General features: G+C 32.2%; 8 protein-coding genes and 2 long non-coding RNA genes across 18 annotated transcripts in view; 2 read left to right on the plus strand and 8 right to left on the minus strand.

Annotated features, from left to right (window-relative positions):
• The window catches only part of LOC111706998 (solute carrier family 35 member G1), a 15,977-nt gene extending 10,823 nt beyond the window's left edge, over positions 1-5,154 (plus strand). Inside the window, exons 14-19 of one of the 2 annotated variants that reach the window (XM_023479968.1) lie at positions 227-311; positions 793-840; positions 1,383-1,474; positions 2,731-2,794; positions 3,200-3,313; positions 4,533-5,154. In XM_023479968.1, the coding sequence (XP_023335736.1) occupies positions 227-311; positions 793-840; positions 1,383-1,474; positions 2,731-2,794; positions 3,200-3,313; positions 4,533-4,618 (489 nt within the window). In that variant the 3' untranslated portion in view covers positions 4,619-5,154. The remainder of the gene's footprint in view (positions 1-226; positions 312-792; positions 841-1,382; positions 1,475-2,730; positions 2,795-3,199; positions 3,314-4,532) is intronic. The other variant, XM_023479967.1, reaches the window with a different exon arrangement.
• Positions 5,155-7,053: 1,899 nt separating this feature from the next.
• On the minus strand, positions 7,054-10,280 carry LOC111706999 (uncharacterized). Its single transcript, XR_002766356.1, has 3 exons — positions 10,160-10,280; positions 9,286-9,388; positions 7,054-7,517 (listed from the first exon to the last, which is right to left on the minus strand). It is a non-coding gene; the product is annotated as an uncharacterized LOC111706999 (long non-coding RNA).
• A 733-nt stretch (positions 10,281-11,013) lies between these two features.
• Positions 11,014-25,024, minus strand: LOC111706996 (uncharacterized). The gene is made up of 16 exons (XM_023479964.1): positions 24,923-25,024; positions 22,843-22,910; positions 21,867-21,926; positions 21,017-21,057; positions 20,617-20,682; positions 20,095-20,537; positions 19,942-20,019; positions 18,882-18,952; positions 18,774-18,822; positions 17,900-17,979; positions 17,366-17,434; positions 15,163-15,302; positions 12,535-12,585; positions 11,791-11,871; positions 11,481-11,571; positions 11,014-11,034 (listed from the first exon to the last, which is right to left on the minus strand). The coding sequence occupies exons 1-16, from the start codon at positions 24,999-25,001 to the stop codon at positions 11,014-11,016; spliced, it is 1,488 nt and encodes a 495-aa protein (XP_023335732.1). The 5' UTR covers positions 25,002-25,024.
• Positions 25,025-26,874: 1,850 nt separating this feature from the next.
• LOC111707007 (uncharacterized) lies at positions 26,875-30,947 on the minus strand. Its single transcript, XR_002766358.1, has 6 exons — positions 30,847-30,947; positions 30,748-30,772; positions 30,217-30,308; positions 28,669-28,731; positions 28,216-28,248; positions 26,875-27,041 (listed from the first exon to the last, which is right to left on the minus strand). It is a non-coding gene; the product is annotated as an uncharacterized LOC111707007 (long non-coding RNA).
• Positions 30,948-31,129: 182 nt separating this feature from the next.
• On the minus strand, positions 31,130-50,567 carry LOC111707005 (serine proteinase stubble). Of its 2 annotated transcripts, XM_023479978.1 has the most exons (19): positions 50,563-50,567; positions 43,261-43,357; positions 43,005-43,074; positions 41,715-41,781; positions 41,329-41,364; positions 40,753-40,796; positions 40,248-40,272; positions 39,415-39,499; positions 38,832-38,895; positions 38,385-38,454; positions 37,441-37,530; positions 36,355-36,368; positions 36,173-36,246; positions 35,690-35,742; positions 34,159-34,246; positions 33,071-33,140; positions 32,757-32,831; positions 31,920-32,012; positions 31,130-31,341 (listed from the first exon to the last, which is right to left on the minus strand). In XM_023479978.1, exons 2-19 carry the CDS (start codon positions 43,349-43,351, stop codon positions 31,161-31,163), a joined length of 1,290 nt encoding a protein of 429 aa, XP_023335746.1. In that variant the 5' UTR covers positions 43,352-43,357; positions 50,563-50,567; the 3' UTR covers positions 31,130-31,160. The 2 variants fall into 2 exon arrangements, with proteins under 2 accessions (XP_023335746.1, XP_023335747.1); XM_023479979.1 differs by lacking the exons at positions 40,248-40,272; positions 40,753-40,796.
• A 3,457-nt stretch (positions 50,568-54,024) lies between these two features.
• LOC111707003 (uncharacterized) lies at positions 54,025-63,082 on the minus strand. 2 transcript variants are annotated; one of them, XM_023479973.1, is made up of 4 exons: positions 62,566-63,082; positions 61,852-61,931; positions 59,389-60,382; positions 54,025-58,568 (listed from the first exon to the last, which is right to left on the minus strand). In XM_023479973.1, exons 2-4 carry the CDS (start codon positions 61,927-61,929, stop codon positions 56,437-56,439), a joined length of 3,204 nt encoding a protein of 1,067 aa, XP_023335741.1. In that variant the 5' UTR covers positions 61,930-61,931; positions 62,566-63,082; the 3' UTR covers positions 54,025-56,436. The 2 variants fall into 2 exon arrangements, with proteins under 2 accessions (XP_023335741.1, XP_023335740.1); XM_023479972.1 differs by having other exon boundaries at positions 61,852-61,934.
• Positions 63,083-63,918: 836 nt separating this feature from the next.
• On the minus strand, positions 63,919-68,524 carry LOC111706997 (uncharacterized). The gene is made up of 8 exons (XM_023479966.1): positions 68,489-68,524; positions 68,122-68,180; positions 67,698-67,749; positions 67,299-67,356; positions 66,033-66,089; positions 65,430-65,514; positions 65,192-65,298; positions 63,919-63,992 (listed from the first exon to the last, which is right to left on the minus strand). Coding segments are annotated over exons 4-8 (324 nt in total). The 5' UTR covers positions 67,300-67,356; positions 67,698-67,749; positions 68,122-68,180; positions 68,489-68,524.
• A 7,157-nt stretch (positions 68,525-75,681) lies between these two features.
• Positions 75,682-94,795, plus strand: LOC111707004 (uncharacterized). Of its 3 annotated transcripts, none has more exons than XM_023479974.1 (25): positions 75,683-75,801; positions 77,480-77,531; positions 78,007-78,056; positions 78,713-78,760; positions 79,847-79,918; positions 80,481-80,612; positions 80,962-81,022; positions 81,079-81,181; positions 81,609-81,685; positions 83,373-83,505; positions 84,278-84,359; positions 84,696-84,752; positions 85,912-85,981; positions 86,949-87,061; positions 87,540-87,628; positions 88,419-88,478; positions 88,763-88,835; positions 89,595-89,640; positions 90,142-90,215; positions 90,967-91,014; positions 91,994-92,066; positions 92,281-92,315; positions 92,680-92,729; positions 93,107-93,258; positions 94,515-94,795. In XM_023479974.1, exons 1-25 carry the CDS (start codon positions 75,754-75,756, stop codon positions 94,592-94,594), a joined length of 1,878 nt encoding a protein of 625 aa, XP_023335742.1. In that variant the 5' UTR covers positions 75,683-75,753; the 3' UTR covers positions 94,595-94,795. The 3 variants fall into 3 exon arrangements, with proteins under 3 accessions (XP_023335745.1, XP_023335742.1, XP_023335743.1); XM_023479975.1 differs by having other exon boundaries at positions 75,684-75,807; positions 84,696-84,710; positions 94,515-94,794; XM_023479977.1 differs by lacking the exons at positions 93,107-93,258; positions 94,515-94,795 and having other exon boundaries at positions 75,682-75,807; positions 90,962-91,014.
• A 393-nt stretch (positions 94,796-95,188) lies between these two features.
• LOC111707006 (uncharacterized) lies at positions 95,189-102,197 on the minus strand. Of its 2 annotated transcripts, XM_023479980.1 has the most exons (10): positions 102,112-102,197; positions 101,530-101,628; positions 100,997-101,045; positions 97,608-97,694; positions 97,417-97,507; positions 96,963-97,081; positions 96,128-96,191; positions 95,872-96,004; positions 95,603-95,657; positions 95,189-95,395 (listed from the first exon to the last, which is right to left on the minus strand). In XM_023479980.1, exons 1-10 carry the CDS (start codon positions 102,153-102,155, stop codon positions 95,381-95,383), a joined length of 756 nt encoding a protein of 251 aa, XP_023335748.1. In that variant the 5' UTR covers positions 102,156-102,197; the 3' UTR covers positions 95,189-95,380. The 2 variants fall into 2 exon arrangements, 1 of the variants encoding a protein (XP_023335748.1); XR_002766357.1 differs by lacking the exon at positions 95,189-95,395 and having other exon boundaries at positions 95,793-96,004.
• Positions 102,198-119,292: 17,095 nt separating this feature from the next.
• On the minus strand, positions 119,293-128,234 carry LOC111707000 (uncharacterized). 3 transcript variants are annotated; one of them, XM_023479969.1, is made up of 13 exons: positions 128,177-128,217; positions 127,518-127,573; positions 126,721-126,825; positions 125,549-125,607; positions 124,327-124,368; positions 123,829-123,900; positions 122,836-122,911; positions 121,782-121,840; positions 120,978-121,038; positions 120,485-120,587; positions 120,345-120,418; positions 119,787-119,913; positions 119,295-119,432 (listed from the first exon to the last, which is right to left on the minus strand). In XM_023479969.1, exons 3-13 carry the CDS (start codon positions 126,815-126,817, stop codon positions 119,312-119,314), a joined length of 891 nt encoding a protein of 296 aa, XP_023335737.1. In that variant the 5' UTR covers positions 126,818-126,825; positions 127,518-127,573; positions 128,177-128,217; the 3' UTR covers positions 119,295-119,311. The 3 variants fall into 3 exon arrangements, with proteins under 3 accessions (XP_023335738.1, XP_023335737.1, XP_023335739.1); XM_023479971.1 differs by having other exon boundaries at positions 119,297-119,432; positions 122,836-122,908; positions 128,177-128,214; XM_023479970.1 differs by lacking the exon at positions 127,518-127,573 and having other exon boundaries at positions 119,293-119,432; positions 128,177-128,234.
• Positions 128,235-144,179: the final 15,945 nt, after the last annotated feature.

The raw sequence follows: 144,179 nt of genomic DNA on the forward strand, positions 1-144,179 counted from the left end.
TGTATTGAACTTTATGCACGACGACGCTGTAAATTTGATTCTGGGGCATTCATTCATATTCTACAATAGCATTATTATCTCTTCTTAAGGCACCCTATCATTTTTCTTTCAAAATGTATCCTTTAGAACTGCAAAGTTTTTTTAGGAGCCTCTTGAGCCTTGAGCCTTAGGAGGCCTAATTTACGTTAAGTTATTGCCTTTTCAAGATATATATTGGTATGTTCAGGCGAATTTTAGTTTAAATGAGATCAACCTTGACAACCTTGATGCTATAGGGATAATAGCATCTCTCTCAACACCAATTTTAACAGGTAATAGTCAAGTTTAATCCCTATATATCTTTGAAACCTGATGGTGAAAACCTTTCAAACTTAGACTATTTGATCCAACAGAAATCATAGTTAAAATATCAAAGATCTGCGACATAGACTCCCAGAAATATAGGAAAATAAGAATTTGAGTTTGTGGCATTGCATCAGTTACGTGCAACTCTGTTTACAGAGCATGACTTAATGAAATTATGTTGGAATGAAATGATGAAATCATGAACTGATGAACTGATGAACTGATGAACTGATGGACTGATGAACTGATGGACTGATGAACTGATGAACTGATGAACTGATGAACTGATGAACTGATGAACTGATGAATTGATGAAACTTGATGTTTTTTTTTCTGTGAAAATAGATTCTTTTCTATTGGGTTTCTACTCAAAATAAAGAGAAATGTAAGGATTAAGTATTTTTCAAGCTATTAATCTGATAAAGGTTCAAAGGTTAAATTTTCTAGCATATCTCTGTATACTGATGAAACAGTGCCAGATAATTCATTTCTCAGGTAACATTTTCATTTTGTTTGTTTGTCTTAAACTAGCAATAAAAACACTTAAAAACTCTTAAGTTTATATACAGTGAGAACCAAAAAACTTAAGTCCAATAAACATGGGACACAGCAAATGAGCAGTGTAAACAGACCAATTTAACTAACTAAGTAATTTAATAAGTATTTAGTATAACTATTCGCTTTGTAACAGCATGCAAAAACATTGTTATAATGTAACGTTTTTCTATTCCATTGTTTTCTGGTTCTCCCTGTATATATATATTTAAATAGACATTTTAACACATTTTTTAATACTTATGCAAAAGTACATGTTTTAACATTAAACTTTGCAAAAATAAAATAACAAAAGTTTCGATTAGAAAGTTAGAATTTGAGGCGCGGTTGATTTTTAAGTTCCGTTGCTTTTTAAATCAACATTTAAACCTTTGATTTTACCTTTCCATTCACAGAACTCAAAACTTTCTTCTTTGTTGACTATTTAAAAAGTTTGCAGAACACAATCTGATCTTAAGAATATGATGAATATATTTTTTTAGTTTCCTTATTCTGGACCGGTTTGGGAGGACTAGGAGTCTCAGTTCCAGCATTATTTATTCTTGGACAAGTTAACATTTTCCAGGGAGTCGAGGTAAAAATCAAATTCAAATTAGGAAATTTAAAAATATATATTACTTATATCTGCATGGTTACCCAGAGCTGGGAGCTTTAGAATGGATAACCTTTAATCCCAACTACTTAATCCGAATATCCACTTTGGAAACTTTTAATTTTAGTCCTTAATCCACTCTTTTTCTCTCTCTTTTGATATCTGTAATTGTTTTCTCCAATGAGAGTCCAGGAATATAGTTCATAAATTGTACTGACCAATTACAGCCTTGAAAATAATTCTATCCCATGAGAGAAATCAGCAATTTCCAACAAATAAAGAATATGTTGTCGGCCATTTTAATAATTAAGCGGTTAACAAAAATAGTTGATAATACGTTTGAGATTCTTTTTTAGCCAATTTTAACTATTGTATTAATAAATAAATGGGTGATTAATTAAGTGAAGGCCCTTCCAATCAAGAAAACGAACACATCTGGCGTTCTTAGAATCAAATTTGTTGATCTAAATATTTAATCTCGAGACTAACATAATCTAAAGATTAACAAAAAGAGAGGATTAAGCAATAATCACGATATCCACCATTCTAAAGTTCCCAGCTCAGAGAGGATGAGACATTAGACACTATTTTACGGAATTACTATAACAATCTGTTTCCTTACATTCATATTTGTTCTACCACTGTAAACTTGTTTCCTTCTTTGCTAAACCATAAAATAAGCTTTCGATAGTATATGTTCAAGGCAGAAGATTTACATTAACCTAAAAATCGTCATAGTCGTCTTCTGTCTTTAATAATTATAATTTATAACACTGTTACTTTGGTTCGCAGTGTTATACAGATTTTGGACAGACATTTTCCTTTTATCAAGAAGGTTCAAGTCTATTTAGATTTAATTTTGTTCCGAGCTTTAGCGAGGGACAAAATTAAGTCCAAAAACTTTATCGTCGTGCCAAAATAATAGTGTTTAAGGTAATCTAATGAAACGTTTGTGTACTTATTTCTAGATGAAATAAGCTTACTTTATAGCACGTTCATCATGAAATTCACGATGAAGTGAGTAATAATGATAAAGTACACAATAGTTTCATAAGAATTTTTATTAACTAAAATCTTATCAAATTGAATACAACTTTTAGTGGAAACAACCATATTTGAGCTGCGTCTCAAATTTAAGCCGCGGCTCAAATTCTTTAAATTCGGCCTTAAGATTAACAAAATTGACTTTCATAACAGAAGTACCACATCCTTTACCTGTTTATTTTTCTGTCTTTCAGGAATGGTGTTTTGGATTTCTAATCGGGGCTCTAGGTTTAGCTGGTAATATGTTTCTAGTCAAAGGTACACTTTTAAAACTTGAAAATTCATGTTTTAAATTTTTCAGATGTAAAACAGCTCATCTGATCCATATTTGTCGTTTTTCTACCTTAACACTGCTGAATTCTAAAAATGTCTTTCTTTTCCAGTTGTCTCAATTTGTAAATTACTTAAATGTAAAAGCCCCAATTTAAGAAAAAAAAAATTATGGTAAATAAATTTCATTTATCTATTATCAGAGGAAGGTTCAAAGGGACCATTTAGTTATTTGACTCTCATTACCGGCCAAGGTATTCAGCCCAATAATTCTCTCATTTTTCATTGATTTGAAATTGTTACCTAAAAATTGCCAAATATCCCAAAATAAATTAAATTTAAAGCTTCCTTTTTCGAACAATTCATGGCAGATTTTATTATTTTCTGTTTCAGGAGCTTGTATGACAAACCCTGGTAAAATGATAAGCTTACTAAGTGTGGAACTAGTAACCGCATACATTCTTCAAATATCTGTTTTTAAAACGTATCCAACTACCCTAGATATAGGTGAGTTTAAAGTTTTAGAGCGTTTTCTGAGGACGGTAGAGTTACAGTTTGGTTTACAGCACTTTATTATGTTTTATTTTCTTAAAATTTCGCGGATTTTTACGTTTTCTTTTGTTGATTTTTCAGAATTAGAAACAACATGTTTGAATTATGTCAGGTGTCGTCAATGTTCAGGGGCGGATACAGGGGGTCGGGAGTGGGGGGACATTCGTCCCCCTGAATTCGGAATTTTTTGTTCCTATTTTCAGAATAGCTTATCAATAGCATGCTAAAGGGAAAGAAACCCTAGTGCAAAACAGGAAAAATATCTGTCATAATAAACTATAATGTATGAAAAGTAAAAAAATCTAGTTTTTTAGTCTTTAGTCATTAATTTCAACTCTTTTTGGAGTCTTTTAAGTCAAAAAATTTTTTTCGCCTGCCCCGCGATTTTTTATTCCTAATTCCTAATTATGAACTTTTTTGTTCCTAAAAAATCTTGCCCCCCCCCCCTCACTTAAATCCTGTATCCGCCCCTGTCAATGTTGTATATCTATATAATAAAACAAGACATTCGTATATATACATATGTTGCGAATAGCCGGCCAAACGGCTCGACCGATTGGGCTTACATTTTTTGTGGACACTCATGGGTGACCGGGGGTGTTATAGGCTAAAAAAATTCTGTTATTTTTTCAAAAAAATTTTGTTTTCAATTTTTTAAAAGTGTTTTTTCAAATATTTTTTTCAAATTTCGTTTTTTTCCACGGCCAACGCCGGGTTCTTCAGCTAGTATTATATAAGGTTATACAATTCTCTGTATGTGCTAGAAAGTAGGTAAATGTCGTCTTTATTGCAATGGACACTCGAAATCCTTATATGAGGTCACTGGTACTGAACTATCAGTCTTAACAACCATCTCATCTAATGGATATTGATTGTGCTAACAGGTTTAAAACTTAAATATGCCGTTAGGATTATAGTTTTTAATCTTTGATTTCGTTTATATTTAGTGAGCCGCAAAATTTATTATTCTTTAAAATAAGCAGTGACGTCATATGAGGACTTAGAGTGTCCATTGCTATAAAGGTCGTATTTACTTACATTTAGGTGCATCCATATCATCTAACCTTGTTATACAACCTTATATAACACAAAATAAACATTTACAAACATATCCAACATATCGTTCTCTATATTTGTTGTAGACAATAAAAATTTAATCTGTTTTTTTTTTCAGTTGGAGCCATATTGGTTGCTTTTTGCCTATCTTTGCTACTCATTGAGGACTTTTTAGTAGCAAAAATATCATCGAAATGGTTTTAGATATTTTTTCCTAAAAAAGCTTTAGCTGTGCAAGTCATATTATATAAATGGACCTAGTTTTATTACTTTTATTAATCAGCAATATTATTAACTTAGAAAGAGTTTAAAATATGCTTGAAAGAACTCTCTTAAAATGTATTTTAACGTTCTTGCACAGACAAATGGTGTTTTTTTTTAAATTTTAATCAGATGTTTGGCTATCGGAAGAGTCTGACTACTTCTCTATGTCTAGTCAATATTGGCTTTAAATTATAAACAATCTCGAACTTAAAATAATAGATTCGGACAAAGTTTAGTTGACATTTTATGAGAGATTCATTATTGTTTAATGCACAATTTTCAGTTGTGAACTTAAGGTTTTATGCACAATTTTCAGTTGTGAACTTAAGGTTTTATGCACAATTTTCAGTTGTTAACTTAAAGTTTAATGCAAAAATTTTCAGTTGTGAACTTAAGGTTTTATGCGTGATGAATTAAGTTTAATCGGCTGTGTTTAGATAATTGAAAGTATTTTATTTGAATAAAATGTATTATTGCCTAATATTTATTCATATCAGGAGATATAGCGTTGTATTGTGGTCAGTGTTTATATCAATACAAGGAAGACGACTATTTATTTAAGTTTATTTTTAGCAATCTTATCTTTCTTGCAGGTAAATGAGAAGAAGCTGATAAGTGACAGCTTCTTTTTGTTTCCATGTTCATGTGTAATCTATATCCATTCAGTTTGAAAGCTGGGCACAAATCAAAAATTGAAATAGTTGTCTTTATTGTATTGATAAATACGACAACGATTGTAGATTAGATTAAATGTTTGTGATCAAAGTTGTTGACAAGGTTGGTTACTTTCGATAATTATTTCGGATAAATTTCGGTTGCACAGCTTTCTTGAGTTGGTTGCACTTTTCTGTAGGTCAGACTGTAGGTCGGATGCACACCATTACTTTTTTTTAGAATAAAACTATTATATGGGGCTCTTTAAAACTGTTCCGCATAAGCATGACTATTCATTTATTTTCGCATATACTGAGATTTTATATACAGGGTGTCCAACATCACATTTGACCGAGAACGGGTCTAAATTACGATTTTCGGGACTAATTAGAAAATTAAATTAGAATGAATCATTTTGAAAAATAACATAAGGCTTATATAAAATTTTCTTGTGGAAAATAACAAGATTTTCGAGTATTAATGGTTTATTTTGGTGTTTAAGATTGGAGATAATCTAATATGATATGGGACGCTCTGCAAAATAGTAAAAAACCTATTGTCAAGACGACATTTGATAAATTTCGTTGTATGGTTTTTGCAGGGTTTAACTGTAGATCTGATGCACAACTTTGGTACAGGGTGTCCCAATAAACATGGGAATTCAGTGACTAATTCGATATCGTCTTTTTTTTTATAATTCTTTGATTTAATAAAGTAATACCTACTGAGAAAGCTGTAATTCGTAAGAATTTCGTCTGCTGTGTTTACAATTTTTGTTTATGTTTTGACTGCATACGGTTTTTACGTTTGTACTTAGTAAAACAAGAAAATTAAAGTATACAGAGAAACCTTTTCCGTCTTCACTGTTCAAAAAAGAGAGGTTTGAAAGGATAAACGAACTTGTCCAGAACTCGGAATAGAAAATCAGGATGAGTTCCAAGGTTGGGATGATAACTTGTTTGTTATGTGGGGGAACCAACATTTATTCCGATCCAAGGTGTTTTGCTCAAGCCACTTCAGCATTCCAACAGTCCAAAAAGTATGAAGCCATCAAAAGGATAAATGGTCTGAAACTGGCTCTTACTAGGTTAAATTTTTAACAACTCCAACAGGCTTAATTTTTATTTTTTGTTTTTATTGAAAAATCCAACAGATTTCTGAGAAAAACCTAGGATGATCATTTTAGGAAAGTTTTTGAGGAGTTGAATGCTTGTATTAAAGGTTTCTTAACGCACCAGTTGTGAGCCTTAAAGAGCCAGGAGTTGCCGACCATAGCAGTGTTGAATGGGATGTAGGGTTCAATCTGGTCCTGTCCATGGTAGGACTATGTCTTAGTAACTATAGATCTACTTTTAATTAATCAATTAAGAAATTATAGACAGCCATTTACCTTTTCCAAAAGTAAACTCTAGCAGACATAATAATACTATGGCTTTTGAAACCAGGAATTGCAATGCTAATTTATAACAAAATCGATATCGAATTCGTCCCCTAATTCCTATATGTTAATTGGGATACCCTGTAGGTCGGATGCACAACTTTTGTAGGTTGGATAGGTTGGGTAAGCCATCTTGTATGAAGGGTCAATTCCCATTACAGTTCAATTTAGATTGAAATTAGTTTAAATATTTCAATTTACAAACCAGACCACACATTGGAAATCTCAGAACTAAGGAATTATTAAATTATTGATTAATTATTAAATAATAATAAAAATAATCTAATTTTTGACAACAATTTATTTCAACAATTTCCACTGATTAGGAACAAAATCAAACACAAAACAAAAGTACTTTCATAATATTAAGAAAACCAATACCAAGACGCATCTTATTTTTTTCGAACACACGATTATAATTTGATTTTTTTCATTCAAAACAACTTTTAGTGATCTTGTATTTAAAAAACGAATGGATGTCCTTTATGCATCATGTGAACAACATTTTGCGTTCTCTCACTCTAAATTTTGCTGATAATTTTTCTCAATTACTCCTTTCAAACGGGAACCAGAAAAATCGTCCTCGGTTTTAAAATGTATAAATATTCAGGGCTACAAAACAAAAAACAAAACGGAAATGCGTCGCTTTAAAGTCGACTCCCTTATATTTATATGGATCTCTGCAATTATGATTACTAGAAGTCAGGATCAACTTCGTAGAGGAATCCTGTTCCTCCAACTAGTATTCTAAACATACACGGATTAATGTTATGTGTAATTTCAAGTGACCCTCCATAAGTAGAAGTGGCATTTATGGGTTACAATGATATACGATTGAAACCTTTAGCCTTATCAAGAACGATGATGAACGTCTTGGTTTTTATTTGCTGCAAATTAAGGTTAAGGTACTCTAGTGTTTATCACGGTGTATGTGGAGGGTCATTTGAAATTACGTTTACAGTTCCTGAAACTAAAGGTGAATTGCAAAAAGTCTATAGAAAGAAAATAATTATAAAAAAGAAGAAGTTTGATACTGTGAATACCTTAATAACGAATAAATCGAAAGAATTCATAAAATGTCGTATTCTTTACTTTCTGATAATGGAATGTTGCAGATATATAGTTTTTTTTATTTAAATGATTATATGGAACTCTTTAAAACTGTTCCCACATATTCAAGGGCTATTTATTTATTTTCGCAAACATTAAAATTGCAAAATATAGTATACAACTCATTGAAAAATTGTCAAGACGACATTTGATAAATTCTTTTGATGTATTCGTTATTAAGGGTTTCACTGTAGAAAGATGGTGAAACAAGAAATAATAACTAATAAATATATCAGTGGATGAAAAATATATTAGTTAAAAAGTGAAATATGAATGAATAAAAACAGATTAATAAATAAACAAATACAGGACGATGCATCAACCAGTATTTGTCATAGATAAATAAATAAACATAGATAGCTTATGTACGCAAAATCACCAAGAATTGTACAGTCCGCGAACTCATACTTCTAGGGGTCAAAGTGTACTTCAATGATAAGTGGGGTGGTTTGATGTTTTAATGGATTTCATAATAGAGTGTAAAATAACTCCGGGAATGGAACATATTTGAACAATATTTCACTGAGCAATATAGCATATTGACGAGAACTGAAGAAGGACATGAGAAGGACTAAACTAACTTAAATTTCTCTCTACAGAACTCATGTACACCACAAGTACTCAATGACATAAGAACAGCCAATGTTCACAACCGACCTAATTAATCTATAAATAGGAATATCTTTAAAACATCCCTGGATATTTATATCTTCCAAGATGAAAAATGGCGTCTTATGCGCAATCTATCTTTATGTTATTTTGTAACTCTTTCTTTGGAGTTTTATTTTCTTCGTTTGGAATTAAACTTACAGATCCCGCCAAGTTTTTTCACTAATGTGTTTTTGATCCGACATGATTTTTGGATTGATTTTCAGGATAATTGGATATACATATATAGTTGGCTAGAAGGGCAAATTTAAAATCTTAGTGAGTTGGTTTCTTTTGAATACATGAAAATCAAGACTATAAGATACAGGGTGTCCCATTAAATATGGGAATTCAGTGACAAATTCGATATCGTCTTTTCAAATAATTTTTTGATTTAGTATAGTGATACCTACTGAGAAAGCTCTAATCTGTAAGAGTTTCGTCTGCTATGTTCACGTTTTGTTTATGTTTTGACTGCATAAGGGTGTACTTAATAAAACAAGAAAATTGCTTTATACAAACAGAGTAAACTTGTCCGTCTACACTGTTTATCTTGTGGAGACATTATAGACACATCTTTGCAGTCTTTTACCCTTTTCATAAAATAAACTTAAGCAGACATAATAATATTATGGCTTTTGAAATTAGGTATTACAATGCTAATTCATAACAAAGACGATATCAAATTCGTCACTGAATTCCCATGTTTTTTTGGGACACCCTGTATAAGAGGGAGGATGAATGCATACATAAATACCTGTTATAACTGGTGCTCTGAACAAATACTCTCCATTGATCCAGCACTGCAGGCTTTACCTTAGAACTTCCACCAGCTCCAATCATGTTGAAGGCTTCTTGTCCTAGGTAGGTAGGTATAGGGGGGATGGAAAATAGTTAGATAAGTAGGTATGTAGGGAGATGGTTAGGTAGGTAAGTAGATAGGTAAGGGTAGGTATATAGGTTGGAATTATTTATAGTAGATTTAAGTAGATGGGAAGGGAAAAAGGTAGGTTTATGGGTTAGTAGATTTAAGTAGATGGGAAGGAAGGAAGGTAGGTTTATGGGTTAATAGATTTAAGTAGATGGGAAGGAAGGAAGGTAGGTTTATGGGTTAATAGATTTAAGTAGATGGGAAGGGAGGAAGGTAGGTAAATGGGTTATTAGATTTAAGTAGATGGGAAGGAAGGAAGGTAAGTAAATGGGTTATTAGATTTAAGTAGATGGGAAGGGAGGAATGTAGGTAAAGGGGTAAGTAGATTTAAGTAGATGGGAAGGAAGGAAGGTAAGTAAATGGGTCAGTAGATTTAAGTAGATGGAAATCGAGGAAGGTATGTAAATGGGTCAGTAGATTTAAGTAGATGGAAAGGGAGGAAGGTATGTAAATGGGTCAGTAGATTTAAGTAGATGGAAAGGGAGGAAGGAAGGTAAATGGGTAAGTAGATTTCAGTAGATGGGAAGGGAGGAAGGTAGGTAAATGGGTAAGTAGATTTCAGTAGATGGAAAGGGAGGAAGGTATGTAAATGGGTCAGTAGATTTAACTAGATGGAAAGGGAGGAAGGTAGGTAAATGGGTAAATAGATTTCAATAGATGGGAAGGGAGGAAGGTAGGTAAATGGGAACTAGTAGAGAACCTGTAAACATATCTCCTGTTGATTTATCTACCAGAACAACTGTTTTCTTTTCAGAAATCTTTTCTGGTTTTGTAAACTCATAAAACCCTCGTCCTGTCTTAATATTGCAATAATTATTTTCAATATTTTTAATAATATTATCCTTATTATTTTATCAATGTTATTGCTGGACCAATAGGGGGTTAACAAAGGCTACAACAATTCAAATTTTTTTTCAAAATTCATTTTTTTTTCAAAGTTAGAATTTAATTTGTTCAAAATTCGATTTAAAATAAGAATTACACGGGCAACGCCGTGCACTTCAGGTAGTTATTACTTTTCCCAAGAAATATGTAAACCGACTATATATATATCTGATGTCGAAGATGTCGGGTAAAAAATTCTTGATTTTTGATGAACTCTTGGAGTCTCCAGTTGGAGACTAAATGTTTGCAGGGATATTATTGTGAGAATTATAATTATTATTATTATTTTCGTTATTATCTATATAATAAAACAAGACATGCATTTATATATGTTGCGTATAGCCGCCCAAACGGCTGGACCGTTTGGGTTGAATTATTTTTGTGGACACTCATGGGTTGCCGCGGGGTGTTATAGGCTTAACATTTTTTTCCAGAGACAACGCCGGGCCCTTCAGATAGTTATTATTGTTATTATTATCATTATTATTATTATTATCATTATTATTATTATTATTATTATTATTATTATTATTATTATTATTATTATACAACCTCTGCAAACCTTTTAGAGAAATGAACAACTAGTGTATCCACTCCACCCTCTCTAGTAATCCAAACTAATTATATATCTAGTGTATCCCCTCCACCCTCTCTAGTAATCCAAACTAATTATATATCTAGTGTATGAACCTATACATTTAAATATCTATAAAAGATTCTTAAAAGTTTATGGAAGCGTAGTTTCAAGTGACCCTCCATGCAAAGACGGCAATATCGTCCAACTTACAATGGTATCCTTAAAAGCTTTGTCTGATCAAGTATAAATTAGATATCCATATTTTGTTTCTTTAAACTGTTTATTTTCACTCGCGGTTTCTATGGGAAAGTGATTTGGGCATTTCCTGTTTTTAAGAAAGACTAGAAATTTTCAAAATTAAGTTTTCAAGTCAGAACAACGACGGAATCTTCCACATTTTGATCAGATTAAGGTTTCAAGGTTACTGTTGTACATCGGTCATTGCCATTTTTGCATGGAAGGTCACATACAATTCAAGTTTCAATGAGGAATTACAAATAAAATTGAATGCTAATGCAATATCCTGAATCCTCAACCAAACCTACAACTATATTATTACCTGGAATCTTGAAGGGCTGACTGGAATAAGACCATCAGCTCGGTAATCTGTACTATCAGAAGAAGGGCGTCCTTGCAATGTGTCAAACAACCTATCAGAAAACTATTTTTCTCCCAATCAAATGCATTGTTCTTGGAAAGATCTTATTGCAATGGAGAGGTCGCTAAACTATTTTCAACCGGTTTAAATCTTGAATCCTCATGAATCTTTAACTATGAATCAGTGCATCAAGATTTGAACCAGTGTAAAATAATTCATCTACCTAGCTCAAATTTATTAAATTATGTCCCACGGGTAGATGTGATCTCACCTGTGTAGTTCTCTATTTCTACTGTTGCTTCCTGTCAATACTTCATCTTCAAATATATCTAGTGTATCCCCTCCACCCTCTCTAGTAATCCAAACTAATTATATATCTAGTGTATCCCCTCCACCCTCTCTAGTAATCCAAACTAATTATATATCTAGTGTATCCCCTCCACCCTCTCTAGTAATCCAAACTAATTATATATCTAGTGTATCCCCTCCACTCTCTCTAGTAATCCAAATGGTGTTAGACACTTTCCCAAATGCATTTTCCCAAGGGCAACTTCCCAAATGACAATTTCCCAAACGGCAACTTCCCAAATGTACATCTACCCAAATGTACATTTTCCCAAATGACAATTTCCCAGTGGAAATTTGGTGAATGGGACAGACTGTTCTCTGACTAAGAACACCAAGTAGGGAACGGAACGGAATGTGGATAGAATGATTGGAAAACAAAAGAACAAGATCAGAATGCCCTGCTCTCCACCCCTGTACTACTGTGTTCCTACTAGGGCTGGGTGTGGTCCTACTTTTTAAAATCGTTTATTTCTTTTTTTCCCACGAGGAATTATTGTTTATCCAGAACGAGGCCAAGCCCTTGAGCTTGACGTGTTCCTATTTTTTTAAATCGTTCATTCCATTTGTTCCCATGAAAGAACGATTGTTTCCGAGGAATGACGGCCAGCCCTAGTTCCTACTTTAGCTTTAATTTTTTTTTCATAATAGTTAAGTGTGGACACTGTTCCTGAAGCAGATAGCCATCATGAAGTTGACAATAGAGGAGAACTGATCTAATCTGCAAAACAATATGGAATGTTATAATAATTTCAAGATATATTCCATTTAATATCTTACATTCCCATTCACATTTAACAGAGAGAGATTGTCATTATTCTATCTTCAATTCCCATCCTTGGCTGTGTTGCATAGGAAATCATTAACTGTGCAGAATACAACTATTTTTTTTGGTGAAATTACTGAAAACATTTTACAAGACCTCCTTACAATTTCAAGTGGAGTCATTTAAACTCTAAATCATTACCATGGTAATACTTTTTTAATTGTTCAGTCTAATCCGACAAAATGTCTTGGGTATCCTGTGCTGACCTGCCATACAGCCGATCCTTACATCAGAACCATAAACTCATACACTCTACAGTAAACATACACACTTGTTTTTACTCCAACTCGATTATCAAGGCATTTGCAGAACCGAGGAACCTTTCCTGGAATGTCTTGGCTTTGCAAGACAATTATCTCAATCTTCGGGTATATTCTGCAGACTGGAGATAAACCAGGGACTCAATTCTTTTAAATATAAAACAGGAGAATTGCCGAAAAAGAGCAAGCAAAAGTTCAACACTGCAGGTATAAGCCTAGTAGAACTACCAAGGCCTCCAAGTCCCCTTATCATGTGTCTACTCCCAGCACTCAGGCTACTTTTTGTTCTACAGTGAAACTGAATTGTACCTGGATAGATACGGTTTTGAGAGCAGTTTATGGAGTAGGGTATTTACTACATCCATCTCCACGAAACAGTTCAAAATTTTGTTCTCAGCATCTTTTTTCTCCTTTTAGCAAAAACAATTCTGAGACTCACTCCCCCTTCCCGTCCAAATCCCTTGAAAGTCATACTTCATCCCTTTAACCACTCCACCATTAACTGCCTCCTCAACTCATACACCATCATGGATACTCAACCACCAGATACTCAACCACCAGATACTCAACCATCAGATACTAAACCACCAGATACTCAACCACCAGATACTCAACCACCAGATACTCAACCACCAGATACTCAACCACCAGATACTAAACCACCAGATACTCAACCACCAGATACTCAACCGCCAGATACTCAACCACCATGGATACTTAACAACCAGATACTCAACCACCAGATACTCGACCACCAGATACTCAACCACCAGATACTCAACCACCAGATATACTCAACAACCAGATACTCAACCACCAGATACTCAACCACCAGATAATCAACCACCAGATACTCAAACCACCAGATACTCAACCAATTTAAAATTTCTCTTCTACAGTAGTTGGTAGTAAATAGAGGTTGTTGCAGAGAGGATTCTGCAGATGAGACTGAAGAACCTCCAAGATCTATTGATTCAAGAAAACTCAACAACATCGTTTCCCATGCAATTCCTATAACTGAGGTTGTCCCTGCTTTTTAAATGAATGCCGATACTATAGCCACAACCTCTGCAAACCTTTTAGAGAAATGAACAACATCATAGTCAATTAGAGATCCTCATCAGTAAATGCATTAGTTAACCCTATCCCCGCTGGGGTACTTGAAAACCAGGATACGTTGGGGGGGGGTCAATTTGACCCCCCCCTCTAAATCCCATGTTTTATGTCCAAATATGACAAATGATACATCATTAGAAAGCTCTTGTGCTCTACTTTTAGAATCTGCAAAAAAATTTGCAAATTTGCAAAAATTGAATTTTTTATCGCAAAATCCAGTTTTATAGTAAAAATGTTTGCAAAAAAAAATTTGTCCAAAAACTGACAAATTATACATTTTTGAAAAGCCCTTGACCATGCCATTTCAAATATGCAAAAATTTTTGCAAAATTTTAAATAACCTGATTTTTAATCAAGAAAAACTAAAAATGTGCAAATTTTCTTTGACAGGTTGTTTGCAAAAAAGTTGCAATTTTTTTTTCGCAAAACTTGTGCAATCCGTTTCCTTATGTCATAGGCTTTCCAAAAAGCTAAATTTTATCAAAATCTGACAAGTGAAAGTGGGTCAAAACAATGATTTAGTTTGCTACAGGCAAAAGCAGTCATTCAGGCAGTGTGCCTGAGGACTCAGGCAGTTAGTATTAAAGCCCGGTTTTAGGCCTAAAGGGAGGGCTTTGGGTATGTAAGAAAAGTCAGAAAATTTCAACAGCCTCAGACCAATACTTTTTGAGTTATGTAAAAAAAACTACAGGGGGGGGTCAAATTGACCCCCCCCCCCAGCGGGAATAGGGTTAAATTTAAGGAGGTTGAAAGCTCGAGCTGTATAAGATCTCAATAACCGCATTGATCTGATTAACAACACGTTGTATGATTGAGGAACCTTCTCGTTCTGGAAAGTTTGTGGAATTCTCAAATCACTGTAAAGTCAGAATTCCTTGGAACAGCGATGGTGAAATGTCTCGTGATTATACAATCTAATTCTATGTGATCATTAAAGTATTACTATAATTTTCTCTGATATTTTTGACAATATTTGATCTGTAAAACATTGAAGATTTTATCCTAATTCGTCTTAACAAATGTAGAATAAATGCTTATATTTTTTTCAATAATAACTATTTAGATCTTAAAATCAGTTATGATTAAAATATTTTACCTCAAATGAAATCCATCTGTCATGGCTGCCAAAGTCCTGTAGAAATGAGTTGACTCGGACCTATTGAGTGCCTGAACAGCATACACTCGTATACCTGCTTTCTTCAGCTCTACACACTCATTTCGCCAGTTTATATTCTCCTGAAACATTCACAAATTTTCAGAAGTTAAGGTCAGATTACAAGGATGAAAAAGTCAATTTTTTACGACTTTTTATTCCAAGTTTTTGACTAGTTCTAAACTGGGATGAAAAAATCAAATTTTTATTCAAAGTTTGTGACTAGTTCTAAACTGGGATGAAAAAGTCAAATTTTTATTCAAAGTTTGTGACTAGTTCTAAACTGGGATGAAAAATTCAACTTTTTATTCAAAGTTTTTGACTAGTTCAAAACTGGGATGAAAAAGTCAAATTTTTATTCCAAGTTTGTGACTAGTTCTAAACTGGGATGAAAAAGTCAAATTTTTATTCAAAGTTTTTGACTAGTTCTAAACTGGGATGAGAAAGTCAAATTTTTATTCCAAGTTTGTGACTAGTTCAAAACTGGGATGAAAAAGTCAAATTTTTATTCCAAGTTTGTGACTAGTTCTAAACTGGGATGGAAAAGTCAAATTTTTATTCCAAGTTTGTGACTAGTTCTAAACTGGGATGAAAAAGTTGACTTTTTTATGACTGTTTGTTTCAAGTGTGAGGACTAGTTAACAAAAGTCAAACTTTATCCGACTTCAAGTCAAATTTAAAGTCGACTTTTTTCTAAACCAATTTTAAACTAGTATTTCATCCCAGTTCTGTTCGCTGGGAGTTAATACTTGATAACTTGATATCTATATCTTTGCAACCTGATTGTGTAAACCATTAAAAATTTAAACTTCTTCCTTCCAAAAACAGTTAATTAATTAATGAGCATTCAAAATTTTTTTCAGCTCTTAATGCATTTGTGAATTTTTAAAAAAATGTGTTAGTTAAAAACTGTTAAGTCCTGTTCATTTCTTGAACATGGCCGATATCACATAGAGTGACCTGTTGTTAGCACAAATTCCAAATATAAGGAAGATGATTTTACCAACTCAGATGCCGTTGATTATTTTCAAGACGTCTGAATCTATTTCCACCGGTCCACCCACATATCACCCTCGCTCCTTCGTTCACCCCCCACCCCTCTACACACCCCAGCCCCTCAGTCAGGTTAGGAGAGTTGAGCTAGTAACAGCTCCGACACAGGGAGCCTCTTGACTCCTTCCTGATAATGATACAGATACTGAGCTAACAGCAGGTGTGCTTATAACCAAGGGTTCCCAGTTTAACATGCATTCCAGAGACAACATAATCGCTCAAAGCCAGCATGACAAGCCGGGATCTCTACCTACTAATTTTGATAAGCCCTGTTGTTCCAGTTCCTGTTGATCTGCTCCACCTACATGAAGCTCTACAACACTCCCATGAAGTGCCCACAAATATTCATCATTAATTCCTTTGTTAATTTCTAAACCAACCAATTTTAACCCTGTCTTAAGCAAATATTTCAAAACTTTCCTCTTTTTAAATAAATGTTAGAAATATCCATTTCAGATATCTTTGTTTTATTATAGTGACTTTTAAAGTCAACACCAGTATATTTACACATACAATTTTACCAGGCTAAACACAGGGCAGTACCTTCTAGGTTAATTCTAGTAAATAGGAAAGCTTGCTAGTTAATAGAAATTTATCATTCTTAGGTGACATAGCACAACCTGGGCTGGGTGTGTTCATACTTCAATGAAATCGTTTGTTCTATTCCGTTTTGTTCGTTCCCATGGAAGGAGGTTCATTACCCAGAAACAAAGCCCAACCCTTGACATCGTATTCCTACTTTTTTGAAAAATTGTTTGTTCATTCTAGTCTGGTGTGTTCTTTCCACAGGAACAACCCCCAGCCCAAGGTACTAATGCAAGGAAAAATTTTGAAAATTTACATGACAGTTTCCTATGACCAGAATATTTCATAAATTGTTTTTGTGAAAATGGATTCCATGTCAGGCTGTGACATCCGTCTTGTGTTTACTTTTCCGCCCAAAGACAGTACACTGCAGTACTAAAATGCGTATACCTCTGAAAATACTTTCCTTGCATCAGCACCTTGCCCCAGCCTGTAAGTTGTGTTACACTTGAAGAAATGCCAAGTGAAGGTGTTTGGTGAGGTCTGCCAATTGGTATTGCTTGCTTACCCTATTTAATGCATAGTTTGGTTCATGCGGATTGCAGTCCCCAATCATGACAACGGATTTAGCAGAATCCTGCACCAAAATTTCATCTTGTCTTTCATGCAAGGGGAGGGGTGTGTGGATATTGTTAATCTTGAATGCTTGATCTCAATATTCAATGTGGGTACTTCTAAATTTAAAAATAAATGCTTGACCTGAAGGTGAAGTATCTTTTTGATCATGTGAATATGGCATGACAAATTAATCAGATCAAAGAAATATTTTGAAATGCACTGGTTTTACTTCATAGAATCTTGGGTTCTGTAATGTATAATATCACAATTGGAGGGAGGGGGAGGTGTTGTCAACCACCCTCTCTGTATTTTTTTTTCTAAATAACTTAAAAACCGCTAACATTATAAAGCTAAAACTTCCTCACTTTTCAACTTTAAATGCAAAAATTAGACAAAAATAGCCCAATTGAGATCGGGTTAAATTGGTGTGAAAACTAAAAAGGAAAAAAATTTGAAAAAACATTTAAAATATGAGATGAAATCCCTTTGTCCAGGAGAGTTTAGTTCTGGCTTCTCTAAGAACAAGTTCATAACATTCATCAGCGTCCCCTCCTCCAGTCGATCCTAACAAGAGAAATAGAAATTCATCTAGGAGTAGATTAGGCCTTCTACACGGTACTACCCAACTAACCAAGACCCGTAGAGAACACATTATCTGGTTTATTTCATATAAGTGACCCGTGAATATCCAGTGATAATTCACATGTGGACAAGGTGAATGTCAATGATTTGATCACGGGTCTAGGACCAAGCTTTTACAATAGGGTTTCAAATGCAAGTGGATTTTACTTGCCCTCAATTTCGAGCCCTTAAGCATGCAAGTAAATATAATTGCATGCAATAATTGCAACGGAATTTTGCACAATTCCACAATTCCGCCCAACTTTCTTGCGTTTGTGTTTCAATTTTTTAAGAATATTCAACTTAAACATAATGCGCAATTCCGTTCAACAACATTGAGTTTGAAAAAAAATCAATTTAAACTTTGGTAGTGGCATTCAATAAACTTTTTAGTCTCAAATGCTAAGAAAATTGAATTAAAACTTAAGTTTTTATTTTATAATATTCATATGCAGCATGATAAACAGAAAACTTTGGCATAGGAAGACAACTTTAAAACTCTATATCTGCTTTAACTGAATTTGCGGTAACATAAATCATACTTAAGTCTTTTTGTATTTGAAGTTTGACTTTCAAGGGAGTGATCATGTTTACATTTCAGTTGAGTTGAGAGAGAGTGCAATATTGTAGAGACATATTATATGATTCATTTGAAACCTATTAGACATTAAATCCTTTTTGGTGACTGCCTGCCTTTTTCCCCCCCTTACCCTTATTTTGTTTGCTTTAAGTATTACCTACAGTTTCTACAAAGGTACACAGCTCAGCTTCATTATCAGTTAACTCCTAAATTTGTTTTTTCTATAAGCTATCTTAGACGTTCAAGATTGATCATAAGATTTTACCTTAATTTTTGTGACATAGGTTGAGTGCTTGTCGCAATAATCTCCATGGGCAATTACTCCAATACGAATCCCTGTAATTATGACATACTTTTCCTTACAAGAAAAATGAAACACAGGATAGTAAACCTTAAAATGTGTTAAGCCTCAATGGGCAGTTAAAAAAACACATTTAATTTGAAAAATTATAAAAGGCTTAAGTTTTTTCCTTTTAGTTGAAAAATATACTTAAAATGTCTTCAGGGTGCCGTGACAAACTCCTGAAAGACAAACTCCGGAAAGACAAACTCCGGAAAGACAAACTCCGGAAAGACAAACTCCTGAAAGACAAACTCCTGACGAGACAAACTCCTGACGAGACAAACTCCTGACGAGACAAACTCCTGAAAGACAAACTCCTGAAATTATGAAATTTTTCTCTGAATGAAATTGTGATAAAATTCATAAACTTTAGGAGAAAAATCCGCAAATATTCTAGAAAAAATTCTCAATCTTTAGTAATTTGAATATGCTTCAAGCATGAAAGTAATACAATGATCAGAATAACCAGCAAATTTTATAATAATTATTTTTTATTATTTAGGGTTAGGTTAGGTTAAGACACTTTCTGGGCCGAGCGCTGTGGCTAGGACAGGCTAGGGGGCCGAGCGCTGCGGCCATGGGTTAGGTTAAGTTATGACACTTTCTGGGCCGAGCGCTGTGGCTAGGACAGGCTAGGGGGCCGAGCGCTGCGGCCATGGGTTAGGTTAAGTTATGACACTTTCTGGGCCGAGCGCTGCGGCTAGATTAAATATAAATTGTGAAACATTTTTTTTAAATTTGATATTATGGAGTTTGTATTTCAGAAGTTTTTATTTTCAGGAGTTTGTCTCGTCAGGAGTTTGTCTCGTCAGGAGTTTGTCTTTCAGGAGTTTGTCTTTTCAGGAGTTTGTCTTTCCGGAGTTTGTCTTTCAGGAGTTTGTCTTTAAGGAGTTTGTCACGGCGCCGTCTTCAGAGCACTTTCATAATTATTTGTGAATCCTTTCCTTCCTTAATCTTTTATTTTGCAACAAGGGTTAATTACCAGGTACTTCCTGCTTGAGCCTTCTTATAGCAATCTTTATTCCTGTTCTTACTTCTGCCAAACAAGCATACATTGAACCTAGAGATATAAGTTTGGAAAAAATATTTATCTAGGATCACAAACATTATAATTTCAAATTTACAACTTAAATACCTGTTGTGTCAAAACTAAACACCACTTCAACCTTTTCCCCTCCATTTGACTTTTTTGGGGCAGGTTTTGGAGCATTTCCTTTGGTTTCAGCTGGCTTTTCAGCAGTTTCAGTAGTTTTGACTGGCTCGGTTACAAGACTGTTTTTAGATGGCTTTTTAGCAGTTTCAGAAGTTGTGACTGGCTCGGGTACAACACTGGCCTTGGCAGCTTTAAGTGGAGTTCCTTTCTTTCCCCTCTTAGTGACTTTGTCAGCAATTTTCTCTGAAATTTCTTCCATACATTTTCTCTTGCGTGTTATTTTACCACTGACCTCAGGGGCTGGAGGTACTGTGGTTTTAACTCCTGAAGATTTAGGAGCTACAGAAACTTCAGTGACTGTTGCTTCATCTCCTTCATCCAGTCCAGTAATTTTGTAGAGCAGGAGGGTGCCTGGCATACAGACTCTGTAAAGAGCAAATATATAATTTTAAAAATTAACCTTTTTTGTATTCTCTTTATTATCTATTCTCAAATATTTTTTGCCTGTTATGTGAAGTGCTCTGAATAAATACATCAAAATCAGGCACTGTAGACACATCAAACTTGAACCTGCAATCAATATGAGTAATATTTATTGATACAATTTGTTTCAAACTGCTCCTCTTCATTTAATAAACCAATGTTTTACAACAATAATTATGGATTTTTAAAATTTTTATAGGATTTTTAAAAATTAAATTGAACCATTTCAAAACTTTTAAATTAATAAAAAAATAACTTTGGAAACTGCAATAACATATAAGAGTCTTCACATTGAAAGTTTCTGGTTTGGTTGTTTAATGGTTGCAGAAAGAATATATTTTTTTCTACATATGTCTACACTTTTGCTTCTCTTGTTCAAATAGGATTATAGATATTTTACAATAATCTAAGATACACTTACTTTTTGGGATTGGTCAAGGGTATCTCCAACAAATCTCTAACCTACTTTAACTTTCAGTAATTTATCTAACAAAATGTCAACACACAAGTGTAAATTTTAATTTAATTTAATTTGTATAAATCATACAAATTATTTACAACTACTTTACAGGGAAGTTTAGGAAATTTGTAATTTCCCAAAAAGGAGTTGTACACAATTTTACCGTCTTTTTAGATGAACATTTTTTCACTGAAATTTTGTAGAGCGGGCCCGTATTTTATAATTTTACTCCAGTCTCCCTAGGGACGATAAGTGAGTAGGTTGGGGGAATCATAGGTGGGTAATGTTGGTAAAAAGGCGGTGCATTATATTTCTAACTTTCATTTGGCTTTTCTGCTAGAAAAATTGTTTTGAACCTTGAGCATAAAACTGCAGTTTGTTTTTATTAAACTCTTAAAAAACGTTTGCTAATGAATTCCTTAGTTGGTAATAATTTATTCTACATCTTTTAGTTTAGGAAAGTAAGTTTATTTAAAACTAGGGAACTTGAAGTCCATTTTGTAATTGGTCATCATCCTTTTTAATCTCAGAATAGATGAATTGTATTCTAATTTAGGTAGGCTGTGTCAGAGTTTAATGAATTTGAGCCCGCGTCTTAAATCCGCCAAAGACCGGTTTCAATTGAGCGCCAGTTTAAATCTTAAAACATTGAATACAATTTTAAGTGAAACCAACTATATTTGAGCAGCGGCTTAAATTTAAGCCGCCTCTCAAATTCTTTAAATTGTGCAAAATTGGTAAGACATGAAAAATAAAATGTTAAATTAGATAATTATTTAAATTATTTAATTAATGATAGTTAAATCCTGTCCTTTTCTCCAGAAATTAGGTTTCCATCAATTTTCCGGCGAACAATCACTTCTTTATAATCCTGAGAACAAATTGTACAATACTTGTTATACTTGTTATCTTATTTCTTGTCCTGACCAAATTTCAGACAAATTTCAATTTTTTATTTTTAGTAGAAATCCCTAACAAAAAGTGAGAAAAAAAGACGATAACCATTCCGCGGTTTTCTAGTCACTGCTATGCTTATATCATTCTAAATGAAAGATAAAACAATTTCTTGAATGATTTCTTACAATTTGTTTTCAGTAATTGTTCTGAGCTCTTTTATAAGTTTAATTTAATATTTATGTCTCTGTACAGTCGTCAGTCGACGCTCATATACTATTTAAATTTTTTTCAATTTATCAGATATTTTTCTTAATTCTCAGGTATTTATTGGGGGGAGGGGGGACAGTGGAAAATAGGTAAAGTGGGATTCCTATTGTGTGCAATGTCCCGTAAAATTCCACAACAGAGATAGGGGGATTGAATTTTGTAGACCCAGAAAAATAATTAAATTAGTATTTATTTAGGACTAGGTTAGGTTAAGACACTTTCTGAGCCGAGCGCGCTGCGGCTAGGACAGGCTAGGGGGCCGAGAGCTGTGGCCATATGTCTTACATTTAAGACCCCACCAGCGGCCAGTCTCAACGCAGGCATCCCACAGATATTATTTTTCTGAATCTACAAAATTCAATCCCCCTCTCTCTATTTTGGAATTTTACGGGGCATGGCACACAACAGGGATCCCACTCTGCCTGGAAGATGCATATCCCTTCAAACTACATTATTCTCTCAAATATGTGTGTTTTATATATTGAAACCAACTTTATAACAAATATCTTTATGAGGGGGGGGGGCAAACTAATGTTGGGGCTTCAAGCAATTGTTGCCCTCCTCCTAGATTAAATCCTGTATACACCCTTTATAATTCTCCCAATTATTGAGACCCCCTGCACCTGAATAATTTCAGGTTTCATGAGTTGGTAGAATGCTCTTCCTTTCTCAAACTTCAGATTATTCTTCCCTAAAAACAGTCGTCATCTTATATCTCAGTACAATGAAGACGCCTCTTTATTTCACTTTTGATTTCTACCTTTTTCAAACAACAAAACCACATAAACAGGTAAACAAGAAAAGTTATTAATAAACAGCTTCTCATTACTTGTAAGTTTGCATCTTAAAAAATGATTGTTGGGATCAAAACATTATAAATAAAAAGTCGTCTTCAATGTACTAATGCAAAATAACAAAATACTTTAATTTTAAATCACATCATTTTTATTTGTGAATCCCTGAGTAAAGCATTGATGTAATGTTTGTGCGTGTCCTGCATCCTGCAGTTAGAACATAGAAGTAATGAGTTTCTCAAGATTATTTTATTGATCAAGAAACTCATAGAGAATAATAAAAAATCCTAATTAGGATAATAACAGGGTTACCCACAAAGGATGAGACTTAAGAGACGACAGCGCGTACTTTTTTTGTTTGTTTTCGTACATTTTGTCTGCCCTGTAACTAGGTTGTTTCTTCCTTTGTCCAATCATCAAATAAGTCATGAAAAGACTATATATCTAATTGCAGTTAAGTTCAAATATAAAGTTACATCGGAAGAATTTATAAAATGTCGTATTCTTAACTTTCTGGTAAAGGAACACTGCAGATACAGAGCGTCCCATGTCTTATTAGATTATCTCCAAGTTTTAACGCCCAAATAAACCCAAAATACTCAAAAAACCTAGCATTTTCTGATACTAGCCTTTATTCAATTTTTCTAAATGATTAATTTTTCTTAAAAAGTCTCAAAAATCGTAATTTAGACCGATTGACGATCTAATAAGATGTGAAACACCCTGTAGTTAGTTTTTTAAATAAATGATTATTTGGAGCTCTTTAAAATTGTTCCCGCATGGCTCTATTTATCTATTTTTGCTATTACTGAGATTTATTTATAAAAGTGTAAAACCAACGAGGTTAGTGTATAGAGTGATGATGTACGCTAATCCTTTGCTAATTGCATAGGCCATAAACTGTATCGAGAGCGTACTGCATTTGTTTATTATAAGTTGATTCTGGCCTAACCTATAGTATATCATTATTGGTAAACAAATGTAAGTGTACAGTGAAGCTAACTGAGCACACAGGTAGGAAACTATCATCCCCCTGTCCCCCTGTCTAAAACCCATTGAAAAATTGTCAAGACGACATTTCATAAATTCGTTCGATGACTCAAAACTGTATATAACTGGCTCTATCATGCATGTTACCATGGCAGAAGCCTAAGGAAGTTACGTACCCTCCGTACCCAGCTTATTTTTAATTTTGGTTTTTCTTCATAAGTGACGGCATGGTGCATTTCTACTGCGGGAAAGCATGAAGGAATTATCAGAAAGAAACACTTTTAATGGTCATCGTTGCATATGGAAGGTCGCGATTAAAATAACGCATTTAATATCTTATAAATTACATAGAAATCAAGCAGTAATTATAGAGTACCAGGAGGTTCCTTCCTGTGATATGTTTCAGGTAATTGAATTTTTTGTTGTTGTTGTTGTTTGTTGTTGATTTTTGTTGTTATTTGAAATGATCTTTTATTTAAACTGTTATACATTTCATCGGTGTCCTTAAACACTGTATCTGGACCGTGATGCAAAAATACTCAGTTTTTAGAAAGTTTCTGATCGCGAAAATTTTCTTGTGTTTACAGAAATTACAGGGTGTCACAAGAACCGTGACAGTTGGTTAATAGTTAAAATGTATGTTTCCATAGTTAGTTGTTATTTGATGCTAAAAGAGAGAGATAAAAATATTATATGATAAAATTGATGTAAAAGTAAAAATGTCTTTAATATTCAATAAAATATATGGAAGAAGACATTTAAAACTATTCACCAACTGTCATGTTTCCTGGGACACCCTGTATAAGAACTAAACACTTTTTATTGTCATCGCATGCATTAATGTCACAATTAAAAAAACATACGCTGACATTTTGTTTAGGTGGTCTTATAGTCTCATCTTTTGTGAGTAATTCTGTACCTAGAACATTTTTAATGGAGGCCCTAGTGGTGCAGTTTAACTCTTGATAATCAGTTTTACAACACGAGATAGCGGCCATCTTATTCTTAGGTGATCTAAATTGTACAATTTAAAAATATTAAACAATTGCTAATATTAGATTAAAGTTTGTAGATCTTAATTTATTCTTAAATCCTAAATAATATACTACAGTTTATTCATACATCCTTAATTAAAATTTTTAGTAAAATCAATAAAAGCGCTTTAGCTACCGTCTACGAGTAACACGCAAACCAATGACGTTTTATAATTCAAAAGCTAGTCTACAGTGACCCCCCCCCCTCTTAAGGAAGGGTAGGCACTGGTAGCCAACATGAACTTCAATTTTGTTATTGTAAAGTTACAGAACAAGTGATAGTTAAAGGAATCGCGTAATATCTATCGTCTAGTGACCGAATACCTTTATGCAAATCTTAATCTTAATCTGATCAATTATGTGGAAGGTATTTTCTATTTAAGTTTAGAATGGTCTGTTGAATGTGTTTTTCTGCAATAAAATGTTAAAGAAACTTGTTTTGAGAAACCACAAGTGAAAATTATCATTTGCATTACAAAAATGTTAATAACAATTCTTCAAACTTGATTAGAGGAAATTTTAAAAATACCGTTTCCCATCGGACATTCGCGTCAAGCGTCATTTTAATTACGCTTACTGCTGTTCCTTTGCGATCGACGACAACCCTGAAGAATGACAATCACTTTTGGTGGGACACCCTATATGTATCTACACTTATACAGTATAACATACATACTAACCACCCCTTATCTATAAAACAAACTGCTTTCTAATATATACAATTTATTTGCGCTTTCCTGAGACCTCGGGCAACCTGCATTGTTTTGGTTGGGTGGTTCATGGTATCCTAGAAACTAATAGAGTTGGGCATTATNGTCACTCAGAACAGATGATATTAGAAGCCTATGTTTTGTAGAACTACGGGTAGGAGTGGGACAATGAATTGCCAATCTGAATTATCAAAAAATAAAAAATAAACATGTTTCAAATATTGAGGGTTTACATCGTCACGCTGCAAAGATAAAGGTAATAGAAATCTTGAGTTTGTGGCAAAGACTCAATGACTTTGAAATTGTTATATGTAAAGTGTAGTTAATGTATCCCACTGGATTCTAGTGTGGGAAATCGCAAAATAAATAATTGTTTATTATATCTGTGGTTAAATTAACTTGACAAATACGACAACTACAATCAAACTAAAAACACCTTTGTTTATTATATTTGTGGTTAAAACTGAAAATTAAAACTGAAAACACCGTTTTAAAAAAACAAACAAATTCTACTGTATTAGCAAATTAAAAGCAAAAGAAAAAAAATTATACAAATCAAAACTAGCTCAGTAATAAACAATTTAAAAAAAATCTTACTTAGAGGAAGGTTGATTTATCAATTTTTTCATAACACGTGTATCAAAAAATAAATTGAGCCTAAAATATGAAGGAAAAAAGTCTCAAATCTTTTTAAAAATGTATTAAAGGAAACTTTTGACAGGTATTTCAAGACCAGGTTGGTTACTAATTAAACAATGTTTAAAGACTAAAAAAAATTCTAAAAAGTCAAAAGTCATTTACAGATATTTTGCTTTTTATTTTTCATGTTTACGTCAAGATTCTAAAAAAATTACGACTGACCCTTGCTGTTAATCAAAAACTTTTGACCCGCCAAAAACTTAAGATTTATACTGCATCTTACCAAGTTCAGTACGTTCAATAATAACTAAATTTCTTTAATACATTTATTTAACAACGCATGGATTATATAATTAATGAAAAATATACATAATTATCTTAAAAATCTTTTTTAATCAATTCAGTTGTTGTTTTATCTAAAACTTATTTGAATGGCAAATAATACTTTTTTAAATAAAGTATGTCCTTTCAGTTTTCAATCAAGAGCATAAGAAATTTTCCTTTATTCCAAATGATTACAATCTCAAGAAGAGTTCCTGATTATATATTAAAATAATTTGGAAAGTTATTTTGTTGATAAACTGGTTTACATACATACTCCACCAGGACATAAGGGTTTAGGTGCTCACAAGGATTCTCATAGAATGGTCCATACCTAGAACATATCATATAGCTAGAACATATCATATAACTAGAACATATCATATACCTAAAACATATCATATACCTAGAACATATCATATACCTAGAACATATCATATACCTTAGAGAATATCATATACCTAGAGCATATCATATACCTAAAACATATCATATACCTAGAACAAACATATCATATACCTAGAACATATCATATACCTTAGAGAATATCATATACCTAGAGCATATCATATACCTAAAACATATCATATACCTAGAACATATCATATACCTAAAACATATCATATACCTAGAACATATCATATACCTAGAACATATCATATACCTAGAACATATCATATCCCTAGAACATATCATATCCCTAGAACATATCATATACCTAGAACATCAAATCAAATCCCTAGAACATATCATATACCTAGAGCATAGCATGTACCAAGAACATCAAATCAAATCCCTAGAACATATCATATACCTAGAACAAATCATCATTTACGTGTGGTGGAAAACTTCTTCCGGGTACATTTGAGAAATATTAAACTTTTAAAAGATCTGTAAATCCCGAGTTTGAGCGCAAATTCGACGTTCAAAACTCCACTTTGGGGGTGAATACGTTTTCAGAATTAGTTTTTTTTTTAAATTATTAAATAACGACAACGAAAAATATAGTAAAAATTATACAGTAATCTAATTATATGGTTAGGAACATATTTCTCAAAATAAATTTGTCAATAAATCAATGCTTAAATCGATTATTTCGTTTTCATTATTATATTGAATTTCTTTGTTTCTTTGAATTTATTCGCAGATTTCTTCAAATTCTTCAAATGTCGTCTTTTCAATAATAATTCTAGAAAATCTGCGAAAATCTTTGTGAATAATGAGAAACCAGAATAATGAGATAATAGAAACTAATAATTTAATAAGATTACTTATTTGCGATGATAAGATTAATTTTTATTTTCTCAACATGTTCCTATACATGACGTCTGTTAGTTTATTGTAGAACTTTTTGACATTTTATGTCGTTGTTATTTAATAATTTGAAAATAATTTCTCGAGTCAGGAACATCACAGAGATGTCACATATGTATCGTTCAATTTCTAAGATTCTCAGATTTCAGCAAAATGCATATCTCTATAGTAAGTCTGATTAAGACAATATTTACCTTGCTACAACATTAGTGTTCACATAGCAGATTCTGAAATAAAAAATATTGTAAATAATTTTATTGAGCCAAATAATCGCCTTGCATAATCCTTCAGTTTGAAAGTTTGAGGCACATGTTTAAATAATCTAACAAAAAGGCTATACTATTTAAGCTAGTTTTAACCCTATGTTAACGGGCTATTTTTGTCTAATATAGATGAACGAGTGGGGGAGGGGGGGGGGGGATCGGAGTCCTCTAAGATTTAGGCTTTAGAGTTGAGAAAGGGGAGTGTGATGTGACCAATTCTAAAAGGCCAGCTCATTTTAAACAATTATAACTATATTTAGCAAATTTTTTTGTTGTTACAAAATTTGAAAACAATCATGATAGGGTTAAAAGATAAGACAAGTTAAGATATTGACTTAAAATATTTAAAATTAAAGAGTGTTGAATAGATATCATAAATTTTACCTCTTTCCCCAACAGAACCTCTGCAGATCTTCAAGTGCACGCTCATAAGCACAGTCATCATTTCTATTACAGAATTTTTAATTATAAAAGGTACTGTGACATTTCGTTTAAAGTAGGGTATCCAGCGAAAATTTTCGTTTTTTTCGCGAAATTTCACCTCAATCTGTTTCACGAAAACAAATTCGCAATTTCCGCAAAATAGAAAATGCGAAAATTTCACGAAAAAATGCAAAAGCAAAGAATTTCGCGAAAAATGTGAAAATTTCGAGAAAAAAGATGGAAATAATGCAGAAAAACGAAAATTTTGCGAAAATACAGAATTTAAAAAAAGTGTATTTAATGTTTAGCGAATGTTTTGAGAATATAAGACTCATTTTTAAAGAGCCCAATTGATGGATTGACACAAAATATAAATAAATTTAAGAACCTTTGGGAGACATAAGACATTTCGCGAAATTTTCGCATTTCGCATTTTTGCAAAATCTAGCTTAATCTAACAATGGTAAGTAAACTAAAGAAAGGGGAATAGGGTTTCTTCATACAAGACAACTTTTCTATTTAAAGTTCTGATTTTAATCAGCTTTTTTCAAATTCCAAGTTTACAAGTAAACAAGAAGAACCTGTAAATTACAAGTTTACAAGTTAACAAGAAGAACCCGTAAATTACAAGTTTACAAGTAAACAAGGAGAAGCATGGCAATTACAAGTGTACAAGTAAACAAGAAGAACCTGTAAATTACAAGTTTACAAGTAAACAAGAAGAACCTGTAAATTACAAGTTTTCAAGTAAACAAGAAGAACCCGTAAATTACAAGTTTACAAGTAAACAAGGAGAAGCATGGCAATTACAAGTGTACAAGTAAACAAGAAGAACCTGTAAATTACAAGTTTTCAAGTAAACAAGAAGAACCTGTAAATTACAAGTTTACAAATAAACAAGGAGAAGCTGTATAAATTGGCAGCTTCATAATTTTTCCATGTGTATTCATGCTGTAATTGAAAGCTTGGTAGAAAAAAAATTGTAATTAATTCTTTTTTCATTTTTTTTATAAATAATACAAGAACGACTGTACACAAAATGTATATGAACACCTTTGAAACATCCTATGTCATTCTATTGTAACCATCCCCCCCCCCTCCCTGCTGAGGATGGGTATAGAGCATGGAAAATTCTTCAGAACAAACCAACCCAAACCTGGCCCCCACCAAAGGAGGTATCTAGCCAAAGGAGTATCCACCAAAGGAGTATCCGGCCAAAGGAGTAACCCATCACTGAGTGCCAAATCTGTGTCTGTTGACTTTAGTTATTTATTCCTTCATTTTGTTTCTCTTTAATATAAATGTTCAACTACTTTGTTCTATTATTGGTGTGTGACTTGAAGACTACTAGAGTATTGTTACCCACCTTTGTGGGTATCCTTTCAAATATAACACTATGTTTAAAGTTTGTCAAGCCTTGAAAACGTTTATTTTTTTTATTATTTTTCCATTCACATTTATTTCGTAAAAAGTTAAGATTAATAGATGTGTAAAGTGTAAAGTTCTTACTTTATAGGTTTGACAAGACTGGCAGCTCGAACTAAATTCTGAGGAACCGGACAAACAGTTTTGTCTTTACGACCAAAATAGACACTCTGAATCTAAAAAAATTCAAATTTGTGCAGTGATGTCTGCAACAGAAAAGCTAATTTACTAAAAGCAAAAATGGCAATGAATGATTTAACCCGGTAACCCTAAAAGCTTTGTCAGATCAAGTATGCATTAGATATAAATGTTTTAAGTTTTGAAAAAGTAAATATTTTTAACTGTGGTTTCTTTGCAAAAGTGACCAGCTCTTTTTTAGTGCAGGAAATATGCTAGAAGTATCAAAATTAACATGCTTTAAACCTTAAAAAAAATCAATTTCTTTTACATTATTGATCATATAAAGTTTTAAAGGGTTCCGAATACCGATGTGAATTAGGCTTTGAAATTCATGCATTGAGGGTCACTTGAAATTCATCCAAGGAATCAAAAGTTTACCTATTTCATATTATTATCATGTTAAACGTTCAATATTAGCGATTTAAAAAAATTTACCTCCAAATTAAGTCCCTCCTCACAACTACAATAAAAAATAAAAATTTACATCTTCATAAAAACAATTAACAAATTTAAAATTATTTTTATCAAAATTACCTGAGCCAGTTGAAAAATCCTTCACAAACTGGACCAACACTTTTTAACAGAGGGTCTACAACAAGAATATTTTACTTTATTCAGGAACTATTTAGAGATAAACTGGACCAACACTTTTTAACAGAGGGTCTACAACAAGAATATCTTACTTTATTCAGGAACTATTTAGAGATAAACTTTAAAAGAGGGTCTACAACAAGAATATCATATTTAATTCAGGAACTATTTAGAGATAAACTTTATAATCAGCCAATACTAATTAAAATCCTTCACAAACTATATAAAATATATTATTATAAAAGAAAAATTAGCACTCACAGATTGTTTGTTGTTGACTTAGGTGTGGTTATTTTGGTGGTTGATCTTGCTGTTGTGGTTTTTGTGGTAGTAGTTGTTAGGGTAGTTGTTTTTCTGGTAGTTGTTATTGTGGTGGTTGTTGTTGTGGTAGTTGATGTGGAAGTTGTTGCGAAGAACTTTTCGTCAAAGTAATTATCACTGAAAGTATGCTTTAAATGTATTACATAACATTAAGAAAAAACAACCAACTAAAAGATTAAATAAAAGCAAAATTGTCGAAATCTGAACGAAATTCTTCATATCTCGGGCAATATTGAAAGCACAAAAAAGGCAGACCACATTTTGGAAATGGCAGGACTAGGGGAATTTTGTGATTATTATCTCTAGAAATTTACTTCTAAAATCAGAAAGACAAATAAACGCAGCAAATTATATCAAAAATCAAGACGACATTCAAGTCGTCCTGCATACTGTCATGTTTCGTGGGACACCCTGTAGGTTTAAACCTTATTTACTTTATTTAATTAGAACTTACATTATTAACTTTATTTTCTCACTAGGCTTCCAGGGCGCTTCACGCCTATCTTTGATTTTAACTTTTAATTCTTGCTCTATTGTTGATTTTTTTCATGGATTTTGATAAATCAATTTTTTAAAGGTAAATTTTATCCCACAAAAAGATTTGGCCGGATTGGTTCAGCCGTTTTGACATTTATGGGTAACAGACAAGAAAAGTATTTATATAGATATAGATATAGATAAACTAATTTTTTTACCTTCCTTTCTCTGGAGCATCAGCTTGACAAGCATCTGTCATTTCTCGAATCCATGGTAAATAACTACTAACCCTCGTGTATACTCCAGGGTATCTAATCAAAGCAAAATCATAAAGAGAATGTTCAAACAAAAGGGAGTGTTCATAAACAAAATTAAGGGAGTTTTCAAAGACAAAATTAAAGGGAGTGTAAAATTAATGTGGGTATAGGCTAAGTCCGATTTAAATTTGGAATTAAATTGTATCAATCTTTTTTTTGACCTGATGTGTCAGTAATGAGAATACAATTGTAAAACAACGATTCATCTCTTTATTACAGGAAGGTAATAGGGATGCAATACATACAGGAGGTAATATTCTAAACAAAATGTAACATTTGAATTTTATATAAAAACCAAACTTTTTCAGATTTTTTAAACTGTAAAATCTATTTAGCTTTGTAACACATAGTTTTAAGTTCAGAAAAAAAATCCACAACTTCTGGGCAGAAAAATTCGCAATCAATTAGATTGCATCCCTTGGGATGCAATCTAACATTGCAACCCTAGTTTTAGGATTGCAATGAAAATATCAGGAATTCAGTGACATAATTTTTTTTATAAGTTGGAAAAAGACTTCTAGCCGTAGTATTCTCTTTCAAAGTTCAATTTGGATCTGACTTGATTCTTACATATTTTTCAATAACAAACATCAAATAAAAAAAGATTGATACCTTTTAATTCCAAATTCAAATCTGGTTTATCCTACACCGCTTTTCATTTTTTTGCAAACACTAATTTCGCTTTTCCTGAGGATTACTTGAAATTGTGTCTACAATTCTTTTATAAATAGAACTTACTTTGCCCGCCCACAACCTATTCCATAACTAACAACTCCAATAACATAGTTCTGCTCACTTCCAAAACTAGTAGAACTGAAAAAGGTGGTTTTTATTCAATTATTAAACTTTTTCTCATAAGAAATAAAAAATGTATAAAATGAAATACATATTTTTTCTTCTGGGGATTAAATTTTTAACAAAACATCAAAAAATCCCAATTTTCTGATTAAAGGAAGGAAGGATTTAAATTGGTGATTCAAATTTGAACTGGCGGTAGGGAATTATCTGATTTTTCGAATTGGCAAATAATCCGAAAACTAAAAAAAATAAACCTGGCAAGTGTGAAAGTAAATGGTCCCCCTGAATCTCCTGAGCAAGCATCCCGACCTCCTGAGGATTCGCCTGATACAATTACATGATGTCAGCGCAGGGACTGAATTTAATGGCATTGAGCTAGTCGCTAAGCTACCCACTACCACTTTAAATTTGAACCACTGATTTCAGATTTAGGAAGGATTTGAACCGATGATTAAATATGAACCGGTACTTCAAATATGAACCAGTAGCAGTAGGCAGATCAAATTCATTAAATTAGGATTTAAGACAGAAAGTTGACAGTTTTATTCATTCCTTTTTTTAAATTGCATGATTTTTGGTGAAGTGGAATTCCAGACCAATTCTTAAATAAAATGGAAACTGTAAATTTTGGGTTCAAGAAATTGAAACCGGAATTTTTTCTTGTTTACAGAATAGACACCAGAAACAATCCAGTTTCCAGTTCTAAACCAGAAAACAAAGTCATTGATCAAAATTCGCCCAGCCTTAATACTATCCAGTGAAGTAAAACTTTTAATTAATAATTTGTTCTCTTTTTTGGTGAAAAAATTTCAGATTCTATATTCATAATCAGAAATTTACTTTAATTTAAGACAATACATACATTCATAATCAGAAAGACCCTGAATTGATTTATAATTAATCAGAAGACTTTATAATTTAATTTTGCAAATATTATTATTGAAACAATAATAACAAAATAGCCCTAGTTCTGCCAATTCCAAAATGTGGTCTGCCTTTACTGTGAGTTTAAAATGACAAGAGATATATATGTAAAGTCGTCTGATTATCTGTCAATTAATTCCGGGTCTTTCTGGTTATGACTTAACTAGAATTTTTTTCCTGAATTTTCAAGAACTTCTTTTCATCAACTTTGACCAGTTCTACCTGGAAATCAGGGGCGTATTCAGGGATTTGTCCAGGGGGGCTTACATTTTTTACTCTTTCAAGGGGGGGCCTCAGCACCCGTTGGTGCCTGAAAACCCCCTGAAATCAATAGATTTAACTAGTGCAGGGGGGGGGGGGCTTAGCCCCATAGCCCCCCCCCCCTGAATGCACCTGCTGGAAATATCTGCGTTCTTACCTGCACAAAACTGCTTGCTATCATCTATTGAAGCATACAATCCATAAGAAGCTAAACAGTTTTCAGAATTAACTATTGGAACATCCACCTAGAACAAACCCAGGTATCAAGTTCTAGACAAAAAAAAATTGAATATTGAAAAAAAAACTATGTTATCAGCAGGGTACCCATGTGTTCCCTAAAATAATTCAGCCAATTTGGTCCAGCCGTTTGGCCAGTACCATGCATGAGTTTTGCAAACCCTAAATTGGCACTAGTTAAAGAAAGACGACATTTAATCTATGCTGCAAGAATGTGTAAGAAGATGTCACAACTTCCGACCTACTTTCATTTGAGCTACTGAATATTTCGAAAATTGTTCATGTTAACAAAATATTTGCTTACAAATGTAGCAATTTTAATAAAGATTACATGTAGCAATTTAAATAAAGGACTACTGAAAGGGTTCAAAAATGTAATAAAAAATAATTGAGAGAATGATTATCCTAACTTATTTCATCAAGATCTTATTGAAAAAAACTCATGTTTTATGAATCTACTTGTATAAATTCAAATTGTGTTAGTTTGATCCTTTTTAAACCATTTTTAAGGCCAGAAAGGACATTTTGTTAGCAGTAACAATTAAAAGAAAAGAAAACTTTACGCCCTAAAATGCATTCACACTTTCATGTATCTGGTTTTTGTCCAAAGATATTCATAATCAAAGTTTATATCAGGTTTCTACTGAATTAAATATCTTAAAACCTGAAGTACACAGCGCCAATGGGGAGGGGCAAGGGGGGTTGTCAGTAAGAATATTGTAGAACAAAGAAATGGAGTTTTTGACACTAACTCTTATTTCTAATCCCTGTATCTTTGGAACCTGATGCTGTCAACCTTTGATATTTCAAACTATAAATTCTGTAAGATCAAGTAATCACTATTTGAGTTGGTGGCAAAAACTCAGTACCTTTCATGTTACGTATGTTAGAAAGATTTGTTGCGGGATGGATTAGAAATTAGAGATTAGGAATTAGAAAGCATCATGCTATGGATGGATTAGAAATATTTATGCAAGGACAAATTAAATAGATTTATCAGGACGGAATCGAGTGATTTATGGGAGAAAGATTTATTAGAAAGATTCATGGAAGGATGGATTAGAAAGGTTCATGGGAGAACGGGTTAACAAGGTTTGTGGTACACAAGATGTAAAGGTGGGATAATTGAAATGGTATAATGGATTAGAAAGACTTATGGTGGTAGGACTACTGCAAAGATGGGATAATGAATACGATAGAGTACATATTTGAAATACTTCTGGTAGGACGGATGTAAAGTTGGAATAATAAACATGGAATTAGGGATTAGAAAGACTGATGCTAGGACGGATTAGAAATATTTGTGAGAGGAAATATGTAAAGTTTGGGTAATTAAAATGAGATTTTCTAATTCGACCTCAGCCCTAAGCTTTTTCTTTCATTTCACAAACTTATGCATAATGATGAGATTAGATGAAAAACAAAATAAAAGATGTAAGTAGTAAAAATACCTTATTCAGTGGAATAGCAGCCAGGGATGCTTTTTCTTCTAATAGTCCCCAACCTGAGTATTAACATAAATAAAACACACATTTTAAATTTTAATTTCTGAAGAGAAAAAACTGTCAAATTTCTGGTCAAAAAATTTTTCCGTTTAATTAAATCAAAAATACACTTATCCTAAAATTTGCATGATATCTTTTGCAAATATATTTTTTCTCAGGTAATAATGGGCATCGTATGGCCTGTTTTGAGACATTTAGGGTTTTCTGATGTTTAAAGAGCTCCTCACAGTTGAGAGATATTTATAGCAAAATTGTAATCTAAATAAGAGAACTTTTATTTATGCTAAAATTGCAATTATTATTTAAGAAGTCAGCAAATAAATGTATTGATTTACAAGATTTCAGCAAAAGCGATTTAAATATGAGAAAACCTGAAACTGTTCCAAGAGACTGTGGGGTGTAAAAACTAGGATTTAAATATAAGAAAACCTGAAACTGTTCCAAGAGACTGTGGGGTGTAAAAACTAGGATGATGTCCAAAACAGGCCGGAACTACAAATTTACTGCTCCAACATTATCATTATTTTTCAAATTGAAATTTTTGTATTAAAGATTTATTTATGTAAGAGTTAAATTGTTCTTAAAATCTATATTTACATAATGATATTTCCCTGAACTGAATTCCCTAAAACAACGAATGAATGATAAAAGATTTATTATTATTTTTTTCAAATTCTGAATTCAAGTGTAATATTCTTCTTTAAATTTTTGCCTAGAGCATAGTTTAAATAAGATTAGAGTCAACCCTTTCACGGGGGGGGGGGATGTTTCCACCCCCCCACCCCCCGGTTGTTTTTATAAATAACAACAAAACGGCTTACATTAGAACGCTTAAACTTCTTCACTATTTCAACAAAGTTAGCAAAAAAATCTTTTTTATATATAGAGAATGATTCATAGAATGGAGCACAATCAAGGATGGGTCGGTGTTTCAAACAAATCAGAAATTCTTGATAACTTTATAATATAAAATTTATATATTTAAAAAGCCCTTGAAAAACGGATGTAATAACATGTTTCACATGATAATGTTTATCAAAATTAAAAATAATTGTTTTTGAACATTTTTCCATCGTACTTTTAAAACTTTTTAAAAATTTTCCCTTGCACCCTAACCATGAATGAGGTCTACATTTTTTTTAATGAGCAGGATATAAAAAGTTGGACTTAGGACTATCAAAATACCCTATCTCAACTCTAATGGAAAATCATAAGGGGATGGGGGGAACACCCCCCCCCCCCCGACTATATTAGACAAAAATAGTCTAGCAGGGATAGGGTTAAGACTTTATTATAAAAACTTGTGTGATCTGAACTGAGAATTCTTGTACTTTTGGATATCAAGATCTCACTCTATATCTTTTGTTAATCTGCAGATTAATTCCTTTATTATTCAATATAATTATAATGTCTCCGCAAGATAACAGTCAAGACAAGTTTACTCTGTTTGTATACTGTAATTTTCTTGTTTTACTAAGTACAACCGTATGCAGTCAAAACATAAACAAACAAAATGTTAACATAGCAGACGAAACTCTTACAGATTACAGCTTTCTCGGTAGGTATCACTATACTAAATCAAAGAATTATTAAAAAAGACGATATCGAATTTGTCACTGAATTCCTGTGTTTATTGGGAAACCCTGTATAAAAAATATTCTATAAAATCGGGCAATTTTTTAAAAAGTTTTTTCTACCTGACCATAATATGTCCTAATTGATACAACAGAAATATCATTCTCTAAAGTTTTGGAGGTAAATCCAGGATGGTTAAAGTACCTCAGAACCTAAAATATAAATCCAGGATGGTTAAAGTACCGGAGAACCTAGAATATAAATCCAGGATGGTTAAAGTACATCAGAACCTAAAATATAAATCCAGGATGGTTAAAGTACCGGAGAACCTAGAATATAAATCCAGGATGGTTAAAGTACCTCAGAACTTAGAATATAAATCCAGGATGGTTAAAGTACCTTAGAACCTAGAATATAAATCCAGGATGGTTAAAGTACCTCAGAACTTAGAATATAAATCCAGGATGGTTAAAGTACCGGAGAACCTAGAATATAAATCCAAGATGGTTAAAGTAACAGAGAACCTAGAATATAAATCCAAGATGAAGTACCTCAGAACCTAGAATAGATTTAATTCTCATCCTCAAGAAAAATAACTTAACTTCTTATATTGATTGAACAATATGAATCTTACAAATAAATTACATGAAAATTAAGTAATCTTTTATCAACCAAAACTGGCCAAATTTGTCCAAATCCTTAATACAAGTTAAAGCCATTTTTAAACAATATGCATTTTAACAATAAAAAAATAATTTAAAATAAAGAGTTGAGGTAGTAGTGAAATTTAAAAAGTAGTATATAATGTGACCCATAAAACTGTGGATTAATAAAACTACACTTAAGCAATAAATCTAATGTGTAATTGACGTTTTCATCACATTTCATTAAATCAAATCAAATCAGGCTGTTAGGGATATCCCACTACCCGCCCTCCAGACTCTGAATGAAGTGAGGTTATATAGCTTGTACAATCTTAAAAATAAGAATAAAAAGTTTTGTGGTTGAATTATAAGGGTCCACTATATGATTATGATAATGATATTGACACAGAAGAGTACTCCACCTTTAATTTCTGTTCTCTGCACTCCTCTTCAAACAGATCAGATGAATGCCGACCAACAACAGCCTCATACCTGATTCACACAAATGCCATTGATAATTTGAATTACTTATTATGCAGTTTAAAGCAATGCTTCGGATCTGGATCAAAGGACCAAAAAACCTAGAAAAACTAACTTTTTACTCTTAAAAACCAAAGCTGAACTATTAAAATCAAGATGATAAAATCTCTGAATGGTTCCTCAAGCTTAAAAATAAGCAAAAAAATGAAAAAAAATGATTTGAAAATTCTACTGTATCCATTTTTTCACGGGGGGATTCAGGATATGGATATGGATCCTAAGCAATGGTTAGTATAAAGCTTGGTAAAAACAAGAATTTCCTATACTTATGACAAATAATAGTATAGCCAAACTAAAATCTCATTTTATCTTTAGTCTTCATCTTTTACCTATGAGGGGGTTCTTGCATGCAATGGGCAGCTGTAAGAAATGCATACGGTGTGAGAATAGTGCCTAAAAAACAAGAGTAAACATCCCTTGATAGGTTTTTCAGAACCAAGCAAATCTTGGATTAATTCAGAAAAAATGGATGAGTAGTCTTCCATTGATCTGCTATCTCAATTTTTTCTGAAATACATAATCTTTCTCAAAGTATTATTTTAAAAAAGCAAGTAATTAACAAAAATTATGGGTTTAGGACAACCAAATTTGGATAATTACAAAAAATGTTCCACCCAGTTTTAGTTTTTAGTTTTCAGTTTATAGGGTTTCAGGAGATATAAAAAAGAGTTCTCTTTACTACATAAAAAGTAAAAGGTTTAAAAGTTATCATTGCAAGTCAAACATGGTAGGTTCAGCTGGAAATTTTAATAAGTGTTTCGAGATTTGAGCCAGCATTCAATTGAAACCGGTTGAGTGACATGGTTCAAATAATTTAAATTCGGCCTTATGTGTATATCAGGCATTGTCTGCTATACATGAAGGTTCACATGAAACTGGTTACAGTCCCTTTAAAATTAAACTTTATGTTACCTCCGCATGTGATGGTAGGTATAACTGAATCATCTCCTAGTTCAGGTAGCAGAACAACCCCAACCTGCCAGGGAACTGATCCTTCCTGGTTAACCAAGGATTTAGTGATTAGGGAACCATTTCAGGTAGCAGATTTTTTCATTACGGGGTAAATATTTTCAAGAATTACTGTCTCCTCTCAGGGAGAGGGTGTATGTGTGAGATTTTCAACACTCAGAAGGAGCACATGAAAAATTGGACTAACTTGTCTTGCAAGTGTTTTCAATCATTTTAATACTTTTTATCCAAAAATTTATTTATTTTTGCCTAAAATAAAAAAAAATAAATAAAAAAAGGTAAAAATGATTTTCAAAGAGGGGGGGGGGATGATTTTTACTGAAAAATATACACCTCCAGATATTTGCTGAAAAAAGTATTCTAATTCTGTTAATTTTTATTAACCCTATTGGCCCACTAATCTTTAACAGCTGAATTTAATGGAATTGGCCATAAAGCATTTTTAAAAGAGCAACAAAAACGAAGATAGTAATTTTTGAGATAAATAGAAAAACAAAAGTATTTCCATAATTTTTGCTCTACAACATTTAACATCGTGAATTGAACAGGGAAGATCACTTAAATTTGCTTCTTTAGTTCTTTTGTGAATCAAATTAACTTGATAAACACCATGAGAAATACAATGGCTAAAAATCAAATCAAACCTCTTTTTGTTTCGAATCCAATCTCAATTTTACCCTTTTTCTATTTTCAGAAGAAAACAAAACATAGATCATTAAAACATTTTAGAGAAAAAAAAATTGAAAATTAGTTGATAAAATAATTTGAATCTTTTCCTCTGCTTCTTTTCCACCAAGAATCCTTTGATAATCAAACTTTTATTTGAAGTAGTGTGTAAGCCTGCGTAATCTTTAGTAACCCACGATGCAAATATGGCAATGCTTGATTACTCATTAAACCTTTTTTTAATCAATGAGGTGCAGATGTAAATTTTCTTGGTTTTCTAATAATTCCAATATGTTATTCTTCTGTTAATATGTTTAAGACATTTTTGTATGGAAACAACAATGAAAATAATCAGTTTTTAAATTAAAAACCTTGATATCTAATTCATTCTTGCTGAGACAAAGCATTTCAGGGTATCTAGCATTGCCATCCTTGCATGTAGGGTCACTTGAAATTTTGTTTCCAATAACAATAAACAATTAAAAATGTCAAAAATTAAGATGTAACATTTCTTGATCCTGCAGATGATAACTTCAACTTCAAAGAAAATGTTAAAAACTCTATTTTAATGATAAAAAACTAACTTAAAATTTTTTAAATAAAAGTTTGAATTGCCTTTTGAAACTTGAAATTTGTTTTTTAACTTTGTGACCACAGACCTAGGATAAAAACAATTATATGGAGGGGGAGGGGGGAAGGGGGAGGGATCTATGAAACAAAACACTTTAAGTTCTAATTTTGAAATCCAGGACAAGAATCAGATTTGACATAAAAAAATTTATTTAAGAATATTGAATTGAAATGTTTAATACTTGTATTGTTAATTTTATAGAAAACACAACATGGGGAGAGGTTTGTGACCTTGGTCCACTCAGAATAGGTCTGAGAAAAAAGTTCTTTCTCTTGCAATTAGGCTAGCTGCAGGGACATCCACAAAAGTATGTATGAAGGATGGGTTAGGAATGGATGATCAAGAAGAAAGAATGAAAAACAAAAAATATAGAAGTCTCAAAATGTGTTCATCTGATATCTTATTTAAAAAATATTCTAAAATTAAACTAAAATAAAAAATTAATAAAGTTAAAAACTTGTATTGAAATTGTAATTTGAAAACTATTTTCTTACAAACAAAATGTTTGTTCAGTATGTAGAACTTCAAAAGCTCTATAGTTATACTTTTCTCCTTTTTACCTCTTTGTGAAAAATGGGCCCAGTAGGATTAACAGCCTAAAAATAATTAATTTTGAGTAGGGTTGTGTTTTGGGGATAGCGGAAACAAAGTTTAAGTTCAATTGGTGTCTTTTAAACAGAGTATCGTATATATATCGTATTTACAGGCCCCCTTTATGAAGTTTAAGGTGGGACAACAACACGGATTATTATTCATTTTAAAGGGCCAAGCCCAATTGGCAATAGAACCATTTTATCCTTAATTCAGAAAAACTATGGAGAAAATCGTCATTTTTACAGCTGAAAGATATTGATTGTAACATAAATCCACAAGCAAATTCTTTGGAGTAAACCTGACTTACACATACAATTTATTTTTAGAGAAAGAAATGTATGGATTTTATTACCTCTTGAACTAATGTTGGGTTGAAAGCTGACTTGAAACTGGAAAATGCTGACATCTTTGAGTCCACCCTAATCAACAAAAAAATCAAATTTAAAGGGACTGTAAGTGTAATTTCAAGTGACCCTAATACAAAGATGAAAATGGCCGATTTACAAGGGTACCCTTAAAAGCCTTGTCTGATAAAGCATGAATTAGATATTAATGTTTAAAAGTTTATTATTTTTAATTGTGGTTTCACTAGGATAGTGACTCGCGTTGGAAAACAATTATAAATTATAAGATGTTAATCAAAGACTAACAATAAAGACGATGCATTAGAAATTTATCTGACTATTGTGTACGCCTGTACAGCTGTATTTTGACATCATTGGTTATATTGGTTGTTTGAGAGTCTAACTATCGACATTAAAACCTTAGATATTTACACAATTGTTAATGTTTTGTTCTAAATGCGATGTTAATTAGTATTTCAAAATGAATTTTATCATTTGTTGGATATGAGGATCGTCTGGTGAATTAAAGCTGAATTTGTGAAAAAGTTACGCATCTCTTTTTATCTAAATAATAGCCAAAAATTGTTACTGAAAATTTTCCGATTCCGTCAAATATTTTTTCTGATTTTTTTTTTAGATTTTAGGCGGTGAGGAAACCATAAGTTTCCAATATTAAAATTGTAAATAAATTTTGTGTAAATGTCGTCTTCTGTTTAATCTTAGTCATAGAAAAAATATGGCATAAATTAATGTATTATAAATCTTACTCTTCAACTGATTTATGGGGATTTTGTTTAAACAAAAAAATATTACAGAAAGTATGGAATGTATTTCTTACAATATTTGGATCACCGACAAACTGCGTAGAATTTGCGTAAATTTTTTATTATCAAAGTCTTTGAATTTAATCACTTTTAAACCTAGAAAAAACGACGCTATCTTCCAGATGATTGATCAGATAAAGATATCAAGGGTACTATTGTAAAATCAGGCATTGTCATCTTTGCATCAGGGTCGCTTTAAATTACACTTACAGTCCCTTTATATCTCATTTAAATAAATTTCAAGTACAAGTATTAGATTGGTAATATAATCGTTATAGTTCGAATTTGGTATTAAATGCTGTACTGTACAATGAAATGTAGTGCAATGCGCTGTAATGAAATGCATGGATTGAGACAATACTGTTCTTTAATATAATGCTCTGTACTGTAATTGCATGCAGAGTACTCGTTCTAATGGAGTTTACTAATTAATTAAATGAATTGTACCGTATACTGTACTATACTGTACTGTACCTGTTACTGGTGTTAATATCATTGTACAGCTGTGCCCAAGATCCAATCCTGGGGGTTGGTGCATCCAACCCTTAATCAATCAATAAATCAAACAATAATTTATTAATCAATAAATCAATCAATCAAGACATAATATATTTTTTTCGAAAATTTTATAATATCAATTTTTTATCAAACAGATTTATTATAACCATAAAGCTATTTTCATGAATATTTAAAAAAGTAAATCATATAAATTAAGTAAAACAAATGTTACCATCTTCTGTAAATGGGAAAGAAGACCCAGTAGAGAACAATGAGATCAGAAAGAGTAAACCCACATTTTTGGACATTCTCCGATAATACATATTCACCTTGTTATTATTGTTATTATAACTTTAGTTCTAGCAAACTAGATACTTCTAAACATTTAGAAAACAGTTTTACTTCAAAATGGATATTATATACGTTATAAATTCACTATTCAGCATCTTTCAACATTTCAATATAAAATGGGTATACAAATTGAAAAACCGGTTCATTTTAGGAGAATTTCAAGAGAGCTGCTATATTTTAAATTGCTCTTTTATTATTATTTTAAGTTCCCAAAAAAACCGGCGAATTTTTGGTTGATATTGGGACGGAGATTGGGAATTACAGGCTGTTCCACGAAACATGACACAAGCAAGACGAGTTGAAGGTCGTCTTTAATGTTTGAAATGACTCTGATTGTTAATAATTACATACAGCCCCCAGTCTTTGCATTTCAAAAATGTTATCTGGCTTTTATTGCATTCGGTATTAACGAAGATTTGAGAAATTTCGTTAAGATTGACAATTTTGGTTTAATTAATTTAATGAATTAAAATCTTAACGAAATTGTAATATCTCCGGTTATATTGATAGCACAAAAGAGGGAGACCACATTTTGAAAATGACAGCACTAGGAGAATTATGTGGTTATGGTTTCAAAAAGCATAAATGTAAAAGTAGGTTGAGGACTGCATTTCACAAAGCTTAAAGACGACGTTCATGTTGTCCTTCAACTGTCATGTTTCGTGGAACACACGGTATCTTCCTGATGTGATAACGTATTAGGAAAACAATTTTCTCGTATTTCTCAATTTACGCAATGAAAACTATTAAAATTAACAAATAATTTTTTTGAAATAATGGAACCACATTTTTAGTTTGAAAATTATTAGGAACAATTGTGAGGTTTTAATAATGTTTTAAGATTTGTTTCTATTAACCATATCGCTGCTTAATCTTTATTGTTTCACTGTTTCTTTGTACTCAGTCAGTATTTTTGTACGCTTTGTACCAATGTACATTTATACTGAAGGTAGAGAGGGTGGGAAGGATTATAGAATACATAACTTGCAAGGGTTTTTACATTAATGTAGTGACAGGGGAGAATACAGCTCTTTTGAAAAAGGGGGGGCGGGGGTAAAACTCTTAAACAAAACAAGTTACTATTAGGTTAGTCTCCAGAAAAGTGGGGTCAAAAGATACTCATGACTACCCCTTTTTCAAAATGGGGGACTATCGACCTCTTGACCCTCCCCCCCCTGCACCTCGTCTGGGTAGAGAGGGTGGAGAGGGAGGGAAGGCACACCACACCATTTTTTCGCCCAACCACAAATGATGTCACATTTCAATATTATTATGTCCAATCACACTTTTTATCGTCCGGCATTGTTTACATTCTATTTTAAAATACTTCACAGTATTCTGAGCCACGTCTTGTTTACATATTGCATTGGTTTAAAATATTTTATCCTGTTTTTTTCTAAAGAAGAACATCTTAAAAACTAAAAAGGTACTATAGGCATAAACAGTTCATGGAAATTTTAATTCATAATACCTCGAGCAAATCAAAACCATTTGCTATGCTCCCTACCAAAACATGTGTTAATGCTTAGCTCATATAGATTATAATTCCAGCGACTAGGTGGATACATGTTTTAACTACCACCATTTAACTATCATTCACTTGAACTATTTTTTATTTGAACTTTAACTGAAACTGACATGATGTCATATCCTGTAGTTCAATTCAACATATTACTTGCTCATTTGAACTATTTTCCTATAAATTTAGTTTTTTAAAATTTTGTCATAATTCATGAAGTTAGGCCATACAATTAAAGATATTGTTTAAACAATTACAAAAAAATATTTCAAATGAACATAAAAAAGTTCAAATGAAGTATAAGAATTAGGGTTAGGTTAGATTTAGACAATTTTTGTGTCGAAAACTGGAGCTAGGACAACTGCTAGGGGGGCTGGGCGCTGCAGCTAGGACAGGCTAGTGGCTGAGCCCTGCCGCTGGTATAGTTCAAATAAACATAAAAATAGTTCAAATGAACCAAAAAAATAGCTCAAATGTGTATTATTTCAGGGTTAGGTTAGGTTAAGACAATTTTTGTGCCAAGTGCTGCAGTTAGGACAGCCTATGGGGCCAAGCCCTGCGGTTAATAGTTCAAATGAACAAAAAAAAAGTTCAGATGAAACAAAAAATAGTTTAATAATTTGCATGGCCTGAAATTATATTTCATTTAGACTCATTAATTTATTTGAATTTTTTAAAACATTTTTTTAGGTTCATTTGAACTATTTTTCTGTTCATTTGAACAATTTTCATGTTTTTTGAATATTTCATTTGAACAATTTTTTTGGTTCTATTGAACTATTTTTATGTTCATTTTAACTTTTTTTGTTCATTTTAACTATTTTATTGTTTTGAACTATTATTTTGTTAATTTGTATTATTTATTTGTTCATTAAACTATTTTTATGTTCATATGCACTATTTTTAAGGGTCATGTGAACTATTGGTTGTTCAAACAAACAATAGTTCAAATGAACAATAGTTCAAACGGCGGTAGTTCAAACAGGATAGCATCCAGCAACTATCATCTACAAGTTGCATTCTATACAAATACAATTAAACAAGAAAATAGAAGAATAATGTGTGATGATCGGATGAAAAATAGGTGTGGTAGAGACAAAAAATAGGTATTTCCCGTTTTTTGCAACATTGTATAATCTTTCACACAAATTACATTATAAAGGGAGTGTTCGCGAAAAATGAAAGGGGGTATAGGCTTAATGCGATAAAAAAGCGCTTTTGATCGCCACTAATCTTACTTCTACCTGTTGCGTCTATAAGGAGAAGATTGTTAAAGACGTCTCATACCGAATAACATGGCGTCCATACAAATTGAGAAAATTGCAACATTCGACTTAGACCGTATAAAAATCAATTCAGATATTACAACCTATAGTCATCGATTATCTTTCGCCACATTTATATATAGTTGATTTTTCATAATATGTTTTAATTGTTATGATCTGAGAGTTACTTATAAAAACGTTTATTCCTGTTTCGAGGATTTTTGGTAATGATAGACGACATTTTCATATTTTCCAGGAATGTTCGAAAACAAGTTGTAAGCTAAATATTATTTTAAAAAACAAAATCAAAACTAGTATGAAATATTAAATATATACAAATGTGGCGAAAGATAATCGATTTGTTCCAACTTCCTCAATTTGTATGGGCTCTTCGGTATGAGACGTCTTTATCAATTTTCTTCCCCCACTCGGGTGTGGAGGGTTATAGGATACATATATAACTTTACACCAAAGGTAAGATTGAAAAGTTTGAAAAGTTTGACTAATGACATGTATATCACATGAGGGCATGGGGGAGCAGAGCCCCGCAAAACTGTCTACATGCCTGTTGCTACACCTCCATTCGATCTCCGCTTGCTGCATTCATTTTTATTTTACCTGTCATGGCTTAAACAACCAGAAATCAAAATATGTCTCTTCAAAGTAGAATCTACATTATTTTTTTTTTTAAATTTCACCAAAAAATTTAAATATTAATTTATTCAATTGTTCTTAACTTGTTTTCTTGAGTAAAGTTTACAAAAAGCATACAATAAAATCACAAATTCACTTAACATATTTTGTTTTGTGAATTGGTGCTAATGTTGATTTGTACAAGATAAACGTATGAAACAACATAAAATCTCCCTGTCTTTATATAGAACTGCAATAGTTATTTACAAGTTTAGCGGAATTTGTGAAATTTAAAAAACAAAAATAGAAGTCTTATATCAATTAAAATTGACTTTTTTATAACAAAATTGTTTATATATCATTAAAAACTAATTAACATCTTAAGATTATTTAAAAATGTTAAAGCCAAATATATTTTATCGGGGACAAAAATGCGGGGCATGGAGACATAATTTGGTGGAGGCTTGGAGAAGTAGTGAGAGGGGTGGAGACAATTTTGTGGGGCTTGGAGAATATTCTTTGTATCAGGAGGCTTGTTGGGCTCATGGTGGCCCAGCACCCCGTCCCTCATCACTCTCTCCTAGCTACAGGGGGCCTTACCAAACCTGACAGTTGATGAATAGTTTAAAATGGCTTCTTACATAGTTAGAAAAGTTGTTTGATTCTAAAGAGACTAATAACCTTTTTTATACAGCGAAACCCTTATAATAACGAATACATCGAAAGAATTCATCAAATGTCGCATTCTTCACACTTTCTGATATTGGAATGTTGCAGATATTTAGTTTTTAAATTAAATGATTATTGGAATTCTTTAAAACTGTTCCCACATATTCGTGGCTATTTTTTTTATTTTTGCAAATACTAAAATTTACGTAATATAGTATAAAACTCATTGAAAAAATGTCAAGACAACATTTGATAAATTCTTCCGATGTAATTGTTATTAAGGGTTTCACTGTATGACAGTTATATTATAGTAAAATTAACTTCACAGTAAAATAAATAAACTTCAAAAAGTCTTTAATATCTAAAACAGTATGTGGAAGAAGACATTCAAAACTATTCACCAACTGTCATGTTTCGTGGGACACNCGAATCAAAAAGCCTTATCGGGATAGGGCTAACCCTTTTAGGCATTTATTGCAGAATAATGACAAAATTCTGTTTATTTTTCCCATTAAAACTTACTAAATATTGTTTGACGAGCAAGAAAGCTCTTTAATTTTATAGTTTTTAATGAAGAAATTGTTTCCTCTATTGTGTTTTCACCCATTTCAGTGAATTGAAATTGTGTACCAAAAAAGAGTAATTCTTTTTGAAAATTCAACATTTTTTCCTTCTTATTTTTTTTCTTAGCATTTTTTCAGAAGCTCATAAATTTTCTGTCTGTTTGAGGCATTGATCAATTAATTACTAGTGTCCGTATTGACACCAATAACAAACAAGATCGCTACTAGTGGTAGTGGCGATGGGAGTTTAGCTGTGTGGATTGTGTCCTGTTTGAATTTTATAGCCGACGGGTTGTACCTGGACTGATACGGTTCTGGACGAAGTTTTAAGAGTACGGCATTTTCTAAATCGATACCAATCAATCTTAACATTATCTTACATATATATGAGCATTTTTAAAATAATAATAAGCATTTTTATTTTTGAACTTATAAAATGTAAAATTGTCACACATTGATGTGCAAAACATCACTAGAAGTTCAGGGAAAAGAAGTTATGTAATTGCTTCGATCTAACGAGGACTTGAAACAAGATATTAATGCAGCGAAACAAAAATTCCAAACCATTATTTGGCCCAGACCTACATCATGGTGTCAGGTTTGGGCCGAATCTGCAAAGTTATCTTTTTTAACTGTTTATATTTTTCAATTGAGAAGTAAACAACCGTCTGCATAGTGCAGTGCACTGAAGCATTTACACAACTTGGTAACAAAATAAGTTTTTTTTATAACAAAATAATAAAATTTTAAAAATATATCTTATTCCAAAGTTTGATTTATCTGTTGGACCGGAAATTCTATTTTAAATTCAAGTCAATAGTCATTAAACACAGCTTGACACAATGAGGAGGAAATGAAAGTTAGTTATTACAAAGGGTCGGAAAACGGAAGATTAACTCGTCGTACGAGGCGAATAAAAGGTGGAGAGTCTGCTAGAAAGCTCCGGCTTTCCATAATTCATATATATCATTTTATTTGTTCTTATTTTTACTTGTAAATACCTTTTTTTCTATACTCTGTAGATTTAATCACATCAGTTTCAGGCTTTAGATTTCCTTTATTTCATACTTTTAAATGGTAACAATACTTTTAGTTATAGTTGAAATACTAGTGAAATATCAACATAAAAATAAAGTCAAACAATTTTTTTTCCGAAAATAATATAAAATATCATTTAAGAAAAAAATATCAATTCTTCTGGTAACTTTAAATGCTTCACAATCGGATAACAAAGGGTTTCATGTCAACTTGAGGTAACTGTATATAATGATGGATCTTTTGAAAACGTTAAAATTATACAAAAGAACTTATAACTGATTTATTCGATCAATAATACCTATTTCTTTGCAATCTGATGTTGTAGACTATCTAATCTTCTACTATAGCGAAATTTATTGTATCAAATGTCAAAGGCCTGAGGTTGCAAAGTTATAAGGCTTATGAGACATGTAATTACTTGCTTTTAACATTTAATATCAAAAAGCAGATTTTTAAGACCATAAATTTAAATACATATTTTTCCTATTTTGTCAAATTAAATGTCTATGGGGAAAAGGCCCCGTTTGTGTGTGCAAAATCACTCGCTCTGCTCGCATCCAACCTTGGGCTACCCGTACTCCCGTACTCCTTACTAGCTGTATAGGGGAGTACAGAGGACTCCTCACAGGGGTGTGAAGGGGAGTCCAAAGAGTTGGTTTTCTTGGATTTCTTGTTTAAGAATTCAGCGAGAATAAGAATTAACAGGGACAGAAAAGTGAGAGAAGCAACTAAAAAATAATAAATTTAATGTCAGGGTTGGAAAACTGATCAGAAAAAAGGTAAAAAGGTACAAAGCTAGCGTAATTTTGATTTATATTTTTTTTATAAAAAAATCTTCAAGTTTCCCCTTTTTACATTTGCACAAAAAGTCAAGAAAATTTTGACTCCGCTTTGCTTAAGATTTAACATAAATGTAAAAACGATCCAGGAATAAAATGGTTAGAGGGGGGGGGGGGAACAATGAGATCAAAAACTTTTTATGTTAAAAAAATGCTTACCGAAGAAATGAGTGCCCCCAGGATTAAGAATTGTTATGGGAGGATAAATTGTGTTCAGAATTGAAGATGCTAAAAAAATTAAATTAAAAACCTACTTATTGAAAACGTTTTAATGATAAATTATAAATAATTGAAAAACAAAATAAATTAATAAAATTGAATGAATGAGAGAAAATGGTTGAAATTAAGATGAGCTAGATTAACACGTGCAAAAAACTTTGTCAATAAATCAAAATATTAAAGTAAAAAATATACAGGTCCAATATTGACGACTATGAACATTTTTTAAATCTTCTCAAAATTTCTTATCAAATGTTGTAAACTAGAGCCTTCCATCCTTCTCGTAACAAATCTCATTCAAGTTTGAACTTTTTGAAATCCGTCTTCAATATTGGTCCAAAATTGAGTTGTTGTTTTTGTGTGACACAGGCCTGTGTTTATACCTAAGAGTAGAGCTATACCACCAGTAAATGCCACAACTCCCATCAACTTGCCAACCTCTTCTTTAGGAACAGTCTAAATAATTAAATAAACAGTGGGAACCATGCAACTGTGGACTAGGAAGACGACTTCTATACTTAGACTGGGTCTGGCGTAGTTTTGAGTGATCTTTCATTTAAAAGAGTGGAATGTCCGATTCAAAACGGTACCCGCGTTATCTGATCAAGTATGCATAAGATGTCCATGTTTATTCTTTTGAAAACGGATTATTTTTATTGCAGTTGCACTACATAAGTGATTTGCGCATTTCTACTGCAGATAAATCGTGGAGAAATTATTAGAACATAACACTTCAAGGGTACCATTGTGAATCGGACATGTCCCTTCTTAAATAAAGTGTGACTGGAAATTACGAATACTGTTCCTTTGTTATTATTTTATTTAGTGTATTAATGGAACTCAGGGTGCAGGGTGCGCAGACCCATGACACAAAATTAACTTGTGAAACTTTTTGCTTTATAAAAAAAAACACATATAAAATTGTTTTTCATAATTCATATATAGTATCATTGGTTCCAGCCTATACAGTGTCTACTATACACTGTTAGGGTGTCAAGAGATAAAATTATGAATTCAATTTCCAAAGAAATACATTTGAAGGCACGTTGAAAAAGCACATTGCTAATGCATTAAATACACTTTATTTGAGTAAATATACAATAAAATATATATTAAACTTCCTTGGGTAAAATCTATATATATATATATATATTATTTAAACAGTTTAACCTAAAACTTCTGAGACATCAAAAGAAATTATAAAATGGCGGCTCGACTATTTTACCTAAATCGCGTTTTTATAAAAAATGTTGGCTTGACTATTTTACCTAAATTTCGGCCTGATATGAAATATTGGCTTGACTAATCGACCAAATTCTCGGCTTAAAATAAAATGTCGGCTTTACTATGTTACCTAAATGTCGACCTGATATAAAATATCAACTTAATTATTTTACCTATATGTAGGCTTGACATAAAATGTCAGCTTGACTTTTTTTACCTAAATCTGGGCCTGACATAAGATGTCGGCTTGACTATTTTATTTAAATAGCGGCTTGATATAAAATGTCGGCTTGACTATTTCACCTAAATTTCGGCCTGATATAAAATATCAGCTTAATTATATTACCTATTTCTAGACTTGATATAAAATGTCAGTTTGACTATTTTATCTAAATCTCGGCTTGATATAAAATGTACTCTTGACTATTTTACCTAAATCTCGGCCTGATATAAACTGTCGGCTTTACTATCTTACCTAAATCTCAGCTTGATATAAACTGTCGGCTTGACCATCTTACCTAAATCTCAGCTTGATATAAACTGTCGGCTTGACTATCTTACCTAAATCTCAGCTTGATGTAAAATTTCGTGCCATATTAAAAGCAATGAAATATGCGGGAAAAGTTTTAAAGAGCTCAATATAATTATTCAATTGAAAAAATAAATATCTGCATGCATTTAATTATCAGTGGGTTTAGAAGACGACATTTGTTAAATTCTTTCGATGTTTCCAAAGTTCCGGGTAAAACTGTATAACAAGTAGTAATCTCTGCTTGGGTGTCAGTCTGTTTGTTAGGATGTCCAAGCATAACTCAGGAAGACCTTTACTTAAAACTGGGGAACTCGGTAAAACGACGAGAATGTTCTTACTTGGGTTAAAAAAACTAAGTTACAAAGAAAGAATAGTAACAGATATATAGCATCCGGCATCCGGTATCCGGCATATAAAGTAGTTTAGATCAGTACCTGGGATATAGCATCCGGTATCCGGTATCCGGCATATAAAGTAGTTTAGATCAGTACCTGGGATATAGAACACCCGGAATATAAGCAGTATATATAAGTACATAGGATATAACACCACCCGGGATATAACATTGTTTATATCAGTACCTGGGATATAAAGCACCCGGGATATAAAATAGTATTAATCGGTACCTGGGATATAATGGAAAAGAATGAAGAATAAGCCCAGATTCCAAATCCATCCAGAACAAAACTGAAGATTATTGACGGAGTATCTTTACTTAGACCAAATACAATCAAACCAACCATCTTAGCAATCAGACCTGGAAACAAATCATATTTTTATAATAAATGATTTACAGGATTGATATTGTAATCTGACTTGACATCTATTGAAAAAATTCGCAACGTTGCCTTTTAAACATTTACATTAATATCGATGAAGAAATCTTCATTATTCTGTCTGATAATTGATCATGATTAACAAAACAGAGACTAAAGAACACATAAAATTACACTTATTTTACTGTAAGAAAAACACTTTATTATAAAATTATCACTATTATTGATAATTTTGTCGGAAAAAAAACTGAATTGACACTTGTGACGACAGAATACAACTGTACTGAGAGTGTACAAATTCTACGTTGTACTAGAATCTATTTGCACTGTTCGATTTTTAGTCTAAACAAAAAGATGTGTTATCATTGAATTCAATCTAAAAAGTAAAAATTTAACATTTTCCAATTCTTCCATATTATTGTTTTGATAAAAGGGTATTTAGTGCTTCAAATTGGCAATAATTCTTTAAATATCATTTCTATAATTTTTAAATATAAAAAATTTAAATATTTAAAATAGAAATAATCTCTAAAAATAATCAAATAAAATAAATGGAAAAGATAACGTACCGTCAACCATAACTGTCAGATCACTAACTCCCATATATCTAAACAAAAGATATAATTACTCTAATATTTAAACAAATTAATTTTCAAAAAATAATTTCTTTTGCTTAATCAAAGCTCTATTTTATTTATTATTAGTTGACACTTTTATATTATTTTTATCAAAAATTAAAAGTTTACACTTATTTTTTAAAGAAAAAAGGGTAAATGTTACTTACTTGACTACAGGAAGAATGATAAGGTTGGATATTGATGCCATCAAGAACTTAAAACCAAAGAAATAACTGAATCAATTATAGATATTGGATATTCTACACGAAAAGATAAGAATAATTAGATTATTTTTTGCTTATTTTCTTTCTTATTAAATAACTTTTATCAACAAAAATACATATTAAAGGCATTATGTCAAGTAACCCTCCAGCACGCACCTCTGCCCCTTTAGTAAAAATAAATTCAACCTTTGTGAAGCATAAAGTCTGACCACGTCAACCTTGTTGTACTGGCTAGTCCTGTTCATAGAGCTAAGTACAGTACAAACTAACCGGAAAAGTTGACCCGGCTCGGAAATTCAAATGTATTAAAGCTGCCTGTGCCAGGCAAAGATGGCAATGCCCGATTTACAACGGCACTCTTAAAACCTTAATCTGATCAAAAACGTGGAAGCTACCTGATTTAAAGTATTTAAATTCAGATAATTTTTCTCTTCGTTTTGAGGGGCTGAGGCTTCGAGAAAAATGACAATTCCCCGCTACATATGCTTCTTTGAATTCTTAGGCGACTAAACCTTATCTTCAACCTAGATCAGCCGGCTTCTAACTAATTCCCGAGACTAGGCGGAGAGAGATTGCTTAGAACGGATCTAACTACGGACTGCTACCGATTTGCTCAGCTGAAGACAGCTGCTGTACAGACTGCTTCTGAGTTGGCTCAGTTAAAAACCGATGTTCCGGACTGCTCCTGGATTGGCTCAGCTAAGAGCAGCTGGATCGACCATCCTATCTGAAATGTAACACTGCTGTTAACCGTGGGGCTATATGGCGCTGATGGAACCTGTTTAAGTCTTTGAATTGACAACTTGTGTTAACTTATTGACCATATTGACTATCTAGATCATTCCCCTGCGAGAATATTACACATTTATAATTTCCAAGATAATATTGCACATTTATAATTGTAATCTTTCTAACTATCCATTCACCGGTAAGTTCTGCACAATATCTAACCGGAAGTTGACTGATGTATTCCTGTAGTGCATAGGGGTATACATGTTTCTCCATCTCCCTGCAATCATTACATTCTCTAGAGCTTCACCCGACTCGCACAAAGCAGTGACACCGCCAACCTTAAATGATTTTTCAGTATACTTAGCTCCGTCGTACCCATATTTCCTCATCATTGATCTTGCTTGTTCAACTGCTGTAGATTGGGACAACCGGGTTCCTGCCATAGCTGAATGGTAACCAAACTGCTTCGATATTCTGAAATTCAGAAATTTTCCCGTTGACACTCTTCCTTTGAAATTGAGGTTGAATCGTCGATAATATAGGCGTAACAACGCCACTGGGCATCCTGCTGATCCCGGTCTGGCTGGGATAAAACTAGAGGTGCCTTCATAATACTGATCGTTTTTACTCCTGGCAAAGAAGATCACAATGTGTGATCCTTGATCGTCCAGATCAGTATCTCGGAGTATGTTATAATCGGAGAACCTGCAGAAACTATGGTAAATAACTACGCATCTAACCAGTGCTCTGAACTCTTCTGCTTTGATTTTGAATAACTCTTCTTCATGGGGAATTATAATTTTTTGGATGAGATCCAAAATTACCGAACAATCAAATGCAAATGCTTTCTTTACCGGTTTCTTTCTTTCTGCTACTTTTCTCTTAAGACTGTTAGACGCTGCCTTTACTGTATCTGTAATTGCTGATTGTTCTACTGCTAACACTGTTTCCAGCGCTCGAACACTTGGAATTACTTTGTTAAAGAAGGAAAAAGTTTCATTGTTTTTAAACCCTTCTGCTAAGAAGTGTAGAATCGACGGTTCAGATAAATTGGGAAATGGGTAACCCTGGCGCTCACAAAAAGTTTCTAATTTATTTACCGTCGGGGTATACGCTGCAATCGTTGCCTGTGATATTGGTGGACACATCATTACGTTCACTGCTTCGATTAGAGAAGGATCGCGATCCAGCATTGCCAGATATTTCGGGAAATTTGATAACGGTAACCCAAATGGTGGTTTCACCCCTTCATGCCTTGCGTTATATGTATGATCGACCAAAGGTTCTGTCATGTGAACTATCACTCCGAGCTCCGGTTCAACCAGGTCATAAGAGTGACCTATTCTGGCCAAATCTGGGAATTGGTTATTAGCCATACTGTCTGAAATAAATTATGATTATAGTTTTTAATGTTCGGCCATTTCTATAATCTACACGATTTTTAATAAATTGTTTAAAAAACAAAAATAACTTAATCAACTGTTTGCCCGATTTGTACAATATAATATAATCAATAAAATGCTTCGATTTTTCATACTTAATAACGAGACCATGCACCTGTGATTGATTGATAGGTTATTTTCAACAACTTGATTTAGCTTGTTATGAAATTCAATACTCGTCCAGGAATAATTATCAAATAAGCCATTATTGATCTAAACTTTAAACATCCTGTACTTATCGATTCTATCTTTCCACTGTGCGTGTTCTCCAGATTAAATTAAATCGACCAATACTTAACTCTTAAATCTTTAAACGAACACTGTAATAACCCACTGTTTAAATAATTTCTAAATATTCTCAGCCGGAATAACTAAATTTACCCATGTTCTTAATTTTTTGCTTTTACATTTTTATATTTGAGTTAATCTGAATTGCTTTAACCTTGAAGTCTGAAACTTTATAACTGAACTAGTTTAACTAAAAACCCCCAACAAACAAAACCAAATAAAATTAAATGCTTTAATCTTGACTTGTACATTTATTACATTCTGCTCTAAATTCTACGCAACAAATGTTTTTAATCTATTTACATGATACATCTTGAGGTTATTGGTCTAGTTTTAGCTTACATTAACATAAATAAATCAATCTGGATCTGCTCGAAATGAAATGAACACTTTTTCTTAAATAATTTCACTCTTTACTTTTAATTTACAATGGTTGGTGTTCTACCAATACATATACACTATGCCATATTATGACACTTAAGACACAATCTTGAGGGCCAACATTTGAAAATTGGGCTTTCTGGAAAATAGGCTGTCAACCTCATTGAAAATGATAAACTCAGGGGAAAATATCATGAAATCTTTGATCTCCTGTCTAAATTGCTGACCGTTATGCAGGAATGGCCAAAAATTAGCTGAATACCAATTAGGGATAATAAATATGGCTCTGACATGTGGGGTATTTATTAATTTTTTGAACGTAAATACAATTTCTTTTACGGGGGGGCAACAAAAATAAATCTCCCGTGTATTCAAAATTTGAGCAAAGAAATTTATGCCAATACATTTATTCTGAGGGATCTTGGAGAAAAATCTTGTGCAAACTGAACTTGCTTCTGAAGCAAATGCATCAATAGTTGGGACCAGGTTAAACTGCTTAAACACCTTGTCGAGCTGATTCCTTGAGATTCCCCATTCATCTGATGATTGAGAAAATTTGCTTCCTAAGTCGGCTAGCACAATTCTTGAATGAGAGCGGGGTGTCCACACTGGTATTATTGTTATGTCCAGTTCCATTTCTAGGAATTTAATCTTTACTATGTCTTGCTGTATTCTTGACTTTCTTGAACCCTTGGACAAGAAAGTGAAGTTGTTCTTGGAGTCGGTCTGCCAGTACACAATGGACGAACTGAATTTTACCTTGGTCTCCTTGCAGTGTTGTAGAAATTTCAAGGTGGCTAACAGTTCCCTGTGGCCGGAGGATAAATTCCTTTCTTCCTCGTCAAATTCAAACTCTTGACTTCTTATAAAACTATCCTTATAAAATATGAACGCATGGGAATCTGACGCGTCTGAAATAATTAAATCCGGCAGGATTTTGTCCGAATAACAGACCTGTTGAATAAACTTGCTTATCTCCTGGTGGCCAACCGTCCTGGCTCCTTCTTTGGTTCCTGGGATTAATTTCCCATTGAACTTGATCAAGTGTTCTTGGAGGAAATCTAGCTCTCTTTTGCAATGACTGTCCAGCTTGACCGAAGACTCCCAGCCTGCTTTAAAAACTTCTTTTCCCACAACATGCTGAATGTGCCTGGTCATCACTGAGACAATGGATTCATGGGATTTGTTGAGGCTGTGGATTTTTCCCAGGAGCACGGCTAGTTCTCTTAGCTTGAACCACTTTTCCGGATCCTTCATCTTGAATAAAGTTTCTTCAATCATTGCTTGTATTATGGAAAATTTCTCAATCTGAACGAAGTATTTCATGAAAATTGTGTTCGTGATGAAGCCTTGAAATACTGCCGTTTGACTGGGATCTAAGTTGGTTTTCTTCCATTGGATATTGAACCCGCAGAGCTGGAAAATGTGTAACACAAACTGAGCTTTAAACTTACATTCGATCTCGGACTGTGCCAGGATACGTCCGTCATCGATGTACATTGACAATCGGATTCCGAGTCTGTGTAGAAAACTTTTGATAGGATTTATTACACGAGTGACGATGTATCCTGCTAATGCATAACCATAGCACATTACGTTAAAGTTGTAGTAAACGTTCTCTCCCTGTTCATTCATTATCGAAAATGCAAAAAACTGTTTGTGGTCCTTGTGTAGTCGGAAATGGAAGTACATGTTTTCCAGGTCGAAGATTATTTGATAATCATTAGGTAGAACTGAGGATTCACAATTTGATAACGTGTCCATCGTGAATGGTCTGGCGGTCAACCTTTTGTTAACACAACGGGATAAGTCTATAACCGGTCTCTTTTTTGTAGTCCCGGACACAAAATCTTCTTTGACAACTACTGACATGGGGTTTACGATATCAGGTTTGACCAGAGTTTGAGACACAAAACCTTCATCATTCCATTCCTTGACCTTCTTGCGTAGAAACTCCATTTCCGTTCTGGCGGACTTATTATTAGGCTCGACATACTTCTGGGGCGGTGAGGACGAGAAATCTAATTTAACTCCGTGAACCAAGATGTTTAATACCCATTGTTCTGCACCGATTATATTCTGCATGAATCGGATGGAGGATGGATTGTGAATGGAGTGGGATCCCTTTGACAATTTATAACCGTTATTAGACAGAAAATTCATTAATCTTGTAACCGCCAACTCCGGGTTTCCCCAACCTATTTCTTGAATAATCGATCCACAAGACTCTAACATTTAAATTAAACTATTGCCTCTTCCTAAAACACAATTCCTTGAATAGTTAGATTGACCGTGTCGGCCATAATTTCTACTTATTTTCTTGCAAAATTAAATTAGACCACCAAACATGATGTATTAAAAACTTTGTAATAATCATTGATCGCGGGTTTGTAAAGTCTCGTTCCTGGTGGGTTACCCTGCACTTAAATTTTTAAATGATTATACTTGTAGTCATGTAACAATTAGCAACAAAGTTATATCTCTTGGAAAGCTGGCAAACTTTTAAATTTAATTGAAATTACCCTATGTTGAATAAATTAGTCATATCTGAAATAAATAATTGAAAACATGTGATGTATTTGGTAGATTTATTTAATAACACCGGGGTTACTGGATCAACAGCAATATAACTTTATTACGGTAAATTTTTTATTTAGTTCGAGATCATAATCTGACAAATATTCTTTGGTTCATAATGCTCTTGCAATGTCAGGCTATATGCGAAAATAACATTGATCATTGAGCCCTGCCTACGAAAAATTTTTAAATAATACTGAAACTCATTAACTGAACATTTTCAAAACAGAAAGATTAACTTAATATGAGACTTAATTTTCTTTAACTTTTCTAAGGGGTCGCTATACCCAATGAATCAGAAATGCGTCTACTAAACTGAAATATCAAAACAAAAACACTGATACAGCTATGGAATGTCATCTTTTCTTATCAATTTAAAAAAAATCTTTATGTAATAACGACTAGAAATGATGGAAGACAAAACTGTTTAGAAATTTGCCATAACGGGACGAAGTTGCATAGTTTAATTCCCTTGAGGGTTTTCTCTCTCCTGGTGCTGAGTGAGCCGTAGGGCCGATGCTTCGGCATGATACTGGGCGTCTCTCAATTGCAGTTTGGCCATCTTTCTCTCAATGTCATCAGGTTTGCAGAGATTATCTCCGTGCCAATGTCCATACATGTCGCAGCGGCCGCATTTGGAGTTCCTCTTCCTGTCCTGTAACTCTCTACTGTTGTAAGACGGTTGAGATTGTTGAAGGTGAGAGGGACTAGGATACCACGGAGACGGTTTGAATGGAACTGCTCCTCCTGCTGCTGCGTATCCGGGAGCGAGGGATCCGACTCCAGGGGCATAGGCTGATGATCCGGGAGCGTATGAAGCCATTCCAGGAACGTGGGGAATGACTCCCCCGTATCCTTGCGAACTGTAGGGAGATTGGTGAGAAAACCCGGCTTGGAAACTCGGCAGCCAACCTCCTTGGAACCCTGACCCCTGTAGTCCGCTTCCTTGATAATTGCCATATGGCTGAAACGCAGGTGAAGAAGTGTATCCTCCACTTCCTGAACCTGCATAGGCAGTATACCGGGGTTTGTATGCAGATTTGTAACGGAATTGACCTTGACTATAAGTTTCTCTAGCTCTGCTCGCCAGGTCCTGTTTCTTAGCTAACTCCTCGTCCTTCTTCTTCATCTTCAGGTCATCCTTTTTCTTCATATCTAGTTTCTTTTTGACCTCTGGCGGGACTAAAGAATAGGACTCTGACTCTGGTAGTGCGGTTACTCCTTCTTCTCCGTATTGGAAAGACACCAGGAACTGCAAATAGTCAGCCTCTGCAGCTCTTGCCAGCTTTCTGAGTAGTTTGAGCTGATCAGCCTTGGCCTTCTTCTCGGCTTCAGTAGCTGTGGGGGGGAGGACCCAAGCAGAATTGGTAGCAAGCAGTGATGCGATGGTATCCTTTCTGGACTGGTATTTCTGAACTAGAATGATCCTGGCAGCACTCTCGACACTGTCATGCTTAGAACAATTCTGAATTTAACGCTAAATAAACACCCTTGTACAATCAGTGAATCAATCATGAATGAATTAATGAGTGAATGCTTGGAAGCATAATTGGATGAAGTTTAACCAATCAAGCAATCAAACAATAAATTCTGAATTAATGAATCAGCCCCTCACCCAATCGAATAAGTCAATAACGAAATAACCACTCTATCAATTGAAGAAATCAATTGAAACCCATGTGTCAAAATCAATACATCAATGACCATTATTTATTAATATAAACTGGAGAAATATCTATTTTTTCAATGTTTATGGCCACGTGCCTAGTGCAATGCTATAGCTGAGAACTGCCCGATTATGCATTTGATAAATCTCATAAATTTTAACGCTTCACGCTGCTTGATTAATGCATGATTTTTATTTAACTCAATATTTGTCATTATTGAATTTACTTAACTTCAAAATAAAATTGAAAATTGTGTCATTTATCAAATCTTCAAGATTTCCACATAAATAAACAGATTCTGCGTGTAAAATATTAAATCAAAATGTACCTATCTTTGATGTTAAAAAGTTTGATTGTTATTTTTGTACTTTTGATCAATAAATAGATTTGAATAATAACTATTTGGCAACCCGCATAATTCTTGCTGACATTGCAAACTCATTCGAATTAATGATTAATGATCTACCTACTGGTTTAAACAAATGATTTATGGCGACAAGCCTATTTATTATTAGTTGGCAAAAATTTTTGGCGACATGCCTGCATTGCTAGGTGGCGACACGCCTACTTTACTAATTAATCATTAAGGCGGCACGCCTATTTATTGTGAAATTTGCCAAATGGCGACTCGCCCAACTATCTAATTGACGACACGCCTACTAATTTAATCGCTAATAAATGGCGACACGCCTTTTTGTTATAACATTTGCAAAACAAGGCGACTCGCCTGGATTACTAAATGGCGACACGCCTGCATTATCAAGTGGCGGCACGCCTACTGTACTATTCAAGTATCAAGGCGGCACGCCTGCATTACTAGATGGCGACACGCCTACTAAATTAAACACTGATGAAATGGCGACACGCCTGTTTGTTGTGAAATTCTTCAAAAATGGCGATTCGCTCAAATTACTAATTGGCGACACGCCTACTTATTTAATCCCTATTAAAAGGCGACACGCCTAGTATTGTAAGTATTTTTATAAAATGGCGACTTGCCCGAATTGCTGAAAGGCTGCGCAATCTACTTGTTTTATCAGGTATTGAATGGCGACACGTCTATTATTAAGATATCTGCCAGAATGGCGACTTGCTCAAATTGTTAAATGGCGGCACGCCTGCATTACTAAATGGCGACACGCCTAGATCTGCACATTTATCATCAAAATTAAAATAAGCATTGAATATATCAACAAAAACGACATCAACCTATATCATCAACCATTGACCTTAACAACATGATTTCAAGGGTGTTTATTTAGCTTTCCTGAGCTTCTAGCAATAACTGCGCTTCATGCCTGTCCAATTCTTCAGCAGTTAAATTCTCTTCTTTCATGACATCCATTGCTACTGAAACGAAAAACATGTTAACACCCAATGTACTGTTGAATTATGGACTTTCTCAAACCAGGTTAAATGTGGCAATTCTAATTTGTAATTTGCATCAATCTTATGAATTTACAGGGTGGGTACAGATAATTTTTCTCTTCGTTTTGAGGGGCTGAGGCTTCGAGAAAAATGACAATTCCCCGCTACATATGCTTCTTTGAATTCTTAGGCGACTAAACCTTATCTTCAACCTAGATCAGCCGGCTTCTAACTAATTCCCGAGACTAGGCGGAGAGAGATTGCTTAGAACGGATCTAACTACGGACTGCTACCGATTTGCTCAGCTGAAGACAGCTGCTGTACAGACTGCTTCTGAGTTGGCTCAGTTAAAAACCGATGTTCCGGACTGCTCCTGGATTGGCTCAGCTAAGAGCAGCTGGATCGACCATCCAAAATCTAAACATGTAGTGGCCGTAGTCTGGATTCGTTCTAAACACTCTCTCTCGGCACGCAAAATGTGGACCCATGACAAAAGCGCTATCTAAAAATTGAAAAGGAAAACACCCGGCATATCTATCTCAACTCAATGAATAACATGCGACCACGAACACTCTTCTCACATAATGATCAACACTAAATATAAATCACTAACCGCGTATCTGAACAATTCTTGGTAAATTCCCTTCTGTGTCCTTGGGTTCTGAGACGTACGGAATGACTGGCGAAATCCTGACTTGGGAAGGATTCGCGGCATTTTCTCAAAACCGGAAAAAGAAAGTATTGGTAGGGTGGTTCGAAAATATGAAAATGACAAACTAATAGGGTGGTCCGAAATTGAAATGAATAACCCCTCCCCCTGCAAAAACAAAAGATGCGGTTTTTTGCCACTGAAATCCGCAGAATCAAATTTCGCTGGAGAATTCTAACATTTTTCCATTGCTTCAATTATAAGTAAGAAAAGCCCAGGTCTCTTTTGCGGATAATCCACAAATAAAAATGTACATTTATAGAAACAAAAAAACATGGATATCTAATACTAGATCAGACAATGCTTTTCCAGATACCGTTGTCATCCTTGCATGGAGGAACACTTGAAATTACGCTTGAAGTCCTTTCAAGTAATTGCTTCAATCTTTGTGAAGGGGGGTCGGGGGGTTTGTAGTATCTATTAGTTTCCTAAATTCTTGGTTTGAGTATTTAAGATTATTTAAGAAAAGGTAAAGGATGTCCAGCTCCCCAGCAGTTACAAACTAAATTAAATATTTATCAGAAAAACAGAAACCAACAGCTTTTGAAAATACATGACATTAATTACGCAAAATTTCCTTCTGTCTAATATATTTATGCATATGTTTTGCTTATAAAATAATATGCGATTTAAAATTATCTTACCTGAAGAAGAAAAAAGGCCAAAATCAGTAAAATAATATAAGTTCTGAAAATAAAATAAAATTGTTTTTCTACGGTGATCGGCGTTTATATCAATTAAATGAATACGATTTTATTAATAATGTTTCGATCCCTGAGAAGTTTACATTAAAAGAGAAGCTGTTATTTAACAACTTCTCTTTGCTAACATGTTTAAGTGACTGCTGTTTGATATATTGGTTGAAAAAAGTCGTCTTCATAGCATGTATTGATTTTATAACAATGCCAATTTAAAAAGTGTCACCATTAAAAGTTTGAAAATTATTTAAAGGCGAGCAGAAAATCATGATAAATACTAGTAATTAAATAAATTCAAAATGTTTTGAAGATAAAAATGTAAAAATATAAAAATGTGAAAATTACCTGTTTTGTCTGGGTTTAGCCACGCTAATCCAGGAAGCCCAGAAGTGTGCTGGATTCAACAATTCATAATAACTCTCCATCTTTTTCTAGAATACAAATTCTTTTAGTTTATATTTATAATCGTATGCTACCGCTTAACCCTATTTTTTGGGGGGTGGGGGATAAGACTTCTCCCCCCAAAACCTTGGCAGATGCCACTCCAGAAGAGATTGAGTTAAGTACTCACCATGTCTGTGTGTGGTTCTTTCAGGAAACTAGAATACACGATGGAGAGTAGAAACAAGCCACCTAGAACATACTAATTAAAGGGACTGGTCAGATCATTGGTAATGTGGCAGATGTAAACAGATATTGAATCATGTAAAATTAACCTAATACAACATAACAAGCTGTTAAATCATGTGAATTTGACCTAATACAGCATAAACAGCTGTTAAATCATGTGACACTGACCTGACACAGTGTTAACAGCTAATAAATCACGTGACACTGACCCGAAACAGTGTAAGCAACTGTTAGATCACATGACACTAACCTGATACAGCATAAACAGCTGTTAAATAATGTGACACTGACCTGACGCAGTAACAGCTGTTAAATAATGTGACACTGACCTGATACAGCATAACAAGTTCTTAAATCATGTGACACTGACCTGATACAGCATAAACAGCTGTTAAATCATGTGACACTGACCTGATACAGCCAAAACAGCTCTTAAATCATGTGACACTGACCTGATACAGCATAAACAGCTATTAAATCATGTGACACTGACCTGACACAGCATAAACAGCTGTTAAATCATGTAACACTGACCTGATACAGCATAAACAGCTGTTAAATCATTTGACACTGACCTAACACAGCATAACAAGCTGTTAAATCATGTGAATTTGACCTAATACAGCATAAACAGCTATTAAATCACGTGACACTGACCAGAAACAGCGTAAACAGATATTAAATCATGTGAAACTGACCTAATACAGCATAAACAGCTGTTAAATCATGTGACACTGACCTGACACAGCATAAACAGCTGTTAAATCATTTGACACTGACCTTACACAGTGTTAACAGCTGTTAAATTACGTAACACACTCACAGTCCTGACACAGCATAAACAGCTGTCAAATCACGTGAAACTGACCTGACATAGCATAAATAGCTGTTAAATTACGTGACACTGACCTGAAACAGCATAAAAAGCTGTTCAATCATGTGACATTGACCGGGCACAGCGTAAACAGCTGTTAAATCATGTGACATCTGACCTGATACAGCCTAAACAGCTGTTAAATCATGTGACACTGACAGCTGATACAGCATAAACAGCTATTAAATTATGTGACACTGACCTGATACAGCATAAACAGCTGTTAAATCATGTGACACTGACACCTGATACAGCATAAACAGCTGTTAAATCAAGTGACATCTGACCTGATACAGCATAAACAGCTGTTAAATCATGTGACACTGACCTGATACAGCATAAACAACCGTTGAACTTGACACATTTAGTAATGCTCCGGCAATGAAGGGCGAAGCTGTGCCAGCAATGTACGCCATTGATTCTAATATACTCATTCTGCAAAGTTTTGAAATATTTATAATATTTAAAATGTGCGTTTTGTAGATGCAAAACATGATTCTTAAAAATTATCGCTTTGGAGATTTGAAATTTGAAATTTGGAGAAATAAAAATAACAATTCTCTGACCTAATCGTTCGTGTAGATTTGTCTGTTATTGCGGAAATAAATGAATAGCTGGCTGTATAGCAGGATGTAGGTCCACCAGTAAATCCTAAAATTTTAATAATTGAAACTATGAAGCTGTTTTACATTAATCTACGTTGAAGGGGATGATTCATTTGGTGTACCGTTCCGTTTTAACTTCTATAGGATGTATGTATAATTTACACTACTTGCTCTAGCTGCCTAAAAGTCGGGCCGGTACATCAAATAAATTGGAGTTTTTAGCGTTTTTTTTAGGAGGGCCTCAGAAGATCTTTAATCTTAAGGAGCTGAACTATGTTGTTTCTATGCAACCTGATAACACTAACCTTTGATTTTTCTATGAATTCTGTTAGATCAATTAATATAATTTTTAAATATCAAAGGTTTTCACCATCAGGTTGCAAAGATATATGAACTGAGAAATTAAAGCCTTTGGCGATTGTTCATTTCTTTTAATTAGTTTAACATATATATTTGCCAACATTTCTTTTAATAGGTTGTATCACTGCATTGAGGGAATTTTTTTTTATTAAAAAGCAGAAAAAAAGGAGGAGGGGGGGGAATCGAAATTACCCCTGAACTAACCTGATACAATGCTTGCAATACAAAACCAGTATATTGGTATGCTTGATATCTCACTCACTGAAATATAATCAGTAATTGCCGACATAAATTAGCGTTTTACTTTAAGAATTGTTCATATAGGTTACATAGGTTACATAAAGCATTAGACGTATTAAAAATTTCAATTTTTTTTAAACACTCTCCCAAAGGAATTGAGTTTTTGCCACCAACTAAAATTTTCTAATCTCTTTATCTTTGCAACTTGTCAACATTTCAAACTTAAATTATTTGATGTAACAGAATTCAAATTTTGAAATATCAAAGGTGTATGATATTGTGTTGCAAAGATATAATTAAGGATTGGAAAATTAGAGTTTGTGACAAAAAAAAACAGTTTCTTTGGACCCTGAGAACAGATTTATGGAAAAATTAACCAAAAACAATTATTCACATTATGTGTTCATGATGCCTATAAAAGACCTTAAAATCACATCTATAATTATGAACCAAGGTATAGAGATGAACACAGCTCTCGTGAACGAGGAAAAATTTTGAGATCGAACGAACTTTCTTTGTGAACGATGGTGCCGTTCAGAAAAAAACGAATGGCTTGGATTGTTCAGAGAAACGAAATAGCAATCGTTTTTTTAAAATGAAGAAAAACACAAAAAAAACCCATCTAAATTCTTAGAACCAACTGTAAAAAAATAGTTTTTTTTCTGAACGAACGAATTTTTAAACAGGTTTAGAAAAAACAATCATTTTTTTACTAAACAAACGATATTTTGGAACGAACAAGTTTCATAATATTTGTTATTTGTTTCATATACAGTGCACTGAAAACAACTTTTTTTTAGCTAGGTGCAGCTCTGCCACGTGTAATCATTCAAAGCATCGAGAGCTGATACACCAGGCGGCCAACTATTTCGGCGTTTTAAGTGCATTGTATACAAAACTAATATTAAATATTAACTTAACATGAATTAGTTGAAAAAGAAGCGATGACTATTGGTTGTAATGTCTGAATGATTTGTTTGAAGTCAAATAGATTTTTTAACGATCCGAAGTCGTGTATATTTTACAACTTTCTGAATTTGTACGGACGCTACGTTCTTCAGTTATAAGTCGTTTTTAACAATTTTCTCCTTATAACCGCAACAGATAGAAGTTAGATTAGTAGCGATCAAAAGCGATTATATTTCGCCGTAAGCCTTTACCCCTTTCATTTTTCGTGAACACTCTCTTTAAAGAAATCAAAATTATCTACGAAGAGGTGAATAAACCTACTTGCTATATAGATTATAGTTGCAAGGAGCTGACCAATTGATGGGATGATCAGCGGCAACTTTACAATTCATTTATCAATAAAATCATAAAAAAATGTGTTAATTGCAAAAGAACAAATTAATCTTTTATTTGATTTTATGTCCAAGCATGAAAAGGAACTTAAAACTTTAAAATAAAAATTTTCTGAACAGTCTCATGTTGTAGACTTTTAACATTTCATACCAAACCAATTAGACATAGTTTGAAACATTTCACACTGTAGAACTGATAAGATATATGGATTAAACAGTTTTATTCTAGTCAGTTACATTGATTGAACGGATGATTGTTTTATGGATTGATTAAATGATTAATTAATTATTTGATTGATTAATTGATTTAAGTTTTATTGACTAATTCCTTTCTGCCGAAAAAATCACTCCAGCTTCCCAGCAGGCAATCAACAAACAAACTAATAAATAAACTGACATTTATTTCTGTATTTTCCAAAGTGTAAAAATCTCTGAAGAAATTGAGTCTTCGCCACAAGCTCAAATTTTCCAATCCGTGCCTGATTGTGTAAATCTTCCGAATTTCAAACTTAGATTATTTGATCTAACAGTATTCATAATTTGAATTATCTAAGGTCTATGCAGGGTTGCAATTATATTAGGCTTAAAAAATCAGTGTTTGTGGCAACAACCCTGTTCCTTTATTCTTTATCTACTTTTGAAAATAGTCATTTTTAATACTATCAATTTAAAACTTGTTAACAAAGAAAATTTGAGATAATTTTTTTAAATTATTGAATTCTGAAAAAAAAATGGTTAAATAAAGTGTTTACCTTGGGACAGCATAGCATATACTTGTATATCGGATCCAGTGTGAGGTTTCCTCCTGAATCTAAAAATTCATTTAAATTATACATCTTATATAAAAAATTGAAATGTTGCATTTTATCCGCTTAAAGTCCCAAGTGTTTATGGGTCTTAACGACATAAAATGGGCTCATGTAAAAACCTCATTTGTATATAATTTAAATATAAAAAGTCAGAAAAATATATCCAGACCTCAGAGTTTTTTTGCAAAGTTTAAAATATTAAAAGGTTATTTCATCAGCAGTAAGTAAATTAGAATACATTCGTTAAATGCATGTTTTTAATTTTGAAAAAAAAAAAAAATATAAATAATAGTAAACAGAAGATTTCTACCTTTTTCAATATTTCTCCGCTTTCTGAACTGTTAGACTATAAACATAGATAATTTTTAAAATTATTTAAATAATTTGTTTTATTTAAAAAAGATATTCCTGATAGAACAACCAGAATATCCTCATTATTTTTCTCAGATGAAAGTTTACAGAGTACCGTTATTGTGAATCAGGTATCCCCCCTTTTAATAGTTTTAAACTACATCGACAGGGTTTTTCGGTGTAAAGCTTAATGTTTTTGATATCTCTGCGTTTTGATTTATCCCGATAAACATGGGAATTGAGAGACGTCTTGAATGTCGTCTTTGTTAAGATAATTGATAAATGACAGAAAGTGCTTAATAAAAGATTATAAGTCTAATGAGCTTTTGCAACATGAGGTCAACCATTTTTTGTATCTTTAAGGTTGACGGAGATATTAAACATTTGAACAGTTTTGTTGAGTTTTAATAAACTGTAATCCTAAGACTTGGAGTTTTCGGTGTAAAATGTTTCAACTGTGATACTACAACATTATATTTACGAAATTATCCTGAATGGAACAAAGACGAAATGTAGAAGTCGTCATTTAATTCCAATATTTATTAGGACACCCTGTACCAAGAGGTTTGCTATTCGTTTAAAATTTTCAAGTTCCTGGTATATGGTAGTGCAGGTGTAGGTTGAATTAATCCTAATCAAGTATTGTTCACAAGTTCTGAAACAAACATAAACTGAACTAATATATATTACAAGAAATATTGGAATAAATGTCGTCTTCATTTGTCAAAATCAGTTTAAACATCAATGCTAAGAATGATGATTTAGAAAAATTACAATGGAAGTTGCATAGGACGAAATAAATATTAAAAAGTATGGAATATTATTTCAGATATGATTGATACAAGAAATAAATATTAAAAAGTATGGAATATTATTATAACAAAACGAAATGTATTTTAAATTGTGTAGATATTCTAAATATTAAATTCTCTTACGCTATGTCAAATTTTAGCCCTAGCAGAAGTTATATGCCAAAAACCACCCAAAACGACCCAAAGACCCTTATATTTTCATTGGAGACCCTTATATTTTCATTGGAGACCCCAGATTTTCAATGGAGACTCCATCCCCCTGTTCTAATATCCTTCTTCATTGATTTGATATGATTGATGAAATAAACAAGGTCACGTGACCAGAAGAAACCTTGAAAGAAGGCAGAATTTAGCCTTGAAGAAAAACAAAAATGGCCGGATGCTGATTGACCAGTCCATCATTGAGCTACAGTCGTAGGCAATAATATCAATACAGTGAAGATGATATTTTATTTAAGTTTTTATTGTTAAAATTAACGAGGTTATAGTGTATAGAGTGATGATGTACGCTAATCGTTTACTAATGTTATAGGCCATAAACTATACCGAGAGCGTACTGCATATTTGTTTATTATGAGTTGATTCTGGCCTAACCTATATTATATCAATATTAGTAAACATTTGTAAGTGTACAGTATAGCTAACTGAGCACACAAGGTAGAGAACTATCATCCCCCCTGGTTAAAATGCTGTATTTAAACTACAAGTTTACAAGTAATTAAATTAAATCAATTGATAGAATATCTATATTTCCACTTTTTTGTGTATTCATGCTTTTTAAAAGCTTGATATAAATCAAAATTGAAATCTAAAGTCGTCTTTATTTTATTGATATAATCGTCTATCACCGTATCTTAACACTATTAGGTTTGGGCTATTTTTGTCAAAAAAAGGTTGTTGGGGGGGGGGGGGGGCGAGGTTTTATTTATGTCAATTTTTCAATTTTTAAAAAACCTTCAAAATTTTTAACAAGTTTAGAACCGTAAGTTTAAAATTGTTTATGATTTTTTCTGAAGAGGTTTTATAAAAACTATTCATAAAATTATCTCTTCATTTTTTCCAAACTCGATGTTTATGTTGAAATATAAATTATTTAAGGGCTTTGAACGAATATGCACATTTTTTACCAATAGCTCAGTTTTGGTCTTTTTTAGTCTGCACCCCCCTACCGTTTACAACAAAAGGATGGAAAACAGTAACACTTCAACTATGGAAAGTGAATGTCTCTAAATTTGGATTTTATAAACTATTACAGTAAATCTACATATGTTTTGTAAATGTAATCATGAATTTATGACATTTAAATATACTTTTACTGTACACAAATTATAGTGTTATTAAAATGTAATATTTATCTTACCTTTTCCCAATAACAATATGTAGTTTCAGTCTCTATATCTTTCTTCTTGAACACCCCCCATCAATCCAATATTTTACTTAACAATTTCTTAACTAAATTCAGTTCTGCTCAGGTAACTACTACACGAAAACTAAACAAGTTTTCAAATATTTAAATTGTGAATGTACTTACTCGCACAGCCTTACCACAGTGGGCAACACTTGGGACAAAAGAATAGATAATCAGAGTTAGCCTAAAAATTTACCAAACAACAATAATAAGATGTTTTTCCATTGAATCCTCGGAGATTTCAGTGAATTTTAATATTCATATTTTTTCGCTTTTTCGTTTTTAAGGATCCTTCTGAAAGCAACCTCCTTTGAATATCAATCTATCCCTGCCTAATCTAACTTGGCATGTTGTTTAATCACAGGGGATAGCCTATCTTCAAATGTAGGACTGCCTGTCGTGAGGATGAGGGGGGCGGATCCAGAGGAGCTGGAGATGGTGAGGGGGGAGAGTCAAGAGAAGCTGGAGATGGTGATGGCAGTTTTTATTTGATTTCGGGACACGATGTAAACTTAAGTCATCTAAAATATTTTGCGTTGCTTCTTTCTTAAAAAATATTTACATTTTTAATTAAGATTCTTTATTCTAAAAGCTTTCTAAAACTAGTAAAATGTCAGGAGCCTGATTTTAGCCTACTGTGCATTACATAGAAACAATCACTGACTGAAGTTGGTAATTTATTAAAAATGATAATAATAATAAAGAAATTTCTTGCATAGATTAGGCATTATATCAATAAAGCAACGCCGGGCCCTTCAGTTAGTTTATGATATATGTTGAACAAGAGCAAAACTTTTCCAAAATTTATATTGGTGTACGTAAGCAATGGGCAAGCAAAAAATAAAACCTGCATGGGCATATAATTTATACAGAATATGTTTTATATTCGATTTAAATAAGTGTCTAGCATTCTGTTTGAATAAGTTGATTTACCATAATCTTTTTTTACACAATACTAGCTAAAGGGCCCGGCATTGCCCGTTGACATTTTTTTTTAATTTTTGAGAAAAAAAGTTTCGAATTTTTTTAGCCTATAACACTCCCCGGACACCCATAAGTGTCCACAAAAAGTTTCATCCCAATCGGTCCAGCCGTTTGGCCGGCTATAGGCAACATATGTGTATACGAATGTCTTGTTTTATTATATAGATAGATCATATATATGATATACATATAATCTATCAAAGCAAATCAGATCTCTTCAAAGTGTTTTCAAGTTATGTTATTGTTATATGTTATTTATTAAGAGTCTGGGAAAAATCCTCATCATTGAGTTACTATTGGAGACCACCGTGGACTTTTAGTTGGAAAATCCCCGATTTTTCGTTTGAGACCCCTATATTTTCATTGGAGACCCTTATATTTTCATTGGAGACCCTTATATTTTCATTGGAGACCCTTATATTTTCATTGGAGACCCCAGATTTTCAATGGAGACTCCATATTTTTTTCGGAGAGCCCCATTATTTTCATTGGAGGCCCATATATTTTCATTGGAGACCCTCATATTTTCATTGGAAACCCCAGATTTTCAATGGAGACTCCATATTTTTATTGCAGACCCATATATTTTCATTGGAGATCCCCTTTAATATGGATATTTAAAATTTTCTCTTATCTCTAAAATATTCTTCCTTATCTATATTTCACAATCGGTGAATACGTTCTGCCTACATAAGTGTACACAGGGCACACAGTTTAAAATTATAAATTTGGGGTCTTTCACCTGCAGCACTATATAGGCAGTCAACACTGGAACCTACTAAACAACTGAAAGAAGAGTTTACTGTAACCCTCCTCCCCCCCCCCACGGGCCACGGGCCCACCTTCCACATTATCCTAACCAAGCAACAATGTTTGGTGAATCTCCTTATGTTATGTCTTACTCTTATGCCGAATTCAATTCTTTTGACCAATGAAAATTAGGCTTTATAATATCGACCTGAAACTCTGTAAATATAATTTAATCATTATATATATATATATATATATATATATATATATTTAATCAATTTATTATTCAATCAAAAAAAAAGATAAATAATAAATATATGTATATTATGTATATATGTATATAAATGGATTTGTTTGGTTTTATAAATACATATATATATATAATCAATTTATTATTAAATCAAATAAACAGATAAATCATAAATATATATATATATGGATTTATTTTGTTTTATACCCTAAATGTATATTTGATGAAATCTTAAATAGTTTAATGAAGAAAAGTATACAGTTGAAACGTACCGTGGATTTTAAAGGGACTGTAAGCGCAATTTCAAGTGACCCGTCATGCAGAGATGGCAACACCCGATTCACTGCTCAAGTCGCTTTTGTAGAGTAACCACAATTGAAAAAGAAATCATTTTTAAAATTATAAATATTGATATCTAACTCATACTAGAATGGACCGTTGTTAATCTGGCATTCTCATCTTTGCATCTCATCTTGCACTTGAAATCAAATTACGCTTACAGACCTAAATAATTCTGTACAGTTGTCTCTGAGGTCTCATAAAATGTGGGTAACAGTAAAACAGTTTTTCGTTAGATTGAAATATTATAAGTTTTCCATCATAACTTTTCTTTTTTTAACGAGTATTTGAGTAGAAACAATATGTTCTGAATTTTTAACTCTGGTAGCCAAAAATATATTTTTTCTTTATACTTGTAAAATCAAAAATAGAAGAGCTTTGAGGTTAAACGAAGTTAAATCAATTAACAATGTTACGCACATTGGAACATCCTTATTGTATAAGGAACAAACCTACCTACAGTAGAACAATGTTACGCACATTGGAACATCCTTATAAGGAACAAACCTACCTACAGTAGAACAATGTTACGCACATTGGAACATCCTTATAAGGAACAAACCTACCTACAGTAGAACAATGTTACGCACATTGGAACATCCTTATAAGGAACAAACCTACCTACAGTAGAACCAGAAAACAATAAAAGACGATATCATAACAAAACTAAAGTGTATTTGATGGTGATACAAAGCAAATAGTTTTACAAGATCACAAACTTAAATCATGACTTAAATCATTAATTTAGTGAAATGGGTCTGTTTCCACTGCACAATTTCTATGCCTCTTGCTCATTTAAATTTTTATAAATCTTTAGCTAAAAGCCGTCTTCCTATTTCAGAGTTTTCTGGTTATCAATGTAGTTTTATTTAGAAAATAACCAAAGGATCAAATTTTTAATTTCTGTCCTTGACACTGTGAACTAGACAGACTGCGATATTACGGAAACTATTGTGTGACACCTCTTGACTACCAGTTTTGACTTAATTTGCAGAAGTACGAGTAAAGGATTTGTATTTGGTAACATATTAACATATTTCCTGAGTTTCACCTGTTGCCCAACTAAAGCCTCCTATCCCCTCCCTCCCTTAAAAATGAACCAAAACTAAACCATGCTAGGGGGTAGAGATGTCAACGTTTTGATTTTTTTAGATTTTAGCTTTCGTTACGATAGTGTCCATCAAAATTATTAACGTTTGAAACGTTACGTTGCATATCATGAAATTCTATGGTATAGAGTAACGTTACGTAATGAATTTTCTGCACTTGAATACCTTATACAACGTTAAGCTTTAGTGAATGTTATTGAAAAAACAGTAAGCTCCGTTAAGCTTTTGCATTTGATGTTTTAAAAAACTTTCCCAACGTTGCGTTAAAGCTTATGTAATATAACCACAATTTTTTAACGTTCCACTTTCATGCAAGGTAAATATTTTCAGAGACCCTACGTTACACTTTTACTTGGTTTAAGATCTAAAAGATGACAAACGTTTTGCTTTAATAAAACGTCATTGGGGCATAGTTCTGTACGTTACAATGCATTTCAGTGCAAAGAATATTTTTTGTTAACGTTACGTTTTATCTTAACTTTTCAGTTTTTTTTTTCTATTCTAAAGTTTCATAAAACTCTATTTATGAATAAAACATAACACGCATTTTCCATTTGATAAAATATTGTTGCATTTTAGTAAGTATCTACATTTCTAAATTTTTCAACCTAAAACATGAACCATGCCAACTGAAGGTATGATTTCAAGTAGTCAAATAAACATGAAACCCAGCAATTGTGTTTGTTCACAGACCCGTTCCACTTAATAAGTTGATTTTTTTGCAATTAGTAAATCATTTGCTTTATAACAGAAAAACACGTTATATAGAATATATCCAAACGTTACACATTATTGTAAAGTAACGTACAAAAACGTACATTTTACGTTACGTTACACTATCGTTGACATCTCTACTAGGGGGAATCCCCCTTTAAGATTTCCAGATCTTGGGTTCATTTTAGTTTCTTGAACCCAAACCATCCATCCATATACGAGAAGGGGGGTTATGGTTTTTCCAAATCCCTTTCATCCCTTTGCCCCACCTTTTATTCCGTTGCCCCCCAACTTTCCCTGTTAAAAAATATCTTTCCTGTAAAATTAAAACGTTTTAAATATTTTTCATCTTACACTCCTAATACTTTTGAAGCTAGTTTGTTCCCCTTCATTGAAAAAGAAAATATCAGAAACAGGAAAAAAACAGAAAACCAAAATGATAGAGATAGAAATGTGAGAGGAAAATTATTGATATAATATAAAATGAAAGAGTAAATTTCAAACATTTACAAACGTGTTTGGAGCTATAAATCTAAATCAGTATGTATTAATAAACTGATAAACCAAATCTTGGAAAAACCTGTAAAAATTGCATTTTTATTTTTTGTGTTAAAAAGAAAAATTGAAAATTATAAAGATCACAATTAAACCCTAAAAATATTTTTTCCCCTTTTGCATCTAAACAAAGTTAAATTTTAATTAATCGATGGTAAAATGATATGCTTTAAATTGTTTTTAAGATTGAATTACATAGTAAAATTGATATTTAGTTAAATAGCAAATTATAAATTATATAAAACAATGTTTAGTTGTAGTAAGATGTGAGTGTGACACTGAAGTCTACAATTTCTCTAAGAAATGGACTTTATGGTCAAAACAGTTTTTCTTCTTCTTATCATAAAACAGGATTGTGTAAGACTTAATCTAATCATTTATCAGTCTAATAAATATATAGGTCATATTCTATCTATCTATCTATATTTATCAGACTTACAAATATGCACTACTGTAGGTCATATTCTATTTCAATTTTAAACATTTTCTCTTTGTATACATTCTAAAACAAAAAATGTAAACTGCACCGTGATCAGACAAATCGTTCAGGGGTATCGTTGTAAATCGGACATCGACATTTGTTCATGGAGGTTCACTTAATGTCAAGTTTACAATCTTTTTAAAATAAGGAAACTCAAGAATTTAAGGACTGAAAAAATGTAAGCACTATTTTCAAGTTCAACCTTGTGCTAACACAGTAAACATACTAATACTTTTTTTGTCTGTTAAGTAATAGTGATTTCATATTGACAGGCGTTTGATCAAGGAAAATCGTTTATCTGTATTGAAAATACAACTTGTTACGCAAACCAAACACAGGGTGTTAAATTAAATAAGAGATTTTTTCTGCGTATCGCAACCTTTCCAAAATGTCGTCTTTGTATCTAAACCAATTTGTATTTGTTATATTATTATTTAGTTTTTGATTTGTTTGTGAATTAAACATGAAACAAAACATACAGGGTTACCCACAAAGGATTCGACTGTAAAGACGACTCCATTTATTAAAGATATGACGATCAAAGTTAAATTAAGTCTTTTGAGCAAGTTAAAAATTTGGAAAAATACGGCTCGGGTCTAAGCTGTCGTAGGGCCTTATTTTCGACTCAAGCCGAAGTTTCTAAATCGCGGGCTCAGGTTTGAATAAAATCAAATATTTGGCAAAGAAAGACACCATATATATCCATAACTGTTAAAGGCACACCAAATTTAGACCATATTTTGAAATACCAGAATAAGATTAAAGCAATGTTTTTTTCTTTATTTAAGTATGTAACGTAACCCTGTGTTCACATTTACATAGATGAATTTATGTACTAGAAGGATCTACTGATGTGCCTTGGGGTTGTTCGTTTTCGGATTGTTTTTTCTTTATATTTTCTTTCTGGATCAACATTTAGTATAGTGTAACAAAACGAAATGTATTTTAAATTGTGTAGATATTCTAAATATTAAATTCTCTTACGCTATGTCAAATTTTAGCCCTAGCAGAAGTTATATGCCAAAAACCACCCAAAACGACCCAAAAACGATCCAAAAACGACCCAAAAACGACACAATAACGACGCAAAAACTATCCAAAAACGACCCAAAACCGACCCAAAAAGGATCCAAAACCGATCCAAAACCGACCTAAAACCGACCCAAAAACGACCCAAAAACAACCCCAAAAAACCCCAAAAATAACTTAAAAACAATCCCAAAACGAGTCAAAAACGACCCAAAACCGATGCAAAAACGACTCTAAAACGACCCAAAACCGATGCAAAATGTGTCGGAGCGTTATTGTTAAGGTTAATAAAATCAAAGTTTGACATAATATAGTTTTGAAATCTTTGAAGTTTTAGTCATTTATTTTTTTTTAAAACATACATTGATTTCTTACATTTAATAAATATAACTTGTACATTGATTTCTTAAATAGAACTTATACATTGATTTCTTACATTTAATAAATAGAACTTGTACATTGATTTCTTACATTTAATAAATAGAACTTGTACATTGATTTCTTACATTTAATAAATAGAACTTGTACATTCTCTGTGTACCGGACTACTGGTCTGAAGATTATGATCAAGGTGCTATTTTCATTGCTTTAAGCATAATTCTAAATTTAACAATTATTTACTTATACTTCACATAAATATTATAAATATGTTATAATATTTTATACATATTTTTTAAATTTTATTTTGAAACCAAATTTCGTTTGCGAGCTATAAGTAACCTATGGATTAGATTTTAGATTTTCATAAATTTACAAAGAAAAAATAGAAAATGTGAAATTGAATATATATTTGTAAAGGTTATTAAAGATTAAAATTACGAGAAAGGTAACTTTTAGAGCAAAAAATTTAACGAATTAGAATTAAAACTAAAAGTTTGGACAAGACAACTGATTTTTTATTTGTAAATTTAAAATTAGAAAAAAACATAAATATTTTTTTCAAGAGCTAACTTTTCCATCACAATTATTCAAATAAAAATTTCAATCTGATATTTTTCATTAAAAATATTATTTTTTCATCAATTTTACCAGAAGATTTCTTTTAGGGAAAAATTGCCAGGATGAAGATTTGATTGTTAAAATAGAAAAGAAAGAGGTTAGCTTGTAAACTTTACATTACTCATTAATAACTAATCAAATTAGTCATTTTGACAATCCTAAAAATTCTTTTAATTTACATTAATTTTTTTAAAATTAACTTTTCTATTCAATCAATGGTTATATGTCTTGAATAGATGATTATTTACAACTACTTTACAGGAAAGTTATGAGCATTTTACTTTACCAAGGATACCCAAGACCAATTTTGCCTACAAACATCCAGAGCCCAACAAAGGATGTTTTGTAGTAAAATTGGTCTGGAGAACCCGCATTGAACTTTAATTTCTCGAAAAAAATAGTTGTACACAATTTTATGGTCATTTGAGATGAAAATATGCATATTTTTGTCATGAAAACTTCGCAGAACGGCTGGTTTTTTGCATAATTTGCATAAAAGATTTTACCATGGAGGATGGATTAATTATCAAATTTCAAACTGCAATTCTGTCTCATGTCAAAATATGTAAATCCGGGAAAATTTCCATAGAAAAACCAGTTGTCCTTCAACAAGTAAAGAAAAAATACACCTCTATGATTTTATAATGTTGATCATTAATTTAATGAACGTTGCACTCCTAAAATATTAAAGTTTATGTCTGAATTGTTCAGTTTATTAATGATTAACTATGAATATAAAAAGTTTCAAAATAGGTAAAGGGGTTTTGCGAGGCAGCTGATGGAAATCTTAGTGATTCACAGGTACAGAAAACAAAAGTTTAAACACAATGGAATTGTTATCTAAAATAAAATATTTTTAGTTAGTTCAAGGGTTTAAAGATTTATTTTTGGTTTTGTATATTATTTTAAATACTTTAAAGGGACAGTAAAGATGTGTAGGCTGAATTTTAGGAGGTTATCGAGTCCCATGAGAGTTCTTTCAAATGTTCCTGTCTCGAAAAATATATATGTAAATGTGTTATTAGATATTTTTCTTTAACACTTTTATTTAAAGGGTTTGTTAAGGAAAAATGAAAGGAGGTATAGCTAAAACCTGAGCTATTTAGGAGTTGATCGACACTCATGAGAGTTCTATCTGATGTTCCTGTCTCGAGAAATTGATATAAAACTGAGTTATTTAGATGTTTTTCTTTAAAATTCGTATTTAAAGGGACTGTAAAGGACAAATGAAAGGGGGTATAGGCCAAAACCTAAACTATTTAGAAGGTAATCGAGACCTATGAGGCTCTATCTGCAGATTTTCCTGTTTCGATAAATTGATATAAAACTGTGTCAAATTCATAGGAAAATCTATATATCTTTTATGCATGAAAAAATTATTAAATTCAAATAATAATAGGAGCAAACTTAAGTTTATTAGGCCCCTTTGGGATATCGTTGTTTTCAGATTGGTTGTGCATTTGTGAATATGATCCGTAATTAAACCTACTACTTTTTTACAACATAAAGGAATTAAGTTTTTGCCAGAAACTCAAATTTTTTAATCTCTATATCTTTGCAACCAGATGGTGTAAACCGATGATATTTCAACTTTAGACCTTAGACAATTTGATCTAACAGAAATTCATATTTTGAAATATTAAAGGTCTACAACATCGAGTTGCTAGGATATAGGTGATAAAACAGTTAGAGTTTGTGGCATAAACCCATTTCCTTTGACAGAGTTTTCTCGGGACAGGAGCATATCAGATAGAACTCTTATGGGACTTGATCAACTCCTAAAATGCGTAGGTTTCAGCCTATACGCCCTTTCATGTTTCCTTTTAATAAGAATTTTAAAGAAAAATAACTCATGAAACAGATGATCAACTTGATGAAAATGTTCAGGTGTTTCATGAATGTAAGCTTAGTTTGGGGAAAACTCTGGCAGGACTGTGTGGATCTACAGCAGTAGAAGAGGTATAGACTATAGAGGGACAACCTGTAATCAGTTTTCTTTTGGGAAACTTTTGAATTGTTAATTCCTGTAAATTTCACAAAGGATTAATTGAGTCTTCGACACTGACAAAAACTTAAATTTTCTAATCCCTATATCCGTGAGTAACCTGTATGTATGTAGATCTTTGATTCAAACTTTGATCATTTGATCTAACAATAATCTTAGTTTTAAATATCGAAGGTCTACAACATTGTGTTTCAAAGATATAGGAATTAGAAAATCAGAGTTTGTTTGTGACTCATTTCCTTTTACATAGGAATTGAGTATTTATCAAAAACCTAAATTTTCCTTTAAAACTTAAATATTTTGATCTATTCAAATTTATAGTTTGAAATGCCTCAAGTCTATACGTACCACATTGGGTTTCAAACATAAATGGATTATATAAAATCAAAGTTTGTGACAAAGCCTTGTCAGTTATTTACTTATGCATATAAAATTTAATATTCGACCCATCAATTAAATTAAAAATATATTTATAATGATATTGCATTGCTTTAAGCTTAAATTAATTTCGTTAAGGCTGGAAAATTGTTGTTCTGTAAGAACGATCAGCGGACAATGTGCTGTTCCAGCAATTTTACCTGTGTGGAAAATTGGCTCGCCATTAGTGATCATTTCATCAAAACAGCAGTTGATTTTCTAAAAGATCAGGTTATGACACTCCCACCCTCCAAACACCATTTAAGGGACAAAAATACTGCTTTTTTAACATGTTGAAAAAGAAATTAAAAATCTTCATTAACAGATTAAGGTTTAATTATTAAGCTTTCAAGATAATCACTTGTGAATTGTGTGTGAATTTTAGATATAATATTAATAGCAATATATTAAAATGAAAGTAAGCGTGATTTCAAGCTACCCTTCATGCTACTTGTAAAGATGACAATGCCTGATTCAAATCTGTACCGTTAAAAGCTTTGTTTAATAAAGTATCTATAAAATATCTGAATGTGCCCAGCCCTAAATAACTATATCCTTTTTGCAAATTAATTCTTTTTAGAAAAAATGGCTTGAAAAAGAAAAAACTAAAGGATACGAGTCTTGTCATTCACTTAATACAAGTAAATCCCAAACATTTATCAAAAATATTCATTATTTGTTTAAAGTTTATTTCAAGGTTTGGATGCTAGCATTTGTCAACAAGATTGTGAAAAATATGAAAAATCTACATTTGCTACAAATTGCAAGAAAGACGGAGGATTTTTTAAATGTTGCATCAGGAAAGTATAAAACAAAACTTAAGCCTGTAAATTAATTTGTTGTTTAGCAACATATTTCTCAGAAGAAATTAAATCAATAGTAGAATCGATTGTTGCTTTATTCTTTATTAAAATGTTTGCAGATTTCTTATTTACAATGCAATTTCAGGAAATCTAAGGAACTTGTTTTGGAACAATATAAATTTGAGAAAAAGATGACTTAATAAAATGACCTATTTAATTTCATTTTCTAAAAAACCAATTAGTTTGCATCTAAATTTGTATCACATTTTTCTTCCGGTTTATTAAATAATTGTAAAAAAGTTTCTTTTGCAGACCATAACTTCAGGTGAAATTTTACAAACAAACTTAAACTGCAGTCTTAGTTTAACTATTTTACCTAGCCGGTCTCTCCCTTTAGAAAAATATATAGTTATATTTATATCAGGCGGGATAAGGCAAACTGTCATGAGTGTAGATTTTGTTGCACAATGCTCATGTGCACGATGAATACTGATAAAAAGGGTATTATTTTTTACGTTTTAAAATTACATTTTTTGCATTTGTATTTACTAAATCATTACAAAAAGTCAACTGTTACATTTTCGAAAGCTTTTTGTTCTTTTAATCTTTTTGTTAAGGTGACCAAATCACACTTTAAACTAAGGCTGGGCAAAATTAACGGAATGGAGGTTTTAGAAAATTTACGGAAGAGTCCGTTAATGAACTGCAAAAAACCGTTAATTTTTTTAACCCTTAACGAAACAGATTAGCCGTTTTTGAAAAAAATTAGCAGATGAAAACGAAAACGGAACAGATTTGTTTTAAACGGTGAATTTTGTTGTTGTCTCTGCTTAAAATTGCATTTAACTTGCAAAAAAAATAAAATTGAACGTGTTTTGATGTTTTGAAATTGTCGTCTTCTGTGTTCATAACCTTTGAAACCTGAATTTTTTTTTTATGTTTTAATGATTAAAGTATTAACCATTACACGAAGCCAATTGGTCCATTTTCGAAAACTTTTGTTTTTTTTATTAAGGTGACCAAATCACACTTTAAACTAGGGCTGGGCAAAGACAATAGAATGGAGGTTTTAGAAAATTAACGGAAGATTTCGTTAATGAACTGCAAAAAACCGTTAATTTTTTTAACCCTTAACGAAACAGATTAGCTGTTTTTAAAAAATAATTAACAGTTGAAAACGAAAACGGAACGAATTTTTTTAAACGGTGATTTTCGTTTTGGTTTCTGCTTTAAACTAGTAAAAGAAAAAAAATTAATGGGTTTTGATGTTTTAAAAATGTCGTCTTCTGTGTTCACAACCTTTGAAACCTTGTTTTGTTGAACCTTTCTGAAGTTTTAACTTTGTTAAAATTAACAAGTTAATTTTTATTACTTGTAGTTGTAAATTGAGTCTTGGTGTGGTAAACTGGCAAATCCTAGGATTTTGTTTTTGTAAATAACATAGAGGATGTTATTTAATGAATTGGCCAATATTTGAATTTTGATAAAAAATTGTTTGTCCAGCCGTTAAAGAATCTGGGTTCTCCTCAGAATAGGATAACTATAGTTGATTTGGATATCGAGATCATACTGAGTCCACAGAAAAGGATAAATATAGTTCAAATGCTAGTGCATTTAAAAAATTAATAACTGTTATGAACTGGAATAGACCGTTAATACTGTAATAGACCCCTAATGGCTGCGCCGTTAACGATTTCTTTAACCGTGAACAATTTTTCTTGGCGCTTGACGTTAATAATGTTATACCGTTAACGACTGGAGCCGTCAGCGATTGTTGAAAAGTTTCCGTTAAAGCTGTTAATAAAGCTGTTAACTAACGGTAATTAAAAAAATAATTGGTAAATGCCGTTAATGAAACAAAAGTTCCGTTCCAGCCTTTAAAATTAACGGCTATCTGAAATTTTTCATTTTTAACGGTTGGAACTAACAGTTAACGAAACGACTAGAAAAAGTTGAAACGTGTCCAGCCCTATTTTAAACTAAACTTCAAATTTTGAAATAAAAACAAATTTGCTTTTATTCAACAAAAAAAAAACTTTATTTGGCACCCAACATGACCGATCTTTATTAATTCATATGCGCGATTTGTATGTCACTTATTTAGCAGTTATCCAAAATTTTCTGCTAAAAAAGCGTTTTTTAATTTGAAATTTATAGTGTAGTTTTTTACAATTCTGATTATTTTCAGAGAGACACACTGTATTTTCCAACTACATTGTGAATGATAATAATACAGTGGATTCTAACAATATATCCTCAAAACAAGAAGCACAAGAACTCTTTTATTTGACAAGTATATTGTATAAAGCACCAGATTACAGGTGAATACTCTTCAGAACATACATGGTTACCCACAATAGATGAGAATTGGGGACAATCTAATATTATGAATATTATGAGTCATCTTAAATATAGTCTTTTAATAGCAATTATTAAATAATTTAGCAAAGAAGGAAACAGGTTTTATTTCTTGGATGCCCTTAGCTTATTCTACTATGTTATTAAGTCATTCTGAAATTCATTTTGTCCCAGCTATCCGGGATAAAATCATTTCAGCCGAGATGAACTATTCTCAGCAAGGATATTATATCTATTACTTCCCTGCTGCCAATATTATATTCCGGCTTGTAGGGAAGGGAGGGAATTAATTGTTGCGTATTTTCACATTACTAAAGATTTTGTGAGTGTAGTTAAAAGTTTCAGGATAAATGAGAATGTAATCATAAGAACACATTTCTACTTTAAAAATCAACATCTGGCGTCAAAAGCAAAAGTGTTCCTGGATGAAATCGACAACACAATAAAAATGAAGAGGGAATTTGCTCGAGCAAAGAAATAAAACCACCTCTATACCTACTAGTTGAAGGGAAGCTGGAAAATAAAATATTTCGGCAAAGATTTTTTATTTTTTGAGACTTTTTGAGACTTTTAAACATTCTTTTCAACCCAACTAGTAGGTATATAAATAGATATACAGTTGCAGGGAATCATGAATCGTCTCTGAATTTTCATCCGTTGTAGGTAACCCTGTAGATAGATAAAGGCAATCAAATAGTGAAAAAGCTCCCTTCTATATTATAATATTGTTTAAAGATGTTTGAATCCGACCAGTGAAAAGGACGCAACAAAGTGGGGAGCCTATGACCCAACAGAACTAGTCAATGCAAAATCCAAGGAATTATTTTCTTTAAAGGAAGTTTTACATTTTTTAAAAGCATGGCAAAAGTGACAAAATTAATAAGAACAAAAAAAAAATATCTTGAAAAGGAAATTGATTCTTTGTCACAAACTCTGATTTTCTTTTCCCTACATCTTTGCAACCCAATATCGTAGACCTAAGATTTTTCAAATTATGAATTCTGTAAAATCAAATGATATAAGTTTAAAATTTGAAAGGTTTACACTATCAGATTGCAAATTTGATTTAGTGGCAAAGACTCAATTCTTTTAAATTTTTTTGAGCATTTTAACATGAGTAGCTTTCAGGTGTTTAAGAAAATTATTTTCAAAGGAAGAACTTGATAAGGTGAATAGAAATAAAGAGATACATTTCCGAGGTTTAAAAAAGGTTTTCTTCATGTTTGAAATATAAAAAAATACCAGGGAACGAATTTATTGAATTTAAGCTAAGTTGCTTAAGGAGATGGTTTAAATTTGAACCCGCGATTGGCAGTTCAAATGCATGAAATTTCATCATAATCAGTATTCAAGAAAATTAAATGTTGTAACCTTTGTTTGATTTTACAGTGTATTACAAAGATTTTCATATTAAGACTGATACAAGGTTTTTTTTACATAAAAACAACTTCTAGATCTTTTCTATCACTAGAAAAATAACATATGAAAGAAAGTAAATACAAAGATGATAAAAATTTATTATATCCACTGGAGTTAAGATTCAATCTTTGTGATTTTTTCAAGTTTTGTTATGTGAACCTTCTGATGATTTCGTAAACTCCCACGCATTAATTTTTGTTTACATAAAAAAACATTCAACAATGTTTTCAGAGCTGTGGCGTTTTTATACAAAGTGTACTTCGAAGATAAAGTTTTCCTACAAACATACATTGCAGGTTTTCTTCTGGTTCTTCAGTTTTTCACTTGGTTAATTTCACAGTTTAAAAACACCACACTTACAAACAATTGTTGCAGGGTCATCAGAACGATGGGTTGTTTGTACCTTTTCTTATTGGTGGAATAAGCAAATGTTCTACAACAAAACAGACATTGAAACCCCGAATGTTCACTTTGCTTGACTAAATTATGTCTGGTAAAAGATGACTTAGAGGAATCCTATTTTATTAGATTTTACATAAAATCACACCAATACTAATCATCTTTTCCATGAGAATCCATCTATCATAAAGAACAATTATAAATCAATATTATATTTTATCACAAGCTTTATCAACCAAAAGACTAAGGGGGGGGGGGAATCTAACTTTTTTGCATCACAATGATAGCCTACTTTTCCCGGGAACTAAAAGAAATGGGGGTTTTTGCAATACATTTACATAAAAATACATATTTGTTTTGTTGATTTGCATCTTTTTAAATAACTTTAACGTTATTTAGTTGTCAAGCTTTAAACATTCCATGTTTTTATAAATTACACTGAAATATTTCATGTAAATTTGACTGCGCATCCTCAAATATCAAATTCTATTTGTTCGTCCAAATTTCGCCTGTAAATGGCAGTGTGCTAACTGTAAAATTTTTTATTTTAGGTGAAAACTTACCCTTTTGATAAGAGGTTTATGAATTATGAAGATCCCGAAATCTTGAAACTTATGACAGGAAAAGTAGAATTTATATATATTTATATATACATATACATATATATATAGTTATATATATATATACAAAACATGATTTGAACATTATTATAGACTTAAAAAGAATTCAGTATTAAAAATCATGGTTGCACACAAACTATATTTTACATTATATACGATACAAACAGTTAGTGTTGGACCAACTAAAGTTGATCTAAATACACATGACAATCGCTTGGTGCGAATATATTTCAATTCGACTCTTCTGATCAGATGCTTGGTGCTGACTGTCTAGTCCTAGGGGACCCCAGGGATGAGATGGCTGACGATCTGCTTTCTTTGCCGGCAAGAAAATGCCGTTTCACTCCTTTCTCCAGCATTGACCTTACCTCAGCCGCCCTTAAACAAGACCGACTTGCAATTTCAATACCCTTGTCCGCCTAAACTGTTATATATTTAAGGCTGCAAACATACTTGGGGTTCAATGCTCTTGTCTGCCTACACTGTTATATATTTAAGGCTGCAAACATACTCAGGGTTCAATACCCTGGTCTACCTACACTGTTATATATTTAAGGCTGCAAACATACTCGGGATTCAATGCCCTTTTTTGGACTGAATTTGGAATGTTTGGCTTTATTCTTAGGTTGCATTTGATAGGCATTATTCCTCCAACTAGGAGCAATGAACTTATGTGATACTATGTACATATGGATAAACCCTTGGTTCACATTATGTTTCATGCTATGCACTCTTCAGGATAGTCTATTGTATATATATATATATTTATATTTTGCTTGCAATGCAGTAACAGTACTGCAAAGAATGTAATCAGGGGTGTGCACAATATATTGCCTTGAAAATAATTCCCTACCCCTTCTTTGATGAAAAATCCAGGGGTGAATTGGTGGGTTCAGGTAGTTTTAGAAGAATATATATTTTCTACCGGTGCGGAGTAAATTCCACTCTATATATTTTCTACTCTGTAGATTTACTCTATATGTTTTCTACTCTGGGAATAGGGAAGAATAAGAAAAGAAACTGGAAGGAAACATATGGTGTTGATCATGCATCAAAAAATACCAAGCAAGAAGCGAATAAGGTAAATATTTCATTTCTGAATTTTATTTCTACTTAAAGGGAGTCTTTGCAAATTAAAGTCTTTAATGTGGACAAATAAATTAAGGACTTCTCACTGTGTGAGACGCAAAATCTGGCTTTTTAGGATTCAGTCTGACCCCCATTTAACTTTTCGCGAACACTCCCTAACCTTTAACTTTTCATGAACACTCCCTAACCTTTAACCTTTCTTGAACACTCCCTAACCTTTAACCTTTCGTGAACACTCCCTAACCTTTAACCTTTTGTGAACACTCCCTAACCTTTAACCTTTCGTGAACACTCCCTAACCTTTAACCTGTCGTGAACACTCCAAAACCTTTAACCTTTCATGAACACTCCCTAACAAAAATGTTACAAAATTTATCATCACTTGCAAAACAGATGTAAACATTGAGAAAAATCAGACCAGAGGACCAGGGAAAGTTGAAATCAGACATTTAAAAAAAAATTATTTATAGGTCCTTCTTGATTGTGTGAAAGCAGAGAACAGCAAGTTTGCCAAGAAATGCAGAAAAAATAATGGATTATTCAAATGCTGTCTGGGCGGGAAAGTATAATTTTATATTTTTTTAGCAACACAAATTAGCAAGATGAATTATTTTTAAATTATTCATGGCAAAAAAAAATATTCTAACTAGCTTAAGGAACCCAGCTTTCACTGAAAACTTAATTATTCCCACTCAAAGATAAACTAAACAAACTTTTAAACAAAGAATTATGGTACTAAGGAGTTTCGAAATCAAATTCATAGTAAATCAGTCAACGGGTGCAAAAAAATGCTTAAATTTTCGCTCTTATTAAGCTAACTTTTTCCCGAAATTTTGCGAAAATTGGTTTCGTAAAAAATAATTGCAAGAAAACCAAAGCTGCAATAATTAGGTGTGCAAAAACTGCAATAATTAGGTGTGCAAAAACTGCAATAATTAGGTGTGCAAAAACTTGTGGAATTCTCTGCTCTGAGAGCTCAGCATCAGAAGTTTTATTTTATCATAATTAATAATTCCGTATTATTTTGGCAACATTTTCCCATTTTTTCTACCCCAAATTTTCGCATTAATTTTTTTCGCGAAACAGATTAAAGCGAGATTACAAGGAAAAAGCAAAAAAATCGGATATTTTCGGCGAAAGATAAACGATTTACACCCTTTTCGCTGAAAACCCTAGTTATGACGGAGTACGGACACCCTAACATGGAGCTAGATTTTTAGATCCAATAAGCAGGGATGGTCAGTTTTTTGATAGATTGAAAAACACAAGAAAATCGGTCGTTCACAAATGATTAACAAACAAAATGAAAAAAACCGAACGCGTCCATCTCCATTACAACTATTTTTTAGATGGAACCTAACTACCTTTCATGACACAAGAAAGTATTTGAAGAAACTAAAATTGATCAGGTAAATTGTAAATGATTTGTAATCCCTACATACATCTTGCAACCCTAAGTCTTTGATGACCTTAGAAATTTCAAACTAAGATTAGTCTAAATAAGGAAATAAAAAGTGTCTACCACCAGGTTGCAAAGATTATAGGGATTATAAATTTCAGAGTGTGACAAAAACTTATTGAACTAAGTTCCTTTGAAGATAATGTTCAAATACAAATGTTTTAATAATAATATTATTAGAGTAAAAATAAGTTCTTTCAGTAAATAATAAACAATAATTTTTACCTCTTTTAGCTCCGTTGAAGAAGATTTGTGCGCAGATGACAATTGTTTTGTAAACGTAAATGTGCATTTTTGCGCTACACGGGTAATCAATCTATTGTTTTGGAGATAATTATTTAATTACTACACAATGGCCTTCGCTTCTAATTCTAATAACAATTCCATATTCTAACTGTTGCTGTTGCCGTTTGTCATCGTTTTCTACAAAAAAAAATGTTGGCGAATTTTTCCGTACAACAATCCTATCTTTTTAAAGTTAATAAATTGATCACTTTCAACCAGGAAAAACCTTCATTGCGGGCATCTGAGTTGCCACAACAAGTTTGAGCACGATCAGTTCAGATCAGTTCAGATCAGTTCAGATCAGTTCAGATCAGTTCAGATCAGTTCAGATCAGTTCAGATCAGTTCAGATCAGTTCAGATCAGTTCAGATCAGTTCAGATCAGTTCAGATCAGTTCAGCCATTTAAAAGTTTTTTTTCCGAGTTCTGCAACGTTGAACCAATACAGTGAAACTTCAGTTCATGTAAAGTACCGTACCGACGTTTAGGCATTTAGAGGAAGTTGTGCAGAATGTAATGCGAATAAGCCTTAGGAACATGTCCTATCTATTCAAAAGCCAAAGACTAACTGAAAATCTGAAATAGTAAAAGTAACAAAAATCAGCTTGGATATTAATTATAGAAATTAATCTTTGTCGCAGATAAACAAATAATTATCATTATCATCATTATCAGATAAACAAGTGCTTTTTAATTACTTCTGCTATTTTTTGTTGCGTTTTTTAAATCTCCAGGGTCCCAGAAACTTTACCAATGAAACTTTTTGTTTAATAATCTTTTAGAACTCCGAGTCAGGGCTTGTTAATTTGGAATTCAAAACACCACTAGGAAATATAGAAATGAATCACATTAAATACTAGCTCAAGTACCCGGCGTTGCCCAAAAGAAATGTTTAGCCAAATTGATTGAGTCGCTTGGCGAGCTATAATAATGTCCATATAATAAAATGGTTTTTTTTTAATATAGATAATCTATTATTCTATATAGATAATTCTATTGATATTTTAAGCTTAGCACATCCAGTATGGTTTATCTTTCTGACATCATTAGATTAACTGTTTTTTAACCATGATATTGGTATGTCATGTTTTGACTTTTTAAACCATTTGTTAACGACTAATTAAAACTGTTAAATTATTTAAATTAGTTATAGCTTAAAGTTAAAGGTTCTGTTTTTTCTCTACAAAAACGATAGTTTCATTTGTTAACGAATTAGAAATGAACGGTTTTTGCCGTTAGTTAACATACTCTTCCTTTAACTTTTAAAAACCTCCGTATCGTTAACGAAACTCAGATAGTTTAAAATGTACTTAATTCTATATGAAATAGCCAACCCACTGGGAGGAGGATGGTTTGGGAATGCAGAGCAAAATTCAAAACTGAAATCCGAATCCTTCGACTTGGTAAGTTTTTTATTTCTATGATTTTGATTTCATATTAAAAGATTGCAATAAACAAAAACAAAAAGATTTTCTGTGCTGTGATTTGTGCATTTATTTAGCGCTTGTGCATTAAAACTTTTGTATAAACTGCATGCAATCAAAAGTAAAAGAATCGAGTCTTTGTCGCAATCTCTGATTTCCTAATCCCTTTATCTTTACATCAGAATTTAATGAATTTGAGCCCCGTCTCAAGTCCACAAAAACCCTGGTTTCAATTTAGCGCCGGCTTAAATCTTAAAACATTTTATACAATTTTAATTGGAACCCACCATATTTGAGCTGCGGCTCTAATTCTTTAAATTCGGCCTCTGTTCAGTAGACCTTAGATATTTCAAACTAAAAATTCCGTTATGATCAAATAATTTAAATTTAAAATACAGTATACACCCCAGTCTAAAAGTTGCAAGCCCGTTTCGGTATTAAATTGGGCTAAAAAATCAAGGGAATTAGGGCCATGTAAATAAAAACCGATAATAAGAGGGGGGGGGGGGAACGCAAAAACTCGTAAATACTATAGGAAGTTTCACCCTCTCTTCCCCTGGCAAGATCATATGGAATACCAGAGGTTTACACTATCAGGTTGCATAGATATAGGGATACAAAATCTGAGTTGGTGGAAAGACAAGGTGTGGCACAATTCGTTAAATAAATGCACAAACATATCAATCATGACATTTCATGACAATTCGCTTTGATAAGATAAAAAGTTTAGAGGCTGGGATCCCGAGTACAAAACTGCCAATACTTGGATACTTGTGCAGTAAGTTGTATTCTTTTAATGGGATTGATCACATAAGTTCAAAAACTGCATGATCCGAACCAGTGTAACGGTCTAGTCTTTGCCGTACCGACCCGTCTAGTGTACCCAGTATGTGGTTAACAAAACCTGTTTTATTCAACAGAATAAGGCAGGCTAAACTATAGTGGTTTTATAGCGTAAAAGCCAGTGAGCCTCCACACAAAGAGGGTAAAACCCGATTTACAAAGGTGCCCATTTAACCTGTTCATCAAATACAGAGATCTCCGTGTGTAAATCTATCAAAACCCGGTGAACGCTGCTTAAAATGTGTAAATTAAACACAGTTGATCCGTTATTTATTCCCTTGAAATTGTTTTATGTCCATTAGCGTTTTCAAAAGTTCAAAAGAAAATAAAAAGTGTTACTGATGACTAAAATGGATTAGCCCGACAACCATGATCAGTCCAAGGTTGTAAAGGTACTGTAATGAATCGGACACGCCACTTTACATACGGAGGCTCACTGGTTACGCCAACAGTCCCTTTAAGGAATGGTGTAGTATTGTGTGGAATTGTAGATTGGTAATTTTTTTATGTTTTTTTTGTTGTGTAACAATTTTTTATATTATATAAAATTTTTTTTTTATCTTTATACAGTAAGAACTAGACAACTGCGGAATATAAAGACGACATTAAAGCAATATTTAAGTGGATTTAAAATTCGGTGATGGTGATGGACCAAACCTCTGTAGAGTAAAAAAGTAGATGTTAGTTCCACATTTATTGAAAATATATTTCGGTCTGGGTTGACCCTCGTCAGTTCTAACGATATAATAACCATCAAAATCGATAAAAAAAATGTATAAAATCACAAGAAGATAAACAAACAAAAAAGAATATTCAAAATAAAAATTTGGGCTGTCAAATGTACATAAGGGAAACAAACTCAGATTATGAGATGGAGAAAAGATAATTTGCAGATTTGACTATATACTATTCAGCCAACCCCGGTTGCCTTTGATACAACAAGTGTGTTCCTTCATGCTTATGACAGAGATTCATTCTGCGACCTAGGTAACCTTGAACAACAACATTAAGGGAGAATTTAAAGAATTTAAACCGCGTCTCTGAACCGCTAATAAAATAACAAATCGCGAAACGCTTTTTAAAATTTCCAGCTGAACCAACCGGGTTTGAACCGCGTCTAGAGGCGATGCAAATTCTTTAAAGTTTGTCTCTGAACAAAAAAACATATTTTATTTTTATTTTGAACACATTTTCTTTCAAGGAATGAAGGATGTTTCTTACAGCATCTCCTACAAGGTAAGCCATTTAGGGCTGGGCACCGTTACCCTAAACAGGCTGATGTGGGGGGGAGGGGGGTGCCTTTAACACTCCCCCCTAGATTATCTCTAGATTATTTGTCCTAGCACATTTATTTTTGACACAATCACCTTGAAATATTTTGACTTACACGAAAAACTGAGTTAAAGGATGCTTTGCATTTTTTATGTATAACATTTAATAATAGCTAAAGATCAAAAACTTTAAAAAGCCCTTAACAAATGGTTGTAAAAACATGTGTCACATATCAATATTATTGAAAAACAAAAACAAAACCAATAAATGTTCAGAAATAAAATCTTCAAAACTTTTAATTCAAATGTTTAAAATTTGTATGTTTTAGTCTGATGAGACAAAGGAAGAATGTATGAAAAGAAAATATCCAAACATCAGGTAAAGTAGATGATGGGGAAGGTTTTTTTTTGGGGGGGGATAGATGGGTAATCGTTAAAGGGGGGGGGGTCAATTTATGTTTAGGCTGAGAATAAAGCAACTGCTACAACTACATCTATTTAAGGTTTACCTACTAAGGATGAGTAGGGTAAGTAGACCAATGGCTGAGAATAAAGCAACTGCTACAACTTCATCTATTTAAGATAGTGTTTTTCAAGGGTGGATATAAATACATTGTTTGTAGATAATATAATCCATCCCGCCTTTGATGAAATATATATAGTGCAATTTAAATGTACATTAATTTAATATTGTCACAAAGTCCCAAAGTTTTCATTCATTCAAAAAAAGTTCTAAAATTTAAAAACTATTTTTAGAATTTGCCCAAAAGAAAAGTTCGATAAAAAAGCAAATTTACCAGAACGAGGAAGGATATTTACTGGAGCCATGGAAACTCTGTGGAAGGAAAATAAGAAGAAAAATGTTAAAAACAAGAAAAACAAGAAAACACAAAATGCAAGAGAAAAAAGTGAGAAGAAAAGTATAGATAAGAACAAAAAGAAAAGGAACAAAAAACTAAAAGAAAATAAGGAAAACAGAAAGGAGGAAAGTAAGAAGGAAAGTAAGAAGGAAAGTAAGAGGGAAAGTAAGGAGGAAAGTAAGGAAGAAAGTAAGGAGGAAAGTAAGGAGGAAAGTAAGGAGGAAAGTAAGAAGGTAAGTAAGAGGGAAAGTAAGAAGGAAAGCAAGGAAGAAAGTAAGAAGAAAAGTAAGGAGGAAAGTAAGGAGGAAAGAAAAGAGGAAAATAAGGAGGAAAGTAAGGAGGAAAGTAAGATGGAAAGCAAGGAACAAAGAAAAGAGGAAAATAAGGAGGAAAGTAAGGAGGAAAGTAAGATGGAAAGCAAGGAACAAAGAAAAGAGGAAAGTAAAAAAGAAAAGTAAAGAGTAAACAAAAAATTAACTAACCAAAAGAAGAAATTTTTAATTTTACAATACTAAATAGTTTGCTTAGTGGCAAAACTATTTCAATGTGATATGTTTACGAATATAGTTAAAGAACTTTTACCGTGGTTTTATATTCAATATATTAGACAAAGAAAATGTTTAAATAAAAAATTTAAAGCTTTATATGTTGTGAGGAAAACTGCAGCTGTGAAAAAATCCTAAAATCCCATAAAAAAGAATTGAGAGACACTTGATCTTTGAAATAATGTGTGTCAGCAATTCGTAACTAACATTTTATTCTTACAAATTCCCCTTAGTCAAGTCCTGGCCTGTCTAAATATTTTCAAAATTTCGTAAAGATTGCAATTTGCGAAATAACAACAAACCTGTATAAATCTTAACAAAATTCTTCAAATACAGTGAGAGCCAGAAAACTGTGGAGTGGAAAGATGACGTTAAAGCAATTATTAAGTTTATTTTATATTGTAACAACTTACATTAAAGGCAAAAAAATGACTAGTAATTTATTAAATCACTTATTAAGTGAACTGGGCCTGTTTACACTGCACAATTGATGTGCCTAAAACTTATTGGACTATTTCAAGTCAAAACTAAGTCTAGAGACTAAAAGTCGTCTTCTTATTCCAGAGTTTTATGGTTCTCATTCTATCCGGTATTTTTTAAAGAACAAAAAGTTAGAACATGCAAATTTGAAAATTCCAGGGTCAGACTGTCAAATAAATTCCACATTTTAAAAAAAAGAAAATTTAGAACTCTTGCTATACTGCCATATTTCATAGGACATCTTATATGTTATGTATAATGAATATTATTTTCTCACAGATATACGGGAGTTTCCCACAGAGGATGAGGCTTTAGAGACGACTGTTCGGAATTTATTCGGTCTTTTTCTTATATATTAATGATTTTCTGCAACTATAAACTTTTCTCTTTCTTTTCCACAAAATTAGAAAGGCCTTAAAAAGGCAGACGACTAAATTTAACGCTGTAATCGTCAGATTAAAAAAAGCAGGCCGTTTTTACAGTCTTTTCCTTAGCGATTCCTGTATATCCAACGTACATTTACTGCATACCCTCCAACTAATCACTGGTTATTGACAAAAAATAATGTATTTTCTAACTTTATAATAAATAAGAGTTCAGGTACATCTAATACAATGGGATATCTAACAAATAATTCTACTGCATTTTCCATTAAAGGCAGAAGGCAAAGATCTGTGCACTAACGGGAGTTTGGAAATTTCTAGAAAAATTGCGTTGTGAAAATTCACTTAAAGATCCTGTAAGCGTGATATCACGTGACCCTCAATGCAAAGATAACAATGCCCGATTCAGAATGGAACCCTTAAAACCTTAGTCTCGTCAAGGATCAATAAGATATCGATGTTTGTAATTTTGGAATTTTATTAAATTTAAATGTGGTTTCTCTACAAAAGTGACTTATGCCTTTCTACTGCAGAAAAACATAATAAGAATGATCAGAATTAAACCTAGAAAAAAAAACGAAAATATATTTTCAATTTTTGATCAGATAAAGGTTTCAAGGCCGGGTTTACTGTCGTATATTAGGGCATCATGCCATCTATGCACAGTGGTCACTTAAATGTTAAAATTATGCATTTTGAAGATAGTGAGAAGTTGTTGAAGTTTAGGGATGAGACTACTTCGGATCTTATTTGTCTTATTTTCTATATTTCTTCTTCCTGAAATACAAATATCTTATTATATCTTAGGTTTGTATTATTCATAGTCATACCGTTTACCCGCGCTTGGAATTAAATAATGATTTTAGCCCTTCGCCTGACATTACTCGTGAAATTTTGGACAGCTTTAGAGAACATATATTTAAACATATATATATGTATTTCACAGGGAAGAGAAAAAAAATTAAAAAATAGAATAAATATTACCGTTAAAACTCGCGCCAAGGTTTCTCGTCTTGAAAGATTTGCATTCCCTGATTTTCTAAAACAAGAAAATGTAAAAGAAAAACTTTTAATCATAATTATAATTCTATTGAATCCTGAAATTTATTTTGCAATCCTAAAACAATGGATGAGAATAAAGCAATCGCTGCAACTACATCTATTTAAGGTTTACCTACTATGGATGAGTAGGGTAAGTAGACCAAGGGCTGAGAATAAAGCAACTGCTACAACTACATCTATTTAAGGTTTACCTACTAAGGATGAGTAGGGTAAGTAGACCAAGGGCTGAGAATAAAGCAACTGCTACAACTACAACTATTGAGGGACTTGCTACAACAAATGTTGGAACACAAGTACAACTGTTCTGACCATCAAACAAATATCCTGAAACAAAAAAAAAGAATTTTTAATCTCGTTAGAATTTTTCTGACATATTCTGCTTTTTGTAAATATCTCTGTATTTTGGTATAATTTTGTTTCTAAAATAAAAGCATTGTTACAATTTACCTGTACTGCATGACCTCCAGTTTTTGCACAGACATGTACAGCTCTCCGTGTCCCAATACTTATCCTGTACATAAACAATAACTTATTTTATACATAAAATGCTTATTCTGTACATAGACTTGTTAGTCTGTTCTTACTGCATATACGAACATCCTGTCCATTTAAACCTTTTTTGTACATACAACTGTGGAAAAGAAGGACGACTGTTAGCAAGTTATAATTTTCTTAACTTCAATGAATATAAAACACGGGAATTAAATTTCTCAATAAGTTGATTTTTCAGCTACTAATTAATGAATAATATATATTAAGTCTGTTTATGTGAACTGTGCAAATAAAATTACAATATGAATTTTTGATTCCCTTTACAGTACAGTAATCTCTGTATACAAAACTGACTGTACACAGTACAGCTCGATCTTAACTGTACATTGCACTTAAGGATGCTGTAGTATACAGAACAAAGTGAGATACAAGTCGTCACAGAAAATAACTTGCAATTGTCCCATAACAAGATTACACGAAGACGACTTTCATTCTGCTTTTTACTGATTTTAAGTATGACTGTACTGTACTATAGATTTTCATATTGTACTTTACTGTAGTGTAGTGTACTGTACTTTACTGTTCTGTATGCATGTATGATGTATTGTACTGTAGTGTAATGTACGTACTGTATTTTACAATAGTATATTAAACTGTACTGTACTGTATTTTAATGTACTGTAATGTAGTATACTGTGCTGTTATGTACTTATAGTGTACTATTCTTTATAGTACTGTACAAAACTTTATTTTTACTACTGTGCTGTACTGTACTTGTAATGTACTGTACCTGACTGACGCAGCTGTTTCTGAGTTTCCAGTTTTTGCAAATACACTTACAGGCCTGTGGCTGGTAGTACTGATGTACTGTACAGTCCTCTGGTCTTACTGTACAACCACAAGCACATGCTAAACAATAAGTTTAAATCAAGTGTTTAATAGGATCATACACCCTCACTGCACCAGAAGTGTATTTGTATTTTTGCTAAAACTTGGTAATTTGAAGTGACCCTCCATTTATAAAAAGGAAATGTGCGTTTCATAAATGCAGTGTCCTTGATCCGATCGTTAATGTGAAAAATAACGTTGTTTTCCAACTTGTAAAAAAGTCTTAATTCTGTCAATTTCTCCATTGTTTCTAAAGCAAGGAATGCACGAGTCTTTCTTGTAGAGAAACCACAAAATTGATTTCTAATTCATGCTTGATCAGCCAAAACTTCCAAGGGTACCGTTGTGAATCAAACCTGTATCCTCTCTAACTCTGAATGTTTGGCAAAGTGTTGACCATTCTCCCTCATTCCAGCTGGTAGAGATTATCATAGCTTCTACACTCACCTTCAGTATCATTATTATTATTATTATCATCATTTTAATGTTATAAATTATATTACTATTTTAATATTATTATTAATATGATTATCAATAATATGATTACCATAGTTGAGCTAGTAGGATAGCATGAATGTGAAGGGGAAAGGCAGGAGCCCCCGCACCGTTTTACGACTGTTTGTGAAGGAATTACCTGAAGTACAAATGTTGTTGCATTTATGGAGAAACTCTGGTTAATTTGAAGTACAGCATCAACTTTTAGGAAGAATAAAGACTGTAATATTTGACAGCACTGACAATTTATCCCAGTTTAATGATTAATGTGCACTAAAGAGAAGTCATTCATTCATAAATAGAAAAAGTTTGTAATCAGACATACCGGATCAGTAACATTTTCCCTCGTGAACTTTCGCTTAGTATTCATTCGCCTATAGTACTCATTCGCCTAGTTCACATTCGCTTGTATAGCATTTTCCTAAATACCAGTTTGCATGTATTACAGTTTGCCTGTATAACAGTTTGCCTGCATAACATTTTGCCTATAAAACAGTTTGTCTATATAACAGTTTGCCTATACAACATTTGATTGTATTTTACGCCTAAACCAGATTTTCTTGAAACACTCACAAACTTTGAAACAGGAAAGCCCGCTAAACTGACTTGAAAATTTTGCAAATTCAGTTGTATTTTTTTTCTTATGAAAATATGACAGACTTATCAAAGCTGGACATGTGGATTTAACGGTTCTGCCAATATTCCAGAAAACTGTGACTTTCGATCACAATTTGTTCTATTAAACATCATTTTTTAGCCTTTTTTCTTATATACTTTTTTGTTGGCATATGCATTTTGAATAAAAAGTATAAACCAATCAAATCCGTAAGTTTAAAGGTTGTTTAAAATAGAAAAAATATTTCAATTAGAAGAAACCGAATGCCTCTAACTCTGGTTAGTCCGGTGTGTGGAGTATCTAAAAGATTATTATTATTGAGGCATAAAGAGACAACCATCTATTGAAGATGCTCTAGAAGACTACAAAAAACCAGAGATCTCTCTTACCAGCCGTAGAATGGATCAAGTTTTTTTAAAGGATTTCAGACTACTCCAAGGCAGGAGTACATACTGTAACAGTGGGCGAGTTTTGTTGATCTTTTACGATCAGCAATTCAAGGATTTTTTGGATCGCTGAGATCATAGCTACCAAGGGGAATCATGCCCCCTTTCCCCCCCCCCATCTTTAACCCTACGGTTGGACTTTAGAGTCCTATTTTGAATCCAAACGGATTTATTTGAGTTTGCATTTGGATTCTATAAATAACCCAAGCGACGCCGAATTTTCCGTTATCTTGAAGACCCAAGCGTTGGGGAGGAGGCGGAACAACCCCGGGGTAGCTAGGGTTAAATGCGATCCTAGGATGGAGCAAAATCAAAGGGGGACAGGCAGTTGATCGTCAGCTCCCTTGATCTAAAGGTCCCTTTCAAGAATTCCCCTATTTGATGAGACTGATTTGATTAATAATATTTAGTTTGTATAAGTGAGACGATGAAAATGAAAATGTAAAATGTCCCCTGTTTGATGGAACTGATTAGATTCATAATATTTAGTTTGTATAAGTATCGTTCGATTTAAAGTTTGTATCTTTTGTATATAAATATATTGTAAGAAAAACCGACTCGTTGAATATTTAAGAAACTCAGTGCATTGCTTTATTGATTCTTATTCATATACAATAATACAACAAATTGGAAATGAGTTAAGCAGGGCAGCCAAGTAAATTTGTGCATTCTGTGCAGACAAATAATGATGTGATATTACGTTTTAAGAATATAATTGAAAAACCTGTTCACAAATTTTATCCAGTCACAGAATTAGGCAAAAAAACAGTTATACAATATACATTGTCAAAATGCTTTATAGGCGAAAAATAAACTTAAATGTTATACAGGCAAAATGTTACATAGGCAAAATGTTAAATAGTCAAACTGTTATACAGGCAAAATGTTAAATAGGTGAATGTGTACTAGGCAGATGAGTACTAGGCGAATGTGTACTAGGCAGATGAGTACTAGGCAGATGTGTACTAAGCAGATGAGTACTAGGCGAATGTGTACTAGGCGAATGTGTACTAGGCGAATGTGTACTAGGCGAATGTGTACTAGGCGAATGTGTACTAGGCAAATGTGTACTAGGCGAATGTGTACTAGGCGAATGTGTACTAGGCGAATGTGTACTAGGCGAATGTGTACTATGCGAATGTGTGCTAGGCGAATGTGTACTAAGCAGATGAGTACTAGGCGAATGTGTACTAGGCAGATGAGTACTAGGCGAATGTGTACTAAGCAGATGAGTACTAGGCGAATGTGTACTAGGCGAATGTGTACTAGGCGAATGTGTACTAGGTGAATGTGTACTAAGCAGATGAGTACTAGGCGAATGTGTACTAAACAGATGAGTACTAGGCGAATGTGTACTATGCGAATGTGTACTAGGCGAATTTGTACTAGGCGAATGTGTACTAGGCGAATGTGTACTATGCGAATGTGTACTAGGCAAATGTGTACTAAGCAGATGAGTACTAGGCGAATGTGTACTAAGCAGATGAGTACTAGGCGAATGTGTACTAAGCAGATGAGTACTAGGCGAATGTGTACTAGGCGAATGTGTACTAGGCGAATGTGTACTAGGCAAATGTGTACTAGGCGAATGTGTACTAGGCAAAATGTTACTGACCCGACATACCTGCACAGTCCCTTTAACCTTGGCTTAAGACTTCTGCATTTTCCTTGAGGTATCCTTGACTTGGTATTAAACAAGACCAAGGCCATGCTCTTGATCATGACCTTCAGCTTAACCATGACCTTCATAATGACCATGACCTTCATCTTGGCCATGGTCTTCATCTTGACCATGATCTTCATCTTGACCATGACCTTTATCTTGACCATGACCTTCATCTTGACCATAACCTACATCTCGACCATGACTCTCATCATGACCATGATCATCATCTTGGCCAGGCCTTCATCTTGACCATGACCTTCATCTCAACCATGACCTTAAACATGACTATGACCTTCATCTTGACCATGACCTTTATCTTGACCATGACCTTCATCTTGACCATGATCTTGATCTTGACATTGACCCTCATCTTGACCATGACCTTTATTTTGGCCATGACCTTCCTCTTGATTATAACCTTCATCTTGACCATGATCTTTATCATGACCATGACCTTCATCTAGACCATGACCTTCATCTTGACCATGACCTTCATCTTGCCCATGAATTTCATCTTGATCATGACATTCAACATGACCATGACCTTCATCTTGACCATGAGCAATGAGCATGATCTAGAGCATGATATTGACCATAAAAAAATCATGTTCTTAAACATGCTTATGTACTAGACTATAACCATGAACTTGATCATGACCATGTCTTTGATCATTACCATGAACACGACCTTGACCATGACCTATAGCATTCACCTGTACAGTACCGGTATGGTTTGAAGCATCTAGATTGATTGTCACATGTCTAATGGACACAAATAAAATTTTTTATTCCGCTAGTTTATTAATAGGAATGATTTTAATGTTATAATAAATCCTACCACTTGCAAAAATAATCTTAATAAAAGTTACAGACTAAGCAAAAATAAACAAGTTTTAAAAGTTTAAACAAATGGAATAAACTTAAAGCGTCTACTATGAAAGAGTTTATTTAAAGAAATTCGTATTCCAGTTTTAAAACTATTGATTTATTTTGTTGAAAAAAAAGGCTCAAATTTCATGTTCTTAGAATTGGACGATAATATTTAGCAAAATTGCAATTTTCCAAATTCTTTTAGAAGATCACATCACATTTCACAATACAACCATGAATTCTGAGTAAGATGCACAAATTAAACTTTTTACAGATTCTCAAATATAGATATTTAGAATATCCATATTTCAAAAAATTGCGAATTACAACAATGCAAATAGCGGGAATCTTTAAAAAATGGCGGTTTTATTTTTGCCTGAGTTGACAGGAAGTTTGCCGCGTCTGATTCCAGACAGATTCCATGGTCTCGCTGCTGCACTCTTCTATACCAGTATATTCAGGGGTTACAAACATACTAAATAATTAGTAAATATCAGTTTAAAGTTTTAAAGGGACTCTACTTTGAATATTTCAAGTCATTCTCTGCAAAATATCTCACCGATTCAAGAAAATGAACGATTTCATTGAATAAACTATTTAATTAAGCCATCGTTTAGCTGGAAAATGAACTAAACAGATGAAAAAAATTATGAAAGAATTAAGTTTTTTTATTACGACTGAAAAAAAACCCGGCATGGGTCGTTAAAGAATGATGAACAACCGAATTTAAAAAAATTCGAACGCTCCCGTCACTAATAGGAACTGAACACTTGTCAAAATAATACTTGCAACTTTGCAACATGAGGTCGGAAAACTTTAATATTTCTAACTATAAATTAGGTTCAAGTTTAAAATATCAACGGTATACATGGTTGCAAAGATGTAGAGATGAGACAATTTGAGTTTGTGACAAGTGTGCAGTTTCTTTTTTCCAAATTAGTTGAAAGTCTAAACTTACTTGTTAACAGCTGTAAACATTATAATTCTTGAAAAGAATTTCATTTTTTTTTCGTTTAATTGGTTCACTATTAGTGCAGTTTCTGTTTTTCTGAAAAAAAGTATATTTTTTAGTAATCATTTTATTCTCCAAAAGCTATTTTTAGTAGAATTTTAGGAAGTCACATATTTGTGAGATGATTTTAATATTTTGTTGTATTAATATCGAAATAAAGAATATTTTATTCGAAATTACGATCAGAAAGGTATTAATATAGCTAACAGTCTCTTCACAACTTTGAACTAAATGTCCGAAATCTCGAACAAACTATCCAGGAATTCGAACAAATGTTTGGACAGTGTATACTATGTCTTAATCACGTCATAGATAATACTTAACTATTTTAAAAACAAATATAAAGAAACATATTTGTGCAAAACAGAGTTTAGGAGAAATTAAGAGATTTGTAACACAATATAAAGAGATTGGTAACGAAATATAAGAAGATTGGTAGCGAAATATAAAGAGAATTGTAACAAAATATAAAGATATTGGTAACGAAATATAAAGAATTGGTAACAAAATCCGAAGAGATTGGTAACAAAATATAAAGATTTGTGTGACCCTAAACAATAAACATGTACACTTTAAAACTATTAAGAATTTGTTTTCAGCTAAAACGTAATAGGCAAACTCGCATTGATATTTGCTCAATTCAAGAGCTTGCAACTTTTAAATCGCACTGCCTTCAAAACAATTTAAAGGCAAAAGTTTTTCAACACTTGTATGGAAAAAGATCTTTGGTTAATTTTCTTGCGTGAATTGTACAAAGGAATTGAGTCTTTGCCACAAACTGAAATTTTCTAATGCCAATATCTTAGCAACCTGATGGTGTACACCTTTGATATTTCAAATTTAGATTGTTTTGTCTAAAACATTTATAGTTTGAAATATCTAAGGTTTACGACTTTGGGTTGCAAAGATATAGGTATTATAAAGTCAGAGATTGTGACAATCTTCGGACGCAGAAGTAGATCTAATAAGGTTGGGAAAAAATATTATGAATTTTTTGTGTCATTGTTTTAATATTAATCACTTTTAATCTTATTTAATAATCGTTTAAAACATGCTGAGAAGTTGTAGACAACGCTTAAGTTTGTGGTCAGGTGTAAACTAATTTGAATAGAATAATTTCACAACTTGAGAAATTTTCATGACAGCACTATGAGCTAAAATAGACACATTAAAAAAAAACAGACCAAAAATAAACACGCGTCTTGCAGCTTTAAAATCTTCCTGACAGGGACTTAAAATATTTAAATCGATTGACCGAAAGAGAACTTTTAAAGTTTGCCTGGTATTTAAAAATTGTTGAATCAATAATCGTAAATCCTTATATCGCTGTGGTCGATATAGTACTGTTATCTCATAAATATATAATTATTTAGTAATATTTTAGATCTTATTTAAACTGAGATATTTAAGGGAGATATAACTTCAATGGGAAATTTACACTTTTTATTGGAGACTACATTTTCATTGGAGACTTTACGCTTTTCATTGGAGACTTTACATTTTCATTTGAGACTTTACATTTGCATTGGAGACTTTACATTTGCATTTGAGACTTTAGATTTTCATTGGAGACTTTACATTTGCATTTGAGACTTTACATTTTCATTGGAGCACTGGGAACTTTACATTTTCATTGGAGACTTTAGATTTTCATTGGAGACTTTACATTTTCATTGGAGACTTTACATTTTCATTACAGACTTTCTGATTTTCATTGGAATGTCCGATTCACAGCGTTATAACCTTGACACTTTATCTGATTAATGATGTGGAAAATGTTGTCGTGTTTATAGTGTTCAATTCAGAGTATTCTTGCAGTAGAAAAACCAAAAACTAAAATAATCAGTTTTCAAAATATTAATATAAAAATTCTTACGTAATCAGCCAAATCTTTTAAGGGTATCATTGTATATCGGGCATTGTCATTTTTGCATGGAGGGTCACTTGAAATCACGCTTACTATCTATTTAAGGCTTTAATGAAAAAAATATACTTTTTTTGAAAATTAATAATATTTCCTTAAAATGCAAACTTGTAAATAATTCAACAGTCTTTTAGCTCTATTTAACTATATAAAACCTAAAATTATAAATAGCTGGGTTCTGTAAACAAGGTTGCGAGGATTTAAACTGTAGAATATTTTTCATGAAAATATTTTCATATATGATATATGATTGTTCACAAATAAGGGAATTCCCATTTCCTATTTTTCTTATCTTTTGGAGTACTAAAAATATAAACATTGAATTCCAATATATCTTAAGACATATGTATCTATATATATATATATATAAAGTTGTAATTTCTGTTTTTCTTTGATTGTTTGCTTGGATGTCCGATCATAACTCGTAAACCCCTTGACAAATTTGCCTCAAATTTGATTGGGGAACTCAGGAGAACTACTGAAATGCTCTTCACCTGGTTTTGAAATTCTATCTTGACTGGGTCAAATTTGTCTTGGTAAAAAATAGCTAGTCTCTTTATTTAAGACCAAGCGCGGGTAAACGGCGGGAGTGACTGTAAGTAATCTGGGTAGCCCGAATTTCCAAGCTTGAATTATTAAAAAGTTTATCTGTGTGTGTGTCCGATCATAACACATGAACCCTTATATTTATAATCACGAGATTGGTTAAACGTTAATAGTTTACTAGTTTGCATTTGGTGTCATTTAATTAACCATGTTAACTGTCAACAATATTATAAGATTGCACATAAACCCGTGTGATCTGTCAAACAATATTATGAGAATGCACATTAATCCGTATGATCTGTCAAACAATATTTCGAGAATGCACATTAATCCGTATGATCTGTCAAACAATATTATGAGAATGCACATCAATCCGTATGATCTGTCACACAATATTATGAGAATGCACATTAATTCGTGTGATCTGTCAAACAATATTATGAGAATGCACATTAATCCGTATGATCTGTCAAACAATATTATGAGAATGCACATTAATCCGTGTGATCTGTCACACAATATTATGAGAATGCACATCAATCCGTGTGATCTGTCAGAAAATATTATAAGAATGCACATCAATCCGTATGATCTGTCAAACAATATTATGAGAATGCATTAATCCGTGTGATCTGTCAGAAAATATTATAAGAATTTACATTAATCCGTGTGATCTGTCAGAAAAAAGATGAAAATGCACATTAAATCATTTGACCTGTCAAATCAGTGAAATTCACATTTAATCATGTGACCTGTCAAACAAATTATATTTGTAAAATATTAAATTGTATTTGATCTGAGATAATCATATAATCCAATTCAACTTTAAATATTGAAAAGGTTTTAATTTTTTTCAGCTCAGTTGAAAAAGTAGATATTTGTTCTGGATTTTTAGCGCTAAAAGAAGAAACATCAGATAAGTAATTTATTAAGAATTGTTCTAAACATTACAGATTTCGAGACCAAAAACATAAGTCTTACAATTATACACGAATTTTTGTTTTTGAAACGGAAAACAAAAGTCAGCTGTCCGAAGGTTGTATTAAAAGAGCTTTAGGTCGTCATTATGGTGCATGTTTTGAGGGCCAATCTGTATTAAACATTTAAATATGTCATTTTTTTACAATTTTCTGACTTTTTAAAATTCAACACACGTGTCACTAGCCTGAAGCAATACTACACTTTGACTGCATATATTCGAGGCTTTCTCTCTTTTTACTCTATCAAGTAGATTTCTAACTCAATAATTTGCTAGCTTACATCACGCACGTACATATACATGGTCTCCCACCAAACATGACAGTAGCAAGACGACTTTAAGGTCGTCTTTAATATTGAAATTTATTTGTGAGATGCATTCATCAACCTACTTTAACATTTGTGATTCTTGAAACAATAACCACAAAATTGTCCTAGTCCTGTCTGTGGTCTGTCCTTTTTTGTGCTATTAATATTACCGTTGATATTAAGAATTTTGTTAAGGTATCAATTTTTTTACATAAATTTTAAATCTAAATCTGAACGAAATTCTTCATATCTCGGGTAATGTGGAAAGCACAAAAAAGGCAGACTGCAATTTGGAAATGTCAAAACTAGGGGTGTATAATAGCTTGTTTAATAGCTACGTTCGTTTAATAGCTTGTTTGATTAGCTACGCTTGTTTCCTTGTGTGGCATTTAGAGCTCGATTAATAGCTAGTGTCCGTATTGACACCAATAGCTATAACGAGATCAGGCCCAGTGGTAATGGCGTTGATAGTTCAAGTGATTGTAGTTGTGTGGATTGTGTCCTGGTTAACTTTGATAGCGGACTGGTTGTACCTGGACTGAGACAGTTTGGGACGAAGTTTTAAGAGTACGGCATTTACTACCGGGGTACTAGGTTAAAAACTAAATGCAGCAAATTAGATCAAAAGGGGTTTACGTCGTCTTGCTACTGTCATGTTTCCTGGGACATCCTGTAGCTATATACAAAACAAACTATACATAAACTAACAGTTTGGAGTAAATGTTTAAGGACAAGAGATGTTATAAAAAGGAAATTGTGAGGATTACAGATTATTATTAAATGGCAATTTTTCTTTTTATAGCTATTCTGAAGTTCAAAAGTTGTTGCAAACTTGAAATAAAAATTGGCACATTTTGTAATTTTACAAATTCATCAAGGATCTTTTTAAAGATATTCTACAACTGTAAATTGAATAAATTTTGCAAGATTTTCAAAATGTAAATTTTTTTTAATTGACCAAAATAAAGAACTTTTCTTGGAACTTTTAAGATTTTAAGTTAGGATTATTTTTTCATCTTATATTTCCACTAAATGAATTATTAAGACATACAGGATTGTACAAATCTTAATATATATATTATTACAAATGATACAGATTAAAACAATAATACTACTACTACTACTAATAATCATATCGATCGAACCCTTTAACGCTTACACATTTTCCTTGAATAAGCGGCCTCCTGTTTTTAAGTCATCACTGACGCAAGTTTATGACGCAAGTATTCATTTCTGCTTATTCCCCCACCGGCCTCCCCCACTCCTCAGTGGCTAAAAGAACAAACAAAAAATAGAATAGCCTTTTTCGAAGTTACCAAACCTTCTTCCCCCCCCCCCCCCCCTGCCGTATTCTCCAACCTTCTTCTACGAACGCTTTTTCCAGAGTTTTCTAGAGTTTTCCTTATATTTTCTTCTTGCATTTAAGCATTTTTTTTATTTAATGAAATGTAAGCGTAATTTCAAGTGATCCTCCATGCATAGACAACGCACCTCTGACCCTTTAGTAAAATTAAATTCAACCTAAAGTCTGACTGCGTCAACCTTGTTGCACCGGCTAGTCTTATTGAGTGTCTGCTTTATTTACCCAATGTCAATGGCGATACAGTACAAACCGGGACCGGAAAGGTTGACCCGGCTCGGATATTCAAATGTACTCCGGCTGCAAGTGAGACGGCAATGTCCGACTCACAACGTTATCCTTAAAAGCTTTGTTTAGACTTTGGAGTTAGGATCAGTATGAATTAAATACAATTTTTTGTAACTTAAAAAACTAACTGTTTTAAATTATGGCTTCTAAAAAATAACTCGCGCAATTCTATTGCAGGAAAAAATAAAGGCATTATCAGAATTAAAAACTTTTAAACCTGGATAAACATCTGATTTAAAACTATGGTTCTCTAGAAATTTGAATTTCCTGAAAATTAAGTTAAGAAATGTTCGCCTGAGGGGGGGGTGGTCAATTTACCCCTCCCCCCCTCCTCAATTGTATTTTGCGATAACTCAAAAAGAAGTTGAGCTAGGAAGCTTAAAATTGTCTATTTGGGGTAAACCAGACGCTACTTATCATGGTAGACTAGAGTTAAAATGGACATTCTTTAAAGTATTTGCTCCTCACATAATTAATTTTCATAGGTTTAGTCCGCCTACAACAAAGAAATTGAGTCTTTGTCACAAACTACGATTTTCTAATTCCAATATCTTTTGCAACCCTAAGTCGAAAACCTTAAATATTTCAAACTATGAATTCTGATAGATCAAGTAATCTTTTTAAATATCACAGGTTTACAACATCAGGTTGCAAAGATATAGGGATTGGAAAATTTGAGTTTGTGACAAAGACTCAATTCCTTTTCAGAACTCCTCTCGCTCTTTGAACAATTCATATTTATTAGATGTTTTTTACCCCCCCCCCTCCCCTCCCCTCCTATCATNGGGGGGGGGGGGGATAGCGTTGAAGACGGTCCACGAAATGAGATCATTTTCGATGATCTAAATATTTAAACTGAAAGCCCTGTAAAGTTGTAATACATCTACAATAAAGTTTAGGTGACTCATTCCTGAACTTTAACAGAATATTTTTTTGTTGAATTCCTCTTTGCACAAATAACCCCATTCCTGTTTCGTTATTGAACTTAAAGAGAAAGACTGACTAGTCATGGTAGTTGAGCAGAGAGTGCAGTATTTTAGAGACATTTTTCAGGATTTCTTTGAGACCCACAAGAAAATGACGAAAATCAATTTTGTATTAAAACCGTAATTTAAAATAATCATCTTAAAGGAGAATAACATACATATTTCATTCATTATCGTACTGTTGTAAATCGGACATTGCACAATTTATCTATGGAAAGTCCCTTGAAATTATGTATACAGTCCCTTTAGTGAATTTCAAGTTATTTGACTTAATTAAAGAAAAGTAGACTTCATCCCAAAGGAATTGAGTCTTTGCCATAATCTCTAATTTTCTAATCCATATCTCTTTGCAACCAGAGTCCAAATTTAATGAATTTGAGCCACGTCTCAAATCCGCTAAAAATCGATTTCACCTGAGCGCGGGCTTAAATCTTGAAAAATTGAATATAAGTTTAGGTAGAACCAACCATATTTGAGCCGCTTCTCAAATTTCAGCCACATCTCAAATTCTTTAAATTCGGCCTTACATGATTTAAGTCTTTGATATTTTAAACTTAAATTATTTGATCCTATAGATTTATTAGTTTGAATTATCTAAGGTCTTTGGCATCGTGTTGCAAAGATATTGGAAATAGAAAATAAAAGTTTGTGACAAAACTAGCTTCCTTCTTTTAAGCTGTAATACTTGCTCTATAGTTTTTAAAAAAATATCGAGATGAATATTATTTAGATGCAAGTTACTTCTGTAAAAAAATAACTGTTTTTCATGTGGATACACTTAGTCTTCGCTATCTTTTTCACCCTGTAATTCATAAACATGATTCTAATAATATAAGTTACCCTTTGTTACAACCCTTCCGCTGAGTACCCACCCTTTACCTTATACTTTTTTATACTTTTTCACCCTCTCCATTCCTTATTCATGATTTTTCATCATTGTTTTGTTTAAAATGTACACTGGACAGTGTACATCCATCTTTTTATTTAAAATTCTTATTCGCTTATAATGGGCCAACCATCAAAACAACCAACTCTGGTTAGGCGGGTCCAAACTACGTAGTAAATTGTAATTTGTTATTTGTAGTATCTCATGCTTTGAATAAAAATATGAACATGAAAAAAACGTTTTTTTTAAAAAAAACTTCACTTCACTTTTCTAGACTCTAGAGGCGCTATATGTTCACAGGCGCAACTGATCTAAATGTTTTTGATTTTATTATTAAATTATTTGCATAAGCTTTATTATTTTAAGAATATTCAGCTAACCAGGAGGTAATAAGCAGAAAAAGGGGGGTGTACCACATCCCACAATTTAAGGGAGGGGGGGGGGAGGATTTTAAGTTTAAAAAAAACTTTAGTAAGATCAACATAAAAAATAATCATCAAGATATATTTTTTTTTTAATTTTCCATTTTTACACAATTGTTTAGTCCCTTACTGTGCATGTTTTATGACTTAAAGTAGGGGGTAGCGCGAACACTCAACTCTGAAAGTTCAACATGATGAAATGTCGTGTTTGGGGGGGGGGAGGGGTTACCGGGTAACGCCCCAAAATATATTTTGGAAAGAAGTAAAACGGTCAAATTTTCCACGTGGCTTCTCTGGAAATTTTTAGTTTACAGATTTTTGGTCACTTTTCACAGTCATCCAAAAGTTTTAAGATCTCACACAAAAATCGATGCAAAGGAATTAAGTTTTTGTCACAAACTCTGATTTTATTATCCCTATATCTTTGCATTTCAAAGTCAGAGACCTTAGATATTTCAAACTATAGAATTATTTTTGATCAAATAATAATAGTTTGAAATATAAAAGGTTAACAATATCAGGTTGCAAAGATATAGTGATTTGAAAATCAGAATTTGTGGCTAAAACTCAGTTCCTTTTTCCGATTACTTTTTAAGAACTGAAGCTAAAACAAGAGTGCTTTATACTATCTACACTAAAGTTATTAGGGTCAAGTTAAAAGGCAATGACGTTGCGACACTTTAAGTTAATCAAATTCTTGTAAACTGATGTAACTTCTCAAAGACATTTTTGGTCTTTTTTTTGGTTTTAGTTGAAACCCTTTTCGCCATGAATATTAATTTAGAAATGACAGAACAGATTCTTTGGAATCATACGGTCTCAAATTGGATTAACCCAGATCAAAAATCAGATCAGATTCTTGAGACTTACATTTTTTAGAAAGATGCATTGAACTATGTCTGAAGATATGCCATCTCTGCAAATTTTAAAATACAAGATTACCTTAAAAGGTTGTTAGCGCAATTAAAATGACCCAAGATCTATGCGGAGATGGTTTAAGGCCTGATTCATATTAATGGTACCGGCCTTGATTGTTACTTTAATAAGAAATGTATTCTGATAATTTCTACTCTGCTTCTTATAAGCAAGAAATGCACAATCCAGAAAAAAACATGGAGTACCGAATCATGTTTCATCAAAAAAGCTGTTAAGGCTACTCATGTCCTCTCTATAGTTTCCTAATAAAAAAATTGAGACAATTCAGTCCAGGGGTTCCTGAGTTATGATCGGGCAAACAAACAAACACCCAACCAAACTTTATATACAAAGATTACAGAGCTGAGAACTTTTGAATAGTGGGTATCGGAATTAATGCTCAATCCCCTTTTTGTCTTAATCTCCAGATTAAATAATACTTGTTCTCCTCTTGTTATTAATTTCCAGATTAATTAACCGATCGGGATTAAGGATATCCCATTCTAAAGTTTTCTTCTCAGAGAAACTAAAAACAAATGGCACTAATTAAACTGTCTAAAATGACATAACTAACTATACCTTTGCAAAAATCTGTTTAACTCTAAACGTACTTGAGTCACAACAGTTAACCATATGTATTTTTCAGAGCTAAATGTTCAAATTAGAAAAAAAATAATTTATTTATGGTATTAATATCCATTGCAAATCAAATTATTTTTTTATAAACAAACTTCCTTCTCTCTGGAGTGGTCCTTTATTATTTTAGAGGGGTTGTTTTTTCTTTCAGAGAGGTCCTTTATTCCTTAAGAAAGGTCCTTTCTTCTTTCAGAGAGGTCCTTTATTCTTTCAGAGAGGTTCTTTCTTCTTTCAGAGAGGTCCTTTCTTCTTTCAGAGAGGTTCTTTCTTCTTTCAGAGAGGTCCTTACTTCTTTCAGAAAGGTCCCTTCTTCTTTCAGAGAGGTACTTTCATCTAAAGAAAAATTTCCGCGGCAGGAAAACTTCCTTAGGATAAACTATTATCAAAGACATCTTTTTGCCATTATAAAAGGTCTTTCGGCCATTGTTGTTTTCAAAGGTTTGTCTGCCATCAACAAAGATCATTTCTCATAAATAAAGGTTGTTACCATCAAAAATGGGTTTCTGTCATCAAGAGGTATTCCTTCTGTCAGAAGAGGTTTCTTCGCCATCAGGAAAGGAAACATAAAAGAATAAACACGAAATATGTAAAAATGTATCATTGACGATTTCATTTGTTGGTGAATCTTTTCATAATTGTGTAGATTACTTTGCATAAAATTTAAATCGACTGAAATATTTTGGGGACCATTCTACTTCTGAAATATTTATAACAAATCATTAATTTTATTATTAAAATTTTCGACAACAAACTCTTAATGATCTTATGATTTCTTTTCTACTTTCTTCTTTATTTTACTTTTTGATTTCTTCTTGCACCCTCGTCTTTTTATCTTTTTGTCAATGGTTTTTTTTGCGGGTTGTTTTTTCTGTACTTTTCCTCCCAGCTTTATAATTTCTTTTGGCTTAGATTTTTTCTTCTTTTTAGTTTTAATTTTTTTTGTCTTTCCTTTTTCCTTTTTCTTTTCTTTTTTTCTGTGTTTTTTCTTCTTCAAGTGTTTCTTTTTCAAGTTTTTCTTTTTCAGCTGTTTTAGCTTTTCTGTGTTCTTTAATTCTTTCATAGCAGGTTCAAAATACCTAATTCCAATATTTTTCCAAATTTTCTTTTTTTCAAAAATTTCCTCTGGACAAATTCTAAAACACATACATAGTTTTTTATTGAAAAAAGATAAAATTTTACAGAGAGACCCATTAAACTATTGAAAAAGAAGACGACTTTTAAACTAAAGTTAGGATATTTAATAAATAGTTCAATGAACATGAAAAACAGAAATTGTTCAGTGTACACAGATTTATTTTACTTTATAATTATATTTCAAGCTACTTGTGAAACTATTTCCAAACAACAACAACAACAACAACAACAACAACAACAACAACAACAACAACAACAACAACAACAACAACAACAACAACAACAACAACAACAACAACAACAAACACAACACACAACAACAACAACAACAAAAATCCTTAAGATTTCTAAAACGTCGTCTCCTTATTTAAAGGTTGAATTGACCACTTTTCCACTGAAAAATTTAGAGATTAAAATGTTAACATTCTTGTTAAATAAAGTAAATCTAAATAGTTTAAGGTGATTACAACATGAAACTAAAAACGTTAATTTGTATCGTATTTTTTCAAAATTTGGATTTTTCGCGTATCTTATAAAATTGTGTCTCAACAATCACTTAAATCGCAAAGATTTTTTTTGTAAAATACCTCACATTGATGTTTTTCCTTGCTTTGCACTCCGCAATTGTTTGCCTTGCTTTTAACTAGAATAGAATTTTATTGTAATATCTTTTAAGTTTTTTATTTAATTTTTATCCAAACTTGTTGAACTTTATCTTATTTTATTAACGTAGCCAACCCAATTTAAAAAATCAAAAGGTGGCTTTTTCTGACCCTTCTTTGGCGAAGAATTAAAATTAGAAACCCGTTAAAATTACGTTGAATGTTCACTACCTTACCTTCACCATTTCAGTATCATTAGTTTCTAAAAAAAAAAATCAATTTTTGAAATTCAAACGACTTCCAAAGGTGAATGAAAAGCTTTTTTTTGAATATTCTACATTGACAATTAATGTTTTTCTAACATAAAGGGACTGAACGAGTATAGTTTAAGTGAGTCTCAAATCAAAGATCTTAATGCCCGATTTACAACGGTACCCTTTAAACCTTTTTCTGATCAAGTGTGCATTAGATATTCGTGTTTGCTTTGGGTGATTGTAAGAAGCAAAATCAAAGAAATTTTCACTTTTAAAAAAATTACTTTTTTTGACATTTTGGATCAGATTAAGGTTTCAAATGAATCTTTGTTTATCGGGCATTACCATTTTTGCTTGAAGGTATGTTTGAAATTAAGCTTACAGTCCCTTTAAATGGACTTTAAACGTAATTTTAAATGAGCCACCATTGAAAGAGTGGACTACTCGAATTATATATCAGTACCGATGGACATCGTTATCTGAGATATGAAGGAAGAGATATTGTAGTTTATCTGAGATATGAAGGAAGAGGTATTGTAGTTTATCTGAGATATGAAGGAAGAGATATTGTAGTTTATCTGAGATATGAAGGAAGAGATATTGTAGTTTATCTGAGATATGAAGGAAGAGATATTATCTAAGATATGAAGGAAGCGATATTACAGTTTATCAGAGATATTAAAGAAGAGATATTGTAGTTTTCTATTTTACAAAGCATTAAATTTTGTCAGTATAGATTTTTGTCGCTGTATCATAAAATATGCGAACAATTTATGAAGAGACTAAAATTAGTAGTTCTCCATTTTTGGATAAAACAACGATGATATTTATTTTTAATTATATTTAATCATTTTTGTTCGCATAAAGGTTTGCTTGACACTGCAGTTGTCCATCGGCATTCACGAGGAGTCACTTAAATTTCGTCTTTAATAGACTAAATAAACAGTAAATTAGATGCATACTTAAACTGCAGAAGGTTTGTTTATCATGAGCCTTCAAGAATGGAATAATATCATACTCATAGCCCTTCTCCTGGAAAACAAATAGAATACAAAATTGTAATGAATTTTATTTTGGGATTAAAAAAAAAAATATGGCAAAGCAATCATCAAAAAGTGTTGTTAAATTTCTATTATTTTCGTAATAATGTGCTCGAGTTAGAACTAGAACCAGGACTAATCAAATATGTTAATAAAGTGAAAATTTGTAAAAACAAAATTATTATACAATAAATTAAACAACTTTTCTTTTGTGGTTCATCTTCGATCGAAAGAATTTGCAGTCTACGTTTCTAAAATGTTTGTTGCTATTCATCAATCTAATAGAATTTTACGCTTTCGCTATTTAAAAGCTAATATATAAAAGTTTTTTTAAGAAATCAGTTTTTTAGCATAAAATTTTAAGAATTTAACATTAAAAAATAACGAATTTTATGTTTAAATTGAAATATGTATATAAAAATGTCTAAGTCAACTTACTACTCACAAGGCACGTGTCAAGGTTCATACACCAAGAAGCACGGAAACCCATATTCTAAATAAATTTTAAGCTTCCTAAATTTTGAAAATTTTGAAAGCTAAATCTTTAAAGTTTATTACAATAACTCCACTTTGCAAAGAGCTATCAGAATTGAACAAAAAAGGTTTCAAAAGTCTAATATGTTAGTGCAACCAAATAACTGTGCTTGGGGTTGGAGGGGGGGGGGATAGGTTTTCAAAACTGCAGACGCTACGACCTCAGAAAGTTGTACATGAAAAAAATCTTAAATCTTGAATAAATAAGACAATTACCTTATGGCTAAATTAACTTGAGACTAAGATAACAATCAAGTATAGTAGTGGAAAGGAGGAGGTCAAAGAAATTTAGCTTGTCATTTTTTGTGACGGAATAGAACTTTTACAATATTAGAAAGGGTCATCTCAGATTATAAATCAATAAATGGTTTCAAGAAAATAATATTAGTAAATTATAAAGAAATTTTATAAAGTTTTTTCACAACTACCAAATCTGTACTTTCTGATTCAATTTTCTCTCCTTTCTCGGCATTAAAAATTGTAGCTCCCCCAGTAGGATTTACTACCACAAACATTTTATCGAACCTTGCCTAGTACATTATTGTTGAAATATTACTGAATTCTCTCATCATTGCTATATTTATAATTTTCATAAGAGCTTATTGTCAAGACGCATTAAACATCTGAACTTTTGTTTAGATATTGTTAATTTTCATCTTGATATCCAACATGGTTAAATTAACAAATACAGATGAGATATCACTATAAATGACCACAACGAGATTTCGAATAGGAATTAAATTAATTCGTAGATCTGCATAATAAGATCCCGAGATATACAAGACAAATTTTTGAATTCTGAAATTTTTAAGTTTTGATAATTCTGTTGTTTAATCAAAAACCTTAAAAAACACAATCATGGAGAATTTTAATGATAAAAAACTTGTTAAGAAAAAACTCAGATAAACTAAACATAGGTTGACAACCTGGATGAAAAGAATATCAAAATGTTGAATACAAATGCTTTCCTAACGGACTTTTGAATTCAAGTTTGATCATACCAGTAAATTCATTCTGAAAACAAAATTCAGATGAAAACTTGACTTTTTTGATATAAATTTATATCGTGTTTTTATTGTTTAATGCCATTCTTTTTTTTTGCATTTTTGCTTTTAAAATTGTTTATAAGATTAGAGCTTTAGTGAATCTGAAGTCTCAAAATTTGTAGAAACAGGGTTACCTTCATGGGATAAGACTTTAAAGACGAGTGTACGAAATTTGTTCATTTATGTTTCTTTCATTGATGGTTCCTTTCAGCTTCAGCATTTTTTGCTACCTTTGCCAAAACATATTTTAAACATGTAAAGACAACTTTTATGACGGTAGATAAGGTTTAAACCTTACGCGAAAGTAAAAAAAGTCGTCATTAAATTCTCATCTTTTGTAACCATGTGCATTAGGTGGTCCCAATAACCTTTATAGAGCAAAGATGCACGTTGGTTCCAACCCCACAATCCTTCTCTGATTCACATTCTTTAACATCCTCATACGAACTGGAATACATAAGATTACTAACTAAAGTAAACTTTTAAAAACACTTTAAAACACGTTAACGAAAGGTTTGACAAAGGTCTAAACAGCCCAAGTTAGCGCTGCTTTAAAGGGAGTGACCGACAATGTATGGTAGTTGAGCTGAGAATGTATAATTGTGGAGAAATTGTATAGGATTCATTTTAGAAATATAAAACGTTTTAATGATGTATAATTACTGAGTTTGAGCGCAAAGTCGACATTCAAGATCATTGATTTGGGTGGTTACATTTTGAGAATCAATTTTTTTTTAAATTATAAAAATAATGACGACGAAAAATGTAAAAAAAAATCACAGTTAACTAATTAAATGTTTAAAAACATATTTTCAATTTAAATTTTCTCAATACATCAATATTAGAATCAATTAATCCATTTTTAAATTCTTTAAATGTCGTCTTTTCAATAAAAATTCCGAGAAATCTGGAGAAATTGTTTGTGAATAATGAGAAATTACAGAAACCAATATAAATGAAAAAGATTACTTATTTTCGATGATAAGAGATAATTTTTATTTTCTCAACCTGTTCCTAAACAACTATAATTAGATTACTGTAGAATTTGTACTGCATTTTTTGTCATCATTATTCACAATTTTGAAAAAAACAAATTCTCAAAATTATCCCTCAAAACAGAACAATCTATGAGTATTTTAATGATTGAATTTGTGCTCTTTCTTAACAAATATGCACAGTAAAAACGTCTCATAGGTCTTAAATGATTCCTAAAAAAATCTCCACAAAACCACATTTTCAGTTTAACAACCATACATTGCCGGTCATCAAATTAATGCCATTGTTAAATTAATTAATTTTTTACCTGATTAAATTTTGTTTAAACAGAGATTTTCTTGTAGACTGGAATGTGGAGAGATCCCATCTTATTAAATAAAGTGAAACATAAGTGATCTCCCACAGATTTAATAGTACCATTTTAATCTGATTCTGATCAAACATGATAAAATATCCTTGTTTGAAATAAAAACAAATTATAATTGAGGTTTCTCTGCAAGGACAACGAAGGAAACTGTCAAAACTTAATACATAAATATAGATAAAAATTATAATGATGTCTTCCATATCTTTACTCAAATAGAGAAGATTAAAGAATACAATTCTGAATCAGAGATTTTAATAATGGAGGAGTACTTAAATAAAAAACTTTATTTAGTTTTTTTTTTGCATATTTGTTTAAAAAATTAGATGTTATCCATATATAAATTTAGCTTGTCTGGTTGTCTTTTTATTTGAATCCAATACACGTCAAAACGGTTGAATAATGGAGGAGCAATTAAATAATATTTTTTTTTAGTTTTTTTGCATATTTGTTGTAAAAAAAACTAGATGTTATCTATAAATAAATTTAGCTTGTCTTGGTGTCTGTTTGTTTGTATCCAATAAACGTCAAAATGGTTGAACCGATCGGGTCCAAATTTATGAATAATCAAAATTTTAAAAATTTGTGTTTAAAAGTTTTTAATTCTGTAAAATTTAAAAAATGATGAAATCCGCAAAAAAAAATTTTGTTTTGTTTTATACTGTACAAAGAAAAACAAGTAATTAATATTTATCGGTATGATTTTATAAAAAAATGTTTTTTTTTCAGTTAACAGCACCTTTTCAATTTTTTTATTTTAAATTTTAAGTGACCTATTCCTAACCTGTTTGCGCAACATTTAAAAAATCCTTTTTTCTTCTTACACTTCTTAGCAAACTCCGTTCTCTCAGCTCTTATACAGTCCAGCAAACCCTTCGGGGGAAACAAACTGGTTCAATTGGATTTGAAAAAAATTGAACCATGTTTGCGAAAATCAATCAAATCAATTAAAAATCTAAATTTAAAAAATTATAATGGAAGGAAACCTGAGATTCTCAGGCTCATGTGGGATGTCGTTGTTTTCAGATTGGTTACGCATTTGTTAAACATAATCAATACTACAACTTTTATACAAAATTGCATATTTAAGAATTTTCGTATAAATTTGACACAGTTGTATATCAATTTCTTGAGACAGGAACATCATATAGATGTTTTATATGTATTGTTCAACTCCTGAGATTCTCAGGTTTCATCCTATACCCCCTTAAATTTTTCCTTTTTTTAAAAACAAATTTTTAAAAACAAATATAAGACTATAAATTCATAACTAAAGAGTGAAATTCGTTTAATCGGTAAAAACAGTTTTAAAAAGAACATTTGGAATGTTTTTTTCTTTTTTTCCATACACTGTCGCTTACCGGACTTGAGTCACGTGATATTTCTGCGAAATCAAAACCATAAACTTCCTTCCAGTGTTTCTGATAACCTTCTCCTATCATTTGTTTCAACACAGCAGGGTCTTCAAAGTTTAAAAATCTCTTGTCGAAAGGATATGTTGTGGCCTGTACAAGTAAACCAAATATTATTTTTATAATTTTTTTTTACTTTTATCGAGTTTCTTTGTTTTTAATGTTTAATTCATATATTCATTGTCTAAAAAAAGATTTTTTATATAAAATTTTTATGTTTTTTCTTATATCTTTTTTTTATAGGATGAACGAAATATGTAATAAAGCTAATCTTTAGGATAATTTAAATGTTTGTTTGCTATACCAAAAATTAATTGGCTGAATTTTTTAATGAAGCCCTGCATGGGTAACCCAAAGGTAAAGTTAAGAATTTAAAAATCGATCCACGGGCAGCACCGGCACTTCAGCTAAAATTATGATGTAATACAAAGTGCGGGTAAACGGAGTTACAGGTATTTGTTTTATTTTTTTTACATATTAAAAAAATTTTTTTCCACAGGCAACGCTGAACCCTTCAGTTAGTTTGAGATAAATGAAAAAGTTTTAATTTTTCCTGACTGAGTGCACTGGCAAAGGAAGTGGGAGAATATGTTCCCAATATTGTAGGGTCCTTATTACTGTTTGGGTTCAGGCATCTAGAAATTGTAAAATTAGAGATTTTTTCGCAAAAAAGGGTATACTCTAAATTACGAAACAAAAAATCGCTTATTTGGCAGCAAAATGTCTGCCAAATAAGTGACAAAAAATAGCTTGATTTAAAAAAATAGCTTACTGCCAAATATTTGAATTATTTGGTTGAATTCTAGCGATTTTTTTATTTTATAATTAAAAGTGTACTGGGTGGTCAGTAAGTTAATTGCCACAAAAAATCGAGCTCGTTTGGGTTAGCCGCATTCACGTCTTTTTGAGTACAATTGTAAACAGACAGATAATTCAAATTTCTAAATAGATACGTTGATCGGTAGTTGTTTGAGACTGTTTAAACTAACCTGTAATCAGGATTTTTGTAAGCTGTGTTTGTCAGATAAAATAGTTCTTTAGCTTGTTGAATACCACCAGCAGTACTGTTCACTTCAACACTTTTACCATCGCTTGTAGAGAAGGTTGTATATGTAACTAAACATTTCAAATAAAAATAAGAAAATTTCAGGGAATTTCCAGAGTTGCATGGTAGTCTGTAAACCTTTGTTTAACCAATAATGAATGAGATATTATTACTTTGTTTTGCTGAAAATCGATTATTTTTAATTGTGGTATCCTGCAGGTATAATTAGGCACTATATAAAGTTCCTTTAAATGAAAATATAATTCAACATCTTTTAATTGTCCATTAAATTATCGGCGTTTGGCTTTTTATTTCGTTCTTTCACAAAAATTTTCGGTTGTTTGGAAATACTTCGTTTGTTAAATTGTTCTCATCTCTACCATAAAGTATCATTGTTGAATATACAGATTGCATAGTATGCAAGTCATACATACGTTTTTGCAAAGAAAACTAAATTTATTTGGCAAAATTTAATATGCAAGATTAATTTTAAAATATTTACTTTTTCCTATTTTTGTCGTACACAAAAGTAGAGTGCAACAGAACCTACATTCATGGCAGTTTGCCTTGTCTCGCCTGTTTAAAAAAAAAACATACTTCTATTTCGATAGTTAAAAAAAATGTATACATATTTATACTTTCCTTACACAGCATTTAAAAAATCCGCCATCCTTTTTACACTGTTTACCAAAATCAGACTTTTCCAGATTTTTGCAATCTTCCTGGCAAATACTAGCATCCAAACCTAGTAGGAACAAATAATACAATGAGAGCCATACAACTTTGATTTTACTCTTCAATAGTCCACTGAGTATGACACACAACAACTGTTCAATGAAGAAATACCAATATTTCACGTTTAAAATTTTATTTTTAATCTACTGGTAAACTTGTTGTTTTAAAACAGCATCAAATACAAATATCATCCAACTATTCCACAGTTTTATGGACATCCCTGTATTTGAGCAAAGACTTTTCTTTCATAAAGACTAGACATAAGAAATTGTCACTAATTTTTTCCACAAACCTTCCCTATTGTCACACGAGGTCCTACAAGAAAATTAGGCCCGATCGGTTCAGCCGTTTTGACGTTTATCCAAGCGACGTATATATATAAATGGCATGGCATACTTACTTGAATTTAGTGCATGACATGAAGAATAACCCTTCTTCTTTTCTTCATTAAGCCACAAATTCTGAATTAAAACTGCAATGAACAGGTTCAGTAGGGTTTCCAACGAAAAAGGAGAATAGTTTCTTTTCGCGAAAAAAATTGTCCGTGAAAATTTCCGTTTTTTTGCATTTGATGCGCTTGCGAAAAATCTTCGTTTTTTTTCGAAATCTGTTTTAAGAAAATATGGGAAATAAGAAATTCGAAAATGCAACATTTTTGCGAAAATTCATCAAAACTAACAAAATTTTGAGAAAACAAGACCCATATTTTGCGGTGCGGACATATTTTCGCAAAATTTTGTTTCGTCTCGAATTTTTCGCTTCATTCATTTCCGCGAAAAAAAGCAAAATTTCGTAAAATAATTTGCAAAATACGAACGAAAATTTTCGCATTTTTTTGCGAAACGTTTCGTTCGCTGAAAACCGTGGTTAAGATTCCATGAACAAATATTGAGACCAATTTTTGAAAATTTTCAATCTAAGGTTACAATTATTAAAAAGCAAGAGGTAATTGAACTAGGTAAAGAGATTCCTGCAATTGCATGGTAGAGAGATATTTTAATTTTAAGAAAAACCATGTTTTAATAAAGAAATAGGCTTGCAAACTTATTGTTTTGGTAGACCAACAAATACACAATGAATACAGATTAGAAATATTGGTAAAAAGCTAAAAAGAATAAAGTACAATTTAATGGCCGCTTTACGCTTTTCTTCAGTACATATCTCTACTATGAAAAAGATAAGCTTCAAAAATACCTCATTTTACCTTATCCTTCAGAAAATCTTGAGCTTTTAACCCAAAATTATCCAAAACCTCCATCCAGTCTTGTACATAGGTAAGTTATGTATACTAAAGGTATAAGGGTTCGGTACAGCCGTGTTTAAATAAAAAATGAGAGTTCACATATGTCTTGAAAATCTTCGGTTTCCAATAGTTGACAAAATACAAGGAGTGGATAGAAATGGAGTTGACAAAATACAAGGAGTGGATTGAAATGGAGTTGACAAAATACCAGGAGTGCATAGAAATGGAGTTGACAAAATACAAGGAGTGCATAGAAATGGAGTTGACAAACTACAAGGAGTGGATAGAAATGGAGTTGACAAACTACAAGGAGTGGATAGAAATGGAGTTGACAAACTACAAGGAGTGGATAGAAATGGAGTTGACAAACTACAAGGAGTGGATAGAAATGGAGTTGACAAACTACAAGGAGTGGATAGAAATGGAGTTGACAAACTACAAGGAGTGGATAGAAATGGAGCTTTCCAAAAGTGTGGTCTCCCTTCTTTATAACTTCAAAATTAACGAAGATATTAGGCATTTGAATTAAAATATTTTGTTATTATTTAATAAATTTGAATTTGGATTTGGAATTTTTTTTACTTTGGATTTTAAATTTATTTGGACACCCTGTGCCTCAGTGTACATTTTACTGTTTTTACTTCCCCGCAACTGGTTTAAGGTAAATATCAATAAACATGCTAGTAAAAGAACCCCAGATCTGATCTATTGTGTGGAGTATCCTATAATCTTGAATGCATGATCTTGATATCCAAAATAAGCATTTTTCAAGGATTAAAGCTCAATAACTTGAATCTAGTTCTCCTGAGTATGTCGAAGAGAAATTACATTAATCCACATAGTCTGGATATGATGGAGTACAATGATTGAACCCAAGATTCATAATACAAAGTTCTAACTTCGGAACACAGAAAATATTCTTACTTAATTATTTTTAATATTTGTTATTAATAAAACTAGTTTCTAGCAGTCCAATTTGGCCAAAGTCTCGCCAATCTTTAGTATACACCCTAACCCTGTACACAAGTATGATTGTGATAACAACAAACTGTACGCAGTGAACTCTTGCAGTACAACAGATCCCCAGCCAGCAGTATAAAAAAAATAATTGTTTGGATTTTGACAGAGTCTTCAAAAACTATCTTTCAATACTAAGTTTTAAAAGAGATCAATATCTATATATACTAAAACAAGACATTCATATATATGTTGCGTATAGCTAGCCAAACGGCTTGACCGATATAAGACTGAAATTCTTTGTGGACACTTATGGGTGGCCGGGGTGTGATATAGGCTAAAAAATATCCGAAACAAAAAAAAATCAAAATTATTTTTTCAATTTTTTTCCCGGGCAACGCCGGGTTCTTCAGCTAGTATATTATATGTGTATACAAAACAAATTGCTTCCATAATTCCCCCGAAAATTTATCAATAATAATAATGATTAATGCTAAAAAGATGTTTTCTTTATTTTCTTTTAATGTTATTAAGCATTTTTTAATTTATACTTTATGATTATTGTTAGAACTGAAGAGGGTCGGCCCAAACCAAAATATATTTTCAAAAAATGTGGAAGAAACGCCTTCTTTATATTTACTCTGTATAAGCTTTAGTTATTGTAAATTTAAGTTTTTCTAAGATTCCTTAAATCTTAAAATTATGGTTAAAACCTTAAACTATAATTGCTTTAATGTATTAAATATGTTTAGTTGAAAAGGTTTCACTTATGTTGTAAAAAAAGCAACAAAATTAGCAAAAGAAAGAAAAGATTTAATTTATACAAATATTTTGTAACGAAATATTCGCTACAAAAAAACGCTAAAAATAGTCGGTTCGTCTTGATGCGATTTTTTCCGCTTCCTAGATTTTCGATATAGTTAAAACTTTTATAAAAACTTTCATGACCCACTGTGATATATATTAACTCTAACCTTAATTGTTATTAAACATTTATAAGCTAGTAAATATGAATATTCATAAAATTCAAAAAATAAAATTTTTGAATCACCTTTTTAACCGTGGATGATGCACATTTTGTCCCTAAAGATTTAGCCAGCATCAGCTTGCAGTTTTGAAATTCCTAAACGCATTAAAAATTGACTCGTTATTATTTAAAAGAAAGATTTCCGATTCAAGACTTTGGAACAATTTTTAAATCTTTTTCCGAATAAAATGTAAAGGATTTCGTCGTTTTTTAGCTCTTAAAGAGTTTAATTTTGAATTTAAGACCTTTCTGTTTTTAGATTTTTTAGATTTTTAAACCACAACCTTGCCTTGGGGAACTCTTCCACAAGGCCTGTAATTTCCCTCTACGAAATTTAACCTTTTTTAAAATGTCAAGAAGCTTTAAGGTTGAAGATTTTCAAAAAATGAGAGCGTTTAAGAAATGAAAAAAAAACGATAAGGGGCGTAAAACAGCCCCCTCCCCCCTCTACCGCCATTTTATTATAAAGTTTGATTGTGGAAATTAGATTATTGCAAACCATTAAAGCAAAAATACAATTACCTGAATATCATTGAGTTCCCCAACCTCCTCATGGCATTGACTCTAAATAATATTTGATACATATTAAATTTCTCCCCCCTTCCCCCGTCTCTCAATCATGGATTATTATCAAATAAACAAAATAAGTTAAAATCATCAATTCTAATCACTAATTTTTTAAACATTTTATAAATTCAATTAATCAGAGAAATCAACGGCAATAATAAATGAATAAATGTAATAAATCTGCTCAGCTCTACAAATATTCTAATCTTCTAAGTCTTGTAAATTATCAATTCCGAGCTGAACACTTTACAATGATGGATATCGAGATCAATGCTTGATCCTCTCTTTTCATATATCTTTTTAGTCTTTAGATTAATTTTGTAGAGATTAGAGATGCGCTCTTTAATATTTAACTTTTGTAAAACCGTTTTTAATGTTTCCGCATTTGTTGTGTCATATCTTGGACTAATGATCCATTGAGGGAATGTAAGTTTTGGATTAAGGTTTTTTAAGACTAACGTTCATTTGGACTATAGGCCTCAAATGTGAAAAAAATATGTCTTTTTAGAGTTTTCATAATTTCATATTAACATGTTTCAAATTTCAATTTATTTTTGTTCAAATGCTCTAGAAGCCGATTTGTGAACAGCCATGACTTCAGTTCAATAGGATATTAGTCCAATCAATAAAGGATCTTCTCTGTAATTGTAATCAAACGCAAATAGATTCTAGTACAATAGATGGGCAACGTAGAATTTGTACACTCTCAGTACAGTTGTATTCTTATGTCACACGTGTCAATTAAGTTTTTGTCTGACCAACTTATGAGAAATAGTGATACTTTTAGAATAAAGTGCTTTTCTTGTAGTAAAATAAGTACAATTTAATGTGTTCTTTATTTACTGATTTTGCACTTTTTTATTTAATCTTGGAAAACATGTCAACTAATGTGAGACAATTTCGTTTTCCTTGTTATATTTACACTTGTGACGTCGTGTATAGTTGGTCCATTTCTTGGTTGCCACCTATTACTTGATAATCTATTTGATCAAATGTATCTTTATTACTTGTAGTAGGGAATGGATTATCCAAACAGATTGGGTTAAAAGAAAATTAGAAATTTCCACAGTGAATATTCAGATATTCAATTCTAAAGTTTTCAGCTCTGATGTCAGAATATTTCAGATAAGAAAAGAATAAGCTGAACTTCAAGTATGGAGCTTTAAATATGTATAACCTTGGTTTCCTCGTCATGAAGCAGTTTTGCAATTAAACTCTCGTTTTCACAATTTTTTGCTGAAAACAAAAACAATTAGTGGTCGGTGTTTATACTAATACAATTTCACATTTGAATTGTGTGAAGGAATAGGGTTTTTTCTTTAATTTGAATGATTTAGAACTATTCATAAGAAATATTTATTCTTCTTTTAATTCTTCTTTATTTTCTTAATCATGAGGTTCAAATCAGTTGGACAAATTCTATCTTATTATTCTTTCCTATCCATTCTCTTCAGTCCTGATGTTTCCATTCTAACTTTTTAACTCCTACTGGCCTAACTATCTGTGCATTTCTACCTGCGCACTGTGCAGTGTGCATAAATTTTCAAATCTTACAACTATAAATATACATAAAACATGAGGAAATAAATCAGAATATTATTTCAATACAAATTGATTTACAATAAGGTTTTTTCAAAAGACAAGTTTCAAAGTAAATAAAAAAAGCAATTCATTTCCATGTTTATTTGTATTCATTATGTTTAAAATTTAAAATCGAAAGTCGTCTCCATTGTATTGATATATACGACGACGACTGTTAAATGATGGTTAATATGATTGTTGGTACATTTCAAAAGGAGTAACAACCTTAGGCTAGCCCCATTAATGGTATCTTTAAATATCTGAATCATATCCTTTGTTTAAAAAAAAAATATCATTTTTTATGTAGTTTCTCTATAAAAATGACACGCAGATCATGCAGCAGAAACAAAGACGTCAATTGAAAGAATTCCAACCTTTTAAAGAGAGAAAATTGACAATATAAGTTTAAAGAGAGAAAATCGACAATATAAGTTTAAAGGGTACATTTGTAAATGAATCACTTAAAACTTTAGAAAACTGAAAGGACAATTAACGGAAACAAAAAATATTCTAAACGGTCATTCACATTTTATGGATCAGTCAGGCCGTTAATAAACAGTTTCTAAATCATTTGTTTGAACGAACAAACTTTTGAAAAAACGATATTTTTTTGCTGAATATACATAATTCAAACAAATATTTTTTAATTATCCTTTTTTACGAGCAATATTATTGAACGATCATGCATTTAAAAAACGAATGAAATTGGTCGTTAACGATCGAAGAACGAACGAATTGAAAAAAAGCCCCATTCTAACTGCACTGTACCTTTATCATAATCCTCACTCCAATAGCTGTCAGGGTGGACTACCTTAGCCAGCAGTAGCAGTTGAAGGAGGAGGAGTTTCACAGATTTATATTCCATATTATATCCTTTATTAAAGGGACTGTAAAGGAAAAATGAAAGGGGGTATAGGCTGAAAGCTAATCACTTTAGCTCTCGATCGCAACCCATGAAAGTTATATCTGATGTTCCTATCTCGAGAAACTGATTTACAACTTTGTCAAATTTATAAAAAAAATGAATATATATACAATTTTGTATAAAAGTAGTGGGTGTAGATAGATCAAATTCAGCAAATATGCAACCAATCTGAAAACGATGATATCCCAGAGAAAGCTAATTGTAACTTACGCTTACTCCAATTCTAATTTTATATTTGTTATTTCTATTTTTAATAGATTTAATTCATAATATTATTTATACGTCCGTATTACTTGACCAGAAATTCCACCAACGACAGTGCAGTAAAGTGGTCAAGTGATACAGGCGGAGACACATGACCAGTATGCTGCTCTGCCATTGGTGATAGTTCTGGTCACGTGGTTTAAGTTTAAGATTTTCTAAATTTTACATATATGAATTTTCGTATAATTTTAACACAGTTTTATATCAATTTCTCGAGACAGAAACATAAGATAAAACTTTCATGGGTCGCGATCAAGAGCTAAAGTGATTAGCTTTCAGCCTATACACCCTTTCATTTTTCCTTTACAGTCCCTATAAGAGGACATAAGAACTTTTTTATTAAGCATAATTACAGCGATCTCCTACGCAACCTTACCTTTGAATTGTCATCGAGGACAGAGAACTCCGAATGTTGACATATATTACATACTTCTAGGAAATCCCGAATATTTATTTCCGATGGAATTATCAGAAACTCGAATCAATTTTTTTTGGCTTTACGAAAGTAAATATTTCTTAAATAAGTTCTTTATCCTTTATCAGTTAAAGGTTTAAAGGGTATTGTTGTGAATTGAAAACGCTACTCCACAAATAGAGGCTCACTTAAGTTTGCGAAAATTTAGAATTTTTTCGCATTTTGTTTCCTCCAATAAATGCTAAAAATTTTCGCTTTAATATATTTCACGAAAAAATGCGAAATGCAAAAAGAATAAAATACGGAAGAGAAGTTATTTATTATGAAACAGTAAGATTTCTAATGCTTTACTCCCAGAGCAGAGAAAATTTGTTCGCAAAATTTCGCATGGATTTCGGTTAATTCATTTTTTCGAAAAGTACTAAGTTTCGCGAAAAAGTTTTCTTTCATTGTAAACCCTAATCACTTGCAATACTGTTTACGCTCTCCTGATTAGATATTCTGGTAAATCTTTCAAAAAAAAAGTTGTGAAACTTATTCAAAAATAGAATAATGTGATTAATGATTATTCGTAAATATTTTAAAAAAAAATAGTATTTCAGTTAATTTTGATCTCTCACTTGATGAAACTTGATATGAAACATGAACACATTTAAGTATTTTATATCTTCAGCTCACAATGCCATGCAACTCCAGGAAACTGCTTGTTTATATAAAGTAATTATATAGTAAATTTAATTCAATTAGTGGTGCTTTGCGTGTTATATTACTTTTTTGGAATATTTTGAAACATATTTCATATCACTATATAAGCAACCAGAGTTGGGACCTTTTGTGTTGGGTAGTCAAATCCCGATCACTTGATCTCGATATCCAATGTCACTCTTTATAATTTCTATATAAAACAATACCTGGCATTAATCTCAATACAATTGAGTTTCCTCTTTGGGGAAATTAGTTCCAAAACTAACACTTGGCCCATATCTACAGTGTTATGTATTATTTTCAAGCCCTACATCTTTTTAATCCTCTTATTTTATTGCAAAATATTTGTTTACACCCTTCCAAGACTTAATAACTATATTATGTCATGTACATATCCCACTTTTTTATTTTTAGCCTTTTTTACTCCTATCTGCCACCATATTCTTAATGTTAGCATGTGGTACGGGTACCCAACCAGACCACTTCAATCTTCAATGCTCTTGCTAATACAATTTGTCTTACTGTACATATTCTGTATACATTTTAATTTTAATCTTGTTATTCCCATATTTCACTTTCTTTTCAGTACAACTGTATACAAATACTTTGTTTAAATCTACTTAGAACAGTAAATCAACAAATATGAAAAGAACTTCATATCAGGGGTCCATATAATTCCCAAAATAGCTGATTTTCTCGATCCCAAAATAATTTTTTGCCCCCAACTTAAACAAAAATACCCCCAATTTAAAAAAAATTTAAAGGTTGTTAGAAAGACAAACACTGGATGCATTGCTGCTACTGTATTCCCTGGGTCGTAGCTTTCTTTTCATATGCTTAAAGCCATAGTTATAACATTTTTATTTTTGGAGGTCATTTAAGGTCATTAGATGGTTAAACACTGGATTCGTTGCTGCTATGGCATTTCCTGGGTTCCTATCTTTCGTTTGATATGCATAAAGCCATAGTTAAAACATTTTAATTTTTGGAGGTCATTTAGGTCATTAGAGGTCGTAAGAGGTCATTAGAAGGTCAAACACCATTTAAAAAATGTGCCCCCATTTCTTTCAAATTTGTCAATCCTAAATGGGATTGAAAAAGGAATTTTATGGACCCCTGCTTCACTTAATTTTTTTTTAGAAAACGTTTTAACGGATTTCAAACAATGTGAGTGGTGCGCGGAATTCTTAGATAGTTGCGCAAGCGACAAGAGAAATAATCAAATTCAAATCAAATAAATTTAAAAAATCATAAATATGAACTATACACAAATGTGGCGAAAGATAATCGATGACTATAGGTTGTAATAGCTGAATGATTTGTTTGAAATTAAATTGATGTTTTTACGGTCTAAGTTGTATGTTGTAATTTTCTGATTTTTTTATGGGCGCTAAGTTATTTGGTATGAGAGGTCTTTAAAAATTTTCTCCTTATAGACGCAACAGATAGAAGTAAGATTAGTAGCGATCAAAAGCGATTTTTTATCGCATTAAGCCTATACCCCCTTTACAAGTTTGATTTATTAAATAATTTGTACAATATCTCAGTAAGTTTTGAAGAATGGTAGACTACATTTTGAAAAATCTCAAGACCAGGGGCTAGGGGTTATCGTTATCAGATGAGTAAACTGGAATACTCAGTTATAGTTTATTGAAAAAATGCCTCATGGATTGAAGACGATATAAAAGTCGTCACTTAATTCCCATGTTTATTGAGACACCCTGTACTGTCTGTGTGTAAATTAATACAGACTATTTGTTGTTGTATTCCAGATTGTTCTTGAAAAGAGTGAACAGTCCCTTGAATATAACTGGATGCCAGAGATCAGTACATCCCGAGCCGTAGCAGTAGACACAAGTCTCCTGCACATTACCGCTCTGGGACCTGTGCTACATACTGCACACAGACAGCATACAGAGGGAATCTTTCTGGACGAGCTACAGCAGGAGAAGATGAACCAAGTTCCTGTTATTGTACAGAACCCTGCCTACATTGAGGAAGTAGAACTGGATGAAGAGGAAGTTGATCCAGCTGATATCACTCCTCTCATCAGTGGAGACACTCCTATTATCACTGCCCCAGCCTCAGAGGACGAGAACGTAGCTGAGGATGTATCAGAGGATGAGGAGGAGGATGAGGATATGCAAGATATCCTGGAGAAGATGGAGAAGCTTGATACTGAAGTCAAGGAACTCCGGAAGGAGATTATGGATCTCCTGTCCTCCATCCCGGAGGACTTTAGCTCCCTCCAGTCTGCTGTTGTCCCACAAGTTGAGGTTTGGGACACAGGGAAGGCTTGGGAGTAAGAATACAGACTGCACCCTGATCAGAGTATAGATGAGATCAGTAGCAGGCTGACTAACCAGGTTTGGGATCTGCTCCAGGTCTTGCAGGAGTGGGTTGACCAGTGAACCTGTAATAATAAAGATATAAAGCTGATTGATGGGCTGAAAGCTATATCAGTCATGCATGCCAGACTTGGTGGATTAACTGAGAAGGCGATTAAAGGTCAAATTAAGGAACCTTAGTAATAAAAGGATTCTAACTAACCATTATGTCAACAGTTTATCTTTATGTAATGTTATGTAAACATTTATGATTATGTTAATAAATGAAGTAACATTATGATAAATGTATTTATTACTTTGGGTGTTAATAATTGCACGAGCAGATAATTGTATAAGGTTTACTCTGTATGATAGAGATAGCCGAAGTATAATAATGCCAGGTTGCAACAGAGCATGAGGGTTAGGCCCGAGTGATGGAAATAACCCGATCTGCAATGTTGTCAGGTTGCAAAGATAATAGATTCAAAAACAAGTAGAATAACTTGAAGTATCAAAGTTATCAAAGATTGCTAATTTAAGTTTGCCAATTCATTGCACATTTTAGTAGTAAGAGAATACTACAAAGTGGCGCAGCGAAGGGGCTTCTTTATTTTCAATAAATAGTTTGGGTTTTGTGAATTTACAGAATCCACTTTTATTAATAAAGAACTTAAAACAGAACCTACACACCCCTCTCCCATTTTGCCCCCCTCAATCTTTATATTTGAAAGTTGGGGGATAGAAAGGCAATTAGACAGAGAGTAAAATAAAGTATTCGAATTTTTAAATCTAAAGCTTGTTTAAGTGTGAGTCAGCTAAAACTCCATATTTTAACAGTTGGAAAATATTCTAATTTATAGATTGGGTAACTGACTCCGAAGAACGAGTCCCCCCCCCTTTCTTTTAAATGAGGCGTAGTGAGATTCATGAACTATACACAACAGTTATAATAAAAAAATTGTTGATGAGTTCCAAATTAAATTTTAAGTAAAATTATCTCCACTCATTATATTGCCTACGTTAATAATTAACCTGCTAAAAATGTGTTTCAAAAATGATAGAATGCGTTTACGCGGGAATTAGTTACATATTGTCAATTCTATATTACTGAATACATATGTAAAACATATACAGTACATAGTACAATTCAGTTGTACAAAATGTATATTGGCAAAGGGAGATGCCCCTCCCCTAGGGGGATGAATAATATGCAATAAATTTCATATACTCAGCTATATTTAATATTGAACCCTAAAATGAGTTGGCCTCAATATGTTGCTGAATGATTGTGAAAATGTGCTGAATTGGAAAATAAAATAGTTAAGCTGAACCCATATCAATAAATAATGGGGCCAGACTTGGCTTTGCATCAAACACAAGGTTGATACCCCTTTTTCACCCCCTTGAATATCTGTGCAGGACTGCCTGTGGAAACTGTACCAACCAATAGCGTACCAGGATACATAGGGCTCCGTCCATAACAGAGGTGCGTCAGTAATCACTATGGAGGCAGTTAACTTGGACAATTCTGTTTAGTTAAAACCATCGCAAATTTTCTTCAGCAAGAGAGATGCTTGGGACATCGTCCAGCCTGAACTAGGCCCCCAGGCATCTTCGGCGACATCGCGCCATTGTTGCAAATACGTCTGGACCGTTTCTGAGTTCTTCTGGCGGATTCCTTTGTAGATGTCCATCATTGCTTGATCACGGGAAATGGGGCTATGGACTACAGTTGTGATTAGCTGCAGGAGCTTCAGGTACGAGTAGGAATCTTCTCTAGTTTCTTTACCAAGGTCCAGGCTGAGGAGTCTTTGCTTCAAACTCAGAGAACAGGAATTGTACACGACAGCGATTCGGCCCATGCGACTAGTCACAAAAAATTTATTGAAGACGTCGGAGAAATGGGCTGTCCAGAACTTGAGTGATTTGGTTGAAAAATCCTGCTCCTTTAGGTTCTCGATGATCTTGGATATTATTTTCGCCTCACTTTCAGTTAACTTATCCCATGGCATGGAGGATGCGGTTTCTTCAGCAGGGAGGGTTTGTGACTTGATAAGTTGTGATATTTTTGATTTGTCATCCTCCCGGGCGAGAGAAATTCTTGCTTCGTTTGTGAGGGTGTTGGTTAACGATTTCTTGACTGATTCGTCAATATCAGGAATCTTCTCCACGGCGTCTTCGAACAGTTCAATCTGTGAGGCGACGGGGTCCTTCGAGGCCGGCAAAAACACCTCCTTCAACCAGGTGAGAAACCAGTCTGGCCTCCCATTTCGAGATGGTCCTGGCATGTCGTCCTCCATCCTAGTAAAAAATAATAAAGTAGGGACTAATGAAAAACTTAAACTTGAAAAACATTTTGTCCGTCTGCGTCTCAACTTAACTTGCGTCAAATTTAACTTCTGTCAGTCTGTCGAAACTATTAGAGCTTGATGAAATTTATTTGCGCCATACTCATAAACTTATTAACGATTAAAAAAAAATAAAAGTAAGGTCTTTTTACCTTGGAATTATTAGGTAAATGTTCACAATTGTAAAAGTAACGTATAACTGTTGCTTGGTCTGAGCTGGCGTCTATTTTCAATGCCGCGTATCACGCAAGCTTACCGATAGTACTCTAGCATTCCGGTTAGGGTGGACCGAAATGAAACAGAACTATTTCGCCGAATATTATCAAAAAATGAGTGTTGTTATTTGGGCTTCCAATTTTTTCAACTTCATCACCATGTAGTATATGCTAAAAATTCAAGTCAACAACTCATATTATCAAATATTCAGTGAGATTGTTTTACAATTTATTATTATTATTTATACAAACACGAATAAAAATGAGAAAATACTATACGAATCAATAATGCATGAATAATAATCCAGGGTGAGGAGGATCTCCAGGGTAACCTATTATTCAGGGAGCTGATACTCAACTGCTTATTTTCCCCAAGTTTTACTCCACCCTCGCCAAGATTAAACGCTAACTACCCGGGAGCTGGCCGGCCATCTCCACCAGCGCCCAGGCCTCTAGAATAACGGAACATTCAGCGTGGCTTGGGTTATCGGCGTGGCTTGGGTTATTTATAGAATTCACATATAAACACAAATAAATCCGTTAGGATTCAAAAGTCTATCCAAGGGATGAAGGGGGGGGGGCATGATACCCCTAGATAGCTATGATCTCAGCGATCTAAAAATCCCTTGAATCGCTGATCGTAAAAGATCAACAAAATCACACATTGTTACAGTATTGTGTAAGATATGAAAGTATTGTGTAAGATATGAAAGTATTGTGTACAGAATGTATCTTCAATGATCCCCTGGGATAAGAGTAAAGCCTGAAATCTCACAAAAGCAAATATTTTGATCAAAGTTTTAGCAATTATCTAAAAAGATTTACAAAGTTTAACCTTTATGTATTTATAAAAACGCCAAAAAGTAAGGTTATAATTTGTAAAACGTGTTTTTAACCCAATTTGCAAGGCCAGTCCATGAGGAAAAACAGGTCCAAGGTAGGTTGAAAAAATTACAAGAAAAGGTCGGAAAACCTTAAAAAATAAAATTTTTCATAATTGACAAATTTTAAACTGTGCCACATGTTTTTAAATCCATTTTTCAATGGCTGTTCGAAAATGTAATGCCCCCACCCCCCCTCGTTGTTTAAGTTTACTAAAAACGTACAGGATTATTCAACAAATAGAGGTTGGGGTTAACTTGTAGATAAAGGGAGAATTGATAATAAATTAACTTAATTCAAAATGGTCAAACCAATATATCCTTGGAACCAGATGGGGACTAACCCCCCACCCGGGACCAGTGAAACTTATTGATTTCATGCTGTTTTCAGACCCCAATGGATATTAAGCCCCTCCCCTTGGAAAGAAAAAACATTTAACCCCCCCCCCCTTGCAAATTCCTGATTACGCTTTACCAACAATTCCTAAAATAAACATTTTCTATTCAAAACTTTCATAACAATTTAAATTTGTTTTCGTCAAAATTTCTATGTTATCATTGTTTAGACCAGGTTAAAACTTATCTAAATCTAAGATTAGTTGTCAAAACAAACAAAAAAGAACTTTATAGAAATATGCAATTTAAAACTTTCTAAGCTAAAAACTAATAAGTATGATTAAGTTTTACTCTTGACAACTTGGATATCTCATAAAAACTTTCTAATGTGAATTATGTATTAAAAAACAAAACATATATCATATTGAAAATTATGAATTAGGACCGGCGGGTCAATTTTCGTGTGTTGTAATGCTTTGGTCTTTGGTTTTACCATACTGACTTACTTGTACTTTTTTAAACCTTGATAGTTACATTTTTGTTTTTAGCTTCGGTTAGATAGGAGTAATTAGCAATATACTAATTTTACTTCATACCATTTTGGGGTAGTGTGTATTATTTAAATAAACAGTTGAATTCGTACTTTAGGCATATCATTCATTAGTTTCCAGCCCAGGACTAGTCAGAAAAGTTTAACTCATTTAACATTTTGTTCTTCTACAAATTTGCAAAAAATGTGAGTTTTCTATTGTTTATTACCCTATTGTGTAAAGAGGAAAAGGTCTCCTCTGATTGGAAGAAAATTAAAAGGACTTAAACTTGATTTTAGTGAAACCAAGTTCCTTGAAGTGCCTTGAAGTGCCTTGAAGTACCTTGAAGTTCCTTGAAGTGCCTTGAAGTGCCTTGAAGTGCCTTGAAGTTCCTTGAAGTGCCTTGAAGTACCTTGAAGTTCCTTGAAGTGCCTTGAAGTACCTTGAAGTTCCTTGAAGTGCCTTGAAGTACCTTGAAGTTCCTTGAAGTGCCTTGAAGTGCCTTGAAGTTCCTTGAAGTGCCTTGAAGCACCTTGAAGTTCCTTGAAGTGACTTGAAGTACCTTGAAGTTCCTTGAAGTGCCTTGAAGTTCCTTGAAGTGCCTTAAAGTACCTTGAAGTGCCTTGAAGTGCCTTGAAGTGCCTTGAAGTGCCTTGAAGTGCCTTGAAGTGCCTTGAAGTGCCTTACAGTACCTTGAAGTGTGCTTGTTTTCAGTTTTCAGATCTCCACGATCCCCAACAGCCGCATCAATAACAGCATCAACAGCAAGGGCATCAAAAATCTCGAAAGATCCGCTGATTTTAATAAAATCATTACGAAGACTTTGTTCAGAACTGATCCATTGATCAAGAACAAGAGTGGACTGCCTTTTAGTGATAATAACAACCCGAGACATCTGGTGTTGAATAAACGAAACAGAAAATAGCGGGAAGCCCAGGAGGAAGGAATGGATGGACTGGAAATAAGTTCGCGGATTTTTGACGGACTGTCGTCTTCACCATTCCAGTTTTCGGACACCATGTACAGAGACGTCAGGTAAAAAAAATATTACACAATTTTTTCTGTACTATTTATGTAAAATTTACAAAAGTACATATTAATACTAAGAAACTGAGTCGTTGCTACAAACTCAGATTTTCTAATCCTTATATCTTTACAATGTCGTAGACCTTAGAAGATAAAAAAATTGTGTTTAAAGATATTTTCATTAATCTAAATGATATTGTGATTTAAATTTGTCTAGTCATTTAAACCTTTGTCTGATCATCCATGACGGGGGTATAGTTTACCCTAGCTGAAAAATAAAAGTCTCGGGACTTTCACTTACAGGGTGTCCCACGAAATATGACAGTAGCAAGACGAAATGAAGGTCGTCTTAGAGTTTATTTGTGATATTAAGTCGTCAACCTACTTTGACATGAATAAATCTTGAAACAAAAATAACAAAATTCTCCAAAATTCTCCTAGTCCTGGCATTTCCAAAATGTGGTCTGCCTTTTTTGTGCTTTCAATTACCTGAGTTATTTAGAATTTTTTCAAATCTCATGTAATATTGAAAGACAAAGAAGGCAGACCACATTTTGAAAAAGCCACCATTAGGAGTAATTTGAAATTATTACCTCTAGAATTTTAACAAATTGTTTAACAAATAAATTTCGCCAATTCTTTTAACGATCAAATTGCTATTGTCATGTTTCGTGGGACACCATGTAAACAGAGAGTTAAACTACTTCTATTTTCTCTTTAAATAAAATATTATTATTTTTATAAAATGTATCCCAAGATTTCGAGACTTGTAACCATTTATCAATTTCCATGTACGTATATATATAAAATATACATTAATATTCAATATGTAAACTTAGTATACAATATACATGCACATAAAAACATTTCAGCCAAGATAACTTATCTAGAGTTTACGAGCTTACACATAAATACATTATTAATAGTTTATAAACTTTGCTTTGTATTTATTATAAATATTATTATATTTGAATTATACATGTAGTCAAGGAAGTAATGCAAGAAAAGTTATTTCAGAAGTGTGTGCATCTTTTGTACTGCAGTGTACTGTCTCTGGGCGCTAATGTAAACACAAGACGGATGTTACAGCCTAACATGGGATCCATCTTTCACATAAAAAAATCAATGAAATATTCTGGTCATAGGAAACTATTATATGAATTATAAAAATTATCAAATTTAATGCTTTTAACCTCCTCGGATACTAAACGAACACTGATGCATCTATTCATGTTTACAAATTCCGCCCAAAGAGAACTGGTTTCAATATGTACGTAGAGTATATACACGACCGCAATTAACTTTCCTTGCATTACATCCTTGCATGTAATTCAATTTTTGACGAATTGAGATATATTTCAGTCTTAATTTAAATATTTCTGAAATATTTAATTTATATTTTTTAAATAAAAATGCAAGCACCAATATAAGTTAAAATGTCAACAAACAACATTTTGTAAACAGTAATTGTCCAGGCCAGCCGCTTTCCTTCCCATTACATAAATGTTGACCTTTGTTTACATTATTTTTTTTTTTAGTCTATGTTATATAAATAAATGTTTTATTTAAATAAAATGGTACGAGGGAAGTCGAGGAATAATTCGTAATGCTGTTGGTCACCTTTTTTCAGGTTTCACCTGAACGTCTCATTTTTTGCTTCTGTCTTTGTCTTTGCGCTCTTCTTAAGACAGTGTTATCGTCTTTTTTAATACATGTATTCCTCAGTTTATTAGCTTGTAATCTTTCTGTATTTCTTCCACACTGTATCAATTTTTTATTTAGTTTTAAGTAATTTGATTGAACGTCTCTGCGAGCCATGTCATCTTTTTCTTTAGTAAAACTAGTACTTGAGTCATTTTAAAGGGACCTAAAGCGTAATTTTAATTCATTCTCAAAGCAAATACAGTAATTAACAATTTACATCGGTACCCTTGAAAACTCTATCTGATCAAAATGTGGAATTAACCGGTTTAGGAAAGTATTTTTTCTTTAATTTTTTCCTTTGCTTCCTAAACATAAACAAGGAATGCATATATCACATATAGAAAAAACAAATGAAAATAAACAGTTTAAAGAAACAAAAATATTCTAAGACTATCAGAAAAAGCTTTCAAGACCGTTGTAAATCGGGCATTGCCATCTTTACATGGAGGGTCACTTGAAATTACGCTTTAACTTGGAAGCGATATGTAAACAAATCCTATATCTCTCTTCTTAAATATCTGCTTTTGTACATACAGTTAGAACTAGAAAATTGAGAAATAAATGTCGTCTTTTATCTATATATTAATGCTACTGATGTATTTTTAAACATGTTTAGGGAACTTTTTTAGGAATTGTTTATTTACAAATTTCAAAATTTTCAGCGACATTTAATAATTAAAAATAAAACAAGATAAAATCAGCTATTTTCCGGTTTTCACTTTACTATTTAATATATATGTACTATGTATGTACCATATATGTATCATATATGTACTATATATGTACTATATATGCGCTATGTATGTATATTCATAAATTTATGAATTTTAACTTTCCTTTGTTTATTCAAGGTATGTAGACTTCAGGTATATATTTATCTTTGACGTATTTGGACTGCTAAAGAACTAGGTTGCCTATCCCCCATACCTGAACTCTACAAACACTGTGTTTAACAATGCAGAAAAAAAACTAATTTTGTAATAACAAATATTTTCTAATTATTTTTCTATTTTTTAGATTTAATTTGCCCGACTTTACAATTCGGAATAACAGAGACAGCAGGAAAACAATAGAAAAATATTTTTCTTTAAAATGTGTTGAATGCTAGTGGGATTAAACAAATTGTCATTTATGTTTTAAAATCCATTTCTTTTTAAAAAATTAAAGTTTTAAATCTGTAGCTGAAAATAACAAAAAGTTATAGGCTATTTTAGGTTTTTTTTGCATTGAAAAAATATCGAAAAAAGTCATTTAAATTGTTTTTTCTTAAATTTTGAAATGTCAAAATTAGAATGCTAGGGCCAAAAAAACTAGAGAAAGGGGAAATCATCGAATGCCTAACAGCCTGTTTAGTCTTTAAAATTTGTTAAAATTCTAAATAATTGTTTATAACTGATATTTGTGGATAACTTAAAATTTAATTTTTACTTGAGATTGATTCAGATAGAATTGACGCTGTCTTCTTTATTATTTTCCAAAAATTCTTTATTTTCTTTAAATGATTCGCAGATTTTGTGAATTTTCTACAAATGTCGTCCTGTCCTAGCAATATAATACAAAACAATCTGCGGAAAACAAAATAGAATTAACAACAGAATAATGAATAAATTATAATTACCTACTTATATTACAAAAGTTATTTTTTTATACAACCTGCTCCAAAACATTACATCAGTTCATTTTTCTTCTACTTTTTATTTAGATAATCAAATAATTTAAAAAAAGCAAGTTGAGTCTCAGTAATTACATATCATAAAGATATACTACTGGTACCAATTCATCCTAGATAAATTTATCCAGGCAATTCATCTTAATTTTTATTATTTTATGATATCGTGCTCTAAGATTAACTAAATACGCCTTTTTGCTGCTCACTTCCTTTCACTTTCCGTAAGACAAAACTTTTGAGTGGCAATCTCAGGATAAAGCATTGATCTCAATTCTCAACCTTCTGAAATTTTACGGATTAAGCTAATTCTGTCCCGATTAATCTAATTCTGCATTAACATGATTAAAAGTTCAAGCATTAATCCTTAAATTTAAAAGTGCACCAAATTGTATATCGAGTTAAAATTTTCAAGATTAACAATACTCCATACAAAAGTTCCGATTGCAGAGAAAAATTTGAAAACATGAACAACAATAACAATTAAATATCTATTCAGTCATTGATTAAATATTATCATATAATATTTAATTTTCCCCATATTGCATTCATGGCGGATACAAAAATCTTATTTTCAAACAGAAAATTATTCTTGAAAACTTGAAGACTAAAATTTTTAACAGCATAAAATTCAAGGGGGGGGGGGCACTTTTGGTTTGGCGTACTGTCCGGGTTTGCCTTCCATAGTCTGAAATTTTACTTCAAAGCTTGCTCTATTGCCTTCCATAATTGTACTGTACAGCTTGTTCTAGTTGTTTAAAAGTCTGCTCAGAACTTAAAATGAACCGTAGTTTACAGGGGGGGAATATTTAGCAATTTTTATGCATACCTAGATTATATCCACCAATAAAAGATAAGACTTCACAAATGTCCAGTATATTTCAAGCCACTTGCCCTTGTTAATCTTGGGACCTATATGGACTGGAGTATCTTTCATAGGGATTTGCTGAAGGATAATTACTGCAGTACAACATGGAGCCTGGGTTGCAAGATCCGGGGTTAGAGTCTGCAAGTCTTGTAAGAAGACCGAGTCTGATGAGCAACGGAGAACCGCGCAGCTACTGCAGATGGATCTCATGGGAGACTCACAGTCAATGCCTATGAACAATAGGAGGGCTCCACCCACAGAAGTAAGGTACACCTCAAGGAGCGGGAACAAGGAGGAGAACCGTCTCTGATCGCTGAAAAGATCAGGGAGGCATGTAGCGGGAAAATGATCGATAGATCTTTCCTGCGATCAGGGGGTAAATCAACCCTTTCGATGAGAGGTGGAAGAATATCCTGAGCATCCATCTTCCACTGACTATTATTCATTTTCATCGATCGTATAGTATTTTTAGTTTCTAAGTGTTTGTATAATAATAATTTGATAATAAATTGTAAAACCGTCTCTCGGAATATTTGATAATTGAGTTGTTGCCTTGAATTTTTAGCATACACTAGAGTATAAAACCCACTTAACTTGTAAGCAAGATATGGATTGAAAAATACGTAAACATTAAAACAATATTTAATATCAGAGCCTCAATTCTAAACCAATTTTTTTTTGACGTTAACAAGGAAATGAGTTTTTACCACAAATTATGATTTTCTAACCCTTTTATTTTCGCAACCCAATGTCGTAGACATTAGATATTTCAAACTACGAATTCTGTTAGATCAAGTATCTAAGTTTGAAATATCAAAGGCTTACATCATTAGTTTGCAAAGATATAGGGATAAGAAAATTTGAGTTTGTGGCAAAGACTTGATTTCTTTACGAAAAATTCCCGATCTAATGGAACAATAATTCTATTATCCAAAAGAGGAAAATGGGTGAAAATTTAGGCCCAATTGCCTCGACTACGTTTTTTAAGATATCCCATGTACTTTTCTGATGTTTTTTTTTACAAGTTACACAGATTTACTAGTATGTTAATCTACCAATATCATTTTTATTGTAAAATCAAACAAAAAAAGAAAAACGAATAATCTTGTATACTGGGAAAGGATTGTTGGACGTAATCTGATATTTTCCAATAAGAGTCCACATTTATTTGTTTTGGGATTAGAAAAAGGGATATGCAGTTAAATTAATCATATTCATATATTCTATGTAATATAAACTACTAGGCCTTTTTTTAAGACTTTTATGTTTTAAACTGCTGCTTTTCAAGTTGCCATTTTTTCATTGTTTCATTTTGATTTCTATCAAGCCACATCAACTAAACTTTCGGTGTGTACTGCAATAATTTTCAGTACTCTGACCTAAAAAATAATGGGACTCAGTATACCGTGAAGCTTTCAAACATAATAGATACACACAAACACGGAAACAATCTGTCAAGTAACAGCTTTTTTTATTTACTTGTAAACTTGTAATTGTTTTCAGTGTTTAACCACTGTATGGCGTCTTTAAATTGAACTGATAAATTTCATGCTAAAAGGAATCCCTGAAGAAACAATAAGAATGAGTTTAAAATTTGAATAAAACCCATACAATGAGATAAGTCTTTGATAGAAAAATTATATTTTTAGAAAAAACATTAATAACTGGTTTCTTATTAAAAGCGTGACGTTAGAGAATCAAGAAATTAACTGTACATTATTAGATGTATACGCCATCCATTTTTATTTCTTTTTAACTAGTTCAAAAACCTACCTATTCAACTTAGACATTTTAAACCAATCTACGAACATTTCTATACGGTTAAACAGAGTTCCTCAGTCAAAATTTGAGCCAAATCGGTTAAGGGGTTCCTGAGTTATGATCAAACAAACAAACAGATATATTTAGTAATAAATTAGTTTTATTAATGTTTTCACAATTGCAAAGAAAACTGTTTTTAACATTTATTGATTGAGATTTAATACAACCTGCAAATAAAGTAAAAGTAAAGTAAAAAATTATTTATTTATGAAATAAAACAAAAACATATGAAATTAAGTGTTTCAGGAGAAAATATTTAAAAACTTCTAAAATTAGAGGTTGTGGGAATATTTCCCCCCAGTTCTATGGTAATATCTGGTTCACAACACTACCCTTGCAATCTTTATCTGATCAACAACGTGTAAGATATTTTCGTTTTTTTCAGGATTAAAAGCATTTAGTTATGATAATTCCTACATATGTTCCTGCAGTATAGAAATGCGCAAGTCACTTTTCTAGAGAAGATTACAATTGTAAATAAACATTGATATTTCAGCTAAGATGATTATTTGAGGTTTTTGTCTACCTTTGCAGAAATAACATGTCAAGCTCTCAATATTTTGTTCTCATCAAGCATTTGATGAAAATATGAAGTATATCATTAAAAACTATGATAAGATCTACCCTCTTCTTGTCCTACTAGGTGGAAAAATGGCACTGTCTGGTTCACAACGGTACCCTTGAACGCTTTGTTAGATCAAGAATGATCTAGATATCCATGTCATTGTTTATTTAAACTGTTTCACTTTCATTTATGCCAGTTTCTATGCAAAAGTGACTAGCGCATTTCTTGCTTATGAGAAACAATTTGAGAAATTAACAATAATAATTACTTTTGCATTAAGTACGCACAAATTTGTTTATTGGATGTGTTGGTTTTTGTCTTACTTAGAAGTCATCAAAAGCTCTCAATATTCTGTTCTCGCCAAGCATTTTATGAAAATATGAAGGATCTTCATATACAAATCTATAATAAGATATCTTTAAGAAAAATTGTGTAATTGTCATGTGTTCATTGGATTAATATAAAAATAATATAATATGATAATAATATAAATTTATAATAAGATATCTTTAAGAAAAATTATGTTAATGTCAAGTGTTCATTGGATTAATATAAAAATAATATAATATGATAATAATATAAAAAAACAGCTGCAAGGGAAGAAACATGTGGTGCCGCAACAAATTCACACAGAGACAAATATACAGGCGAACTTCTAAGGGACCCCTGCTTTGACCAGGCCATTAGGAATTTGACACCGTTGAGGGTGAACACCATCAGTTTTAGTATCTTTTTAGACTATCTCTCTTACTGTAAATTTGAGTCTTGCAGACGTCCAAATTTACCAACTCACCCTTCAATCCAAAACGTTATTATTATAAAGATTTATTCACATACAAAGATATAAGTACATATATAAATTGTATAGTTCAAATTCGTTTCAATAAATTTTTGAAAATACAGGTTTCCAACAGAAAAGAGAAAAATATGCAAAATTATGCACAAATAGACAACATTGATTATTACTCATTACATAACATATTTATCATTTCAGTTATTGCATAATCATCAAATCCTTCAATATATAAATTATTCATTCTTGTATTTAAAAGTTCTTGCAAAACCAGAACATTCCATGCATGTTCCAATGGTACATCAAAATATTTCATTTGTTTCTTAACTAACATTTTACCAAGATCCAAAGGATTTACAGAACAATCATTTGCAATAGAAAATAAATTTCTGCCAAGAACTGTGTTAAGGTCATTTTTACATAAATTAGAAAGAAATCTAATGCAAAGCTTAGAACTTGCTTCAATAGTCTCATAGAAAGACACACATCTGCTTGCTAACATAGTTTTTACATGTAAACATTGTGAAATACTTTCAATCAAGTACCTATGCATATCTCTAGGTACATTAAAAAGGATTCTAATAGCAGTATTCCATGCTTTATACAATTTTGAAACACATTTGGAACTCAAGTCCCAAATACTAGATCCATAAAAACTACATCAATAAATATTATACAGTTTCAAAATAACATCAGGACTGTTAAAATAAATTCTTGGTTAAGGGAATGAATTTTTGAAATGAAAATAGCTCGTTTTTTATTGCAATCCATGGTCATTGAATTATCACTTTGCAGAACATTTCCTAAATGTTTTAAGTCGTTGACAAATGGTAAAGGT

Source organism: Eurytemora carolleeae, unplaced genomic scaffold, assembly GCF_000591075.1.
Source record: "Eurytemora carolleeae unplaced genomic scaffold, Eaff_2.0 scaffold710, whole genome shotgun sequence".
NCBI lineage: Eukaryota > Metazoa > Arthropoda > Copepoda > Calanoida > Temoridae > Eurytemora > Eurytemora carolleeae.

Coding starts and splice junctions, on each gene's coding strand:
- LOC111707006 (XM_023479980.1), bottom strand. CDS start 102,155: ATGAAATTCTTTTCAAGAATTATAATGTTTACAGCTGTTAACAA. Junction 101,629..102,111: donor ATGTTTACAGCTGTTAACAA/GTAAGTTTAGAC, acceptor CTAATTATTTAG/TATGTTTGTAACCCCTGAAT. Junction 101,046..101,529: donor CAAACTTCCTGTCAACTCAG/GCAAAAATAAAA, acceptor TGTGTCCATTAG/ACATGTGACAATCAATCTAG.
- LOC111706997 (XM_023479966.1), bottom strand. Junction 65,515..66,032: donor TATTGCAAGCATTGTATCAG/GTTAGTTCAGGG, acceptor TTAAAATTTTAG/GATTTACTGGTGGACCTACA. Junction 63,993..65,191: donor GGTTGTTTATGCTGTATCAG/GTCAGTGTCACA, acceptor AGTATGTTCTAG/GTGGCTTGTTTCTACTCTCC.
- LOC111706996 (XM_023479964.1), bottom strand. CDS start 25,001: ATGGCCGCTATCTCGTGTTGTAAAACTGATTATCAAGAGTTAAACTGC. Junction 20,538..20,616: donor CAGAGCACTTCACATAACAG/GCAAAAAATATT, acceptor TGCTCTTTACAG/AGTCTGTATGCCAGGCACCC. Junction 11,872..12,534: donor ATGATGGCTATCTGCTTCAG/GAACAGTGTCCA, acceptor TTGGATTACTAG/AGAGGGTGGAGGGGATACAC.
- LOC111707004 (XM_023479974.1), top strand. CDS start 75,754: ATGGACTTTATGGTCAAAACAGTTTTTCTTCTTCTTATCATAAAACAG. Junction 75,802..77,479: donor TTCTTCTTATCATAAAACAG/GATTGTGTAAGA, acceptor TTTAATAAATAG/AACTTGTACATTCTCTGTGT. Junction 78,761..79,846: donor GAAATCTTAGTGATTCACAG/GTACAGAAAACA, acceptor GAAAATGTTCAG/GTGTTTCATGAATGTAAGCT.
- LOC111707005 (XM_023479978.1), bottom strand. CDS start 43,351: ATGTATTATCGGAGAATGTCCAAAAATGTGGGTTTACTCTTTCTGATC. Junction 35,743..36,172: donor GTCTCTTGGAACAGTTTCAG/GTTTTCTTATAT, acceptor GTTAATACTCAG/GTTGGGGACTATTAGAAGAA. Junction 31,342..31,919: donor GATGCTCCAGAGAAAGGAAG/GTAAAAAAATTA, acceptor GCATACTTTCAG/TGATAATTACTTTGACGAAA.
- LOC111707000 (XM_023479970.1), bottom strand. CDS start 126,817: ATGGAATATAAATCTGTGAAACTCCTCCTCCTTCAACTGCTACTGCTG. Junction 121,039..121,781: donor AAGATTTTCTGAAGGATAAG/GTAAAATGAGGT, acceptor GTTTTAATTCAG/AATTTGTGGCTTAATGAAGA. Junction 120,419..120,484: donor TTTTTTAAATGCTGTGTAAG/GAAAGTATAAAT, acceptor TTTTTTAAACAG/GCGAGACAAGGCAAACTGCC.
- LOC111707003 (XM_023479973.1), bottom strand. CDS start 61,929: ATGGATGTCATGAAAGAAGAGAATTTAACTGCTGAAGAATTGGACAGG. Junction 60,383..61,851: donor AGTTATTGCTAGAAGCTCAG/GAAAGCTAAATA, acceptor CGTTAAATTCAG/AATTGTTCTAAGCATGACAG. Junction 58,569..59,388: donor GGAGAGAGAAAACCCTCAAG/GGAATTAAACTA, acceptor TTTAAATGTTAG/AGTCTTGTGGATCGATTATT.